The sequence below is a fragment of the Antennarius striatus genome, chromosome 4 (assembly GCF_040054535.1).
Source record: "Antennarius striatus isolate MH-2024 chromosome 4, ASM4005453v1, whole genome shotgun sequence".
Taxonomy (NCBI): domain Eukaryota; kingdom Metazoa; phylum Chordata; class Actinopteri; order Lophiiformes; family Antennariidae; genus Antennarius; species Antennarius striatus.
Window position 1 is genome coordinate 23,337,013 of NC_090779.1, and position 139,089 is coordinate 23,476,101.

The 139,089-nt window shown below is 44.2% G+C and overlaps 9 protein-coding genes across 16 annotated transcripts in view; 5 read left to right on the forward strand and 4 right to left on the reverse strand.

Moving 5' to 3' along the window:
* The window catches only part of srpk2 (SRSF protein kinase 2), a 40,024-nt gene extending 15,705 nt beyond the window's left edge, over positions 1–24,319 (reverse strand). For 3 of the 4 annotated variants that reach the window (XR_011035235.1, XM_068313813.1, XM_068313815.1), the window contains exons 1-2: positions 24,265–24,319; positions 23,999–24,065 (exon numbers count right to left, since the gene is read on the reverse strand). Coding sequence is in view for 3 of the 4 variants with exons in the window: in XM_068313813.1 (XP_068169914.1) it covers positions 23,999–24,065; positions 24,265–24,280 (83 nt within the window). In the remaining variant the exon portion in view is untranslated. Of the gene's footprint in view, positions 1–10,852; positions 11,411–23,998; positions 24,066–24,264 lie in introns of those variants that run through there. The other variant, XM_068313814.1, reaches the window with a different exon arrangement.
* A 12,968-nt stretch (positions 24,320–37,287) lies between these two features.
* Positions 37,288–52,924, forward strand: LOC137593714 (ankyrin repeat domain-containing protein 26-like). Its single transcript, XM_068312652.1, has 32 exons — positions 37,288–37,487; positions 38,444–38,558; positions 38,647–38,820; positions 39,166–39,272; positions 39,541–39,678; positions 40,283–40,384; positions 40,462–40,525; positions 40,601–40,652; positions 40,751–40,899; positions 43,040–43,130; positions 43,260–43,493; positions 43,567–43,662; positions 43,739–43,809; positions 45,510–45,682; positions 46,438–46,468; positions 46,559–46,700; positions 46,788–47,001; positions 47,084–47,267; positions 47,401–47,547; positions 47,666–48,128; positions 48,393–48,898; positions 48,976–49,128; positions 49,210–49,385; positions 49,493–49,586; positions 49,739–49,828; positions 49,928–50,040; positions 50,207–50,354; positions 50,441–50,731; positions 50,888–51,123; positions 51,463–51,652; positions 52,015–52,060; positions 52,169–52,924. Exons 1-32 carry the CDS (start codon positions 37,288–37,290, stop codon positions 52,297–52,299), a joined length of 5,121 nt encoding a protein of 1,706 aa, XP_068168753.1. The 3' UTR covers positions 52,300–52,924.
* A 2,041-nt stretch (positions 52,925–54,965) lies between these two features.
* Positions 54,966–57,508, reverse strand: LOC137594422 (myoD family inhibitor-like). Of its 2 annotated transcripts, none has more exons than XM_068313879.1 (5): positions 57,364–57,508; positions 57,011–57,079; positions 56,665–56,835; positions 55,493–55,814; positions 54,966–55,286 (listed from the first exon to the last, which is right to left on the reverse strand). In XM_068313879.1, exons 1-4 carry the CDS (start codon positions 57,425–57,427, stop codon positions 55,540–55,542), a joined length of 579 nt encoding a protein of 192 aa, XP_068169980.1. In that variant the 5' UTR covers positions 57,428–57,508; the 3' UTR covers positions 54,966–55,286; positions 55,493–55,539. The 2 variants fall into 2 exon arrangements, with proteins under 2 accessions (XP_068169980.1, XP_068169979.1); XM_068313878.1 differs by having other exon boundaries at positions 55,493–55,817.
* Positions 57,509–59,622: 2,114 nt separating this feature from the next.
* On the reverse strand, positions 59,623–72,687 carry LOC137594325 (forkhead box protein P2-like). Its single transcript, XM_068313740.1, has 16 exons — positions 72,581–72,687; positions 71,732–71,902; positions 69,284–69,388; positions 68,175–68,261; positions 67,577–67,673; positions 67,057–67,222; positions 66,526–66,630; positions 65,206–65,293; positions 64,231–64,335; positions 63,499–63,673; positions 63,353–63,423; positions 62,313–62,414; positions 62,098–62,219; positions 60,927–60,996; positions 60,774–60,853; positions 59,623–60,684 (listed from the first exon to the last, which is right to left on the reverse strand). The coding sequence occupies exons 2-16, from the start codon at positions 71,885–71,887 to the stop codon at positions 60,585–60,587; spliced, it is 1,629 nt and encodes a 542-aa protein (XP_068169841.1). The 5' UTR covers positions 71,888–71,902; positions 72,581–72,687; the 3' UTR covers positions 59,623–60,584.
* Positions 72,688–75,310: 2,623 nt separating this feature from the next.
* Positions 75,311–82,105, forward strand: LOC137593849 (protein phosphatase 1 regulatory subunit 3A-like). The gene is made up of 4 exons (XM_068312904.1): positions 75,311–76,196; positions 76,525–76,592; positions 76,687–76,781; positions 78,024–82,105. Exons 1-4 carry the CDS (start codon positions 75,403–75,405, stop codon positions 80,481–80,483), a joined length of 3,417 nt encoding a protein of 1,138 aa, XP_068169005.1. The 5' UTR covers positions 75,311–75,402; the 3' UTR covers positions 80,484–82,105.
* A 2,508-nt stretch (positions 82,106–84,613) lies between these two features.
* bmt2 (base methyltransferase of 25S rRNA 2 homolog) lies at positions 84,614–91,699 on the forward strand. Of its 2 annotated transcripts, none has more exons than XM_068312842.1 (5): positions 84,614–84,839; positions 87,856–87,997; positions 88,126–88,254; positions 88,913–89,027; positions 89,286–91,699. In XM_068312842.1, exons 1-5 carry the CDS (start codon positions 84,680–84,682, stop codon positions 89,916–89,918), a joined length of 1,179 nt encoding a protein of 392 aa, XP_068168943.1. In that variant the 5' UTR covers positions 84,614–84,679; the 3' UTR covers positions 89,919–91,699. The 2 variants fall into 2 exon arrangements, with proteins under 2 accessions (XP_068168943.1, XP_068168944.1); XM_068312843.1 differs by lacking the exon at positions 84,614–84,839 and adding an exon at positions 87,481–87,713.
* A 333-nt stretch (positions 91,700–92,032) lies between these two features.
* Positions 92,033–96,244, forward strand: tmem168b (transmembrane protein 168b). Its single transcript, XM_068313036.1, has 4 exons — positions 92,033–93,624; positions 94,213–94,355; positions 94,436–94,710; positions 94,806–96,244. Exons 1-4 carry the CDS (start codon positions 92,473–92,475, stop codon positions 95,351–95,353), a joined length of 2,118 nt encoding a protein of 705 aa, XP_068169137.1. The 5' UTR covers positions 92,033–92,472; the 3' UTR covers positions 95,354–96,244.
* A 2,523-nt stretch (positions 96,245–98,767) lies between these two features.
* ptdss2 (phosphatidylserine synthase 2) lies at positions 98,768–106,464 on the reverse strand. The gene is made up of 13 exons (XM_068313948.1): positions 106,274–106,464; positions 105,513–105,840; positions 102,585–102,686; positions 101,855–101,937; positions 101,045–101,112; positions 100,769–100,903; positions 100,587–100,637; positions 100,391–100,504; positions 99,884–100,002; positions 99,658–99,772; positions 99,421–99,566; positions 99,153–99,338; positions 98,768–99,071 (listed from the first exon to the last, which is right to left on the reverse strand). The coding sequence occupies exons 2-13, from the start codon at positions 105,722–105,724 to the stop codon at positions 98,915–98,917; spliced, it is 1,488 nt and encodes a 495-aa protein (XP_068170049.1). The 5' UTR covers positions 105,725–105,840; positions 106,274–106,464; the 3' UTR covers positions 98,768–98,914.
* Positions 106,465–111,670: 5,206 nt separating this feature from the next.
* On the forward strand, positions 111,671–114,231 carry cdkn1cb (cyclin dependent kinase inhibitor 1Cb). Of its 3 annotated transcripts, none has more exons than XM_068314083.1 (3): positions 111,671–112,679; positions 112,848–112,968; positions 113,440–114,231. In XM_068314083.1, exons 1-2 carry the CDS (start codon positions 111,929–111,931, stop codon positions 112,961–112,963), a joined length of 867 nt encoding a protein of 288 aa, XP_068170184.1. In that variant the 5' UTR covers positions 111,671–111,928; the 3' UTR covers positions 112,964–112,968; positions 113,440–114,231. The 3 variants fall into 3 exon arrangements, with proteins under 3 accessions (XP_068170184.1, XP_068170183.1, XP_068170182.1); XM_068314082.1 differs by having other exon boundaries at positions 111,672–112,679; positions 113,443–114,231; XM_068314081.1 differs by having other exon boundaries at positions 111,672–112,679; positions 112,848–112,965; positions 113,436–114,231.
* The last annotated feature ends 24,858 nt before the right edge of the window (positions 114,232–139,089 follow it).

The window sequence follows — 139,089 nt, forward strand, 5'->3', positions numbered from 1 at the left end:
ATATTATTATTATTATTATTGTATTCCCATTATCATTATTATTCTCACCATTATTATTATGTAATCAATATTCAGAAAATATACATTTCATCAGTTTATCACTTTTAAATCTCTGGTTTTCCAGATCCACACAAATTATTTGGATCCAGGTGAGACTTTGATGTTATTTTATGGTGATGTCATCATTTCAGACAAAACACTGAAACCGCCTCGATCTCACGATGACAAAGAATCCTTCAGAGCCATTCTGGATCCAGATCCGGATCTACGGACGGAGACTTCTGACCCGACGACGGTGCCAACGAAAAAGCTAAATTACAACACGCAGAACATCAACACACACACACACACAAAGACACACACACACACACACACACACACACACATACATAGACTTCAAATTTGTGGTCACAGGCGCAGACACGTGGCGGAGTCTCTTCGTGAGTTGCCATGGCAACTGCAGAATGAAAAGCAGAGGTGGGGGGGGGGTATTCAGGATGCGTAACAGTGTGGCAAGGCCAAAACACACACACACACACACACACACACACACGCACACACACACACAGCTGTGTCCTTGCAGCAGGATGCTGCTGCTTCGTTACCATCGCGGTCACGTAGCAGCTCGTAGATCACGTCTACCAGCTCGGTGTTTTTATGCAGCTCATCTGGCTGCACTAAAACTTCCCCCTCAGACGCAGAGACGAACGTGGAGATGGCACAGATGTCGTCGGATCGAAAAAGGGATGAGCGAAGGGAGGAGGGCGATGAAACAAAGAGGTGTCAGATAGAGAAAACACAAAAACGTTAGACCTTGCGGTGCTGCTCCAGTCTGGCTGATTTTACAGCTCAGGTCGGAGCGTCTCAGCCAATCACGTTGCACCTGGCAGGTAAATAACCGCAGGATGTGGGCATGCCCGGATCGCTTTTCCAACCCCAACCCGCGTGACGGATCTGAATAACAAACCATCCACTTTCAAACATCTACAAGGTGCAAGTAAAGATGTTTTATCCCTACATGAGTTGTAGAATTCCATCTCCTCAAACTTTTTAACGCTCATTCAGGATCATCTTGCACCTAGAAAAACCGCCGGCGTCTGCAGAAACGTGGAAACTCTCGCGCTGGAGGAAGTTTAACAGGTGCGAAACCCGCAGAGAGGAAACGGCACTGATGAACTTTCCAAATTCCTGAAGGCTGACAGTGAATTCCTCAGCAGATCGACTCGTGACTGAACAGCTTTGCTGATGTGACAGCAGGCAGTGGAAACATCAACAGTACGCACGAAAAAAATAAAAAAACAGCCTGTAAATTTCCCTCAAAACAAGCATTCATGCTGGTCTAAATACATCTGCAGAACTGGTGATCTAGAGACACGGTCTCTGGAAAATGAAGGAGCCTCAGCGGTGTTTACTGTAAATCTGACACTGACCAGCGGCCAATCAAAGAGCAGGAAGTCCAGGAGCTCGAGGATGGAGAAAGACACCTTCCTGACATCCTCGGTAGAAAAAAACAAAAGAAACTACATTTGCGTTCGTTCATGTGGTGATTCCTGCTTGAATAAAAGAAAAATCAAGTGTTTCTGTGCGTCTTGATCACATTCTCACACTCAAACCTCCGTTTCCAGCACCTCCGATTGACTCACGGTTCATCTTTCATCACATCTCCAGGTGACTCACGCTCTCCCTCCGGGGAGCTGAGATCTCGCTGCTATTTTCGGGACGCCGTCACACGGTCGCTCTGCCCCCGTGCGACCTGGCTGACGATCGTCTTTTCAGGTGTTTCCCTGACAAAACGATGGGAACCAGATGCAGGAGGTTTTGGTAGGAGATGCTGGTGTGTCGGGTGAGAACGGTGGACGTCTTTGACAAACAAGGCCACCAACCAATGTTCCCACTCATACGTGAGTGCTAAACTTCCATAGAAGTCGACTCAAACCCCTTTTCGAACACATGTTGTCGTCTGGATTAGCATCTGGATCTCAGAACATGAGAGGAAACATTGTATTTTGGGCTAGATCTGGATAACAGGATAGCATTAGCAGCAGCTGTGTTAGCATCATCAGATTGGGTCATAAAAACCTATTATCATTAAATACCGCTTTGGTGGCTGCGTTCACACAGACATTTGTCTTCCTAAATTCATGCAAGTATTCTTATACCTGCATGAAATTAGGATTAGGATTTATTCAGAAATACCATATCAAGAATCAGTGAACACAATCTAAGCCGTGATTTTTTTCAAGTCAAAACCAAGCAGCCAGTTAGCTGGAGGCTAGCTTAGCATTAAGGCGACATGCATGGAAATCTGCATTGAAAATACTGCTGCATGCATTTGCAGAACACTGGAGGCCGTGAAGTCAACACACACACACACACACGCCCAATAAGATCCACATGTCCAGACACACAAAACCATGGATGCACACCAAGAAAGATTCATTTGTGCACAAAAAAGACATCATTGTGAGGTTTGTGGGTCACTCTTGCGAGGCGCTGATTCTTGTGTCTTCTGGATCTTTCATTGTGCAGAGCACTTTGCTCTCCTCTCTGTAGGGCACTGCATCCTGTATTTATACATTCCGTTGACGTCAGCCGGCCACAAAGCCTGTTATTGTGGAGGTTACGTCCGCCCACGCGCTGTCACAGCGCGCTGCAGCGTCACGACGCGCCGTGTGCGCGTATGTAACGTTCGACATACAGGGAGAGGAAACGTACGGAGCAACAGGCTCTTCACGCGACCGTAAGGGCAGGAACGGAGAATTATTGGGATTCTAATAATTGCCATTGATTACTTATGGTTGTCAGTGTGCGTGAATGTGATGACGACTTGTCTGTGTGTGTGTATGTGTTTGTGTGTCTAGTCTGTGCAGGGCGGGCGGTGGGCACTCAAACCAAAGTTGAGGAATCCCATGACGTTTGACCTCCATAAAGTTTAGTTGAAATCAGTTCTGTCGTTTTTGCATCACCGAAGAAAATGTTTCCAAAATCCATGCCCAACAAAGTCAAAAATATTTGTAGTAAATCTGCAATTTTGTTTCATTTTTTTAACCAATGCCAAGAAAAGGTTGTGGACCTGTCTTTCTACATCCTTGACCTGTGCAAGCGCTCCACCACGACGTTTCAGCTTAGACCCTTTTAGCAAAAAAATACAATAGAATATACCTAAAACTCAACGAGGCCAAAATTGATGAAAAAATATTCTGAATCCCGATATCCGAATCCACAGTAACTATAACACACTTGAGGTATTATTTTTTCTTATCCATTGCAGTCTTTACAAGCAGCAGAGATAATTACTCTGAGTTGATTACCAGCAGGGCTGCTGCTCAGCACCCCCCAGGGGGCTTCACTGTTAGCATGCTAGCTACCAATAAGCCTCCTGAAAAGTAACACGGCGTTATTAGTTTTCTGAGCAAGGCTCTAAATCGTCTCTATTAATCACTGCCACTTAAAGTAATTAAAGTAATTCTTGAGCTCTATATATAGCCTCATATCCTGCATGTATGTGTAGAATTGTGCCTTGGAGCTACAGATATAATAAAAATCTGTCGATCAAAGAGCAAAGATCAGGAGGCTAATTTTCTGCTTCACTGAGGAAAGATGGTTTTATTACAAAAACTGAATATGAGGAGAAGGTTCGGTGTTCAGAAATTCACCTGGCTGCATCAAAACAAAGAATGTCAGCACACACACACAAACACAAACACACACACACCACCACCACCTCTCTGGTACTATGCATGAAGGCTAGCACGACTTCATCAGCTGCAGGAATGAAAACAGAAACGGAAATGAACCGAAAGCCACGATCGAGGTCACGACTCAACACAGAGCAAACGACAGCAGGAGACCTCACGTAGATACGAACTGTTAATATAAAATCAATAACATAAAATATTTGGAATAGTTAGGTGCCTTTTTTTTAATTTTACAACCCCCAAAAAAAAATACACATCAGAGAAAACACAATTGGACAGCGTTTGTTTAGCCCTGAGTCCTGTCTGCAGGTTGATCTATCAGTCTCCAATAAGGAGAGATGTTCATGGACCAGTGCAGATTCAATATACTCTTTATATACAGGTAGTCCTCAAGATACAAACATTCAACTTACAAACATTCATAGATACGAACGACCGTGCGCCACCATATCTGACTACTGTAGTTCCCCTTTCTGCCACAACCCCCACCGAGCAGCGTAACATAAACACCTCATAGATTCAGGTTTCACATCATGTCAAATTAACTCAACAAGTTTATCTCAAACTAAGTGAACAGTTTATTCACATCTCTGTGAACTTCTGAGCAGGAAACGAACCCTCGGTGTATTTATGTTCATGGAGACGTTCACCAACATGGAGACTGAAGACGATTCAGGTCAGGCTGAAAGTTAGAGCAGCGATGTAGACGATAAGCTTCCTGGAAGAAAACTCTCACAACCTGCCTGTTATTATATGTTTTATTAATTATTGACGCTGAACTCTGAATGTTTTGCTATTTGATGTTAACTATTCGTGGAGTTTACTGAGAAACTTAATGGAATCAAGATTAATCAAACATAAAGGGGCGTGTCTGACTTTTGATGACCAGGAAGTGACATCGGAAAAACCTCAGTGGATTAAAGCTGCGCTTATCCTATACACCTCCAAAGCTAAAATTAATTCATCAGAGGTAAAGACGTTACAGTTGAATCATAGTACTACAGGATTTTATTTATTCTGTGTTGTTTTTTATGTCCTGTTATTGTTTCTGGTCAGTCTGAGGGAATAGAACTTTAGTATTTAGAGTAGCAATGACATTTAAATGACATTAAATGACAATTATAGGTTGAAATTTAATGAAATAGCGAATTACGAACAACCTCTTGGAACCAATTCTGTTCTTAGGTTGAGGACTACCTGTATATACATAAAGACAGATATAACAGAACTCTTTAGCCTCTTCAGCTCTGATATTCACCTTCTCTTATTTCTTGTTCAACGTCTTGCGTGGAAGAAATACAACAAACCTCACCAACAAAAAAACAAGAACCCTCATTCCCAGTTTTACCTCGTCGATGAACATCCACCCATCCGACACGAGAACACCCTACTTCTCTTATTCGTTCCCGTGTATACCTTCTCCGGAGGGCCCTGTGGCGAAGGCGGAGAACACACAAAGCCAGACCCCATTTCTTTTTCGCGATCTGACTCGAGTTCTCCTCCATGAGAAGCGAGTCGAACGGACGGACGGACGGACAGACACGGCGGCTACCGCTCTCCGCTTCAGAAACAGCGGTGGAGAATCCAGACCAGCCCAGATTCGGATTCCAGCAGGGGTCACATGATACGGTGACACCCAGCTGTGAAGGAACCCTTGGAGTTTGGCATGTGTGGAACACACACACACACACAGACTATAGCATCCATCCCGCTGATACAACGCAAACACACACACTAGACGTCACGATGGATCAGAAAGGCAGCACCCGCTGCTTGCTCCATCTGCGACGGGCGGTATTTTAAATCATCCTACTGGGCGTGTGGTGCCGATCAGAAGGGTCGTGTCTCTGTGTGGGACCGGAGGCGGAGACACAAAGCGTTCGCAGACACACACGTCTTTCCACACGCGTGCATATCCGATGCAAAAACAGCCCATTAATATTCCACTGCTTCCACACTGCAGCATCAGTAGAGATTAGATGCCCTGTGACCTAACATCACCCGATAAGCTGCGCTAGTCCGCGCACAATCCCTCCTCTTCCTCTCTCCAGGATTCTTCCTCCACCACCTCTTCCTGCATCTTCCTCCTGCTTCCATCTTCTCCGAAAACTTTTTACGGCGACCCATAGCATCGCCGTAAAAAAATTGAATTAATTTTTTTCTTCTTCTTGGATTCAGTTTCAAAAGCTACTCAAATTGATGATTTAGTAAAATCAGTTTGGTAGGGTTTTTTTTTTTTTTTTGCATGAATAGATAAAACGAATGAAAAGCGACAACGTCACTTCATCTGAATCCATGATAGGAAAAGAAAAACCTGGAAAATGGAAGCAACAGCAGACGCGAGAGGAAGACAAGGTACGACGCAACGAGGGGCAGATGGAGCGACTGAAACACAGGAAAGACTGGAATGCTGTGTGTGTAAACACAAAAGAGTCCGTAGAGACCGGAAAAACAAACATCCAGTCGTCAGGAGTTGTTTGCGTCATCCCTTTTAATTGCAATCATAATTTATTGCATGTTCTTTGAATGAGAATAAAAACAAGTATACGTATCTGTCTGGTACCTGAGATGTGTGAGACAGATCCAACTCCAAGAATTAGCGTTACGTTAACTTGTAACCATGGAAACAGAAGGAAATGCATAAGACAGAAATCTCTGAATAGTAAAAGGCACCAATTTAGTCGCTGGTCATTTTGTGTGGAAATTTTGTGAAGAAGGATTAGTTCATTTTTGTGCTCTGAAACGATTAAAATAAGAACGACAGCAGACTTTTCTTCAGTTCGCCACTTAAAAACTTCCACAGCCCCTCCCTTGATTTCGGAGAGCACACCTGACATCTTTCGATACCACAGCGTGACCTTTAACCCCGCGATCCTGACACCACGACCTTACTGATGCACTCACTGTCGATTGGGTGGCTGTGTCGGTGTCACATGACCCAGTCGGTACCTGCGGGCGTCTCGTTCGTCACTCGTGAAGGTGTCTGGTTCCTTTGTTGTTTGACTCAGCGATTCCTATTACTGATTAACCACGTAGGGCTTCATGGAGCGGCGTGGAAATTCCCAGTGTTCCTGTGAACCCACATCACTAGAAGGCCTCACGCATCGCTCCTCTGCCTCAGAATGAAGAGGAAAAGAACAAATCGGAGGTGGCGGGAGAGAACGCCACAGCGTTTGTCTGTTTGCAGACGTGAGACGAGGCTGATGGGGGATAATGGAGGCCAGGGAGCTCAGACAGGCAGAGCAGGCGGGCTTGTTAGCCAGCTAGCTCCCCGCCACGCTCCATTAGCTCTCGCCATGTCGCTGCAGCTGGTCTCGTCTGTGTGTGTGTGTGTTTGTGTGCATCAATGTGGGTCGGACCAGAGAAGCTCCCAACATCAGGCCGTCGTATTTCGACAGTGACACCAAAAACATTTTCATTCTTAGCTTCACAAACGAGATTTTTTTTGCAGGTGCCTACATTCAAACTGCCTCATCTTTAAATTGTGAGTTCTGTCCTCCAAAAATTTTTTTAATTTGCACACAGCTTTCAGAGATACAGTGATCCCTCGTTACTGGAATGGAGCGCACTTCCGGATGCCGTCAGCCAATAGAATGCGTGTACGGTATCACGTGACTGCCAACCAAAAATTTGCGATGAGGTGAAGTCGCGAGCGTTGATGGGTGAATGTGCGAGGGTGAACTGTATTTAGCATCAGTCAGCTAATGCCACGCTAACTTTAGCTTAGCCTGCACCATCCTGTAAAACAGACTCCGGTCCGGCTCCAGACGATGGTGAGAGAGAATTCAGCGTGAAGCCTTCATCCTTGGTGAATCCGCTGGCGTGCATTCACTACACGCACTCACAACTGGCAGGGAAGATGTGGGCAGAACCGTCTGCGGAATTCAGAAGAGGTCAGCCCGACACTTTTTACTGTACAGATTGCACATTGTTGCCTGGATACCCAGCTACACTTTCATTATTGTGCCTAGTACAAAAAAACCCACAAAACCCACCAGCGCTCACAACATCGTGCATAGGGATGGATTAGCGGCTCATTTGAGGCCCTTAACACTTCTGTCGCGTTTGAAGTGGGAGCAACGTTTGACAGCTCCCTTAAGCGCCGCACTTATTCAAACATAAGCACAGAGATGAAGGTGAGACGTTCAAAGACGCGATGTTTACCGAACATAGCATTGCTCCTTTCTCCCAGCTTTGCTGCTAAACCTTTTGACATTTAAGTGATGATTTGCTCCATTTTATGTTTTAATCCTTTGAGAAAGTCTCTTTAAAAAAATAAAATACAATACCACACGGCCACCATTACGGCCCAAACCTACAGAAAAAATATTTTAACACGCTGCACAGATGCCAGAATATTTCTTAAACAATCGCACACAGTCGTCATCCTCCATCCGTCTCCGTCGCAGCTGCATCTCAAGCACCAGGTTACACAACAGGGATCGTCTTCCTCAGCTCCAAGAATTTGTCACAGCGCTGCTTCTTCCTGTCTTCAGGCCCAAATCCATCCATCCTTTGAGTCCAACACACACACACAAACACATTACCTAATTTACTGACCTAGATTGTGTAGACCGAAAAGAATTATGCCAATGTGTTCCTAAACACAGAGACAGCTTATAGATGCAAATAAAATCAGAAGAATCACGCAAACACTGTCAGTCTCCATGAAACTGTAGTGAAAAGTTGGGATATGAAGGGGCCGGGGGGGGGGGGGGGCAAGACTTCTGGTGAAGATTCAGATCAGACCCAGGCATTTAGGGGGTGTCGTAAGCGTTGTATTTTTGATCTAAGGTTTTCATCACATCCAGTTGAGGAGGCGACTGCTGGACGCTGCAACGGTGTGAGTTTGTAAAAGTTTGTAAAATATTTGATCATGAAAATTCCTGCAAGTCCCTAAAATTTACTTTGGTATCCAAAAGTCTGTCACAGTCCTGTTTTTTTTCTTTTTTTTCTTTACATCATAAATGTCAATTCATGCTTGATGATTCGTCATTTCATTCGTCAGTATACGGCGCGCCCTGGTTCCTCGTGGTTAACGCGTTCCAGGAACCACACGCGATTAACGAATTCCGAGATAAAGCAACAAACTATCTTATTATTTACGGTAATTTAAACGTTTACGAACCCTCCCCCGTACTGATATTAAAACACCTTCTATCTGTATTACCTTTTCCCACACTCTACTGTTTAAAGCACTTTTGTGTCTCACGGAAGTCCAAGACTTACGGAACGTAGCGCACATTCCGGATGCCGTCAGCCAATAGAATGCGCTTACGGTATCACGTGACTGTCGACCAAAAATCCGCGATGAGTTGAAGTTGCGAGCGTTGATGCACGAGAACGCACTGTGTATCGATTGTGTTACACACTAGGATTTCCTGATGATGAAACCAGGTCCACAATGAAGTCAATCACAACCATCAACCTCATTTCTTCTTCTGTCGTCTTAAAACCGCAACAAAAAGGGACCCCACACACACACACACACACACACATATTCACCCCCAGCAACACACACTCCAGGCCTCTGGTTGAGCCGCAGTGGAAAACCATGTCTGTCATTCTGCAAACTCACACCAGTGAGTTTTATAATGATACACTTCTTTATATAAAAGACGGCGCTGCCTTCACGTCCTTGGAGCTCTGCTTCCAGCTCCATCCTGAGGCTCACACTGGTTATTATTTAAACATTAAAAACCTCTGGACTAGTCGCTCCAACCACTGCTAAGCTTCTCCCAGACAGGCCAAAGCTGAGAGGGGGTGGGTGGGGGGGGGGGGACAGGCGGCTGCATTGTTGCTGTTGTCACACGAGCCGCTGCAGCCGTTGAAGAGGCTGTGTGAGTGTTGTCATCTGGCACACAGCGACGTTCTGCAGCATTATTCTTAATTACAGGCGGACGACTGTGACCCAAACAACAGAGGAAAGGAAAAACCAAGCTGGGGTGACGAAACGCTCCTGCCTCCCGCCGCTGGAGCTGCCAGATAACACGGATATATTTACGTCTGCGATCGGGTAAATGTAGGATGGCATTCAAGGACCACGTTTCTCCAAATGAAACCATCCAAACCCGCCAATATAACGACGCTGTCTGCTGTGCCCGACTGCCCACAACATGATGCACGATATTTTTAGCGACCATTTACTTCTTCCGATCCGTGCGCCCACTGCGTTGTGTCTGAGCGCGCCAATGTGGGGCCAGGACCTGGAAGTCAGCGGCTCTGCCTGATCCTACTTGGCAAGGCATCGGCGTCTACCTGAGTCATCCCGTCTGTCTGCTCCTCGCCCTCCAGCTCCTTCCACGTTTGGAACGTGGGCCCGGGCATGCAGGCGTCGTCCACGCTGAAGGCCCGACCGGAGAGGATTTTAACCCACAGGCCTCCTAATGTTCAGGAACTTCTGAACTGCAGATACAAACCGACCCGTTTCCTAGGTGATAACCACAAATAGTGAGCCGGTGTAATCAGATTATGGTGATGATGTCACATTAGAGAGAAGTGACAGATGTTCATTTCACTTAGATGGAGGCAAACTCCTCTGGTTAAGCCAGTGTGTGTTCACACACACACACACACAACATCCGTGGAAAAAACCCCCCACATCTTTTATGTGGATCCACATAAAATCTGAACGGGTTCTTCTCTTCCACCTGGTTAACTTCACCTTTTAACAATCCGTCCAGCAGTTTTTGTGTCATCGTGCTGAAAGATGGATAAAAATAAACCTGAACAAAAAACACACGTTTTGTTTTTTTAAATAAAAGTATTCAGGCCATAATAAAAAAATTTAAAAAAAAGATCCTGAAAGCAATAAAAGGAGATCCTGTGTGTGTGTGTGTGTGTGTGTGTGTGTGTGTGTGTGTGTGTGTGTGTGTGTGTGTGTGTGTGTGTGTGTGTGTGTGTGTGTGTGTGTGTGTGTGTGTGTGTGTGTGTGTGTGTGTGTGTGTGTGTGTGTGTCAGCAGCAGCTCGGCCTCGTTCCATTTTTTTTTGTCTGGAGCGTGTTTTTAATGTCAACGTTAGCAAGATTAGCTTAGCGACGTTTTGAAGGCAACGAGAGGAGAGACAAATGGAGGCGCTGAGGACAACAGACGAGGACACGGACACACCAGTACGGACACGGGAGGACGGGACGACGGACGGGGAGAGGTCTTACCTTTCGGGGGACGAGGATTTCTCGGAGTTCACGGACATGAGCAGTGCCTGTTAGCCGCTCGCTGGCCGAGGGACCAGAGAGAGGAGACGGCGAAACGGAACGGAATGCTCCCCCTTCTTGTTCCCTTTACCCTTCCTCCCCCTCTCCTGTGTGTCTGGAGAGGAGAGGGTTACTTCCTCTCTCTCCCCCCCCCCCCCCACCACCCCCTCCCTCGTCCTCCTCCTCTCTCTTGTCCTCCCGCTCAGAGGAGAAGGAAGGATGGAGGACAAGGCTCCGGCGGAGGAGATAAGAAAGATCCGCGGCTGGATGGGTGTGTGAGGCGGATGCCGCCAATGTCAGTCAGGCGCCCCTCCTCATGTCTCCTTCCCTCGCCTCTTCACCTTTCCTGGCTTACGCTTCCCCCCCCCCCACCTGCGTTGACCGACACTCCTGCCCGTCCTCCTCTGCCCTTCGCCCGGTCAGTGGTGTAGCTGTTCGGGCTGGGTGATGAGTCTATCAGCCGTCTGCCTGCTCGGGCCCCCCTGCAGCCTGTCCGTCTCTCAGGCCTTCTGCGGCTCTGCACAACAACAGAGCCCAGAGCGAGTTGGGACGTACCACTTTCCGCGCAGGCGGAGGGGTGTCCGCTCGTCCCGGCAGCGGGAAAACGAATGCCTTTCCCCTTGAGGTGCAGTCTCCTCCCCCTTCCCCTTTCTGATTTGGTCTCCCTCTCTCTGTCACTCTCTCTCTCTTCCACTTGCCTTATTACGACATCCTGTAACCCAGGGCAACGGTGCCTCGCCCCCCCCTCCACCCCCCCCTCCCCTCTACCCAGCATCCTCTCAGCCCCGCTTCCACCTCAAGTCTTTGTTGGAGGCCGTTTCCACGCGCGTCTCATCCACGTCCGTCTCCGTTTCTCGCCATCTCCGGGCAGATGGGTCATCTTCTCCGTGAGTGAGCAGCCAGAGGGCGTCGCCACGATGGGGAGAGTCGGTCTGACCTCGATATTAGTGTGTGGTGGTATGTTCAAATGCACAGTGGGGGTTGTAGGGGCAACCTGAGGTTAATGTGGCTGACTCCAGGGGGGGGGGGACTAACAGAACCTGAATGTTTTGTCTGAAGAGCACAGAGCCTTTAAGTTAAAACAGATAAAGCAAAAGTCTCCAATTAATGAATTTAAGTTTTTACCAGCATCTTTTAGCAGAATTATTGAAAATGTCCTGACAGATGTTGATGAACGGGAAGGAGGAAGGAGTGGGTAAGAATAAAAGGGCAGATTTTTGGAAATTTTCAACTGATAGTTACCAATAAACTACTAACTGATTACCATGTACAGGGTGGGGAATGTGCAAAGGGAAAATTCATCATCATCATCAAATTCTTAACTGAATTTAGATCAAAGGGGATTTTTCTTTTACCCCCTTCCTCTCTTTAAAATCATAAATTATACCATCAAAGCAGAATCCCACTAACAACGATTTGCAGTAATATTGACAATTGCTCTGTTAAGTCGGATTTCAGCTGATCAACATCACCTGCTGCAGGTTCAACCTTAATAAAATGAACAAAGTGTATGTGAAGGCCGGCAGGCACATGTGAAACAGAACACAGTGATCTCCTTTCTCTGCAATCTCGGTTCCACTTTCCCCACATAAAAGCTCTACATTAGGATGCATGTCTCTGAGCCAAACTATTGTCCTCATTCTCTGTGGATGTGGGCCAACGGGGGGTAAAGTACATCCATCCAGCAGGAGGAACACGGCGCTCACATGAGAGGGAGCACTCCACACTTTATTTATTCGTTTTTCATGTCCAGATTTTTTTGGGTCAGAAGAGGTGGGGGAGGGGACCAGAGTCTATCTCTGCACACCCTGGATGCAAAGCAGGAAGAAAAAAAAAATCACGTGCTAATCTACCGTATTGTCATGCACGTGCACAAATTCATCCAATTTGAGATGTTTGAAGAAAGAATTATCTGAGTAAAATCACTCTTCATAATGGCTTCCGTTTCTCTGCATGAAAATAGAAACGTCGCGTATTTTCAGTATTCCAACATCCTCTTACGTTTGAGCTCATTAACGGCTCATTTGTACTCCATCCACAAGAGGGCAATGAAGAGTCAAAACCAAAATTGCAAACAGTAGCCGAGGTTCATACCTCGGTTTTTATCGTACCCATAAACTTTCACGATGGAAGGGGGTAAATTAGCCGTCAGTAACATCATAGCAACACTGTGGATGCATTTTGGTTTGAAACTAAACAAAGACAATTTGTTGAATTTGCAGCTAAAAGGTCAAAAGTCAAAGATTTTGTATTATCTTAGCATTTTTCTAGCAGTAGCAACAGTAATTCTTCATTTGAAAAAAAAAAAGCACGATACTGATATTTTTGGGATTGTTTTTGTTATTGAAGCATTTGTTCCAACTTCTTCTACTGAGGCAGATTAGATGCTACATTGGCATCTTACTGCCCTCTACTGGTTTCTATTAATGACCCTTTCGGTGGTCATGGTCTTTATTTAGTCAGAATACATCCTGAGTTTGATGGATGCTCTGATGATGTCGCAAAATAAAACATGCGCACACGTCCATATCTGAGGAAATTAAACGAAGCTATAAATTTGCAAATTCAAAGGTGTTCTAATTTCTTGAGGAGAAGAAGAATATGGCAGAGGGGGAGGGGGAGAGATGATGACTCTCATGAGCAGATATATTTTGGGAGCTGGAATTGAGGCTGCCGGGAGCTATCTTTAAGCGGCCTACTTCTCCTCACTGCCTGGTTGATGCCGGGTAGAGAAAAGGGGTTTATGCATGCAAACACACACACACACACTGCAACACGCTCGAGGACAAACACACACACTAGACACCACAGAGGATGAGGCACCATCATGCAGACATGTAGACGAATGCTCACACAATGGATTATATGGAAGATGCTGCAGCTTCAACGGTGACGCTGCCCTTTGTGTCAGCAGCCTTGTGGTTCACGTCTGCTGAGAAAACACTGCCCCCAAGAGGACATATAGAAAATGACACGCAAACGCATTCAGAACCTTCAGGCCCAGATGAACATGCTGACAGCCTCGGGTCTGCCTCAACAGACTCCCATATGTAGCACCATCTACTCACATAGAAGAATTAATATGGGCACTAAATATAAATTATAGATCAATGATGTAGGATGTTGGTGTTTTATCCGGGGTGTACCCTGCCTTTTGCCTTTAGGCAGCTGGGATAGGATCCAGCAGACATGTGACCTGCAAGATGGATAAGCAGATGCAGACCAGACGATTGTGATAATGTCTTCTACAGGAAAATTAGAGGATGAATTTGTTTTATGTTGCAAGCGCACTAACAGATTCTAAAAACTTTAATAATAATCCCATCTTTTTTACACAGAGATGACATCACAGCCCAACAACGTATTGTTAACCAAACACACAAGAAACCAGGACAACTGGTAAAATTTGCAGATGCGTCATAATGCTTTGTGCAAAATCGGACACAGGGTTCAGTCAAATTTGTGTTAACTGCTGCAATCAAAGGAAAAGTACTCGAGTCATGTTTATGTCTTAACGCTATAAAACATCATTTTCCATTTCCCCCAATGTCGGACCTGGTTCTGACTTCAGTTTCCTGACCTGACAGACTAAAGCGACATCCTGAAATTGTGATTTTGATCATGTCCGTCTTTAAAAAATGATGTCTTTAAAAAAATGGAATACATGACAAAAAAACAAACCCAGCAAAGCCTCATGTCTGAAATCAGGAAATATTTACCTTCCCTTTACCTTCCCTGAAAGGACACATACAAGGTCAGACTGTTACAAATTAAATTACTTTTGGTGCTTTTGGTACCTAAAGGATGTCAGAACTGATGTCAGAGGTCAACTATATGGACAGTTTTTTAGGTTACAGTCATTACAGCGACGCTAGTGCTACATGCAGTGACCTTTGACCTTCTGTCAAGTCACAGAGTACTGAATCAGTTGCTCCACATTAATTAAATAATTTCTCATCATGAATGGAAGGCAGACTCCGAATGACTGGTTGATCAATGATCATATGTAGCTGATCAGTGGAGATAGAGAAGCCTCTATCAGTATAAATGTAGAACACGGCTGCCCTCTACTGGACATAATGAGACTCACACTCCTAAATGTCAACCTGTTCAGAACACACTCCACTTCTTTCAAGGCTTTCATGATGGGATAGGAAGCCGCAGGGAGGTGTGAACATCAGCAGTTTTCTTCAAACAGATAAACAGAGAGATCATTTTCCTCATATGCTGTATAATTTTGGCTCAGTAACACATTTCATCTGATCTTATCTGGCCTTATTAGGCCTGGTAAGGACCCTTACACAACATCCATGGACACTGGACCAACACTCCAAGAGCTGGGAGCAGCCAATGAATGACAAGATCTGTACCATAGTCTGAGGATTATGTTGACCCTGTTGTCTTTAGTTTTTAGATGAACATGGAATAAAGTCTTTATTGATACTCTGAAAAAGTTCTTTCTTTAGTAGCAGTTCAAGGTTAATTGATGCTAAATTCTAAAACGGAAGTATCCTTGGGCTTATTACATCCCGCTTCAAAGCGCCGATGCGTGTTCGTCCGTCCGTCTGTTTGTCCATTCATTTGTACACCAAATATCTACGCAAACGTTGCTGATAGAAAGATGAAACAAAAAGCACATTACACGGGCGGCAAATGGGGTGAAAATGAGATGATGACCTTGAGAAAACAGGGTCATGGTAAAATTTCAACTTTTGTACACTCAGGAACCAGATAAGATAGAAAGACAAGGGAGAAGGCCAGTGTAAAACCATCAAAAGCACCAGGTTTGATCTACCTATGCACTAGCATTGATCTATGGTCAAGGCCAGTGCAACTTTGGCCAACCCTGAAAGGTCAAAGCTATGCACTAGTCAGGTACTACTTTCAGGGTACCCTGACCTACCCTGAAAGTAGGTCAGGCTAAGTCGCGGGATGTTGCAGTCTCTGACTGCCTTGTGAACAAACCCTGCAGTACCACCAGGATCCACTGGGGGTAGTGTAGGCACAAGCAAGACATTCATCAAATGTAAAATGAAGAAGATACTTCTGACAGACTGTTCAGATGCTACTTTTTATTATCATCATTATAATAATTATAATAATAATAATAATAATAATAATAATAATAATAATAATAAGAAGAAGAAGAAGAAGAAGAAGAAGAAGAAGAAAAATAATAAAAAAAGAAGAGCACTTTCATAATACCCTCGGTGAAATTATATTTGTCATTATATTATTTATTATTGTATTATTAACTTTACTTATCATCAATACGCTCGACTCTCACTGCCCTCTAGTGGACATACCGATGCCAACATATATACAGTATATAGGGAGAATAAATGAGCCTACATCTTTCTCATACACAGGAAATCAACTGGAGTGACAGAATTTTTTATTTTTAACTCTTTTTTTGGAAGCCTCCTTTTGCTTTGCTGAGATATTTCCTCTATTTTGTTCTTACTAAAAAAAACCCTACATGTTCACAAAGTTTTCAGATGCTTGTGTCCAAAACACATTTTTTCAAGATGCAGCGAAAGGAGGACACCAGACCGTTCATCAAAGCCAGATCCTCTGTGTTTACAGTGGCGGCAGCGCTGACGATTGGAGTTTGAGGACACACACACACACACACACACAAAGAACACACACCATCTCCAGAGATCTGGGTTAGTGTGCTGAGACACACAAATACCTTATGGCTAGACTTCAAGTGTGAGCTGCAGCAATTAGAGCCGACACAAGCAATCCAATAGCACTGAGATGAGTATCGATCCTGTCCTGTTGTACCCGCATCTGCATTCATCTTAATATCTGTGATAATTGATGAGCCAATGGAGGCAAATTCTTAAATGTGTGATGAAGAACGTGCTAATGACATGAGCAGCATGTTGGTATCTCATCTCAGGCTTAATGCCCATTTATATTACATTAAACTTCTGCATCATTTTCCTCTTGTGTTTGTGTTTGTGTGTGTATGTGTGTAATTTTTTCTAAAGGCGGCAATTACATTAAATCAATGGTGTTAATGTACTCAATGCAAACGCCATTAAATAAACACTAAAGAGTTTCAAGAAGATCCAGATTATTTTTAAAGAGTCACTGGTGAACTGGGTCTAAATTCAGGTTTGGGTATTTGTTTCAGCTCAAGAGAAAATCTCAAATCACCAGCAGGATATGGGTTTAAAGTCATTTTTATTTCTGCTGTATTTCTTTAGCTGGCTCAAAGATATCAACTTCAACAAGACTAAAAACTGAGACAGTTCAGTAAAAGATAGAAATTAATTCAAGAACTGATTGGCCAGAAGGCGTCGCTGGAGGGTGGATGATGTGGTGTTCACCCTCCCTGCCCTCACAGATATCATGTCCATTTAAAAAGTCCTCCTTTCCTCCATCCACGATGCCACCCCAGAATGCAACTGAAGTGCTTCAGAACCAGAGGGTGGGATTAACAAATCCTGGATGGTCTCTCAATAAACCAATGCGGACCACTTTGGACCGTCCTTTTAATTCACTCCTGTTCTTCCTTCACATTTGGTAGAATCAACCCAACCATCAAGGCCAACATCCAGGGAAAAGGAAAGGTAAACCCTTCAAGTGTTCTTATGGGACAAACTTCGAGCTAAGCCTTTATCAGACCAACGCCCCCCCGCCCCCCAGTCAGACCCTAAAGCAGCAGACAAGAAGATTTCAGGAGCTTTAGACGTGTCAACCAGTCGACTTCAGCCCTGCATGCTTCACTAATGACTGCTGAAAGGTGAGCTTCCCACTTTAACACCTTCTAGAGTAGCCTACTTCTGTGGAATGTTAAATTAGCCACTCAGCATTAATATTTGCACTTTGACATCCAGAGAGGAAATAACTCCCACTCAAACACCACACAGGAAGCAGCTGAAGTGTGTCAGGTAGTGTGTTATAATGATTATTTAGAAAGATCTAAACTAAATGATGGGTTGAGTACAAAGATTTCTCCAATGTGTAAGACTCCGTTCTTTATCCTTGGATATCTTATCTTGTACTTGAGATACAATCTCAACTCTAGACCTTTCAAAGACCCCGATGCGACCCCAAGGTTGGTTGAATACTCCAAAGGGTCCATTCATCCAAACATTACATTTCTGGCTCCGATTAGATTATTTCACCAAGGGAACAAGAATTTAAAGGTTTACAAGAAAAGTTGACAAAAACTATGCATACACCGCTTTATTTCTACTCCAGAAAATTCAATAGTTTCTTGTTTGGGACAATAAGTTCTCTTGTAATCCATCAATTACTTTGAGTGGACACTGTGTAAAGTGTCCATCACTGAACACCTTACAGTGTTCCTAGCAGCCTCACAATGGAGTGGAAGACGCCATCATCTCCCCTCATCAGCAGGAAGTGGACTGGATGACCTCAGGGTCCGCCACCAGGCTGCAGAGAGTCTCAGACGCTGTGCTGAGGGTGGGGGTCCCTCAGGGGACAATCTATGTCCATTTGCGGTCACACTCTACACCTCAGACTTCAGATACTGCTGAAAGACCTGCCACCTGCAGGGGACAGGAAGTCGAAAAGATGTGTGGAAGGGTTCCGACCACGCCACCTCCAACTGAACCCCGCAAAGACTAAGGAGTCGGTGATGAACTTCAGGAGGCAATGTACCAGGTTGACACCCGTTAGCATTGAGGAAACAGAGGAAAAGTATGGCGGTAAAAGTAGCCTGGTCTTCACGAAGTCAATGGGTTGGACTGGACTAAAAAATGATGCTCTGCACAAGACAGAAATGCATGTATGTATGTATGCAGCTGATGTTAACAGACAAAGCATGAATGCTAACATCAGTACATAAAACAAAAATGTCTTTGACTTAAACTTGACGGTGTTGTTTCTTCACATTCTGCTGATAAAGAGATGAGCAGACATTTGGGAAAGTATTAAAATAACGAGGAGCAGTCACAGAGGGAGGATTCTGGAAAAAAAATAACCACATTCTGCTCAATGGTGCTGCAGGTTGATAAGAAATGGCTTCACCTCAAACTGGTGACGTGACAGACGATAGGGCGTGGACGGCTCCTTCACAGTCTTTAACTGAAACAACAAAGATACTGATTGGGTAAATACCGGGGCGTTAAAGGAGATCTGGAGCGCTCCGACCTGATTCTACACCCTCCTCATTGACATTCACGTCTTCCTTCTCGTGTCCTACACAGCGGTTTTCACCATTTTCTCTCCATCGCAGCATTTTCTGTTGCTACTGGTTGGCCAGACACCAGACGCAAACTCTCTTTTCACCACCCTCTCACCCTCTACATGCACCTCACATGCTCGCCTGCCGTCGGCTGCCTCCAGCCGGGCTGCAGTATCGACGGTAGAAGCGCGGTGGAGCGGATCTCTCGGCTCTTCCTCACGTTCTCACATCACGTGACGAAGCAGCGATTGGTCCACCGTGACTTCCTCCTCCTCGGCACTCAAGAGAAACCCCTCAATTCATGATGAGGGATCCTTTCTCTCACTGATGGATGGTTTCAACGTTCATGAGACGTGGAGGTGATGGTAGGTCATTTCATCAGAATCAAAGAATCACAACTAACAGGACCAGAAATGTAAAACAGCCACCAGTGTGTCGCTGAGATTCAAATTTAAATTCAAACCGGCTGAAGCAGGGAAGTATCTCATGTGATTCAAAAGAAAATCAGAAATCAAATAGATTTGTTTCTTTATGATTAGGAAACAAGACATTTACTTCTATAAACTGAGTATGAGTTGGACTACACAAAACAGGAGCCAACAGACTTCCCCCTAAAAAATTCCACATGAAACAGTCCTAACAGCAAACCGCCATCATTTAACAATCCAACGGTAGAATAGCATTTTAATCCCAGTGCTGAACTGAAATAAAAGCTCCAAATCATTTCACAGATGTAGAAATCTTATTTTTGAATTACCAAAATATCAAAATACTTTTTTGGCGTTTCACACTTTCTCTGAGGAAAACTAAGTTTGATTGAGGACACCCTCTTTCGACATTACTATTTAGGAAAAAAAATTTTTTTAAATTAAATTATAGAGGTCACAGGGCACATTTTTAGTGAATGCATGATTTGTGCAAAATACTCTAACTGTGATTTTTAAGGCAACCTCTAGAACCAAGCTCATCTCAGAGTCTGAATTTGTCTTTCTATCTCAACTCTAGCCTTAGCTTGATGCCCGATGATAGGAATCCCTCAAATTCTTCCACGGCAACCAGACCTTCTCACATCGGTTGAATTAAACCGCCACACAGGGATCTGCTAAGTTTATAATTCAATACATGCCAGCTTTAGATCACCAGAATCAAGTCGTTTCAGGCAAGAAGGTCAGGTTGCTAGATCCTGCACATCCAAAAGTCAGCCAATGACAAGTCTTGGACGTTTAACAGGGCAGGTCAAATGGTCATAGTCGTTCCTGAATGATGCTTAACAGTTAGCAGAGTTGCACTGAATGAAAACTCCTGAGTCATTGTTGTTCTTGTGATCATGGTGACAAGGAATCACTCTGTTGTTATTGCCTCTGGTCGACTGGAGTCATGCTGCCAGAGTTTCTATGACAACGTGCAGCCCAAGGCATGATGGTCCATTTATTTTAAGTGGCGGCGCAATCCCAATAAAACAGAGCAAAGAAGAAGCAAGAAAAACAAATTAAAGAGTGAAAGCTGTGATCACAGTTATACTTTCCAGGAAGAGAGGATCTTTGCTCTGCTCTAATTTCTAGGATGATATCATAAAACATCAGAACCTGTTCCATAAAACTTTTTTGTTACAAGTATTAAAGAACTATAATCAGGTTTTCTACAAAGACAAGAAAATGATGACCTCAGTCAAGTTGGTTATCAACAGCTGTTTGAATGGTTTTAATGAAACTGATTTGGTTTTTTTACAACTCTGGTGTGATTATTAGGAGGTCTAGATCGAGGAACAAAAAAGTGAGATCTTTGGATTCTTGAGTACAAACAAACTATTTGAAAATATTTCCAGCCTCTCCTGGCATCGTAAAAAACATTTCAATCAAAGGATTGGTTGATAATGAAATAATCAATCATAGAGATGCCTTAACATTCAGGAGAGGCAATTTAATTTGAACAAGACTGCATCTGAGACTGAAGTTGAGGTTCTGTTCACATCTCACCACCAACATCCCAACTCCATAACACATTCAGGTTCTGCTCACATCAATCAATCAATCAAGTTTTATTTATATAGCGCTTAATCATGGCAACAGACATTTCAAAGCGCTTTAACAGACAGAGAAGCCCAACTGAACCCTCCAGAGCAAGCATAAGCGACAGTGGCGGGGAAAAACTCCCTCGATGAGGAAGAAACTCCGGGCAGGACCCAGACTCTTTTGGGCGGCCATCCGCCTCGACCGGTCGGGTGGAAAAGAAATCAAAGGAAGATGAGAACAGGGTCAGAGAGAGAGTGGCAGATAGGCCAGATAGAGACAGTGTCAATATGGTTGAGGTTATGTTTCATCACGTAATGTTCTATCCATAGTGCTCAATCCACAGTGTTATAATCCATAGTCTTCTATCTGTAGTGTCCAATCTATAGAGGTCTATATATATTGTTTTATCAATAGTGTTCTATCCAATTAAGGCTATCCTGTGTTCTATCCATAGTGTTCTATCTATAGAGCTCTATCTATAGTGTCCTGTCTGTACAACTCTATCCATAGTGTTCTATCTATGTAGAGTTCTATCCACTGAGGTCAATAGATAGTGTTCTTGTAGAGTTCTATCCGCTGAGGTCTATAGATAGTGTTCTTGTAGAGTTCTATCCACTGAGGTCTATAGATAGTGTTCTTGTAGAGTTCTATCCACTGAGGTCTATAGATAGTGTTCTTGTAGAGTTCTATCCACTGAGGTCTATAGATAGTGTTCTTATAGAGTTCTACCCATAGCATTCCATACATAGTGTTCCATCTACAGTGTTCTGTCAGCAAATCAGAACCACTACACAAAAACAAACAACTAGAACCAAGGCAGTCACAGACTGCAACATCCCGCAACACCCCTGAATTCAAAATTTTACCCTCACCTACTTGCATAGGTCAACTAGTGCTTTGACTATATAACCATAGATGGAAGCACTAGCTTTGATCTATGGTCTTACTCACACTGGCCATCTCCCTCGTCTTTCTTATGCGGTTCCTGAGTGTATAAAAGTTCATATTTGACCTTGACCTAGTTTTCTCAAGGTCAAGGTCACAATCTCATTTTCATCCCCTTTGCCGCCCGAGTCATGTGCTTTTTGTTTCATCTTTCTATCAGCAGCTGTTACAAAGATATTTGGTGGACATACAAATGGACGGACGGACGGAGGAACGGACAAATAAACGAACAACCGAACGAACGGACGGACGAACACACAAACACTGATAATTACAATACATCACCGCTTTGAAGCGGGATGTAACAAGAGGGGTAGACGAGTGTTGGACCTGCAGGAACGCAATGGTGCTGCCCCCTGTGCGTTGTGGCAGGAACCGGAACTGCAGGAGAATAGTCGAATATTGTCGCGCACATCTGTATAGTTTCCTGTCCACGGGCATTCTATCCATGAAATTCCCGTGCAAAAACGATGGACCAAATGACGACAAATTTTTTTAGTAAAACTGTTGCTATGGCAACGGTTCCTACTACAACTGATGAGCAAACACACTTACTATGTACCTGACAATGCCAGTCTGTAGATCAGCGAGACAGGCTAAGAGAAATGCACCAGTACAGATAAAGAGAGAGCAGGAAAGGAAGAGTTGGATGACAGAAAGAGAATTTCTCCACTCCTCCACCCACAAACACCACACATCTCCACCTACACCCTCCACAGTGGTTATTTAAGGAGACAACGACTCTGCTCACAAGTCATCATTCAGGTCTGTTTACTTCGGTGACATGGCCTTACAGCGGTTCACGATTGATCAGGACGCGCAGCGACGTGACAAAAGACAGAAAAGACTTTGAAGTGTTGTTTCTGGATGACCGTAACTTCACGCCCGCAAACACATTCAGCTCGGTATTAAAGTTATTTAAACTCCAACGCCATGGAGACAACGATCCGTCACCTGCACCAATGATCCGATTCCTCAAGTGGATCAGAAGCAAACATGTTAACCTCTGGTCTGAGACTGTCCTGATCAACGACATCAGTGTGGATCAATAATATGATCGAAGCATCATCCCTGGAAGGGATTTGATGAAGCAGCTGATAGGATGTGTGTATGTGTGTGTGTGTGTGTGTGTGTGTGTGTGTGTGTGTGTGTGTGTGTGTGTGTGTGTGTTGATTCCACTATGACCCTGACCTAGATAAGCATTTCAAAAAAGGAATGAATTAATAGATGGAAAATCTGAACTGCAAGGAATTAAACGTCCGCTTCTCCCGCTTTCGAGGGTCACGGGGGTTGCAGGAGCCAACTTGAAGTGAAGGTGTCTGATCAGGATGTCTAATCCTGATCGGAGTTAAGTCCTGCTGTGTATATCCCAGCATGCACTGGGGAAAAAGGTCAGGTTCACTACATGAAACCAATCTCTGGATTTATTTCCTTTTGGATATCGCTGATACCAGGTGGAATGATGAGAGCCTAACTTTATGACTGGTGATCTGATGTGCGGGTATTTCCCAGCAGCCCCCTGGGCTGTTGGCACCACCTAATTGATGACTTGTCCGGCTGTGGGGGGTGACGTGGACCCAATCGGATCACGCCATGGAGGGACTCCACTCCAATCCACACGCAGCAGCAGCAGCAGCAGCAGCAGCGCATCTTCCCTGCAGGACTGATGCTCCGACAAATGACGGCAAAGTGACGTCATCAAAGCGCCATGTGAGGGGCAAATTGTCAAAGCGGGGCAATAGCGCGAAATTATTTAAAGCCCTCCAGTCCAACACCAATGAGGAGGGGGGGGGGCAAGTGTGGATGCAAAATGTTGTCAAGTGGCGCAAAATAACAACTTCCCACTCTGCGCATCTGACAGCGTGTGATGACGCGTCTGCGCGCACCGCCGAGGCGCACGGGCATCCACCGACCCGACCCACGTCAAACAACCCCCCCACCACCACCACCAAGCCTTCCTCCGCCCCCCGACACACCGCTTACCTCCGATTGTGACCCGCTCTGTCCTTCTTCCCCTTCGGCCTCCTCTTCCTCGCCTGGATGGCCATCACTGCCGAGGCGGGGTTCCGTTCATCCATGGGCATTAACGACGTCCGGGGTGAGGGTGTTGGGGTGGGAGGGGTGGGAGAGAACACACATCATCAGGCTGGGCTGGCATGCCCCCCGGTAGGCTTCCTACACATCCGCCACCTCCCGCGTTAAATAGAGCCGCGGGAGGTGAGGCGCACTCCGGCTGCCGGGATACGAACCTTTCCTGGAGCTCATGGTTCCGCCTCGTCCCCACAGCAGGAGCAGCTCGACAACTGCCCGGATCTCTTTCTCTCGTTCACGGACCCTCACCTCCAACGACAGGCGGAACGGCGCCCTCTGCCGTCTGAGGCGGGAATCGCGTGGATTTTAAACTTCAACGAAAACAGAAATCGAGTAAGAGCAGAAAGAAGCACGTTTTGCCATTATACCAGAGAAAATATCTAAACAATTCTCAAATAATTAAAATAATATTATGCATAAACTTTTAATTTAGATGAAAACATGTGTTGTATATAAATTTTGGATAATTAGTTGAACATTTTCTTAGATCTAATTGAGGAGTAGTGAGAGGACGGAATTCTTTTTTTACTTTTAATGCATTGATGTGTTTTTATTCCCTTTTCTTTCTTTTCTTAATTTTATTTTTCTCTTTCTGACCCAGATCCACATTCACAGTGGACGGAACCTACTCAAATATGATTTGGAGACAAATGTCAGGCTCTTATCCAATGGAGAATTCATGCAATTTCACAAAAATGGTGACATGAACAAATTCTTTGGTGTGGATTACGTCCCTTCTATGAGACAATCAAGTGGTCTCTTGATTCAACACTCCATCCGTGCGAAAAAGCAGTTGCGTAATTAAAATCCATCAAACTACCGGGTCCGTTTCACAAAGCAGGTTTAACAAACCCTGTGTCAGACCCAGATTAAGTCCACCTAAAGTTTAGCAGGAAATTACACACACATAAATGTGCTCTCAGCTATATCAATACCTTATGGAGACAAGTGAGTTCTTTCAAACCTTCACTCTGCCTACCAGGTTACAGTCTGCTGCTCAGGTAAGACTCATCACACGTTCGTGGGTCATGAACCAACCCCGAACACTTTGCCTCCACATCAGAAATGTAGTCTGCAGCATCACATATGATCTGGACTGATGTCAGTTTATCTAGGATGCAGTCTTTAAGATGTTGAAGCAGTAGTCAATATACATGTACCTACACATGTATGCTGTGAATAGAGTCTGTACATAGAATAGAATACTGTACATTTAGTCATATGTACTGTATTACTAAATCACAGCCAGCTCAACGTAACTCCATACTGTGGTGCTCTGCTGCCACCCTCTGGCGGTTACGGAACATAGCAGGCACCCTCAAACAAATAACAAATCCAACCACAGTGACTGACGTTCTAGGACAGATTCAACATTCAAGATGAGTTGAAATATCATACCTGAGAACTTCTTCTTGGTCTCCTTCTTTTCCTTTGGGCTTTTCCCTTCAGGGGTCTCCACAGCGAATCAGTTGCCTCCATCTAACCCTGTCTTCTGCATCCTCCTCTCTCACACCAACTATCTTCATGTCTTCCCTCATTACATCCATAAACCTCCTCTTTGGTCTTCCTCTAGGCCTCCTGCCTGGCAGTTCAAAACTCAGCATCCTTCTACCAATATATTCACTATCTCTCCTCTGGACATGTCCAAACCATCTCAGTCTGGCCTCTCTGACTTTATCTCCAAAACCTCTAACATGTGCTGTCCCTCTGATGTACTCATTCCTGATCCTATCCATCCTGGTCACTCCCAGAGAGAACCTCAGCATCTTCATCTCTGCTACCTCTAGCTCTGTCTCCTGTCTTTTCCTCAGTGACACTGTCTCTAGACCAAACAACATCGCTGGTCTCACCACAGTTTTGTACACCTTTCCTTTTATTTTAGCTGAAACTCTTCTATCACACATCACACCTGACACTTCAATCCCAGTCTGCCTTTTTCTTTGTCTACGTGAATATTGAAATCACCTATAATTTTTATTTTCGGTTCGTTTTTGGGTTCGATGTCCCCTGCTTTGGCCCCAGGGACACCTTTGGCTCTGGTAAAACTGGTGAAGAAAGTCCCCTGAGATGTTCATGAGATTTGTCTTACTTCCCGTGCAGCAAGACAAGGTGCAAATCAATCAGTCAAATAATAAATCAATCAACTTTATTTACAGAGCGCTTTATCACATGAACAGACATTTTATAGGGCTTTTACAAAAACAGAAACCCAATAGAACCTTACAGAGCAAGCATAAGCGACCCAGGCTCTGGAGGGTGACCATCCGCCATGACCGGTTGGGTGGAAAATAAATAATGGAGATAATGACAGGGCAAGAGAGAGAGAGAAAAGAGAGAGGGTGGCGGATAGGAGTCGCTGTCTGGATGCTGAGGTGGGGACGTGGTGCCAGGACTTTCAGGCTGTGTTCACTGACTCCCAGGTTATTGTCTTCTAGACTTGCTCACAACAACCACTTTTTGTCCTCAATATCAATCGAATCAGCAGTCGGAAGGCTCTTCTAGCTCAATGGGGAGTCCAAAAGAGTCTCTCTACCTAAACCATGCTGAGAGTCTGCCAAAAAAGCCCCTTCTACCTGAACAAGAAGAAAGTCACTGCTAGATTTGAGTTCAGTCAGACTGAAAAACATGGCATTAAAAGTGAATGTTTACACATTTCAAGTGATGCAAGGATGATATTTCACCTTTTACCTTCAGGTCTATTATGTGACATAAAGCAGGACATGTCAAGCAGAACATGAAACATGAGGACTTTCTATTTTCCAATTAACGGAGTCTTTAGAAGCAGCAACAGGCTGGTGGAACCAAACTTATTCAGTTTCCTTATGAGTGTTTTTGATTTTACTTCTACATAATTCTTGACATGAAGAACATTCATGTATCAGAATAGCCATTTCTTTAAGGACACAATGGTTTATCTACATGAAATTTGTAAGTTTTATACTTAAGAGAATATTAATGAGAATAAAAATGTGAATTTTACTCACATTTATGGAGGGATGGATGAGGAGAAGTATCTTCCATCTTAATATCATCCATATCATCTGCAGGAAAGACAATTGAGTTAGTTAATAACTCAAGTCCTCAATGTTGAATGTGTTGGAAACAGAGACTGTTATGTGGGTCTTGGTCAGTGACCCCCTATTCAATCATCCACTCACCATCCTGCATGTATTTGAGACACTTGTTCGCCACCATCTCATTAAACACAGCTATTGTTGCCTCTTCGCGAATTTCATGCAGGAAAGCCTTGATGGATATTTGCTGTTCTTCATGAAATTGACGCTCAATGTCCAGCTGGTGCACTAAATCCTTGTACTCTGAACAACTCTCGTCCAGCTTCTTCTGTAAGGCCTCCTCCCTCCGTTTCCCCTCAGAGATCTAAAATGAGACCAATGAAGGAGATCAGTTTGTTTTGATAGCTAATGTTACCACAACAATTCTTAATGCAGAATATGTTTTTTATCACACCATCAAATTGCTGTGTGAATCCCCTCCATAATTAATCAATACATTATGAATATAAGCTTCTATATTAATGTAATGAGTTTTGAAACCAGAACTACTTTCAGCATCCCTACCTCAGCTCTGAGGGCTTCCAGGGTTTCTGTTACGATGTTTATGTCCAACAGTGTGTTTTTCACTGCATAGTCCTCAGCCGATCGTTCTGCAGCATCTAGAAGCGTGATGTCAGCGTTGTACTTCAGCAGCAGGCCCATGATGCCAACCTTTCCAGCTTCAGCAGCCATCATCAATGGAGTTCTGCAGGTAGAACCAATCACAGCAACAGGTTCATCAAACATTTATTTCTAGACTGTGACAACCAATAGCATTAGCATCCAGCTAAAAAACTGATGAAGATGATGACTGAATTTTTATTTATTGAACTCTATAGTGATGAGACATGTATCAAGAATGTGATATTTTTTTAGGACTGACCTTTTCCTTTTGTCTACAAAATCCACACAAGCTCCTCGTTCCAGAAGAAACTTCACCATCTCTTCATGACCATGCTGGACTGCCACAGCCAACGGAGTTAATCCAAACTAAATATGACATGATAATCACAAACAGACATTAATTTGTATTACATCATTAGTGTGAGAGCAAAAGCTTTACTAAACCTCACTGCTGTTACCCTAATCTTTACTCTTTTACTTATTCTTGAAGTTTTGTGCCGCTAACTTCTTCTGTATATTTCTGGCTACCATGACCCTTCAGATTTCAAAATGTTCCCCTCTTCAAGGACATGATGATTTATTTATAGATTTTCAGTCTGTTGTAAATTAATCATTATCAAATATGTGAAAATCTGTGTCAGATCTTTTTTTTTCAATGCAAAATTTCTCCAAGAAATGCAAATTTCCAGTCGCTCATATTATTTTAACCAAACGATAATCATCAAGACTACATAACAAATAAGATCTCATTGAGAATTTTCACCTGATGGCCAGAATACCTCTTCTTTAGCGTCCACATTCATCATTTCTTCAGACATTGTTCAAATATTAGAGGTTCAGAGTATTAGAAAGTAGTAACAGAGGTATTTTCACCAGATGACTCCATGCACTAGTGAAGAATCTCTTAAATTGCCAGTTTCTGAGCTTGTTCTACTGTTCTGTATTAAGAACTGAGGTATCAAAAAAAATTTCCTGATGCGAACGAACTGTGGTTTTGAGGAATAAAACATATGATCACCTTATTTATTGAATTGATGTAAGCCCTACGACACAGCAGAGAGGCTGCATCAGACACACATCCTTCTTTTGCTGCAATATGAAGGAGTGTGTTACCAACACTGTCCACCCATAACGGTTCAGGGTCAGCCTTCAGCAACGTTGTGATGGAGGTTTCATTCTTAATAGACAGAGAAGTGATGTGAATAAACAATCATCCACACAATGAATGAACAAAACGACCAGTGACAAATTTCATTCATTAAAGGATCAAATGTGTTCATCCAGGATTACCTACAGTAAGGTCTGTTTTTATTGTCATGTGGGTAACAGAGATGTGTTGGTTTAAAATTCACACTGCTAAAAATGAGGAAAATGAACAACTAAAAGAACAAATTGAAACTTCAAAATGAGAGTCAAAAAGAACAGAGATAAAATAAAAATGTAGGAGCAATCCAGGATATCAAGGAAGGAAAATAAATCTTCAAAATCTTTGTAGAGTTTGAACTTTAAAACCAGAAGACAACTTTCAGCATCCCTACCTCATCTCTGGGGGCAACCTGGCTTTCCAACTCCTCTTTGGAAACACCACGGCCTTCTAGAATATCTTGGGATGAATGGACAAATGTAATTTTCAGATGATCAGGCATGTCTTTGAAAGACATGGTTTGTCTGACCTTCTTGGGATTATAGGCACTGATCATAAAGGCACATCTGCAAGAGAGTCAAAACAGTGGAAAAGTCATATTTTACAGTTTATCTGTGGTGTTTTAAATGTACACAGAAAAAAAAGATGAATTCCTAATAATAAATAACAGATTACACTTTAAAACCCAGTAAAAAGACTTATTGTGGGCTTAGAAATGACAGGATTTAGCAAATCGTGTTTATAATGGACAGAGAGCTTCCTTCTGTTTCCACTCATGTTGAGATATTTGGATAAATTCATTAAATGATAATTTTGCACGAGGATCATGCTACAACAGGAGCAGACGCCTCTCAGAGACTGATTTAAACGACCTGTATTTTCTATGCTATAAAGTGCATCGGATTATAAGGTGCACCTTCAATGGCCTATAACTGCTTTATAAGAGAAACTACTGTAGTGGCTGTGGTTGCACTCTGCATCCACTAGATAGAGCTGCGCTAATCAACCAATATTGATCTCTATATAAGGCACATAGGATTATAAGGCGCATTTTTGAGGAAATTAAAGACTTTTAGGTGTACCTTATAATGCGGAAAATACGGTACATGTTGCCTGATTACTGCTGGTCAGTGGGATTGAAATAACAAGGAAACATTGATTAGTTCTTTCTTCTATATGACATATACATTCATCACACAGGGGAACGCCCAATCTAAGAACACGACTACAAAGGCAAGAAGCACAACTCACTCATAATGTCCATTCCTGCCTGCATAGTCCACAGCTGTTCGTCCTGAATAGTCTTTAAGTGTGACATCAGCACGAAAGCTCAGCAGAGGGTACAGCATGTTTATCGCTCCGTCTTCAGCAGCCATCATCAGCGGAGTTCTGAAGGTAAAACCAATCACAGCAACAGCCTCATCAAGCACATGAGAACATTCATTTCCAGACTTTGACACCTAATAGTATTAGCATCCAGCTAAATGACTGAAGACGAGGAAGCAGGTCAACACAGTTCTACACTGATTGACAGCTCTCTTTAGGTTGAGCTCCAGAAATGTTTTTTGGGCTAAACTATCATTTCCAGACTCTTTATCGACTCAAGGCTGAGTAGATGATGACTGAATTTTCATTTGTTGAACTCTTTTTTAAGAGGATGAGATGTGATCTTTTAGGACTCACCTTTTTTCAATGTCCCCGATGTCGACACCAGCTCCTTGTTCCAGAAGAAACGTCACCATGTCTTTGTAACCCTTACGGACTGCCACAGCCAAAGGAGTTAATCCAAACTAAAAATGACATCATAATTAGATAATCTGCTATGCCCCACAGATGTTATCCTCATCTTTACTCTTTTAATTATTCTAGTAAAAGTTTTGTTAAGCTAACTTCTTCTACATACTTCTGGCTATGATGATCCTTCATATTTAAGACTATCCATCTTTTTCAGGACGTAGTGGCTCATGTACAGAGATTAAGTGTTTGAGTATAAAATGTATTAAAATGTGTGTCCAATCTTTTTATCAACTCATATTTTATCCAGGAAATACACATTTCTAGTCCATGACGTCATGGAAACTCTCAAATTGCCAGTTTCTGAGCTTGTTTTACTCTTAATTTAAATAAATCTGGTCTGTATATATCAAAATATTTTCCTGAGGCTGAGAAGCTGGGATGTGGAGGAATAAAACACATAATCACCTTATTTATTGCATTGATGTAAGCCCTGCGACACAGTAGAGATGCAGCATCAGACATACTCGGTTTCTCTACCGCTCTATGAAGGGCTGTGTTACCATCACCGTCCACCAGGTACACGTCACAGTCATTCCTCAGCAGGGCCGAGGTCCAGGTTTCACTCTGATAAAACAGACAAGTCAAATGAACAAACTATCCAAACCAAAGATTCCTTCCAGTATCAAAGGAGTGACTGTCCTCTTGTGGGTCCACCACCCACAGGAGTCCAGTGCAGTGTGGCTTGGGCAGCAGATGAAGGCAGAGGATTCATGGTCTGTTCCCCAGTTGTAGAAGCTCACTTCAGGGACATGAACAGTCACACTTCTGGTGGGGAATGACCTCAAGTTTATGCGAGAGGTTATGACTAAATATAGTCGGCTTCACCTCTACGCTGAGCTCTGGTTCCAGAACTAACGTCTTGATGCGTGTTTTGTTGGAGTTGTATTGGGTGAGAGGCGGACGGCTGACGTGGACTTAATCATGCTCCTGGCTGTCTGCTTACGTCTTGGTGTTTTCTCCATGGATGAAGGATTGTTTCCCAGTGCTTCCAGGTCGGGGAATGAGTCCCGGAAAGGGGACCAGCTCCACAGTCTTGCTAGAGCCCTAAAATGAACTTGGGAGTTTACCCAACCAATCCACATGTGCTTTTAGAACCTGGACCAGGCTCACTAACGTGTTCCCTGAGGCATCTTCCGGGGAATCTGTTTAGCATTGGCGGCAGTAAGACAGAGTCCTTTCCATCAGTGTTTGGACTCCACCAGGGCTGTCCCTTCTGTTCACTTCAATGGACAGACTTCGATGGACAACCAAGTGAAGCTGTCAGGCTCATTGGCCTTTGGATTCTGTCTCTGCTTTTTACAGATGGCGTAGTCCAACTGGCTTTGTCAAACAGTGACCTCCAACTCGCACTGGAGCGGTTTACAGCCAGAAGTGATGGGGCTGGGATGTGGACCAGCACCACTAAAGTAGAGGCCATAATTCTCAGCCAAAATAGGGTGGAGTGCTGACTCTGGGTAGGAGAGGAGTCCCTCACCCAGGCAGAGGAGTTAAAGTATCTAAGGGTATTATTTATGACTGAGGTTTCAAGTTTCAAGTTTCAAGTTTCAAGGAAAAATGGAATGTGAAATCGGCAGGTGGACTGATAAGGACACTGAAAATGAACAAACACCTACCAAACACATACAAACACCTACAACTTTCATTATCTCTACCTCACGTCTGCGGGTTCCCAGTCTTTCTTCTTGTTCGTTGGAAACACCAGGACCTTCTGGAGATTCTTGGGAGGAGTGGCCCAATGATACGCTTCCCTTAGGCAGCATTTTAAAAAACATGGTTGGTCTGAGCTTCTTGGGCTGACACTGGTTGATCATAAAGGCACATCTACAACAGTCAAAACAGTGAAATTGTCATATTTCAAAGTTTATATGTGCTGTTTTAATCCTATTTCTGATGTGAGAATGTACACAGGAAATAAGATTAATCCCTAAAAATAAATAAGGGATTATTGGGGTTGATATAGCAAGGAAACATTGATCAGTTCTTTTTTCTACTCATGACACACACACATTCATCACACAGGAGAAATTCCAGTCTAATAGCAGGTAAAACTCACCTATTGTGTCTATTCCTCCTGGCATAGTCCTCAGCGGATTGTCCTGTCCGGTCTTTAAGCCTGATGTCAGCGTTGTACTTCAGCAGCAGGCGCACGATGGAAACCTTTCCATCTTTAGCGGCCATTATCAATGGAGTTCTGCAGGTAAAACAATCACAGCAACAAGTTCATCAAACACATGGAAACATTTCAGCGACCAATGGTATCAGCATTCAGCTGAACAACTGAAGACAAGCTAGCAGGTCAACAAAGTTCTGCAGAGATTGACAGTTCTCTTCTGGTTGAGTTCCAAATGTTTTTGAGCTCCAAATGTTTGTTGTGCTAAAATATAGTTTCCAGACTCTATCAACACAAGGCTGAGTAGATGAGTGAGATTTCCTTTACTGAACTCTTTCTTTCAGATGATGAGACATGTACCCAGAATGTGATGTTTAAGGACTGACCTTTCCCTTTTGTCCGTGAAGTCGACGTCCGCTTCGTGCTTGAGAAGCAACTCCACGATCTTTTCCTCACCCTCCTGAACTGCCACAGCCAGCGGAGTTTGTCCAAGCTACAAATAACATCATAATCACAAACAGACAATAATTTGTGTTTGTGAGAGCAAGAACTTCTGAAATTTCCAGTTTCGGAATCTGTTCTACTCTCAATTTAAAATAAGTCTATTCTGTATGAAGGGCTGATGGAGAAAATATTTTTCCTGGGGCTGAGGAACTGTGATGTAGAGAAATAAAACACACCTTATTTGCTGCATTGACGTAAGCCCTACTTGCCAACAGAGCAGCAACAGCAGGCAGACATCCTTGTTCTACTGCTCTATGAAGGGCCGTGTCACCCAGAATGTCCACATGGTGTTTTTTAAAATCAGGGACAGTGAACATCTTCTGTTGTGTCCTTCTGAAATTGTAATTGAGGTCATTTCATTACATTGATGATGTGCAAACAGTTATTCACAGTAAAAAATATCTGTTATTAACACCAGCCTTTGTTTTACCCAAACTATATTTCAGTAGAGACAGTTTTCTGTTTCTAATGTATTATGATATCTCACTTTGGATTACAGGTAAAAGTGCTTTGTGTGCTTAGACACAAAAAATATCAGACAATAAATATTAATGTAAATCTGGTAATTATTTAGTACCACATCAGTTATCAACTTTAGTATTTTTGCTAAACTAAATCAACTGCACTTGTAGAAAGTTCCTTGCAGGCATTTCACCTCTCATCCAAGAGACTTCTTCAGTTCTGGTGGTTGGTGGTAAGAGTGTCAGGGAGTGTCAGTGGTGGTCGTTGGATTGCAAACCTCACAGATCGTCATTAAGCCCTCATATGGTGGTCATTAATAGGAGCCCCTTCAAGTGAGTCAACCATAGTAGCTCAATACTGAAAGGACCTCTCCAAGGAACTTTCTGTGAGTCCAGTTGATTTGATTTAATGGATAGGTGGATAAATAGATGGATAGCTTGTTAATCCCAGAGGGGGATTATTTAATTAAATGTGTTTATCCAAACAGACAGACATGTAGAATTAAGGAAGTTAATGTCACTGATCTCAATATACTGTAGATCCAACAATACTTTGACAAAATGATGATGGATCTCTTACCGGATATAATCCTGAAGAAATCCAAGCATGATGAATTTAGTTTGCTGTTGTTGAAAACAGGAGAAAATGTAAGAGTTTAGATAAAACAAATGTTCCTCACGGTTATAATATGAAGGAATTTTAAAACATCATGCCATAAAAATAATCTGTTCAAAATGATCATGATAATTTAATGTTATTTAATTGTGTGTGTGTGTGTGTGTGTGTGTGTGTGTGTGTGTGTGTGTGTGTGTGTGTGTGTGTGTGTGTGTGTGTGTGTGTGTGTGTGTGTGTGTGTGTGTGTGTGTGTGTGTGTGTGTGTTTGTGTCTGTCCAGCATGTGGCAGGAGTGGCCTACCTGTATTGAGACTCCAGCAACCCCGTGACCCACGACAGCTGAAGAAGCTGGTACTGAAGATAAATGAGGACAAAAAAATCAGAATCTCAATCACCTGATTTGCTGCTGCACTGCAGATTATTTTGTAATTTGTTTTTTGTGAATGAACCTGCTTTTAATAATGAAATGACATGCAGGTAGTGCAAACCCAAACCTTAATGCATAGACTGTAGCGCTGAAGTTTTTTTATATCAATTTGTGCTTTGATGTTTAAAGTAGAGAAACTTTCCTTCATCACTGGACTCTTTACACTCAACATTGTCAGGGTGGGTAAATGTAAAATAAATGCACAGCATTTTAAAACCTGCTACTTTGGCATACAGTATTAATGTCTAAGTTTGCACCAATCACTGTGTTATTTACAAGGCGGCAGTTGGTTCTCGTGGCCTCCTGCATGATAGGCACCACGTCCAAAGTTTGCAAAAGGGAATAATAACTAACCAAATCTAACAGTGAATTTCTTCTCATTCAGGCTGAAGAGGCATTCTTTGGGGACTTCCTAGATTTTAATTTTCTTTCTCACTCACCCTATCCTTCTCTCCATTGTATTTCTTTTCCACCCAAACAGTCAAGGCTAATGTCCGCCCTCCAGAATCTGGGTCCTGTCGGAGTTTCATTCTCCATGAGGGAGTATATCCCTGCTGCTGTTGCTTATGCTTGCTCTGGAGGATTCTGTTGGGTTTCTGTTTCTGTAAAAGTGCCTCAAAATGTTTGTTAATGTGATGAACCGCTGTACAAATATGTTGCTCTGCAAGGACTAAAAAGTAGCTCAGGAGTCGAGGTAGATGGATCAGTTGTGTATTTATTCCTCTATCAACAATACACAGGAATAACTCGAGTGTTGGTCGACACTACAGCATGCCAGCGTATCTCTGCTGTAGGTAACCCACAGTGATCGTATAGTGGTTTTGTGTTTACTTACAATAACATAATATGCACAAAATAATCACATTGAACATTCAAATTCAATCACATGTACAGTATTGTATAACTAAATCACAGCCAGCTCAACCTGACTCCTGACTGTGTTGCTCTGCTGCCACCCTCTGGCGGTTATAGAGCATAGCAGGCACCCTTTAACACAAGTGATGAATTTACAACAAATCCAATCACGGTGACTAACGTTCTAGGACCGATTCAACATTCAAGATGAGCTGAAATATCATACTTGAGAACAATCAACCATATGCAGTACAGGAATAAATTGAGTGTTGGACACAGGCTCCAACAACACCACGGCATACCAGCTTCTCTCTGCTGTAGATTAACCACAGTGCACCTGCGATGCTTCAAAATAAAACACCAAATGCACTGTAACAAAATAAAAGTTGGTTGAATGTTCCAAATTAAAACATGAATTTAATGATATTACAAAAACGCTTATTTACACTGTTACATATGTAGTGACCCATCATTAAGTTTCAGTTATAACAGGGTAGTATTTAGTTGTTTAAACGCCCAGCTAATTAGGCCCTTGTTACTAATGCAGTACTCGTATTAATGATAATTAATATTTGGAAAAACAGACTGGTTTAAATAAGTCCTAGGTCTGACCTCTGCCACATAGGAGTCGTTGAGATTTTACTACACTTATTTTAAATGAAGAACTTTACCTGAGTCTCTGTTACATCACATGACAGTTATTACTGTATTACTATAATGTAAGGCTAGTGAATTATAACAATTTGATGTTTAATACTTTTAAATCTGACTATATACTAAACTGACATCGACAATATGAAGGAAGCGTAGTTATTACGATTTCCACACAAATGCTACTGACATAACAAATCTATGAATGAATGAATGAATCGGTGTCTTGTCAACCAACCTTGAACATCAAAGCCGCAAAGAAATTACTCGTTTCTGATTGGCTGATCAACAGGAAGCTGCTAGCAGGTACCAGGCGCTCTTTATCTTCAGGGACTGTATTTACAAATGGACTGACACCGACAATCAACAGGTTAGTCTTCTAGTTAGTGTGAAGAGCGCAGTGTGTGTGTAAATATTAGTGTTACATATTCACCTTCCTCCTTCACAAATTACCTCCTACACATGAGTACACTAAGAGAAGTGTGTGTTTTGTTGGCAGCGATAGTTTTAATATGTAGATTTCGCTAATTAGCATAAACTTAGCATAAACTTAGCAAAAACAGCTTTCAAGTCCTAAAACAGAATCTTGTGATATCCTAACAGAAGATATACATTTCACAATAAACTGGAAACATGACAAATCAGAGTTTGGAGGATAGCATCCGTTAGCTGTACTGTACTTGCTCAGCACTGGTTGGGTCAGTTACCATGGTAACAAGCTCAAGCTAAGATGCTAACTATGTCCATTCAGCCATCAGTCAGTGACAGGAGCTAAAAAACCTGCGTGGTTCGGTGGTTCATAATGTAATTAGTGATAAAATAGTGTTCTAACTTCGTAATTACGTGCTATTTCAAAATATCATTTCAGAAGACGTCTTGGTTTAAATTAAATTGTGGTTGAGGAGTTAATGGTGGGAACCATTTTTAACTAACCTGTAAAATGAAGAAGATCTTCCGCTTTGCCAAGAAAAAGCGACCCTCGTCCGCCACCCCTGACAGGGGCAGTTTGCTTTCTTTCGGCTATGACCTCAAAGACAAGGACCTGGGGAAGGTCCACAAAGCTGCTGCAGCCGGTGATCTGGAAAAGTTAAAGCGGCTTGCGAAAAAGAATGATTTAAATCAACTCGACAGGGAGAACAGGTAGGAGGAATGTCACAAACTGGAGTCATTTATTCCTCTACAACCATTACTGTAATAATAATAAAAAGATTAAACATCAAATTAGGCAGAAGTCTTGATTTATAATCATAATGTCTGGTATATTCTTTTCACACATTACATAGTTATTTGTCATCATCAGGGAAATACATCCAACTTTCATCCCACAGATGATTTTTGCATTTTTGTAATTGAATATATTAGTATTGTAACTGAAATTTTATGCATATATTCTGATAGACAATTTTAAAAAGGATTCCCCTGTTTTTGTGTTTTACAATTATGTATAGATGTATATGTATATAGAATTCCCTGACTTTGAAGCGTAGTAGATAATAAGATGTCTCAAATGAATATAATGTAACAATGGCTGAAGTCCTTCTATAAAATAATTAAACTTCAAAAAACTACAGGCTATCAATGTTGATGTAATTCACTTATGAAGAATGAACCCGATGTATCGTAACAAGAGTCAGTAAAATAAGCTGGTAAAAAGTGGCTAAGTGGCTCAACTTATTTTTAATGTTTAGCAAAGACAAGATACTGTGTATACCTTGTTCTACAGTGGCAACATTTATGTTTTGTATGAGAACACACAGAATTACTGGTACCTGAAGATCTAGAGTCAGATATAAGAATCTTGTTGAAATGAGATTCATTCATGAATAGGAGTCGTTTAGATGCAGCAGACACAGGAAGACCTGTGTTTAAAGACCTGCGTGTAATAAAACATGAAACAGTCGACTACTGACTGAACTTTAACATGATGACAATTCAGCTTGAGTTTACATATACAGTGCTATTGTAAAACTCAAACTCAACGTATTGGAATCTGATTAAAACAATGGATTTTAAAAACAGTAAAGCAGTAAGTATTAAACGTTTTTGTGCAAACAACACTATTTATGTGTCATAAATTGATCTCCTTTATTCTGCAGAACTGTACTTCACATCGCCTGTGCCAGTGGACATGCTGAGGTGGTGCAGCTCCTTGTGGAGAGCAAGGCAAAGCTCAACCTATGTGACAATCAGAATAGATCCGCCTTGATGAAGGTAAGGTGTGTTTGTTCCTGCTGGAATGGATCGTCTTCGGTGTCATTTCTTTAAACTTTGTGGCTTGATGATTCATTTACCGCATCAGGCAGTGCAATGCCAGCATGAACGTTGTGTGAAGATCCTGTTGGAGAATCATGCTGATCCTAACCTGGTGGATATTAATGGAAATACAGCCCTTCATTTCGCAGCACACGTCTCATCAGCTTCTACTGCTGCCTTGCTGCTGGAGCACGGGGCTGAAATCAATGCACAAAATACGGTAAAATGTTTCCTTCCTCATATTCAATCCAACAGCAGGACACGTCGATGTTGAATAAAGCAGATTTATTTAAATGATGGGAAAAAGCTAAGATGTTAAAGCCTGGATGAATATTTGACATAAACCCCGTGTCCCAATGAGTTAAAGCATCATGTCATCACATCACAGCTCATATCACCATGAAAAAAACTATCAGCCTGAAAAGTTCTTTATCCAACTCATCTGGTGATAAATCCTCTCTTGCACTGATCATTTCCTCTCATTTTGTAGCCCTAGCATTTGATACTTGGTAATAAAGAGTTACTGCTTCTCAGTGGATGACTCTGTTTGTGATGTCACCTTTAGGAGGCGTTCACACCGCTGACTGTGGCAGTCCGTGAGGATCACACAGAGATGGCAGAGTTTCTCCTGAAGGAGGGCGCCGATGTGAACTTCATGGATCAAGATCAGAGGTCGGTTCTAAATCAATCACAGCAGTAATCCAACTCGTACGATCCTACCAACCCCAGATAGAGCCGTCACACTTTACAGAGATGTTGGACACTGTAGATATTGTTCACTTTTTAAGTCAAGCTCACATTTTCTTTACTTGTTTTGGGTGAATGCTGACACACACATTCCAACTCAAAAACTACAAGCAGCGTCTGTTGATATTTGTTCTTTAATGTCTCTTAATCCATTGCTGACATTTGACCCTGCTGCTGGTTGTTTGACCTGCAGGACCCCGTTAATGATGGCTGCTGGCAACGGACAAATCAGCATGTTGCGCCTGCTGTTACGGTTTGACGCAGACATCAGCCTGAAGGATAACAAGGGATGGTCAGCTGACGACTACGCAGTGATGAACGGGCATCATCCGTAAGCTGCCCTTCCTGTCTTTACTATTGTGTTCTGAGATCAGTACTTCAGTTTTATAATGTGTGTGTTTGTGGTGTGAGTAGAACTTTGACCTGAAACAATATCTCCATTTTATGTAAATCATATAAGAGGACATGAAGGTAGTTTGTGTGAGAGAAGAGGATGCAGAAGACAGGATTAGATGGATTCGCTGTGGCGACCCCTGAAGGAAAAACCCGAAAGGAGAAGAAGATCTAAATCATATTGATACGTAGAGTTTAGTGATAAATCAGTTTAAAGGACCTTTTTCAGAAGCTGCAGCACCTTTTAAGAGTATATTTTAAACTGTAATTAAATTTAAGGGAAAAATACATTTTAAAAAATCTACGTTAGTATAATTCAAAGAGTGAAAATACTATCATGGCTGTGTCCAGAATTAAGTGTATTTAACTTAATCTTCATCAAAACCCAGAAATTGTTAATTTAATTACTTTTTACTGTTGGCCTTTTTGCTTGTACTTTCCCTGCACAGCACAGATATACAGGTACAGCTAAAACAGAAGAACCATCAGATCTTGACATTTTCCTGTTGTTGTTGTTGTCGTCGTTGTTGCCTCCCTTGCAGCTGTTCCCTTCTGATCATTGAGCACAGTACCCAGAGAAACAATGGTCAGTCCATGTTGCCTCATGGTTTCAATGACAATTCCCATTCAGAGTCTTCAAGTCGGTGGGTACAAAATCCTACCATTATCCGTAACAGAAATGAAACCTCCAGGCTCAACTCCTTCTTCATCCCTCCCCCAGGTTTTCAAAAAGTACTACAGAGTGGTCTTCATCAGAGGAGGATGAGTTGAATTTAAGCAATAAGGTTGGCACTACATTTCTGTCCTTGTAAGGTTATTTTTCTTAAATTCCATGCAGGACTTAATTTGCTGTCTTTCAGAAACCACAGAAGGTGAACCTGCGGAAAATGATTGAATTAAAAACGAGAGAAGGTACCAAAAGCTTTGAGTTCTATTAACTTAGTGTTCCTCCATAGCTTTTGGTTTGATAGTAAAATAAATAGTAATCGTGGATCCTTATCTGCCTTTAGCTTCGGCACTGCGAGTGCAGAGAATTCCATCCCTCCCAAAGGCTTCACCTTCCAGCAATGCTCTGCAGAACCCAGTAGATCCTTCCCCCACTTCCTTCCCATCCAGAGTTTCCCAGATCACCTCGACCCCCCATCCAGGCTGCAGACAGGTAAATATAAATATTTGTGATGAAGCTCTTCAACTTTTTTGTCTCCTGTTCTTGTTTCAAATACTTAAACAAGCAGATGGAACAGAGGAGCAGCCTTCATGTAGTAAAACCAGAACCGACAGTCAAACAGGAAGCTGAGGAGGAGGAAGAGGAGGAGAACGATAATGATGAAGAAAAAGAAGACGTAGGGGAGGATGAGGATGATGATGTTGAGGAAGAGGATGATGAAGAACATGAATGTGAGGGGGACAACAGCTGTGTGGCTTCATTTGAAGCCGACCTGGCTGAATCAGTAGAATCGACCTCGGCTCCCGGTGCCTTTAAAGTTAGTGATGATGCTCAGGACTTACCCGACACACACACCGCTCACACTGAAACCAATCCAGCTCATGCAGATGAGAATTCCCAAGAGAACGATCACAAAACAGACGAAGGAGACGAACGCCCACTTGGAACTATAAGTTATGCAATGTCAGCGACTTTAGCCATACAGGAGGATTGTGTTGTTTCAGCGGTCAGAGTAGAATCCAAGTTTTCTGATGAAGACGACAGCCTTGGGAGGGATTACCTACTGTCATCACCCCAAAACACGTTTCACATCAAAACTTTACCTGCTGAGGTTAAAGAGGAAGAGTTTGAAAGAGAAACGGGAAAGAACGATGACGAAAGTGATGCTGCAGAAAACAATCAACTAGGAGGATTTGATGGAGACACGGAGCTCGATTTTGTGAGAGAAGAAGATTCCTCTGATGCTGAAGACGATGCTGAATCAAACAAAGAAGCTTTGAGAGAGAAGCGCAGATCCTCATGGGGCTCCTCAATGGACGACAGTGACGATGAACGATGTGAAGAAGACGGGGTCAACAGAGGGGCAGCTGGCAAGAAAGGTGATCAGACGTCGGATTTTGAAAACCATTTGAAAAGTGAGTTCCATCAACCAAATGAAGAGCGCCTGGATAGCATGAGAGATGTTTCATCAGTAAAATGTGTCTCGACTCAGGCAGTTGGAGATGAACCCGTGTCCTCTCTGGGTCTATTCAACAGGCACTCAGTCAGAACACAGAGCAGCTATAGCAGACGAATCAGACTGGGATTCTTCCTCTGAAACTAAAGACCAATATGATGTCGACTGCTTCACTGAAATGGCGCCACTAGTTTCAAGAACCAGTTTTGTTCCAGCAAACCATCCAGAAGAGGAAGAGACTAAAGAGAATGATGAACTGGTGAAAACAATGACAACGAGCTGCTAGCTGTTGTGAAAGTTGATAGAAAGACGGTGATAGAAATGAGGACTCCAGGAGCACAGAAAAGAAGTTGCTGTATGATTTGTCCAGAACCACGGTCAGAGATTCTGATGTAGATCTGTGTCGACGCAACAAGATTGAGGATGAATGTGAGGCTAAATTAACTCCACATGTTTCATCAGAGAACAGAAATGCTTCCCGAACAAGAGAGAATGAAAAAACAACCACACTGACTGTGTAGACCACATCTACTGTCCTGTCCCCATGGAGATATGTGTGAAGCATCTGTGTTTTAGAAGTTCTTGCTCCTGTGCAGCGACATTAGAATTTGAAGTGTTGTAGTCGACTCCATGCTCACTGGTTCGGCTCATGTAGAACATCGTCTGGTTGACATCACAGGAAGGAGACATCTCAGAGGGAAATGATCGTGAGGAGAGGGAACCTGCCAACACTACCTCACTTGTTCCTGAGACGGACGTCTCCAAAGAGAAGAGAAGAGGTAAAAGAGTGTAATGTACATTAATATGACTATAACCTACAATATTATGACTTCACCTACAATACTTTGACTATAACATACAATACTATGATTATAACCTACAATTGTACGACTATAACCTAAAATACTAGGTTGTGTCTCTTAATTTATAATTTATCTTTCATTTTCTGTCAGTCACATGAAATGCTGTGTCCTATAGTTATTTAGGTAGTTTTGCACAGAATCTAAAACTGATCTTCTCATGTGTTCAAACAGATTTCCTGTCTGAGCTTGGTCTGGATCAGGGAGACGAGGACGCAGATTCTTGGGACTCTGAGGTAAAGACACATTTCAGAACACTTCATAAGAGAAGGTTTTTGTCGTACAACTGGTCAGGGATGGATTTTTTCTCCTTCAGTCCTGCTCTGAAAATCCCAAGATGTCACATGAAGAAAAGCAAAGCATATCGACCCCAGAGGTCCCCCCTGTCAGAGAAGATAGGAAAGACAGTAGGTGTTTTTTTTTATTCATTCTTTAGTCGGATCATTCCAGGAACCATCTCATGCAGCAAAAATTGAAAAACATGAATTAATCTCAGTAATTGAATTGAATGCATGTGATATTTTTGTGACATGAAGTAAGAGACACCAGTAAGAGAACCCTGCCCGGCTGCAGGATGGCCTCTCCTGGACTCGAGGAGTTTCCAGAGCGCTCCGATCCTTCTGAAGAAGCTCAGGACAAAGACGACGCGGTGTCGCCTCCCACGAAACCTCCGAGGAGCATCAGCTCCATCCAGAGACTCCTCAGCCCCCCCCGTCAGCCTGCACCCCGAGTGAGGAAGACGGCTCCTCAGAAACCAGAGAGTGAAGAGGGTAAGGCCGGTCAGGCGTCTGAAACGAAACGTTTGATCCCAGCGGTGAAACGCTTTCTGTCTTTGACTTTCAGAATCAGATTGGGAACCAGATCGTTTGACATCCTCGTCCACCACAGACAACTTTGAGCTTCAACACACAGCTGAACTTCAGGCAGTGGTTAAACCAGGTGAGGATCACAGGTCTGATAATATTTGTGTGCATACAGTATGTCCAGAGCTCTGGGTAAAACTCTGTCTCCTCAGGTTCCTCTGAGCCGTCACCAACGACCAAAGACAGTCAGGATGAAGTAGAACCTGGACAGCAGCAACAAAAGGTGAGAGATGACCAGGATATAACATCTTTAACACAATAACAAACCATCACCCGTGAATTTTTGCAAACAGAGAAATAAAATACACCATTGATATGCAGAAAATGAATGGACCCAAAGACAAAGCTCTATAATGTTTGCTGAATTTAAGAGTCCTTAAATATTAACAAAATGACAGCTTTTAACAACATTTAAAAGAGGTGAGGGTAATATTTTTGGTCTATAAGCACCTACAGATGTTTCTTGGTGCACGAAGCAAACACAGGGTCGGTCACTATCACTCGTGACCACTTGGTGTTAAATGACATCAGAACAGAGAGTGAAGTCGAAGTTTGAGAGATGAACTGTTTGTTTCCCCTATTTTAAGGGAATCACATGAAAATTCAGACAAAACTTCCTCACACATTTGTATTTTGTTCCATGAGTAAAAATGTTTTTCCACTTCAGATTCATTAAAATGTGACTCAGCTAATATTTTAAGAGGATCTATGAAAATTCAATACTGACAGGTTCCTTTGATTATCATGTTAGTTTAAGTCCAAACTTGGTTCTTATATTCTTGGTTTTTTTTGTTCTTTCTGTGCCCACCTATGACACCAAAAGGAGAAATATCAGGCAGGAGATTCATGTGAGTTAAATCCAAACAGCCCAGAACCGTCTGGCCACGTTGTTTTTCTCTCTTCATTTCATCTGTGTGCTTAGTTTCACCTCTTGATGATCTATTTCTTTACTTTGATTTTCATTTGCAGTGTGTTAATATTTATATTCTGTAGATCTGTGTACAAGTAGAAGAGTTCTTCTTGCATGTACATATCTGTGTGTTCCTAACCAACCACACAGAATCTGATCTGTTGAAGTTTATTTGCGCTGCGGTCAAATAAACCTTGGCTTGTTTCAGCTTTGGATTCCTTCAGGACGGCTGAACAAAGCTTAGAGACGCGACCCGTCTGTCATCACGCATCGGCTTTTTGCATGTGTCTTTACTTTGAATGGATTCTGTTGTATAAACTCTCTCCTTCTAGGTGATGCAGTGTGAACATTGTTCAGATAATAGCCTTCTTTGCCATGAAAAGAAGTGCTGCTGTGTTAATATGGCAACATGTGCTGCAGTGTTTCTTTACAGATACACGTATTTTATATCTCTGTGGGTGAATAGATGTCATATTTTGCGGCCTCCTAGGATTTAGAGCGACATATTAAACTTGTTCAGTTTGCTGCTTATTGAATTGAATTCTGCTTTTGCCTTCATGTCAGCCCATCATGAATGAGCTTTGTCTATTTTGAAACAGCAGTGGTTGCAATGCATGAAAACCAGGTTGATGCTGTAAAATCAAACAATAGTCATTGATTAAAGATCACAGGATGTTTATAAAATGTGATTAGAAGTTTAATAGGATCTACATTTACAGTTTTTCACAATTCTAGATGAAACAAAGGGAAAAATATCTACAACCCATTCCTGTGTTTTTTAAATCAATACAGTGTTACAAAATACAGTATTGTGCAGAGGTGTGGCGATGCTGTTACACACTAATGTCCCTGTAGTAACCACAGTCAGGTGTTAGTTCTCCAAAGGGAGGCGCCGCAATAAATCATGCATCACAAAGACGACACATCCTGCTGTAACACACGTCCTGCTTAAGTTTGTCTCTCATGTGCAGTTGTCAAATATTAATCCCTGGGTGTGTTTGTTTTTTCTTTAGGTTTGTAAAGAGACGACAGGATCTGGAGCGGAGGTGCAGAAATCCAGCGCTTCCCTGGACGCTGATGGAGAAGCACTGAAAGACATGAGAGCTGAAAAACCTGACAGCAGTTCAGGTTTCCTGTCCAGTCAGGATGGAGTCCAGCAGGGGCCGCTGCCTGTAGCCCCCAAGAGGTAAAAGTTCAAGACCTAAGAAAGAGATCTCCCAGCCGGAGCTGGTCAGGGGGTCCAGAACCCGTGGAAATACCACGATAAAACAATAGTATCAGACTTCTTTTGTTTTCTTCTTTTCTTTCTTCGCCGTCACAAGAAAACAAACCGCTGTATCCGATGAAGCCGTAACGGCTCGGTGTGTGTGGGATGGACGAACGCGAAGTCGAAGGCCGCTTCGGCGTTACGGTCCAGCCATCCGGGTAGACTCCGGCTTCGGGAGTTCGGTCCTGGTGAATAAAGCATCGGGGTTCCCCACACGACAACGTGAGGTCCGCCACAATCAAAGAATGTAAACCGCTGTGTTTGACGAAGCCAAAACGGCTCCGTAAGCGACAGACACGGACAAATGTGAAGACCGGAGCTAACTCAGCCAGCGGCCAGAACTTCTGGGTAGACGATGGCCAAAACTGTACACAAACAAACGTTTGTTTTCTTGTGTACAGCCTGCTGGTGTTATATGTTAGAGGACATTAAACAGAGCTCTTGTTCACGTGATCCCTTCTGGGAGATGCACCGTGACTGGTTGGGCACTTGACAGGTAGTGGGTGGAGTTAAAAGCGTGACAGTGTGAGGTTTTCAAGTGAGCTTATTCAAATATACTGTATGGGGGGGGGGGGTTACACCATCACACTTAAACCACACTTTAATTCAGCTCCCAGAGCTGCAGAAGTTTTCTAAATAATCCCGTTTTTCTTTCTGGTGTTTGTTGGATCCAGGTTAACGGCTGGCGGACGGCAGCAAAACAAGGTGAAAGAACGACTCTGTTGATGCTTTTATTACGTGATGCAGAATAAAACGTGGAACCACATTAACGCTGAGGTTTGTTTTCGTATTCAGAGCCCTGAACAAACGGAGATGGCGGAAGACTTTGATGACATCACTCAGTCATCGGACTCGGCCACGGATGACATGGACTCCCCCACGTCAGGGTATCGACACGCTTCCCTCCTGGTTCAGAAGCTGGACTCAGCCACTCTGGGTATGCCCCCCCCCCTCCCACTGCAGCCCCTCCCCTATTAAGACTTAATTTCACATAATCCATTTTATAAACATCTTCGTGTCTCAGACTCGAGGAGCATGGTGAAGCTGCAGAACATTTTCCACGAATACGAGCGCTCCATCCAGAAGGCAAAGGGTCGCCATGGTTACCTGTCCGACAAGGTGGTCGTTCTTGAAATGGAGAAGGCGGAGCTTAAGCGATCCCTGGAGGAAGTCAAAGACCTGAAGTCTGGCTTAGAGCGCGACCAGCTGGAGCTGCAGACCGAAGTCACCAACCTGAAGTGAGAAGTACCTCCTGGTAATAGATTACTCTGTAATCCTGTCGTCACCATCACATCTTGTGTAATTGGTTATTTGATGTAGATTCCAGCTGAAACAGGAGCAGGAAAATGGCAGCAATGCCTCCATGATGTACAGCAGCACCAGAGACAAGCTGAGGAGGATGGAGGAGCAGCAGCAGCTGGAGGTGCAGGAGAAGCAGAAGGTGGAGCTCAGCCTCAGGAATCTGGAGCTGGAGATGGGAGCCCTGGTGAACAACATGAAGCAGGTAGACCTGCTGGAACGTGAACGCTTCACGCTGCAGGAATTACTTTCACCGTGGCGTTTCCTGGTCGGTGGCCGCTCTCCCGTTTGGTGTTGATGGGATTGTAACGTTGGCGGGTTTTGTGTCGACCCCCCAGATGGAAGAGGCCCACAGGGAGACCCAGAGGCTGCTGGACCAGGAGCGCAGCGCTCGGACCCTGCAGGAGAATCTGCTGAGCAGCCACCTCCGTAAGCAGCAGGAGATGGAGGAGGAAAACAGGAGGAACATGAGCAAAAGCAACGAGGTAACGCTCAGAGACGTAAAGTCGTCTCAGGTCAAGTTAGTTCATGGTTAGCACGAAGGTTTCTACGTGATGACCTGCCTCTCGAAGCCACCTTGACGTGTCGTGTTGATGTTGGTAGGCCTTGTCTCAGCTCACTGAGGCCAGTGATAGGGAGAGGGAGTTACTCCAGCAGAACGCCAGCCTGCAGGAGCAGCTGAACCTCCTGAAGGCGGACCTGGAGCGCTCCCAGGCCACCAGCAGCCTCCGAGAGCGCCACCTGTGGGAGGAGAAGGAGGCTCTGAAGGAGCAGCTGGAAGACGCTCGGCGAGATCTCCAACTCAACAGCGAAGCCTTGACCCAGACCGGCTTCAGCTGCAACAACCAGGTGACCAGCTTGAAGTCGGAGTTGTCTCTGGCGACGAGCCGCCTGGAGAACGAGCGCCAGACGCGTGAGACCCTGCAGGCGGAGGCGGAGTCCACTCGGACCCGCCTGGCCGGAGCCGTGAAGGAGGCGGAGCTCTGCCTGGAGGCTCGAAGAGACGCAGAGAGAACGCTGCTCCGGGAGAAGGAGGAGCACCAGCGCCTCAAAGACAGACTCACAGGTGGGGGGAGGTCCAGGTGGGGGGGGGTTAACATGCAGCAGGTGTTCCCTCACCTCGCTTTAGTGGATGTCAGTGAACGCACCACAGCTGGGCTCATCTGATGGTTCATGTCTGTCATCCATCTTCTGTCTTTGTGCTTCTCATTAACTCGTTGGTTTGTTCATTGTTTTTGGATTCAGGTTGAACTGCACTGATATTTAATGTCATGATGACGTTCGAAGTTTCTCCTGGAACCTTTATCTTCAATTGAACGCTTGTTTGCAGGTGAAGCAGCCAGTCAGCGCGAGGCCGTCAGCAGCCTGTCTCAGAAGCTGTCTGATGCCGAGGCGCATTCAAACAGCATGGAGAACGAGGTGCATCGGGTCACGCTGCAGCTGGCAGAGAAAGGGTTACTGCTGGACGTCCTGCAGCGCGAGAAGGACCAGACGACCGCTCGGGTCAAGGAGCTGGAGGGGGCTCAGCAGGCCGAAAGGGAGCTTTTCAGCCGTGCCGGAGTGCGACAAGAGGCCACGCAGGAGAGGCTAGCCCAAGCCCAGAGCGAGGCCATGTTACTACGGCAACAACTAGAGGAGGCCCAGAATAAAGGCTCGGCAAAGGAGCGTGCTGTGACCGACGCCCAAGAGCGCTTCAGCGACATCTTGACCAAGCTGCGCTCCGACTGCGAGGAGAGAGTCCAGCTGATGGAGGAGAGGAACAAAGAGCTCGTCGGTAAAGCCGCCGAACTCAGAGATCAGATCTACAAACTGGAGGAAGAGAAGAACGAACGAGAGGTGAGACGGTTCAACACCTGCAGCCCTTTGGCTGCAGACCCTCTTCAGACCCTTCCTTCTCTGGATCCTGTCTGCAGGCCGGTCTGAGGCTGCTGCAGCAGGAGCTGGCCGACGCCCTCAAGAAGCTGTCCATGAGCGAAGCTTCTCTGGAAGTCAACACGCGTTACCGTAGCGACCTGGAGGAGGAGAAGGCTCGGCTCCTCAGAGACCTGGACCGGCTGAAGGGAAAGGTAACGGCAGCCCGCTGCGACACCAGCGGTAACACCAGAACACATCAGTCATGGCTCTGGAAATGTTTGTCTGTGGTGCAGCTGGAGGAAAGTGAGGACCAGTATGTCCAAGCTGAGAAGCGCATCAACGGTCTGAAGAACGCGCTGGACCATAAAGAAAAGGAGCTCACCGGCGCCGCTCAGGAAATCCAGACGGCATTGAACGCCTCAGCGGCTTCTGACACCACGGTCAGACAGCTGGAAGAAGCCGTGCAGAGGTGAGACCTGCTGTCCACACGCAGCAACACCTGGATTTAAACACGTCAGGTTAATGAACCTTCAGAAGGGAGGAAGGATTCGTGTTCAACAACATTCATGTCTTCAGGCTGGAGATAGAGAACGCCAGGCTGGAAGCCGCTGCAAAGCAACAGTCCCACAAAATCGATGCGCTTCAGAAAGGAGCTCAGGAAGCTGCCGTGGTGAGTCTGCAGACGGTCCTGCTCCACGTCGCTCACGAGTGGAACCATGTCTGTTTTTATGGCTAATAAAGGAAGATATATCTTTCCTGTATTTGAATGACTTCACATGTTGAGGTCGTCATCGTATTTTAAGGCATCCAATCTTTTTCCAGACATCTGACCTCTCACCTGGAACAGGGGTTGGTAAGCTCGGACTCCGCCTGGCAGAGCTGGAGAAGGAAAAAGGAGACTTGAGCACACAGGTGTTACAGCGATGCATTCACGTGCTGGAAGGTGCTGCGTATGTCGACGTTAGCGTTCCTCCTGACGGTGGTTTGAGTCCGTCTGTCGTCTCGTTCCAGGTGGAGATAGAAAAGAAAAAAGCAAAGAAGGTGGTCGAGCAGAAGAAGGCCGTCGACACCCGGCTGGATGAAGAGATGAAGAGAAACGCAGAGCTTCAAAAAGAAACGTACAGGTGACTCCTGAACACCTCGCTGCCCCCCTCCTCGCCTCTGGCAGCACTTCCTGTTGTCTAGACGCCGCCAGCATCCAGCAGAGCGCAGTCTATGGTGTCTTCTGGCTTCAACACTGATTTGTTTGTGGATTTTTATTACTTTGCATTTCCTGTCCATGGATTTCAGGATGCGAACTTTATTAAAGACTGCAAAGAAGAAGTTGCGGGATCAGGACGTGACGGGACATGAGTTTGGTTCTCCAGTGAGCAGCCTGCGGACGGACCTCGGCAGAACCGGACAGTCTGAAGGAGCTTTAGGACGAATGAAAGATAAGGTTTGTACGCTACCCTCAGTGAGGTTCAACACTTCCTGTTGAACAACGTCTGGAGTCCGTCAGGTGTTTTATCGTTTCTCGACCAGGTGGAGGACCTACAGAGGCAGCTGGACAGGGAGGCGTCGCGGCGCAGCCAGCTGGAGAAGTCCAACGACGACCTGAAGGATCAGCTGGCGTCACTCAAGGGCTTCGGCCAAAACAACGAGGAGCTGGAGAGAAGCAAGAGGCAGCTGGAGGAGGAGGTCCTGAACCTGAGGCGCCGGCTGGAGGCCTGTCAGGTGGAGCAGAACCAGCTGGACGCGTACCGGCGGGACGTGGAGGAGAGAGCCCGACAGGACGTCCAGCAGAAGCTGGATCAAGTCAACGTCTTCCTGCAGGTGAACATTTTATGACCTTCAGGTATTAAATCCACAAATTCTGCTTTGCCTACCCCCGATTTAGCCCCCCAGCCCGTACCTTTTAAAACCCAAAGCAGGAAGCTCCACCTGTGGGTGTGGCCTCTCCAGTGACTTCAGACTGTGTTTGTCTCTCAGTCCCAGGCTGCATCCCAGGAAGCTCTGGATCACATGAGAGAGAACAATGAGGCCTTCCTGCGCGCCCAGCTAAAGCAGAGGATCCAGGAGATGGAGGGGGAACTGGACCGAGCTCGCACCATCCAGCGGGACAACCTGAACCAACGAGAATCCTCACGCCTGGAGCTGGAGCAGTACCAGCAGCTGTACAGAGAGGAGCTCCGCCTCCGCAAGTCCCTGGAAGCCAAACTTGAGAGGTGACCAAAGCGTTTGGTCGGGCCGAACGGACCCTTCTGACCAAGTTTAGCAAAATGAAGCTTCTGTCCAGGGACGCAATAGAGTGCTTTTAATTTGAAATGCATACAGGAAGTCTTATGTTTTATATTTCTATAGAATTGCTGTAACGTTTATAACATACAGAACATTAGCGTTAGCAACACTGGAACCTGCCCAACCCCAGTGGGGCTTCTGATTGGTTTTCAGTTGAGAGTTTTGGAGGAGATACTGAACTGTTTTTAATACTTGGTTCCCCCTCCTGTTCCCCCTCCTGTTCCCCACCCTGTCCCCCACTCTGTCCCCCACCCTGTCCACCACAGGGTTAACTGTCGACTCAACGAAGCCAATTCCAAGCTGCTTAGTGAGCGCAGCAGGTCTCTGCTCACTAGTAGTCTTGGGGGCCCCTCGCTGCACTTGGATTCTGGTGGTTCATCCTCAAACTACGGGGTCTCCATGTCCGGCCCTGTTCCTGAACAACAGAGCATCAGGGCTGAGGACTTCCTCGCTAAGGTCCATCCTCAGGGTTTTCCAACAAACATGACAGAGCCATCCCTCCATCCAGATCCGCTCCAGATAAAACTTTAACATCTTTTCTGCCTTGTGCTGAGCTTTCCTCTCTTCGTGGTTCTAACCTGATCTGCATTCATATGTTCCACTGATTTTAAAGGCCTGCAGAAACTCTTCTCTAAAGCAGAGCGTGCTTCCTGGCTTATCCTGCTTCATTCCACTTCATTTTATTCCCATTCAATCATCTGAGACTAACTTGTTGCTCTTCACCATAGTCCTGTTTGGTGGTGAACTGTTATTTTTAAATGCATCAATGTTTTACAGTTTTACTTTACAACTCAAATCTAACGACACCTTTTTTCCAGATGCGGAGCGAGTTGGCTAAAAACGTGACCCAAGAATTAAACGATGGTGAGTTCACTGACTTGAAATGTGTGATTCAACCTTCTCAGAGTTTCTGTCTGGTCTCTGACAGCCGCTGCAGGTGTAGCTGCTGTTAACTGTGTTTCTGGTCCTCAGCCAAAGTGGAGCTGGACTCAGCCTCCGCCCGTTTGTCCCCGGTGGGATCTGCCTCGTGGGCGGACCTGGACCCCGTCAGCAGGGCCTGGCAGGAGTACGTAGAGGTTTTAATGAGGAACCATCAGATGTGATGGAGGTACTTCAACTCACCATGAGATCCGACCAAAGCCAGCGGCCAGCAATGAAACACCAAACACTAACTTATCTTCCTTTTTCATGAAAGGAAGACGACTTAATGCACATTGCACCAAAGGGAACAAGTCATAAATGTGTTTTATGTATATCCCCGTGTCTGCGTGGGTTCTCTCCGGGTTCTCCGGCCTCCTCCCACCTCCAAAAAACATGCACTTAGGGTGAATTGGCCCGTCCAAAACCGCCTGTTGGTGTTGGTGTGTGTGTGTGTTTGTTTGTCTACATGTGGCTCCACGGTGCCCCCCAGCCAGCTGGGATAGGCTCCAGCATCCTGCTATCTGTGACAACAGAACGAGCGGGTCATGAAGATAAATGAATGAATTTGAGACAGATGTACAGAAGACTAAAGTTATAAATGAAAGAGCAAAACTGTCGACTTGAGTGAATCAGTTCCGTGTGTTCTCTACAGTAATTTGTTGAATTCCATTCAATCACTTCTTTGGACTCGGTCGTACAAAGACTTTTTTAAAAAAAAGACTTGTAAAACAAACTTGTGGAAGAAAAAGTGAAAGTTAACACAACTCATTTCCATTTTCTTCCCCTCTGAAGCAAACAGACCTTTGTCAGAGCTTAAAGGTGTCACGCAGACTTTTTAATGTTATTTATAACATAAATCCTTTTGGTACTTTTACTGTAATAACAGGTTTTTACACCTACCTTTAAAACCTCTAATAGACTCGGAGGATATGTCTGAACAGATTTCTCATAAATTCATCCCTTAACCTCTCTTCATTCTGCTGCTATTTTGTTCACAGCTTATTTTTCTGTATCTTATATTCAAGAGGAAAAAAAAGGTGCATCCTTCCCTGGGTTGTTAACCCAACCCTCATTATCCACGTCTGGATGTTCTTCACACTCCCAAACACACCAAACCTGATGGTATGTGTTGCTTTAGAAACCGTTTCCTGCACTTATTAAAATGAGACAACGCGTTTACGATCGCCCCCCCGGCGTGTCTCTCCTCCCTTTGATCCCTCCCTCCCTGCATCAGCCTCAAATGTTAGATATTCAAATCTGGTTGCATTTATTTTTGTTTCCTTTACGCATCTGACAGACTGACTATTAAATGTTCTCTTCTCCTCTTTCTTCCGTCGACGGAGCTTCATGCGCCGTGCGTAAAGCGTGTTTTTGATTGAGGAGGTTACAACTGTTGTCATGAAGCGTTTGGAGGCAGCAGGAATACAAACAGACAGATTCTGAATGAAGGCTTGTTTTTGTGAAAAGCGACTCTGGTTTAAAACAAAGCGCTCCTCGCTGGGTCATCCTCCGTCTGTGATGCCCAGTCTTTTTATCTCCGACTGCCGGTCCGACAGCTGTAAAGGAAAAACAAGACGTCTGTTTCCCCACCTCTGATGAGGTTGTCGACTGAACAGGACGTTTATTAATAAATCTCTCTGCTGCGACGGGAAAGAGCAGAAGAAGAAATAGTTTTGAAGACTTAATAAGCAAAGGTCCCTCTATGTGTCGATGGAACTAAAGAAACACCTTCTATTGGATCTTTAGAAATAAAAATAATCAAATTATTTAGTGAAATTACTTCTTAATTCCTGATCTTCAGCTCAACCTTCTACCAAATTGAGTAGAACCGTTTGTATGTTTCGATTTTATTTTTTAATCCCGCTGACAAACAAACCAGGAAGTAGCACCAATGAAAACACAAATCTTGAAACTCAAATTAAAAAGAAAAAAAACAACAACAAAGTAATAATGAGCGTCCCACAGTGCACTGGCGTCGCAGCCGGAGTGTACCCTGTCTCACGCCCCCAGTCGGCTGCGATAGGCTCCAGCAAACCCTGCGACGGCGGGAGAAGCAGGTATAGACAAGGAATAAATGAACGAGCGTCCAAATAAAGTATAAATAAAGTTAAATCATGAGTCGTGATTAAAAAAAAAAAAGTGTTATTAAATGATTCAAATTTTATTCTTTTTAAAAGCATCGTCACCAAACTTTGGTTGGTGAATCCCTCCGACTGGCAGCTGCTTCCTGTCGCCGATGGGACCCCAACGCAACGCGGGCGAAGCAGAAAGCTAAATCCGATTTCAATCCGGCGCTAACGTGATCTAAACGGGCCTCTTGGCTCTCTAGGACGGATTGACAGATTATCTTTATCGCCGCTTTGTTTTATTTTTGGCTGTTTACTCCGCGTCTCCGCTGTCATCTCTCACGACATTAAAGGAGCTTCGATCTTCTGGGGGGGGGGGGGGGGTTGAGCTTCCTTTAATGTTTAAGTGCTTGAAATGACAAACATGTGAAAGGATTCCAGAGAGAGCTGACAAGCCTTTCTGTCGCCCCGTTCTGCAGCAGAGAAGAAATCGACCCCCCCCCCCGCCCCTGTAATGTTAGAACGCCAGAAGCTGCATCAACTCGAGGGGGGAGGCAGACCCCTTGGGTTCGAGGTCTTCTGAGGTCAAAGTCATTACATGCAACTACATGTGCAAATAAAAGGGAATAAACTTTTACGTTGTGGAATAAATCCTTTCACTTTTATTTACAGAGGGGATCTAAATAGACCCCCCACCCCCCATAATGACCTCCACACACTCCTTTATATATTTCAGGAGGTCATCGACCAGATTCAGCAGCAAGTAAATAAAACACCCCCACCCCCACTCCTGGCAGCATGACTGAAATTTGACAAGAATGCAAAGAAATAATTTGACATTTTATGGCAGGTGTCAAATTCAAGGCCCGGGGGCCAAATGTGGCCCACTACGTCTTTTTATGTGGGCCCACGAGAGCATAAACGGTCAGTGTCTAAACATAAATACCAAAAACTACGTTTCCCACAATGCAGTAATTAAACCCAGTTTAACTTTGACAAAAACGTGAACAAACTGAATGTCCTAACTTGTGTTTGATGTGATTTTTCTTTATTCTCTTGGATAGTTTGATCCTTGATTGATGGAGTTCTGTGAGTTTGATAACCTGATAAATTAAAAGGATTTACGTTAGAACAGAGAAACACATTTTTTCCGTGTAACTGTAATGTTGATGTAATGACTAAGGAGTAGTTACGTTTATTTTACGTTACATTTAGTGACATTTATAAGTTACATCAGGCCCTTTGAGGACGGCCATTATGCCCTTAGCTTAGCTTATTTTAGTTTAAGCTTAGTTTATCTTAGCTTTACCTTAGCTTATCTTAGCTTTAGCTCAGCGCTCCTTAACTCGGCGCCCCCTAGCTGCGATGGCAGATATCGCAGCACTCCAGACAAAACTCGAGACACTCGGTGGGCTCGCAGCAGGACTGGAACAGCACCTGGTGGCAGTGGGCGTGGCAGGTGAGCTCCTCCACGGGGGCGTCCTGGACGGCGGCGCAGCAGCGGGCGGCGGCGCGGCAGCAGGAGGCGCAGAGGGCGTGGAGGCAGGAGCAGAAGGCCTCCAGCAGGGCCAGGAGCAGCACGGAGGCCTGGCAGGACAGGCAGGCCAGCAGCATCCGGGGGCAGGCGGCGTCTGCTGCCAGAGGGTGGGAGGGGGGGCAGGGATGAAATAAAAATCATCCGCAAATCAGGATCAACAGCTCCATTAACCCCCCAATTAATCACCGGCGTGTTTGTTTGTGACGCCGAGTCGAAGTTAAAAGAGAAACAACTGTGTGATTGTTTTTACTTAATCACACATCATCCAGCCCCCCCCCCCCCCGGGGGGGTCAGAAAGGTCACGGAGGCCAGCCGCTGATGAGGAATGCGTAGAGAGAGAAGCTGTCAGCGGATAATTGTTCTCCTGCTCAAATTAGGCGCGGGTGACATTGCATGCGTTAACCCGGCGGCGCGCCGACGAGCCACTTCCTGCGATCCGACGTGTTTGTGTTGTTGTTTCATCCGCCGAGAGAAGTCGTGCAAACGGAGCCGTTTTATCTGTTTACTCAAAGAAGGACATGAAAAGGAGAAGGCACAATTCCCTGGGGAGTGGGGTCCAGCGTTTTTCCTGCTCAGCCACTCCAATTATACACCCCCCGCACATAACGTATGCTAATGAGTATATATATGTGTGTGTGTGTGTGTGTGTGTGGCTGCTGTATTGATTTAATGTGTAACTTTATAGAGATAACAACAGGAACACAATGATAAACAAGAAGCGGCCCCTGTGTGTGAGGGGGGGAGGGGGTTGAGTTGGTGGGGGGGGGGCAGTTTGGAAAGTCTTCAAGGGAAACTTTTTAGAGCCGCTTCGGTGGAAACAGAAAAAAATCTTGTGGATTTGTTCCATCCTTCATCAGGATGGAAGGTGATATGAGTCCGATTCAGACCCCCGCCCCCCCACACCTCACCTCATCCCACCCCCCCCATGATGCATTTGTTCCCACCTGCTGTTGGATGTGGAGCCTCCTCGTTCCTCCTCTTCCTCTTGCTCCTCCTGCTGCTTTCCTTCGACGAACTGAAGCCCTGCTGGGGTGTCATCGGGTGCGGGGAGGGAGGTGGGCAGAGGCCACATGGCGGACAGGCGGGGGCCCCCGGTGGGGCCGCTGAAGGCTGACCTGGAGGGGAACCCGGTCGAGGGAGTTTTAACTGCTTTACCTTCTCTGTTTCTTCTGTTTCTGTCTTTGCGACACTTGAAATCATCTCCTGTGATCCTGTGCTGTTGTCATGACAACACAACACACTCAGAGCACCACCCCCCTCCCCCTCCCCGGGTCAGACGGTTCTACTCACTCCTGATGAGGTCAGTCTGGACGGGACTTCCTCCGCTAATGGGGTCGCGAGCCAAAAGGATTTCCTGCGCTGCGAATCAGAAGAAAGTCAGACGGAATCCTGGACAACCACAGCCACCAAACGTTCTCCTGTCGTCTCTGAATGTTTTTTAAAAATATAACCTGTTCATCAGAATCCTTACAGAGCTTCCAACTTTCTTCAGGGTTTTTACCGAATGACCTTTTGACCTTAACTCCTTCTAGAAGCTCAACAAAAACCAACGACGCCTTCCAGCGGGAGCTGAACAACGAGCATCTGAGCGCTCTAGTAGTAATTTCCTACAGCTGATCTGGGGTCAGGTCAGGAGTACTCGCCTTCAGTCATGCCGTTCTGCTCCTGCGGCCCCCCACCCCCAGGTGAATGGACTCCAGGTAACATGTCAGGGGTCCCACATCGTCCTGCTTCTGTCCAGCACAAAGATCCGGAAACCTGCAGCAACACCCAGCAGGCGGGCCTGAGTCACGCATGTGGAGAGTGTGAGCTGTACTGTGTGTGTGTGTGTGTGTGTGTATGTGTGTGTGTGAGTGTGTGTGTGTGTGTGTGTGTGTGTGTGTGTGTGTGTGTGTGTGTGTGTGTGTGTGTGTGTGTGTGTCACTGCTGTTCAGTGACTTAACAACACTCCCCTTCCCAGCAGATCCCTGAGTGGACGCTTCAAACACACTGATGGGAGAACAGCAGCAGATTTCAGATTCCGCTTCTGTTCTGCTTTTAGTCACCTAACACGATGGAGACACATACCCCACGAGTGTGTCAGAGAATACTGCATGTAAGCAGCACACACACACACACACACACACACACACACACACACACACACACACACACACACACACACACACACACACACACACACACACACACACACACACACACACACTAGTATTCAGTATGCTAAAATATTCCTCTTCTTCTTCCGTCGGTTTATTTTCGAGCAAACCGTAAACCTGCTGCTCCAAGAAAGAAGTCATTAAATCTGGATTTTAAAAAAAATTGCATCTCAGAATATTTTTCACAAAAAAAAATATTTAAAAATAATAATAAAAATTTTCCATAATTATGCAAATACAACTAAACACATCCGGCGAACGTGACAGACGTGTGTGACGCTGGGATGTGTTTTCTCCCATTGATTCATAAAAGAGGAAAAAAATGATGTTTAAATCTCAGTTCAGCCAAATATTTAAGACAGTTCTTAATGGCCTTCAGGAAAGGAGTATGTTCTTCCTCTGTGGATGACTTTGATTGATTGATTGATTGATTGATTGATTGATTGATTGATTGATTGATTGATTGATTGATTCTCCCCTCAGCCTGGAAAGGAGGTTGTGAATGTTTTAAGGTTCTTATCTGGTCATTTTTATTTGCTTCTCTGTCTGTTAAACGGACAAATAAACTAGATTTAACGCTTATTTGCAGAAATGCCTTTCCCCCACAGAGGAGGACATGACGGAGGCGAACGGGCGACGGCGTCGAGGTTTTGCCGTGGAGGAGGAGACGAGGAGCTGTTGACTTGAGTGTTGTCAGAGGAGCGGCGTTGAAAACACGTTGACTCGCCTGGCGGTGAGTTTATGGCACTTCAAAGCAACTCGTAAGTGAAACCGTTGAAGTCGTCGAGCGCCGTGCCAACTTTCAGTCAGCGAACGCGCGGCGTGGAGAGGCAATCAGAGGAGAGTGTCGTCTAATGGGCTGACAGCGAATCAAAGGAGCAGAAACTTAAAGCTAAGTCCTTATCAGCCGAGACAATTACTGACATTAGTGGAAACAGAGGCCTTTGTTCTGTTTGCTGGTGAAGTGTGCAGGAGCGGCGGCGTTTCTATTTCACTGTTTCCTGTTATGATGTCATAAAAAGAGGTAAAAAAATTTTAAAAAACCACATAAAAACAATTTAAAAAGTTATCAGTGATCACCGTTGTTTATTTTTTTGGTTTGTTGACACATGTCTCGACAATTTGTGTTGGGGTGTATTTAGGTTCTGGTGCTGATTCTGGATTATTTAAGACACTTTGGGTCAGAATCACATGAGGGAGTTTTGTTTCTTTCAAAATAAAAGCACTGAGAACTCATGATGAACCATCAGTAGGAGATACACCTGGATCAGAGCCCGACTCTGGGACTTGAACTCCTCTGCAGTAAATATTTAGGATGTAGATTCATGTAATCTGATTTCATCTGTTTAAATCCCATTTCAGAATTTTATGGGTTCTAGTTTAGCCACGCCCCCTAAAGCTTTGCGGAAAAACACCAAACAACAAACACACAAAATAATTAACAATCCGGTTTTAAAAGTCAGTAATAGTGAAAAAGTTATTCTTGCGTTTATATTTTCACATCTAGGTTTATTTACTGGTTGATATCAGGATGCTGTTACTGTTTGTTTTTTTATTTATTGTTGTTGTTTATGGACTCTTTCCTGTTTAATGCGCCATTATAAGTCATTATAAGTCATTATAAGTCATTATAAGTCATTATAAGCAACAAACAAACAGTTACACACAGATGAAAGAAAAATGGATTTCATTCATTCACAACACATAAACAAATAACTTTTTGAGTCGTTTATTTGCGACGTATTATTGTACACATGTAAAAACATTAGTTGTATTGACCCGAAACAATTGTTTGTTTGTCAACAATCGCTCTCACAGCGTTTCTGCTTGTTGTGTTACGGTTACATCACTTATCAGGTGATCACTCACGACGGGCTTAACATCAGAACAACAACAACTAAACAGCTTTAAGTCACCAGGTCACATATTTATCACACTGTAATCAGAGACGCTGGACAAACACTTGTTTACCAACACGGGGTTGTTTGTACACAACATCGAATGTGAAGAAATGTTATAAAAGTGGGATTTATTTTGTGGAAATGTGACCAAATTGTAAATAAACAGTGATTTAAACACATTTCAGCAGCGTTAAAAACTCATTTCATGAACCGAAGCTGTTTGTGGGAACAAAAACCTGACAGTTTGTACAAACACGTCTGTGAATAAAATACATCCCATGTTACATATATATTGTCTGTACGCCTTGCTTTTGGGTAGGTACTCCTAAAGTCTTTGCTGGTGCTACTAACTTCTAAATTTGGGAGCACCAGTGCTACCAAGAAAAAAAGTTAATTTCAAGGCCTGTTAAAGATAATTCAACTCAAACGTGTTTCTTTAGGTCTGACATCATGACAAGTATTTCTGTAAATTACTAAATGATCAATTTGGTTTCTGGAAATAATCTTTTACCTGAAACTTTTTTATTTATGTGTTTTTTCATGTCGATTTTTGACTGGTTATGTTTTGTTTTTTTCATCTGTACAACTTTAAATTTTCTCACTTTCGCTTTTGGTCCCTTTATCAGAGAAGTTTAAAACTTTTTATTGCTAGTAAATACCCATGAAGGAGTCGTAATGTCTCCCGTGTCTTCTTATCTGACATGTAGATGTGTAGTCGAGCATCTCCGATGCGTTTCATGCTCATATCTGATCAACTTTCATCCCTGAATCTGCAACAACTGATTATTTGAATTCTGACATCTTTCGTCATTCCAGGTCGAACAGATGCTCTTCCTCGTTTTTGGTCACAATGGCTTGTTTCAGGGACTCGTTCAGATTCACCGTTTCATCTTTCAGGAGGAGAGACCTGCGAGAGTCGGGAGGCCAAAGGGTTGATGGATTATTCCGGGGCATCGGTCGCCTCATTGACTTTTAATGACTGAAGTAAAAACTCACTGCTGCACCGACAGGGAGGCGTTTTGCCGACTGCCAGTCAGACGCTCCTTCTTCAAACCTTGCAACTCAGCCATCGCAGTCTGTACAGATCAATAATCAAAGATCAAATTGTGATGTTGACCAATCAGAAAGGCGGTGCTGCGTGTGTCACACCTGCAAGCTGACGTTCAAAGCGTTCTCAAAATCCAGACTGGGCGACACATTTTTCGCCAGCGGTTGAGTCCTGTGGAGGTCACAGAGTTTCAGGAAAGAACGATCGATCAATGCCTAATTCATAGCAAGCAAATCAATAAGCTCTCTATAATCCATGAGCAACAACACAATCCACAACAGTAGCTCGAAGCGAGGTCAGCGATGAGGAGAAATTATTCAACGCTTTGAGTGATGAGGAATGAGACGAGTCTCCTGGTCATTATTTATTCACTCTGACTGAGCAGGTTCACCAAACCACAGGTTCCTGTTCTTTAAATATCAATATCAACATTTATAAATAATAATTCATCCTTTCTTTTTTTTTTTTCCAATGCAGAGGTGGGAAAAATGTCACCGCTCACCGTCTTTTCAGCAAAATCACACAAAAACCCACCAGACAGAAAGATTGAACATGTAGTTCAATGAAGGTCCATCTCATCTCATTTCATCTCATCTCAGCCTTATCATGTCGTCTTATCTGCTTGTACCTCATCTGACCTTATCTGGTTTGTGCCTGATCTGATCTGATCTCATCTCACCTTAGCTTCATCTCATCTGATTTTATCTCATCTTTACCTAATCTCATCTGATCTTGTCTAATCTTAGCCTCATCTCATCTGATCTTATCTCATTTTAGCCTCATATCATCCGTTTTTATCTTATCTTAGCCTCATCTGATTTTATCTAATCTTTGTTTAATCTCATCTCATTTTATCTCACCTGAGCCTCATCTGAACCTATCTCATCTTGGCCTCATCTCATCTAATCTTATCTCATCTTAGCCTCATCTGATCTTGTCTAATCTTAGCCTCATCTGATCTGATCATATCTCATCTTAGCCTCATCTGATTTTATCTAATCTTTGTCTAATCTCATTTTATCTTATCTCAACTTAACCTCATCTGATCTTGTCTCATCTTAGCCTCATCTCATCTGATTTTATCTCGTTTGATCCCATCTTATCTGCTCCTGTCCCATCTTAGCCTTATCTCCTAATCTCGTATCATCATCTCAATTCATCTCAACCTTATTTTAGCCTCATCTCATCTCATCACCTCATCCTGTCGTACATCAGTCATTTAAAACCCGCCCATGTTTTAACAATCCCCACCGCGGTAAACATCAGCTGTACCCTGTGATGCGTTGGGATCTCCTCCTCTGGTATTCCACCTCGTCCACCGTCCACACCGCCCCCTTCACGTTCTCCACGCGAACAAAACACTTGTGCAGACTCAGGTTGTGGCGCACGGCGTTCTGATCCAGAGACAATCAGAGTGAGGAGATGCTGCATACATCAGGCGTGACACACGCCGGGCTCGGAGAGTTAATTATCTGGAGGTGTGATACCTTCCAAGTGGCGGCGTTGCGTCTGAAATAAGCGAACGTCCGCGTGAACCAGTTGTAGATCTCGTTGAGCGTCAGCTGCATGTCTGATGTCTCCATAATCGCCTGCAGACCGCAGGGAGACGAGAAGGAGCAGCAAGTTACAGGATGGAATGAAAAATACCCCGTTTGATTCTCTGACTCTGTGTCTTTTATTTCCAGGATGAGTATTTTGTTTTAATTCTACTTCCTTGCATTTTGTGTGCTGATGCAGAGAGAGGAGAGGAAGAGGAGGGAGGGGATGATGAGATGAGGATGCGTGGGAAACGCTTCACCGGGTGAGCTGCTGTCAGGAAGAATCCCGAAGTTCACAGATTAAATCCCTTTGTGACGAGAGAGGAAGGAACTTGCATCAGTCTGCAAAAGTCTAAACTATACCTGCAAGTATTTTCTCCCAAATTGTCCCTGTTTGCACTTGTGGAAGTAATCTATTACTTTCTTTGCCATCGCCACATGTTTAACTCTAAAACCAACGCCATTGATTGGATTCACGAAATGAACTTCATTCTTTTCAGCAAGCCGCTTTGTCTAGTTGTGACTGATTCATATTTATAAAAATAAAAGCACACTGTTAAACAACATATGTTGTCGTAACTAAATAAATTTATAAAAACTTAAAATTTTAAATTTTAAGTCAATTAAAAATAAGTGAGCAACCATAACTTCAACATTTTAAGTGGGCAATACTTAAAACCTTTAAGTTCAAGCAACTTAACAAAAAACCTCAGGTAACTAAATTTTTTTAAATTGACTTAGCTTAATTGTTTTAAGGCAATTAGTTTGCGTGAATTTTTTTCAGTTAATTCAGCCTTTGTTCAACCAATAATCTATGGGTCTACCGCGCTGAAGGCGATGTAATTATTGTCATTAATCAATTATCAAAATTGGTGCTGATGAGATTTGGTCACGAGAGTTCACGTTTGAGGGAAACACTGAATACAAAACAGGAAATCACAGCGAAAAAATTAGAAGTTTGAATTCACTACGGGCAGAAGGGAGGATACCTGTCTGATCAGGGTGGCGTAGGTGAACGGGGGTCTGATGTCCGTGTTCTTGTAGAGCTCATATTCATTTTCTGAAAAAAACACGTCAAAACTTAAACAAAACAAACACAAAAACAAACACGGTTAAGAAGAGGATTCTGGTTTACCTGAAGACAACGAGTAAACCAGCGGGTGGTGGTGGTGACGCCTCACGGCCCCGACGCATGACGTGTGAGCGGGCGACACCTCCTCGCTGCCCCCGGAGGGAGATCCGTGGCGGGTCAGACGTTTGGGAGACGCCTGGGCCGAATCGGAGGAGGTCATGGAGGTCAAACCGGCGAGCTGAGAGCGACAGAAGCTAACGATGAGGAGCCAGGGTGTAACAGAGCGATTGGACTCGCCTCTTTGGAGGTGATTCCAGTTATATCACCAGAAGAAGGAAGGCAATTATGGGTAATTACAGGGTGAAATTGTTTGGTGACTGTTTTGATTATGGTGCAATATTTGCAAGATTAACAAATGATTATCTCCTGTGTTATTGGAGCATGTCTGCTGTCCAAACACACAATGGTCGCAATCTGGTCCCAAATGGACAAAAGGAAAGTCACATTCAGACAAAATGGAGGGAAAGTTTGGGGGAAATTTTTACTTTGACCCCATCTCACATAATTTCTCAGAGCAAATTCAAATATTTCTGACTCTTCTTCCCACGCAGACGTATTTCTGATGCAGAAGAAAACATTTTTCAACTCGTTCAGCTGTGAAAGTTCCGTTTAGGAGGTGGAGACGATTCGGCCGAAGCCGGTATTTATTCCAGTCTCTGTGAGATGTTTTCTGTTCACAGCTCACTTGTTTTGCGTCTGTTGTCCACACAGCTATCGCTCACACCGTCTATCTACCTGTGGGCCGCGGGGGTCAGCAGCCGCATCAGCCGTCGGCGCCTCCAGAGACGGCAGGTGCAAGTGCGCCATCATGGCTCGCAGACACGCCCTCTCCTTGCAGAGCTGTGGGAGGACGGAGGGAGGAGATGTCAGAGCATCACAATCGCCGGACGACCATCATGAAAAATGAACAACACGTTTTTTGCAAAGGTGACTTCCTGCTGCGCCACACATCAGAAGCTTCAACGGAATATTTATCTTTGGTGATGAATTCAGGGGGAAGAAACACAGTGGATTATTGAGCAAAGCAAACTCACACCCTCATCTGTAATAATTATTATTACAATCAAACTTATTTGTTTGATTCCTTTCTGAATGACGGCTGAAAGTCATTCATAGAAGTAAGTAATAAAAAAGTAACCGTGGCAGAAATAATCAAATAAAGACTAATTACAACACAGTAATTACAAAACTTTTTTAAAAAAACGTTACATTTTTGGTGTTTTCTCTCAATTAACTTCTCACAAACTTCCTGGGCGTGTCCAGGAGGGCGGAGCTTGGGTCGGCATCAGTTCTGTTCAAACCTTCTTTAATCAACGTCTGTTTCTGTCCTGATGTGTTGTGATTTATACACCTTTTTTTTAAAAATTATTTTATTTTTTTACATTTTAAGTGCATTTTATTGTAAGTTGCTTTGCATGGAAATGTTAAGGTGAAATAAGAGATTGTTATTCCTTTAACTTCTGGATAAAATGAGGAATACATTTATTTGTCCCGTCGGTACGGAGCTCCAGCAGGAAGTTCATGTGGGAGCTGAAAACCTCGAACTAAATCATGAATAAAACCTGTGTTATTATTATCACAGCCACTCGCTGACCTTAGAATCACCATGAAATCAGTCTCTTGCTGCAGATTTCCATTTTCATTAACAGTTGTTTGAGGTGGGGAGGGGTGTTGTTCTTCACCTATGGGGGTAGGAGGGGGGGGGCCTACCTGGAGCTCCAGCTGCTGGACCACCTGCATCTGGACTCTGCACTGAGCCGTGCTCCTGTCGTCCAGAGTGTGTTCACGGCCTAAATGTCTGAAAACACACACAGGATAAAAAATTAGTTTAACAAGCGTCACACACACTGTCTTCACACTGAGTGTCGTCGTGGTTACGGGTGTTTTCTAGTCGCTGGTTGTGGTTTCTGGTGTCTTTCCTGAGATTTGTGGACTTTTCTCATTCCTGCCATCAGTCGACACTTTTGTCTATAATTCTAATGATAAATAGAGATTCAAGGGAATCTCTCTGGAAAACAGTTCCAATATGTCAAAGGAAAGGAAACAGTTGAAAAGTAAAAGTAAAAGCTTCTCCTCATTCAGACGACTTACTGGAAATAAAGGGATTATAGAAATAAAGTTTACCCCCCCCCCCTGCATTTAAACACTTCATTCAAGCCACATTAATGATCTCTGAGTTGGTTTTATTCATTGAACAACAATAACCTCCTCATTTATAAATTTTCATCGAGGGTTCTAGAGGGATGGACGAACAATGTTTGACTAATGCTTCTGAATTCGGCTTCTATTTTCGGTGTAATAGGAAATACGCTTTAATAAATTGTAGAGATTTTTGTTTCATTTCTAAATAATTTAATTTCATGTGAAAACCCTTTTCAAGTGTTTAAATATATGATAAGTTTCATTCAAGAGAAGATTTTTTTCTAGTTAGGTCTGGAAACTATTTCTTGACTGTGAAATGTTTGAAGTTATACGTAGTCACTGTGAATGGTTTCCAGTTGCATTGGTTTTTTTTTTTAACTCATTAAAATAAATCCATAGCAAGTGACATCTTAGGTTAAACGTCATGTTTCTCAGAGGCAAGAATCTTTTTTTTCCGAAAGATAAACGCTCTTCTGTAAAAAAAAAAAAGCAACAAAAAAAAAGAAAAATCCTGAGACAATAATTTAAAGAAAAATTATTTTCATTTGCAATTTTAGATTTTCATAGATGCAATAATTCAAAATGATTTATTGCTGCAAAGGTTCAGGATGTTTAAAATAGCATTTTGACGACTTGGTTAAAAACTCTGAGGGTTCTTGATGAACCTAAAATAACATCACGAACAGTCGGCGTTTTTTAATCTGTCCTACTTTTTCTGGATCACCAGAGATTTACGTGTCTGATAGATGGATGCAGAGAGAATGTAATGATAAAACTACAAACATTTTACAGCCACGTTTGAAGCTTGCAGGACGTAAGAATTGGATTATTTCTTTAAATCACACATGGATTGCAAAAAGAATGGAATGGATGAGGATTTAAACCTACTGGATGAACTGGCTGAAGTTTTCACACACTGCCTCACATCCAGGCCAATTACACATCCCCCGGCTGTAGAGAGTGTGTGTGGTGGGGTGTTCGGCTTTGACGGCGCTAAACGAGGAGGAAGAGAAGAAGAGAGTCATGATTTAAAAGAAAGAAAAAAGACAAAACAGTCGCCGCAGAACAAGAGCAGAACAGCAGCGAGCGTTTTTTCTCCTCTTTTCAGGCAGCCGAAAAATGACAGGAGGTGAAAGGGAGCACCGAAAAATAAATGGAGAGCTATTTACTTTTGATTTGGAACATGTAGTCGTGCAAACTTTTTCACCACATCAGGTGTTGGAACACAAAGGAAACAAACACAACAAAATATATCATCCCAAGGGGAATTAAATGCGAAGCCTCGCAGCAAAAGCAAACAGCTCCCCGCCGGCATCTTGAGAGGAAGGAAAAAAGTCCACAGACGACACACGTTTGATGTTGACAGAAAAGCGGTGTCATCTCTCCGTTCACACAACACGGCACGAACATGTGTTGTACCGTTCCGCCCTGCGAGAGGAGGTCTGCTGCTCGCCGGTGACCTTTGCTGCCGTCGTGTCACCGGCAGAGGATTCCTGAAGGCCTTTCTTCAGTGTGGCTTTAGATTCACTTATTCCATTTGTGAGCTCTTTCCATATTTGCTGCACCTCCGCAGGGCCGAGACCTCCTGGATTAGTACACCAAAAACGAAGAAAACAAGAAAAAAAAACAAGCAGCATGTTATAAATCTGAATCTGAATGATTAGTTTTGCTAATGAAATTGCAAAATTTATATTTTTGGCTTTTCATTTTGCACTTTTCCATCCATTTTTAAAGCATCAGGGCAAAACAGAGGGAGTAAAAATCTGTGACCTCCTTGTTCAAATCCAGGAATAATTATCACAACCAGATTATAAATCTGCATCCCATCCTGACAGATTAGTGCAGATGTTTCACAAAAAAAAAAAAAAAGGGAAAGCCCCCACCGCTGTGGCTTTGACACAACAGCTGAACATCGGTGTTAAATGTGAAGAGGTGTGACCTGGAGGGAGGGCAGGAGGCGACAGGATGGGCCTCTGCATCCGGAGGAGCTGCTGCTGCTGGAGGAGCTGCTGGAAAACCAGCTGCTGTGCAGGAAGCTGAGGGACGGAGAGAGGAATGAGACGTTTCCCAGAGCAGCGAGACGGCACCTCACACCGTATTGTTGTTCATCTACTGAGGGGATCATTCTGCATCCGTCAAGATTCAACACCCGCGCATTCGATACGATGCCTTAAAAACATCTTCAAATCCAAAAAGTTTTTTTTTATTTTTTTGTTCTCTTTCCTTTCTTGTTGCAATGTATATGTCACTCACAGGCACCCGTAGAAACAACCATGGGTCCTAATTTACTTCAGCAGACTCTGCTTATACTCAAAATGAGTTCATCAAGCTTTTCATCAGAAATTAGTGGAAATGTTCTGATGTTAACATTGTGGTTTTGTCTTGTTTTCCACTCCACATTTTGTTTGTCTTACTAATGAGAGGCTTCTCCCCAAGGTGGATGCAAAAGCTTCTTTAACGTCGGACCAGTCGGACGAGCTGCAAGATAAATAAACTAAAAAATAAAACGCTCTTTCTGTTTGTCTTGACTTGCTTACCTCCTCCATTTTCTTGCTCGGCTGCTGCTGAAGAAGCTGCAGGTGAATTTGTTGTTGTTGCTTCTTGAAAAACTCTTTCAGGTGTTGCTGGAAAAGTGGGGATGGACTGTTAGTCTATCATAATGATGTATAGTAAGTAGGGCCACCAATTAGCATTAGGAGCGCAGGAGGGCCCTGCAGCTGATGGTGAGCAGGTCTCACGTCACGCCACGACCAGTCGTAAAAAAAAAAAAAAAAAAAGAACTGTCATCAATAAACTTGGGTTGGCAGGTAAGAGGCGCTTCAGACTTCATGTTGGTTTGTTTGCTTTAGGAGATCAGTTTGTTCAGGTAAACTGTCTAAACTGTCTCATCTGCATAGCCGTAGCTGTGAGCTAACCATGCTAATTGACTAACGCCATTGCTAAAAGTAAAATGGACCTAAAATTTTTAAATTGGATCGAACTCAATTTCTGTTCATTATTTTTTTAGGTCATTTAATTTTTTTAAATTATTTTTTTATTATTCCATTCTACTTTTAAGGGTAAAAGGAAAAATAATAAAAATCCAATCCACAGCATTAAAATGTTGTCGTAGATCATGTGGCTTCAAAAACATTTTGTTAGAAATAATAAAAAATTTTTTGACTGAATTTAAATTCTCATATAACCGTTGTTTTACTTTTTTAGCGGACTAGCTATTTTCGGGTTAGCGGACAATAATGGTGAATCCATGTTTTCTCCATGTTTCAATTTTGAACTATTTCACAGAAAATCAACTTTATAGCACCTACACCAAATGTATTCTTTTATTTTTCAGTTTCTTTTTAATTAAATAACTCATAGACTCCAGGAGGTCATCTGCTATTTATCAGATCTTAATTAAACCACACTGATCTCTTTGTCTCAATCACACCATCCATATTTGTCCTTTCTGTAGAAATACTGTTTTCTTTTGGATTATTTAATAGAATTTACACACTCCATTTTCCTCATTCATTTCCTCACTCCATTCCTTTATTTTTTACAGACTTTATAAACACGATGGACAAAAATGAGATGATAAATGCATTAAAGGAGAGTATTTTCAGTCCACTGATTATTATTATTATTATTGCTGTGGTACAGATACCTGCTGCAGGATGAGGGCTTGGTGCTTCTGGTGGATCAGAGCCTGCAGCTGGTTCGGGGACAGAAGGTGTTGCATCTGCTGAGGAGCCATCATAGCAAGAAACACCTTTAAGAAAAAGACAAGAGGTAAAACAATAACGGGAATAAAATCCACGGCGTGGAGGAAAAAAAATCATAAGTGAGGAGCGCAGGAAGCAGAAAAGTCAAAAACGGACGCCATCGACCTTGTGTGAACATCATCCGACCAGATTGTGTCACCGACCCTAAATGACACCGGAGATGGTCTGAGCGGCTAATTAGCAGCACAATTACATGCTTGTTGTGGCTCTCCTAATAGGAGTGTATGGGTATTAATGAAGGCAAACACTCACTGAATAATAACTGCACCGTTACGGATGAGCGGCAAATTACAGCTATTGTCTTCCTCTGTTTTCAGACAAGAATTACGACACAGAAACACTCATTACAAACAGTATTTAAAAAATACTACTGTTAACAGTTCATTTACTGTTGGGGGGAAGAAAAAAAAAAAAGAATTCATTATTTGTTTGCGACACTTAAACAGATAAAGTTTCTTTTCAGAGATGTTAGCAGTGTGTTTATCTGTCTAAAGGTGTTTGTGTCACGGCATGAAAGTTGGAATGTTTCACTGTTATTTTATTCAAAAGCGGGTTTATTCATCAACATTGCCGTTGAGCTAGAGTACACAGCAGCATGGCCCTAGAGCTAAATGGAAATGTCATTATGTTGTTAATTAAAACTGTAGCTTTCATGATAGCAGAAGTCAAAAATGATAAAACATTCTTGTCAGTTAGGCTAATTAAAGTTTTAACCAAAGCAAATACGAAGTTTATTCTGCCCTTGCAGACCAATATGCGTAGTTTAATTTTCTAACAAATATTCTTCTCTTAGTAGCCATAACAGCTGTAGCTGGAACAACCAAACTAGATTAACGTTTCTTTGGAGTTAAACGTGTTTGCTGCAGCTTTCCTAGATTGTGTGTTATCTCGGTAGCAATGGTACGAGTTGTCAGCGAGTACAGTGCGTCCTCGTGCATTCGCGAAATCAACGATTGCGACTCCACCTCATCGTGGATTTTGTGGTAGGCAGTCATGTGACACCGTACGCGCATTCTATTGGCTGACGGCACCCGGAAGTGCGTTCTGTTCCGTGAGTCTGACTTTCGTGAGACACAAAAGTGCTTTAAATAGTCGATAAAAGTGTGGGGAAAGGTAACACAGATAGAAAGTGGTTTAATATCAGTAAATAATGCCGTAAATAATAAGATAAATAGATCGCGATCTCAATCGCGTATTCCTGAATCGCTTGTGGTTCCTGGAACGCATTGACCGCAAAGACCGAGGGCACACTGTGTTGCGTTCACCTGTTTAGCGTTCGAGTGCTTCTAGAAATGAGTTTTGTGGAGAGTGGAGAATATTTTGCAAATTTTGTGACATTTTATTTAAACAGTTATTTAATTGTACAAAAAAGGTAAATAAATTTATAATAAAAATAATCTTGTCTGGTCTTATTCCGTATATTTTCCGAATCTTGTGTTTGTGATTCCAAAGGAGGCTCAGACGACCAGTTGTGTTGTGTGGCTTGGACGCACAAAGAAAATACATTACAGATGGAGGTCCTTCTCTTTCATTATGAGAGAAAAACCAGCCTTCATTGTAAATAGTCTTCATTTGTTATGTTTTCAGAATTCACAGGTTGAAAATATCACAAGCCATTATTATGTCTCGCAGGCAGGTATCGCGGTCTAGCAGATAGACGTCGTTACAACGGTGTCGCTATGACATTGTCACTTTCTATGGTCATTATGTTCGCCACACATTACAAAAAAAAATGACATGTTTAACAATTCAGCTCACACAGTTGCAGAGATTGCTTTGCAGACCCTTTACTGTGGACAGCCGGCGCCGGTGGTTAAAATTCTGCGGGGTCACAAATTGAGTACCTTGTACAGGTTTATAAAAGGGAATTGAAGGAGCAAAACCGACAAGATGAAAGAACAGAGTGGAGGAAAGGGGGGGGGGGCGTTCATTATCTCAGTTGTTTCAATGAGCCCCTTGTTTGGATGGATCCACAAACCGACAACCATAAAATTATGTAGTGCCATGCTTATTTGCCTTTCACTTGCATCTGTTTGACAGAGATCTTTAGACAATTACTCCTTCCTAGCGCTGGCTCGCGAACTAATAATGAAGGATAAACACAGCTCTGTGTGTCAACTCACAACCTCTATCAGATCTCATATGAAATCCCTGCCATTGTCAACAGAGCTACAGGCTCTGGGATTGGTGTCCTGTCAGGGAACGTCCAATATGGAGCCCTATTTCCCTTGGCATCTGTTTGCCTCAGACTGTTCTATTTCCTGCTTATGAAGAGAAGGAGGATAGGAGGGGGGTGTTTGGGAGTAGGAGGAGGATGAAGATGAAGATACCTGTTTATGGTGGAGACTCTGCCAGCTTTCAGCGCTCACGCCACTGCAGGAGTCCCCATTAGCTACTCCCTCTCCTGCTCCGTTGTCGGTGTGGCTGAGGAGGCTGCTGGCTGGGGTTTGACGGGCTGCAGTGGGACTGAGAGGAGACTCAGGCATCGCCTCTAAAAAGTCCTGAAAGAGAGAGCATCGATGCTAAATGAGCTGCGAGACTCATGCACTGCAGATGCAGATCAATATCGCTGCTAAGTTACACCTTTTGGGTGGATTTGCATCACGAACGAGGACGAAACGTGACAAAATGAAGGAATAGATGTAATAATACATTCCTTTGCACGACTGATAGAAACATTGCAAAGTCTCAAATATGTAATTGTTGTTCAACACATTTGAATGCAGAAGTGATTTCATAAGCTTTAAATTGAAAGTGGAAACAGCAAAAATGTTGGTAACTAAAATACACCACAATTCAGGCTAAATAAGAACAAAATATGTAAATACGACATCATTAACAGTCAGCACTAAAGCATGAAAGACATGAACACCATATAACATAATCTGAAAAATGCATTTACAGCCGCTTACAGGCAGGGCATGAACTTTTTATTACATAACTTGTTTTAGTAAGTAGAAGCTGATATATATATATATATATATATATATATATATATATATATATATATATATATATATATATATATATATATATATATATATATATATATATATATATATATATATATATATATATATTTGACCAGCTATAAATACAGCCTTAAAGTGAGAAAACATGCAAGTTAAACTTTTTTGCTTTCTGACACGTCTGTTGCTGTTCGGATTGAGGAAACGTACCGTTTAGATGAACAGTGGAATTCAGAGCAGCCGGGGAGAGTTGATGCTTCCAAGTCAATGCAGTTTGGAGTGAGGATGGGAGAAAACTGATGGAGCGTCTACCTGAGGGGGGAGGAGTCGCCGTGTCAGTCAGGAAATTAGACAGCAGAGCAGCAGCCTGAGAAAAACGCACTGGCAAATAGGTTTATTTTAGCCTTTAAAACTCTTTCCTGAGTTGTTCTTTTTTTTTTTTTTTAGATGAATTAACCAAAAAATGTCACTCAGATGGCAATCATACAAAAATATCACCTACGCTGTGACACAACATGATGTTGTGCTCCTTCACTTTTTTAAGCATTCATTTTCTTTGTTGATATTCACAAAGATGCAGCAACAAAAGGAACATTAAATGCCCCCAAAATAAGAATAATTTATCCTCTTTTATGATTAAACAAAGTCTTCTCTTTCAGAAAGGACGAGTACAGTCGTCGCTGACTTTATTTAGATGTGTATCACTTTTTGTAGTAACAATACAAAGAGCTCTGCAGCTAAATAACTGTCAAACTCTTATCAAAGAGCTATTTACAGTCCCGTTTGTGCTTTTATTTCGATAGCATTTCAGTGCATCTGCCAAAAAACAAAAGTGTTAATTTTGGCTGCTGTTGTACCCCAGAGTCTAAAACTCAACAACTGAAATGACTCTGACTGAACAGGGTGTTTGTGTATCTGTAACCTTCTTTAGGTTTTGTAATGATTTTGCTCCACTCTTTTTTTTAAAAATTTCTTATATTCATTCATTTTATTAATTGCCTGTAAAATAATGATCACCCCTTCAATGATTTCTCCTTATGCCAGTTCTCTGTTGTTTTAACAGACGGCGAGCAGATGATGATGGAGGATGAAGAGGACTTGAGGTGCAGATGTCGTTTAAATAATTCAGGCTACATGTGAGACTTGTTATTAGTGTTTGATATTCATACGATGTGATCATATTAGCGACGTCTGAGGCTACGCATAATTTCTCTCCACAAAACAAAACAAAAGCAGGACCTGAGAGCAATGATCAAACTGTGGATATTGTTACCTCAGCAACTTTCTGCCACCTACTGGATTAATATTTACCTGCCCTTCAGTTTTTATTGTTAGAAATAACATGCAATCAGAGAACCAGAGAAGTTTTCCATTCTTCATTTTAATGTTTTAAGACAGTTCAAGGTTGATTTAAAAGTAGTAAAGGCTTTTTTTGAGATCTTTGCTGGCTGCAGAAAGGCACCAGCAGACGGGGAACATGCAGGCTTGTGCTGTTAGTGTCATCAGCCTGATGTCATGTGACTCCTTCATGCCTGTAACTTCAGGGTCAGTCGTTTCCCATGAGGTCATCAGGTCACCGACGTGACCTCTCTCAGCTGTAACCCTGCAGTATGTGTCTGGGGAACAGTAGGGCTTCCCCCAGCTGGGGGGGTGTACACCGGCCACAGTGACTCCCCACGGCTGATAGACTTGTTTGGCCCAGTCCAAAGACGTCAGCTGATACCTCCTTGGATCCTGCAGAGGGCATCGTGGCTCCACGTCAGCCAGAGCTCTGCTCTCGTAGAACCTACACAGGAAGCAGTCGATGTCCGTCCGCGCCAGACGACCTGTGGCGCTGTCCGACCTTCGCCTCCTCCCCCTGGGCCTCCTGCAGCGACTGAAGTCCCCCTGCTGGAAGTCCGTCAGGTTGTCGTGGTGAACGCCCCAGTAATGGCCCCGACCGTCCTCGCAGCGACTCACCTTCACAAAGCATTCGTTCACAGACAAGTTGTGCCGGACGCTGTTCCTCCAGCCTGGGCCACGGCTCCTGAGGTGGGGGAACTGCTCCTCCATCGCCCTGTAGATGGACACCAGGTTGAGTTTCTGGGATGGGGCCGATAGGATCACCTTGGCGATCAGGGCGATGTAGGAGAGCGAGGGATTGTCCGAGGGACTGTTAACGATGCCCTCACTGGTACCGGAAGGATCTGCGACCGTTGCAGCCATTTCTTCTGCCCTTTTCTTTCCTAGAAACATTAATGAAGGCAAATTTTTTTGTTGTCTTTCATGCATCGCTCTTTCTTCTGGCAGTTCTGCTCTTTCCCGTTGGACAAACCCAATCAGAATTCGAGGCTTTTATAATCCTCACATCCAACTGGAGTTGAGGGGGTGGGGGGGCATCGTTCTCCAGTTCAGAAACAACACTATTACTCACTGGTGAAATATGTTTTATGTTTGCTCAGTGAGATTAAGGCTCAGTCGGTTCGGTCACTGATATGTCGTTTTGTCACAGCTGTGAGATAAACGCAGGAAATATCCCAAATACAATGCATAACTCTAAACTACATACCTCTACAGATAAAACTTTATATAAGACGAGCAGATAAAAGTATAACCTCACTTTGTCACATACTTTCAGGCTTTCACAGTTACTTCATCATCGGGGAGTCAGTGATTGGTCAGCGGACCTCGTGACCCCAACACAAAAACCTCTCTTGTCGTACAAACAGCTTACTACAAGTCTCCCAAGAATAATTAGTTGACAGTTACAAATGAGGTCCACAAAACTTTTTCAATGAAAAAAAAAAATTTGTTCTAATCATTATAAATTTCCTGTTTGTAAAAATTTATATCACAAAAAGCACTGCCTCCCAGAGAAAGAGGAGGATTTCTCCTCCTGAGATTAGACTACTGTACATAGTTGAAGTCTCTCCTGGGCTATTTATAGTGTTGGCCTTAGCAACAATGTTCTCTGTAACTGGACTCCGTCTGTTAAGTCACAGCATGTTGAATGTCAGAAGCAGAAGCACTGCTGTTCACTTGCGTAAAGCCCAATGGAGCCTGCAGGACAGCCGGGACCGTCTGGGACCTGTAGCCTCTTAGGAGTGCCAGGCTTCACCAGCACCATGGACCTGGACCCGGAAGATGATGAGGGTGAGGCAATTATTGGTATCAGGCCCAAATCTTCCCCACTCCCAAGGAGGAAGAGCTCTACGTCCGATGAGGAATTGGAGCTAGAGATACCCCCCTCCGGCTCCAGGAGAGTGTCCTTTGCAGATGCCAAAGGTCTCAGTTTGGTGCAAGTGAAGGAATTTGGTTGTTGGGATGTACCCAAGCCTCCGGGATATGACTCTTCAAGTAGTGTGAGCAAGGATGGAGAGGAATACTTCCTATCTCCTATAACTTTCTCCCTTCCTTTGTCCAGTGAGGAGCAGTTCAGAAAAGTCCAGGAGCAGAAAGTCGAGTTGGAGGCAATCGAGTTAGTTCCAGGGACCACAATACTTAAAGGAGTGATCCGCGTCCTCAACATCTCCTTCCATAAGGCGGTTTACGTCCGAACCACTTTGGACGCCTGGTCCAGTCACTTCGACCTCCTGGCAGAGTACATACCCGGTTCTAGCGACAGTCTGACGGACTGTTTTCTGTTTAAACTCACCTTAGTGCCTCCGTTTGGGACTCACGGCATCAGGGTTGAGTTTTGCTTGCGATACGAGACTCCGGTTGGGACGTTCTGGGCCAACAATACCAACAGGAACTACGTGCTGTCCTGTCACCAGAACCAGGAAAAGAGGAAAGAGAACCCAACAAGAGAAAACATGAACAAGAAAAGTTGCCTGAAGACTGTCGGGTGAGGATATGAAGGGTTTCTCTGATGGTTTTAGACTCAGCCGAGAAGAAAAGTCACCTTTGGAAGAGCCGACTGGCCCATTTCTGCATTATTTAAAAATATTTAACCTGTTATAAGCACTTGACCAAAGTTGTAGCTGTTGATGAATTAATTCTTTATGTGGGGCAAAGGGTACATGAGCATATTTATTTTGTATGATTGTGTGAGGTCTTGGCGTTAAAATCATTTCACATTGCTGTGAGGAAAAAAATATGTAATTGCTGAAGAAAATACATGACAACTGGTTTGAAAAAAACATTTCAGGGATCACAATTTCTTTTATTCACAGTCAGAACGTCTCCACCTTGGAGAACAACTCAATAACGGACGTTCCATCTCAGGAACATCAATCCATAGGTGAATATTTATTTTGCTTTAATTGTGATATTAAAAAAAAAATATCTGCAGGACCGAAGGTTCATTGTAAATTTTTGATATTTCCTTTGTTTAGGTGTGTCAAAACACGAGGAGGAAGTTGACGAGAAAATAAATCTAATCTCCGACGGTCGGTCAGGAGCATCGTTGGAGGATACACAGAAATTACTGGTGAGTAAAAACAAGCTTTCGGTATTAAAACAGCTTAGTTTATGAACACATTTATGACTTTTTTTAGACTTACTTACCAAATAGTTACAGCTTATAACAAGAGCTGAAACAAACAGCCCAAATATTTATTCCTCTATTCATTGATGGAATGTCAGGTGAAGTTTCTTCATGTACCAATCATTTCTAAAGATTTACAGCAAAACTAGACAACATAATTCTCCTAAACAGATGAAGAAGATGAAGACTATCTGAAAAAAGATATTTAGAAATAACACAGGATGACTACAATAAAATTTAGAAGTTTTTGCAGCTTAAGGTTTCACTGTGTTCTCAATGCTAATAGCGTAGCCACTTCCTTAGTTCCTCTGAGTTATGCAGAGATTGTTTGTTCTGGCTGATTTCTGTTCCAGCTGGTGTGACTTCTTGCGAGGATGTACGTGAATACTTTTAGCATAAGGGCTACAGCGAGGATTTCACCATAAATATCACATCAGTTTGGAATCTGGGGGCCTCTGGAGAACTGGTTTACACAGCTGGAGCTGCATGAGACCATTTTAAGTTAATTTTTGGCTGTTTTTCAACATTTTAAAACCATTATCCGCCTTCGCTGAGATCCTTTTCTTACTGCGAAGCTCCAGAAATATTTTATGGTTTTAGAAGCTTCCTCCATATTTCCAATGGCATTGGAGTGAACAGATCTTGACTGAACTTTACTTTTCTGGGTGGACCCTTTCTTTAAGTTTGTCCAATAGTGTAACCTGTGTCAGCTTTTGTAACTGGTAAACTATTTTGGATGAGGCGGTTTGAGAGGCTGGAGGTGCAGAAAATTTGGCCTGATTCCTGCTGCTCTTTCTGGGAGAACGTCACATGACCAGCAGTGGCGTAACATAATGTACTCTGCCCTCAAAGGACAACAGGCTCATGCATCACACGTCCGCACTGTCTCATGTTTTGTGACTATTTAAATCATGCGTCCTCTAATGTGTGAGAAATTCAGCCAACGACGAGCATTTTACGGTGTGGGCCAGGCTGCAGCTCCTTTTACTTGACACTGATTGGTTTGTCTGATTTTGTAACTTCCTGGATTTTGTCCAAAAGTCCGAACCCTTTTCTTCTTTGCCAAGTTTAGGATTTTTATAACTCTAGTTTGGATCCGAATGAAAGCATGGATGTGAAAGCACGCCTGCAGAACTCTTGAAAGATTGAACTCAATCGATTCTGTCCCTTTTTGTTGATCGACAGGCCGAAAGCCGACGGAACTGCGGCCGAAGAAATCGCAGAAAAGCAGCGCATGTGGCTCGGAAGGACTTCTTTGCTCAGAGAGACAGAAGAACGAATGATGCAGAAAGAGATGGATCACCTCCAGAGGAAAGGCAGGCAGCTGAAGAACAAACCATGGAGGAAAGGCTCTCAAAAAATCAAACATCTTTTGACCAGAACTGCAACACAGAAGGTACTCTGTTTGGATCTCTTGAACCCACTGTGGACAATCTACATGACACCTCTCTAACACAGGACAGCACATCTACCAGTGAGAAAGAAGCCTCTGAGAGCATCCTATCCATCCATCCAAGAGGTGAAATTATCACAGATAAGCAAGACTATACTTTTCACCAAAGTGATGACATCAGTCCAGCAGGAAGCCAAAATATCACCGACTCCAAAGCTGAGGAAAACGTCCCGATGCAAAGCCAGGGCCAATCTGCACCAGCTGACATTTCAGCAATGTGTAACCCAAGCCTTGTTAGCAGCAGTTTCACATTTAGAACAGTAGTAGCTCCGCTGTATCATCAGGCGTTTGACATAGTGGGAACTGAAAGTCAGAGTGTGGATGATTGGGGACATCCAGTACAAGCTGCAGACCACGATTACCCCAACACCAACGGGTGTGAGACCAGCTGCACTTTGTCAACGTATGCTAGAGGTAATCTTCAGGAAAATCCAACTGAGACAAATCAAGAATGCTTGCAGTCCACTCCGAGGCATCAAGAAGAAACAGAAACCATCCTGGACCATGAAGAAACCCTTCAGGATCCAGTGATGCATTCAGACCAGAGAGGCTGGAGTCTATCTGAGGCTCCGAAGACTATTTTAGAAGGCACAGAGGCCACTAACAGGTTACATCTCCAAGAAGAAGCACAGGAGGACAGTCAAACCCTTGACCTGCGAAGCGAAACCACAGCAGGGGCATCAGAGACTCAGACCACCAGTCAAACACAAGTTAGTCCGATCATTCCTCAGGAAGCTCTCAAAGATGAACATGAAGCAGCCATAAAGGGTAACTATCACGTCCACGGTGATACGGTTGAAGATGCATCAAATGATGAAGAAATGATTGATTCTAGAAAAATACAGAATCAGGAAAGAGATGCTGCTCAGAAACAAAATGAGTTTTGGTTAGTGGACACTGCTGGGGAAGGAGACTGGGAAATGATGGTTGAAGAAGAGGAGAAAAACATGTTAAAAGATGAAGAGAAAAGCCAGATGATGAGTTCACAGGCAGATGACTTGGAAGTAACGGACAAAGACCAAAGAGAAGAGGAGGAAGAGGACAAAATAGCAACACCTTTAGAAGATATAGATACAGAAGAACCAGAAAAAGTGAAAAAAGAAGAGGAAATGTTGGGAAAAGAGAGCATAGATGAAGATGAGAATGCTTCAGAGGATAACTTGGGATCAATTGAGGAAATCAGATTTGAAAATTTTGGGGAAGAAGTTGATAAAGAATCAAAATATATAAAAACTACAGAACCACAAAAGACACGTAGAGAGGAAGAGGAAGAGGATGAATCAGATGATGAAACCCAAATGGATAAAAAAAGGGAACAAGAGCCAGAATTAGAAAAAGAAGAACTCTTTGCAGAGACGCACAAGGTCAGCACCACAAGGATAGATGTTCAAGAAGAAGAGGAAGAAGTGTTGATACGCTTCAACAATGACCAAGAAGGTGTGGCGGGTGTGTATCAGGTGAACCCGAGAGAGGAAGACATGGAGAAGCAGAGTCCTGATCACCAGGAGGACATTCTGGTAGATGAGAGATCAATAACTGTAGAAGAAGATTCAGGACGTGTTGAGGAGACTTTAGACATTCTGCAAGATGGACCCCTCCCATGTGAGATCCATCTTTACAATGAGGACAACCACGAGGATGCCGCAGCCAGGGATGAGGATGAATCCTCGCTTCTTTTTGTGGATGAACCTGAAAGCGACCAATGGAACCACGACGGCGCATCGTCCGAGTCCGACTCTGACGATGAAGTGGAGCTGTACATGCACTGCCTGAGGGTTGTTCACACCAGGACGCAGCCGAGCAGCGATAAAAGCATCGGCTTCTCCGTAGGAAGGAACAAACTGCTGACCGCGCCCATGCCGTCCATCAGCGAGTGTCTGGATGAGGAGCAACCTCTCAGCGGCCTTCAGGACAGTCGTGAGGATCCGGCCGACAGTCAAACCTCAGGTGCAGCTCTGTCAGCCTCGCCTGGACAGCCAAGCACCAAATCAAGCCTTTCATGGTGGATAGAAACTTTTTCCTGGAGTAATATCTCAAAAACATTGTTATTTATCACCATGTTTGTATTATTTGTGGGTGTGGCCTACCATTATGATTTTTTTGCCTGTTTCGGGCTCTACTTGATATCAGTAATTTGGCTCTGCTGCCAAGGTGAGAAGAATTCAGCTAAAAATGAAAACAAACTAGATTGAATTAAATTGTAAATTTAGATGTTTGAATTAAGATGCACACAAACTGTTTTTGTGACATACGTACAAGGTGATATTTCTCTTCACAAGACAGTTTCCAAACAAGACCTACGAAAGTAAAAACGGTCCAAATGGAAGAAAGAGTATTTATTGAACTCATACAGTGGTATGAAAAAATTTGGTCACCCCTGATAATTTTCCTAATTTCCCTTCATAAATCACTGGTTGTTCAGATCAGCAATGTCAGTTAAATATATTATATTGCAGACGAACACAGTGAAATGTGGTCATTTGTGAAGTAAAATTAAGTTAATCGGATTTAGAGAAAGTGTGCAATAATTATTTAAACCAAAGTAGGCAGGTGCATAAATTTGGACATCCTTGTTGTTTTATTGATGTTAAAACCTTTAACACTGATTATTGGAACATATAATTTGTCAGGTGAGCTCATTGATTGTTGACCTGCATACACAGGTGAAGCCAATCCTGAGGGAGGGTATTTAAGGTGAACAATTACAAGCTGCTGTCCTTTTGCCTCTCCTCTGAAGAGTGGCAGCATGGGAGCCTCAAAACAAATGTCAAAAGACCTGAAAGCAAAGATTGTTCAACATCATGGTTTAGGGGGAAGGATACAAAAAGCTATCAGAGATTTCAGCTGTCAGCTTCCCCTGTGAGGAACACAGAGAGGAAATGAAGACCACATGTGCAATTCTAGTTAAGGCCCAAAGTGGCAGGCCAAGAAAAATCTCAAATAAGCAGAGGTGAAGTCAAACTAGTTCAACAAGTCAGCAAAAAGAGAAGCTGTACAGGAGAGTGATGCAGGAGAAGCCTTTTTCTGCACACATGCCACAGAGTCTGCTAAAGCACATTTGGACCAGCCAACATCCTTTAGGAATGAGGTGCTGTGGACTAATGAAACTAAAATGGAGTTATTTGGTCATAACAACAGGCTGCAAGTGTGGCTGAAATAAACACCGCATTCCAAGACAAATACTTTGCTACCCAGAGCAGGCTGTCCATGCCGGTAACCAAACCAACAAAACTGACCGTTTGTAAAGACAAACGGTCAAAAATGTCTTCAACCAGAATCCAGACACTCAATGGAAGCTACAGGAAGCCTTTAGAGGCTGGTATTTCTACAAAAGGAGGATCTACTAGATATTGATGTAATTTTTGTGTTGGGTGCCCGACTTTATGCACCTGCCTACTTTTGTTTAAATAATTATCGCTCACTTTCTGTAAATCCTATAAACTTCATTTCGATTCTCAAATACCACTGTGCTCATCTGCTATGTGATATATTTAACCAACATTTCTGAAAAACCAGTGATTTATTTATATAGGAAACTCTTGAAAACTATCAGGGGTGCCCAGACTTCATACCACTGTATATGACACATATCATAACAAAGGCTGTATATTCCTAATGGGAGGATGTTGTCAAGAGGAACCAGTGTGTAAATACCAGCCTAGACTCAAACAGACTGTGGACCACTGCTCTCATGGTATTATCTGCAGAACGATGATGCAATCTGCAGATTGAATCAGAACTCATCGGTGTGTTGTGTCTGTGTACGGATGTTTGCGTAGGGGACATATCAGTAATCTGAAATCAATAAATTGTCCTGCAGACAAACACTGAAGTGTTTTAAATGTGTTTTTTTTATTTCTATAAGCACCTCAAATGTAGATTTCTCATGCACCCACTAAGTAGAAAGCAGATTTAATATAGAGAATAGATTATACCCTGTAAACCTTTTCAGGTCATTAATTGATATTTTGTGTTTTGTGGAAGGAAACATGGTTGAATCTCTTTTATGTCTGGAGCCAAACCCTGAAACTCCACAAGAATGCAGAAACTGGATTCTGACCCCACTTTTTAGATCTTTATTTGTTCTTCTGGGGTGTTGAAATGTTTTTTTTATCTCGGCTTGCATTCTGATCAGATCAGTTATCTCGTTATCGTCACTTATCAGGATTAAAATATGTTCGGCATTGAGGTGGAGGAACCTGAGCTTTGGTAGTGTTTAGATGCAGCGTTAGGAGAATGTAGAGGTGCAGCGTGAACGTCCGAACTCAAGCATGAGCAAACAGCCGCTTGAACAAACTGGAAGTCGGTCTTCTTAAAGGATTATTCCACGTATTCTTGCATCCTTTTCTTATCTTTCATTGGGGTTTTATTTCCTGATGAAGTTGATTCACACAAAGAATAAACTCGGGGATAAGTCGAGCCACCAGGCTGTAAATCTACTCTTGAACTCTTGGCTGCAGTGATTTGATATCTGAACATTTTCAGCCACTTAAAGAAACCTGTCAGATGTAGAATAATCTACCTGTACAAAATGATTTTTATTTCATGCTTTAAATATTTTCAGCTAGCCTTCAGTGACAGGATTTGGTGTCCATCGTTGTCTTTTTTAATGAACAGTAAATCTCTGATTGATCTATTCCAGAGCTTTCTGTCTTTTAGAGGTTCTAAATAAGTTTGTTTACTTATGCTGATGAGTAGATTGTGGTCTTTTTACTCATCTTCTTGCTAGAAGAGCTACTCAAAAAGATTTGAACAGACTTTGACTAAAAGTTTCAGCGAGATCCATCAGAGTTTCAGGGTAATCCAGATCATTGTTTTATGAATGTGGAATATTTTTATCCTGGATCCAAGTCCTTTTCTGGATGTTTAAATGCATCGAGCTGAGAGACAGGTCTCTGAGCCTGATGCATTAAAATGACAATAACACTTTAAACTGACCTGAGATCAGAATGGAGCTGAAATGGATTCAGTTCGGTGTCAAACTTATCTCCTGATCTAGATCCTGAAGAAATTAATGAAATCTGTTTTTTCTTGAATAGCAATCAGACTAATCATGACACCAATGATCCAGATTGTGAGAGCTGGTTTTCCTTGTCCAGCATTCATACGATGAGGGTCACCCCATCAGGGAACTGATAGGAACACAGGGCTGCCTTAGCAGATGTTTGCACTCTCTTGCTGTCGAGTTAGACATAAAGTTACCCTCTTCTTTGACCTGTTTTCAGTAATAATTAATACATGAGAACAATAATTAATTTTTATTAGCTGTGCAGGCGGAGCTTATTTTTTGCCACGTATCACCAGAGAATGTTGACTGACCTTTCCTCCTGTTTGACAACACGATCTGATAATGACTAGTGTTTAATGGCTATACACTGCAGATGCCCCTCCACTTTAGTAACACTAACCCTAATCTTAATCCTAACCCTAACCCGAGCCGCTAATTACACTACACATCTGTGACCAGTATTTTGGAAGCGTTTAATTATGTCAGTAGTAAAAAGAACCCAAAGAGTTAAAACCTTTTCCCAATGCTCAGGTTTAACAATAATAATAATAATAATAATAATAATAATAATGGATTAGTGACAGTGACACCAGTGGATGTATGCAATGTCTGACTCATCATTTATTGAACGAAGCCAAAAAAAGGCCCAAGATCTGGATCAGCTCTGCCTTGATCCTGGAACAGCTTCTATTCCGAATATTATCATAATACATAATAATAATGACCAGCATCCCACTTCCTGCGTGTGGTGCGTTTTATGCCAGTTGTTCATTTGCGGGTTCGGGTTGTTTGTGTGACCCAAATAAAGCAGCGTCCGTGTTATAGCGCAGAAAACCCGCAGCAGTCATGTCGTTATGGCATATTTAGCGATAAAACTCTTCTTCTTAGAGATATCATTCATTTTAGCCTTAATTAGCATTTCTTTATAAGATATACTCAGCTATTTTTTATTGACAAGCTACAACAACATGCAGCTAAGAAAAGGAAACAAAATATTTATACAAACGATAAAACTAAGATTAATAACTAATGTCAATTTATAATTGTTTTGTTTTTTTGTCAAAAGGCGGTTAAATGATGAATATATACATTTTAACATACTGTAACACGTTCAATCGTATTGAACAGGAGCATTTATTCCGTCAGTCAGGAGTTTGAAATTTTACAAGGCGCACTGAAACGCATCATAGCAAGCACGCGGCCGTCGAGTTTGATTCCAGGTTTATGATTGGACGACAGCCCGTGTCAGTTCTGGAACATGTGTGTCTGAGTCAACCAATCAGATTGCGTTTTCTTGGCCAGTGCGCCGGTTCGCCGGTCCTCTCGCTGCTGAGAAAAGGGGAAGCGAGAGGCGACAAGCGGCATCGGCGGAGCGGTGCTATGGAGCTCAGGGACAATGTCGAGACGGGGGAGACGGAGAGCCTGTCGGAGTGGTTCTACATGCCGATACCTGCGGAGGCACCGACCACCAAGGAGCAGGAGAAGCTGTCGGGGGTTGTCAAAAACGTCCACCGAAAATTGCGCAGGAAATACAGAGAGGGTAAGCGGAGGCAGCGGGCCCCTCCGGGTCTTCACAGCCCAGCAGCTAACGCTAGCCGGGAAACTAAATTTAGTTTTAATTTAATTTAAAAAGTAACCCGGTTAAAGACGAGTTCTGCTCGGTAACACAAGCGTCACTCTTCACAGCTACCGATGTTTGTTCGCTAGCTGCCATGGAGGCTGACTGACCTCATTCAGAAAACAAGGCCTTTAAAGGTCCTCAACAACAACAGGACATAGGACAGAAATTATATTCCCGGCTCTAATCTTAATTTGTAATCTCCCCAAAACAAGTATTCTGACTGCTCAAACCTTATTACGTCACAAATGAGAAGCACTAACAAGTGGATATCTGACTGTTCCCCTCTTTATTGTCAGTAAATGATAACTCTGTGGACTTATCGAGCAATAAGAGCAACTTTTACTGCTTTAATCCCTATTCACGTTCATAAATGAGATATTGTCGAAAGGAAACGACAAATATTCACATATTCACTTTGTTTGAGGACACAATGTAAGAATAATTTGTGTTGAATTAGACTGATAAGCCATAGAAGAGGTAGTACCAAAAAGAAATGTCTAACATGCCATATTACAATTAGTATTAGTCAGAATGTGAAATAAAACCTAAGAAATGGTCTGAGAGATCATTCAATGAGTGGTAATGTCAGTTTTTGCTTCACAATGAGGTGAAAAACCTTTTTAAATACAGCATTGCAGTCTCAGATATTGCCAAAAAAAAAAGTAATTTATAAATCCCCTGAGTCTTTACAGATGACAAATGTAAATTTGGTAAGAGAATATTAATATAGTGTCTTTGAGTGGATGGAAATTAAAAAAGTCTGGTATGTTGTCAGCTTTTACAGCGAGCACCACAGATCAATACTAAAATGCTATCCCAGGATACAGCTAATAGGTACCATAAAATTAGAAGGAAAGTATTTGAAGTAGTGTCTTGTTCTGTGATTTTCCTAAAAGAAGCAGATATTAATGAGTATTAACGTTGATATTGTTCAGCTTGCACAACATGGCATCGCCTTAGTGACACATTTGCAGGTAATAGTGGGTCAATCAGTCCCTCACATCCCTGAAAGTCACCTTTGACACCTCTGTTGAGGTAACCTGAGATCGTCAGACTTCTGCGTTTAATCACGTATAAATTAAATCAACCTCTAAACTGATTATTACTGTTTTACCAGAGGGTGAATTTTTTTCCCCCCTACTTTTGATGTTAAGGAAAAGTGGAAATAACCCTCTTATTTAGCAGTTGATACTTTATCTCTGTGGTTTCTGAGAGAAAATATGTTCACCTGAGCTCTTGCTCTGAATCACCTGAACTCATGTACTTGCATGTACTTGTTTGCAAATATAATTAGCAAGGCCTTAATGAAGCTGCCCTGATGCAAATCAAATCCCTCTTCATCATCTCGTGTTTGTTGTCTAGTGACAAACAACTAGAGTGGCGCTAGTTGTTGTGCAATTAGGGAAGTTGTTACGAAACAAGTCTGCTATTAAAAAGACAAGAAAAAACGGTCCTGTATCCATCCCTCTGTCTGGATCTGGACCAACTTTACCAAACTCTTTCCTGGCTTGCGCCCCAGGCTTGTACCAGGTTTTATGGAAATCTGTCTGCTGAAAAACAAACTAATCAGGGCAGTCAGGAGAAGAACTGAATATGAAATGGGAAGTTCAGACAAACCAAATAAAATGTCATGTCATCTCTGACGTGACATTCGAGTTTCCGTGGGCTACATCGTCCAAGATGAAATTGAAATTTGATTTAGCAGCACTGATGGAGGGATTTATTCCAGCTAGGAGGGAGAAAGTTTCCGTCTGGTTGTAGATTAAGGCAGCTAGCAGCAAACAGTGAAGTGGCCTGGATTTAGAAGTTGCTACGGTGCCTACCCACAGAGAGGCTTTGTGCTGCTGCTGATGATGCACTTTCTCTCTTGTTTTGCCAATTTGAGGAAATACACAGTCTTACCCTGACAAAAGACACTTAGCTTTAGCTCATAAGCAATAAAGCAACAGTCAACAGTTTGTATGAAGCTTCAAATCTTAAAATTTTGGCTCTTCTATTCCTTATGGAGCTTGAATATCTGGCTGGTTGTCACATTTCACTGCCTCTGAAGCAAAAATATGTGTTTAACCATGTCATTGCACTAGAGTGTCACAGTAAACAGCAGATCAAGAAGACGGAAGAATGCGTCGGGCCACTTTAACCGCTTCAAGATAATCAAGAACAGCATAGAGGATTATCTGGATTGTTGGGATTCACTCATGTGGTCTCTACTGTCTGTCGTAGGAGCCGATAAAAAGGGTCTTGTGTTGTTTGTCAGCTGTCTTCCCACTTTTACAAACCATTATAAAAACAGTTTATGGAATATTATTGTGTTTTAAAACTAACTCTTCTTTCATGTCGGCGTTAAATCCGAAATTATCCAGAGTAAACAAGACTATCTGGTTGTTTAGTAACTAGAACGGCACCTCATGATTGGTTAATAAGTAAAGCATGATCTGGTAGGCTTGGCATGAATCACAGTGGTCATGCTTCCAGAGCGCTGCTGTTTACCACCATTCCTCTTGTTGTCCTTTCATTTCTGCAAATCTGGCTTTTTCTTTGTCATCATGGGATTTTTTTACTTTTTTTTCTTTGCTCATTAGCGTGTTTGTCCACTAGACAGGATGTGAACTTCTGAGCATCTGGGAAGATGTTGTGAGGGGATCTTTCTGTGACACGGCTCCTTGAGGATGAGTTGGAGTCAAACTGTTCCACTTCTTTTGTAACTGAGCGTTGCCGCAGATTTTAAAGCGTGTTTTTCCACAGAGGCGCTGTCATGTTTTTATTGCCAAAGGGGATGACCAAAGTTGACAAGTAGGTTGTGAGTCAGTGGCTGTAGCCAGCTGTGAAAGTCTCCATTGAGTCCTTTTACGTCGTGATGTGCAGTTATTTTATTTAATCTTTTTTTTTTTTTTGTAGCTCTGTCCTCACTTCTTCGACATTTTGTTTTCCACAGTGGGCGACTTTGACAAGATCTGGCGTGAGCACTGTGAGGATGAGCAGACGCTGAGTGAATACGCCCTGGCCATGAAGAATCTCGCTGACAACCACTGGACAAAGAAATGTGAAGGGGAGGGCCGCATCGAATGGTGTCGCAGGTACCATCCACCTCTTCCACCGTCTGTCAGCAGCGGGTTCTGACTTTGTCTGAAAAACTTTTCAAATGTGCTTTTGTTGCACATTTCCCCGTCCGTTTCACAGTAACGTGTTGATTCCACCTCCACAGTGTCTGTCAAGAGTACTTCCTGGATGGCGGCATGAAAAGAATGTTGGAAAAGGATGAGAAAAGTGCCACACATGCCATGGGCCTGAACTCAGCATCTGCTAGCGCCCAGCCTGGCGGCCCCATCCCCAGGTGGGTCTGTGGGAACGTCACGTCACAAACATCTAGAATCATCTGATGAATCAGTAAATCAACAGTTGGGTCACCTTACTAAATAACTCCAGTCTCATGGGGGTGGTAAATGTTAGCAAAACATTTTAAAATTCATGTTATGTCCTTGAATTTTGTCATTTCTGATAATTATTGGCTATTTCACATTCTCCAGAATGTGTAGATAAAATTCTTTCTAGTTTGCTCTTGGTAATCGCTGCCTGATGAGATCAGGGGTTCTGTTGCAGCAGCTGTGGGTTCAATATTTCCAGTTTGTCTATAGAAGAGAAACAAATATGAGCTTCATTCAGTCAGACTCAACCTGAAAGCGTTCATGATAATTTAAACGAAGCCCACGGCAAGAGAAGAGAAACTGCACTCAAGAATTTGTTTTAAATTTAGGAGTTACAATTTTTTTACACTCTGCTGTTGTTCTTGCATAAGAGACGCCGCATCAGTCAAAGAATGCTGGAAAATATTTAACCGGCGACTGGTTGGAAGTTTATAATGGAAGAAATATCAGTTGTCTTATCGTTTGAATTTAATGATGTGGTTGCTATGACGCAGAGAAGCACAGCCGGATGCTGGAGTCACATGGAGGGTTGACATTTAGATGTTTCCTCGTCTTGTTTTGCTCTAGTTTGGTCTCTCAGCCGGGGAAGATGCGCCTTCTTGACGTGGGAAGCTGCTTCAACCCCTTCTTGAAGTTTGATGAATTCCTGACAGTCGGTATCGACATAGTGCCTGCGGTTGAGGTACGAGCAATCGCTGGTTTTTCTTGCCTTTTTTTACTCTTGACTTGTTTTGAAAATGTCCTTAACATTAAATGAAATGCATAACTCTTTCCTATCTGGTGGTTCAACTCTGGCTTTGAAGTGTGACGGCCAGAAATTCTTGTCGGAGTGTTTGTTGTGGTGAAAATTCAGCCTCAAGCATTTTGCTTTCTGTAGTTGCAAACAGAGCAACTTCTTCAGGGTGAAAGCGGTGAATGATGCTCATTTCCTCCCCTCCAGAGCGTGTATAAGTGTGACTTCCTGAACCTCCAGCTCCAGCAGCCCCTCCAGCTGGCGGGCGACGCGGTGGACGCCTTCCTCCGCCAGCTGCACAACCCCATCGACAGCCTGCCCGCCCAGCTGTTCCATGTGGTGGTTTTCTCCCTGCTGCTGTCCTACTTCCCCTCGCCGTACCAGCGCTGGATCTGCTGCAAGAAGGCCCACGAGCTGCTGGAGCTGCACGGCCTGCTGCTCATCATCACGCCCGACTCCTCCCATCAAAACCGCCACGCCCTCATGATGCGCAGCTGGCGCGTGGCGGTGGAGTCGTTGGGCTTCAAGCGCTACAAATACATCAAGTATTCCCACATGCATCTCATCGCCTTCCGTAAGGTGTCTCTGGCCACCACCAGCGATCTGGTGTCACGCAACTACCCCGAGATGCTCTACATCCCGCAGGACTTCCACTCCAACGAGGATGAAGAGTGTGGCGACGAGCGCGTCCAGGTGCGCTCCGAGTTCGAGGACGACCAGCTGGCGTGGGGCTTCACGGAGCTGCCCGACACGCCGTACGATTCCGACTCCGGGGAGAGCCAGGGGAGCTCTGTGCCCAGCTTCCACGAGCTGGAAGACCCCATTCTGCTCCAGAGCTAAGAGAAACCAGCTGCCCCTCCCTTCTTCCTCTTCTCCACGTAACTACCCCCCCCTCCTCCTCCCCTTCAACTGCTGCGCTGCCAAATTTAACCTGCTGCATTCTTCTCCCACTTCTCCTTCCTCTCCTCCAATCAATGCAGTTTGCACAGTGTGAAAGAGAGAAGTTTACAGATTATTTTCTCAAACCCACACTCCTTTGAGTGCACACACAGACACACACACACACACACAGACACACACACACACACACCTATGCACATACCACACACTAAGATGGATATATTTTGATAAATATCTAGGTTTTTTAAGAGTTGGAAAGCAGATGCCCAGAAGATATCTCCTTGATTTCCTTCCCATCTTCCAATCAGCTCTAGATAACAAAAAAAAATTACAAAAAACAAACAAAAAGCAAAAAAACCTGTCTTCATTCTGTACTCAGTCTCCATTCTAATAAGTTGGTGTGGCAGCAGACTGCTTGGTGAGAGACAGACGGCGATACGAGCAGTGAGACAGGAGTTGGTTTGCACTGGAGAGACTGAGATGGAATGACTGGACCGGTACGCTCGCTTCTGTTACAGTCACGCCTGCGGGGGTTTCTGAAAGTTCTTGATGTGCATTTAGTTTTCCAAGACAAAAAAAAAAAAAGTACCATTATTTGAAATATATACTCTCAGCAGTCAAAACATTGGTGTTGTCCAGTGTTAAGTGTGGCAGTGCCATTTTAATTTGGCATCTCCTGAATGATTTGTGTATCTTTTACAAGGAAACTGGTATTTGTAGCATTTTAAAACATTTTCAGAACCGTTTGGTAGTACGACTAGGTTTACTAATGTGAAACTGTAACTGTGTTGTGTAACAAGGTACGAGTGTTCCAAAGTAGGTGTTACACTTTCTTTCCTCCGCTCAGATATTAGTAGTGAATTTATCTCATGTTAGATTTCCATGCGTCTTTGTTCTGAAGCAGCGAACAGAGTCGGCGATCGATAACCTTTGACCTAACCGTGATGTGAACATAGTTAGCCCTCTGCCTCCTTGAAGATCTGAGCTCCTCATATCGGAACAGAAGAGATTTGCACTAACTCCGTTTTTCATATCCGACATCTGAAGAGGTGGTAAACTGTAGATTTTAATAATTGCATGCACGACCAGATCTGAAGCTGTATTTTACAAGGGGGGAGGTTTATCTAGTCACTACCAGGTGAAATGTCCCTACCTGTCCCTGAATGGACTGAATGTGTGGTTGGTTGTTCGTGAATGAATGAATGAAGGAATGAGTTGATGTAGTTTTTTTTTTTTTTTTGTCTGTGGCACTTTATCATTGATCCCAAAGGGTGTCACGAAATGTACGTTTGTCCTGTAATAATGTTTGAGACTAGTACGATGGGCCCGGAGATGGCACCGGTGAGTTGAAGGTGCCTTCTTCACATTTACTGCACATGACAAGCAGCCCCTGGAGAAACGGAAGTCTTTTTGTTATTAAAAAAAGATTCTCTAATAAAATGCTACCTAGAAATGTCCAATAGTCAGATTAACGGATAACAAACATTTCCGTTTTCAGTCTGTCGTCATTTCCCAGTTAATGCACATCTCTGCAGACACCAGGCAGACCTTGACTCTGAAGAAGCGTGTTTTGTGATTTAATTGGTGCATTTGTCTTCCAGTGGTTCTTTTTGGTCAATTTGCACGAGATGGTTCATCTTCATTATCCACATTTTCAACAAAGCAGAACAATGTGTGCTTCTACTACAGTTGTATTTCTCTTTTTATAAATGAATGTAAAATTACAATGTCTCTTGGTTTTACTTTATTTCACCTTTATTACTTTTAGGTAAATGTGTTGTGTGAATTTCAAACTAATTCAAACTTTACCAAACATTATTTACACAACCTAATTATTAATCAGTTGTGGAGAAAGTAGTTTTTCAGTATCTTCTAATGTGACATGAATTCTGTGAAGGATTAAGATTTCACCAGCATCTTTATTTTTTAAAAGGTTACACAAAATGAGTCTGAAATGAATTGTTTCCATAACAAACGCAAAAAAAGCACAATGAATTTTGATTTGACAATTTTTTTCTTTTAAAAACTAATTTTCAAAACAAAGCAGATGGACGAATCGCGAAAATTATCCTACGGGGTGATTAAATTTGTCCCTGCGTGCGAGCCGTAGTCGAGTCCTCCATCATGGCGGAAGTCAACTCACCAAAGTTTTGACGTAACAAACTTTTCGAAATGATTTGTGCGTCTCTGTCCGGACAAGTGATTCCAGGCTGGTCAGAATTAGACTTTTTCACACTAACAGACATTAAATTAAAAACAATTCGAACACCGGAAGCTAAAATGTAAACGTTTATCGTGCTAACCGGTGCTAGCTTGCAGGAACTACGCTTGTCTGTTTCAACAAGTTAGCTAGCTGGCAAAAGTTAGCCGAAGTTTTGTTTTCAATTCGATTCAAAAAAACTTTATTAGTTTTTGACGACACGTGTCTCATGTCAACGAACGGGTTCTAACTAACACAAGGGGCCGCGTTCCGGCGGTGGATATTAAACGCCAAATGGAGAAACTGTGTCGCTTTTTGCGGTACTCCGCCTGCCACTGCCTGCATGCGGCCATGACCAGGCTGGATGAGGTCAACGGGGATGTCAGCATGTGGTCGTCCGTCCGGCTGCTGGGCTACCTGTCCGGACTCAACCTGCTGGTCGCCCTGTGCCTGGGGCTCTACGCCCGCTGGGAGAGGACCGCAGAGACCATCCTCCTGGTCATCTTCATCCTGGCTCTGCTCGTCTTCGGCATCGCCAGCATCGTCCACTACTATTTCAGCATGGAGAGGATCAGCCTGATCCTCCTCCACCCGTGGTTTGGCTTCCTGCAGGGGCTGCTGTGCTTCCTCAACAGCCCCCTGCTGGAGGGCGACCTGAAGGACCGTGTGGCCAACTACCTGCTGGTGACCAGCCTGGTTCTCAGGTCGCTCTGGGCGCTGCTGGACCGCCTGTTGGGATGCACCAGGTACCGGCCAGCCTTCCTCACGTCGGCGGAGCGGCTGGAGCTGGTGGGGTTCGCCGTGGCCAGCACGATGCTGCTCCCCCACGGCTCCACCATCAGCGTGATGGTGCTGCTGCTGGCCCTGGGCGCGGTGATGATCGCCCTCCGGATGAAGGTTCTTCTGGCTCTGCCCAACTTGCTCTGCTTCACCGTCATCGCCGCCAACCTGATCTTCTCCGTTCCCCAGAACTTCAGGGTCAACCCGTTCGCCCTGGCCTGTTTCTTCGGCCAGCTGATCTGCGACCCCCTGCTGGACGTCTTCTTCAGCGGTCTGTCCGTGACCGAGCGCTGGGAGCCTTTCCTGATGTGCGGTGGGCTGTTGCGCCGCCTGTCCCTCCTGCCCCTGCTCCTGGTGGAGGTGGGCTTCATTCCTCTGGCTGTTGTGGAAATGACGCACCTGAAGCCGTTGTACCTGACCATCCCCGGCTTCGTGTTGTGTGCGCTCTTCTGGGCCATCTGCCACATGGTGTTCTTCATCACGGTGTGGGGCTTCCACACCAAGCTGAGCGACTGCCAGAGGGTGTGTGTGTCCCAGGGCTCCGGTGGTAACGGCCTGGACAAGATCATGGCCTCCAAGGGCGTGAGACACTTCTGTCTGATCTCTGAACGGCTGCTCTTCTTCACGCTGGTGTCCACTGTGGCTGTGGCTGCGTTCTGTTGGCAGGTGGGAGCAACACCTGTGAAGGGGGGGGCGATGTGTGGATCTGGTAGAGCACCAAAATCATAGTGGGTAGTTCAAAACACACTTTAGAGTTAAGAGTAAGTTTAAAACAGGCATAAAAAAGGACGATCAGGCAGTCTTGAGAAATGGGAATGCTGTTTTTCCTGTTTCATGGAGCAGCAGAAAGTGTCACGACGAGGTGGGAGGAATATTTTTGACCCAGTATCTCTGTGCTGCTGGTGGAGAGGCTGAAACCATCAATGATTCGCAAAACAAAAGCACTTTTTCGATTCTCAGTTCATCAAAATAATAAAGGGGTGGAAGAGGTGAAAAACGGCCCGTTTAAATATTAGATATTATAAATCCGATATGGTTTCAGTGAATCTGAAGTGGAGGCACTTCTGTCAGGTGACAACCTGTTCAGGCCAGTTGTGTGTAGATCCATTCACACACAGACTTAATTTAGTTAAAGTTACTTCCTACTGGAACCAGCCCTTATTTCCTTCAGGTGGTTTTTATTTAATTGCTGTTAAAAGTACATCAAAAAGCCAATAATCGATTGATTGATTGATCTGTGGTGGGCGTCCTCAGGTCTCCAGCAGCATCTTCGTCAGCGTCTTCCTGCTTGTCCTCCCTCTGGAGTCTCTGTTCCACGGCCTCTTCCACGAACTGGGGAGCAGCCTTGGGGGGACGTGTGTGGGCTACGCCGTGGTCATCCCCACCAACTACTGCAGGTAGAGCACAAACACACGTCTGCACCTTGTGATCCCCCCCCCCCCACATGCACCTGATCCCCCCCCCCTGTCTGCTGCAGCCCTGACGGCCAGCCGCTGCTGCTGCCTCCGGATCAGGTGCAGGAGCTGAACCGGCGCTCCACCGGCATGCTGACCAGCATGCAGCGCTTCTTCGCGCACCACCTGATCGAGACCTTCGGCTGCGACTACTCCACCAGTGGCGTGACACTGGAGGCCCTGGGGGCAAAGGTCAGGGCCTTCCTGGAGCTCCGCACGGCGGACGGGCCTCGCCACGACACCTACGTGATCTTCTACAGCGGACACAGCCACCGCTCTGGGGAGTGGGCGCTGGCAGGTGATTCCCGATCAGGAGTAGTAGTTTGTGCTTCTGCCTGTCGAATTCAGTCAATTAATTTGATCCGCTGGGTTGTGTGACCCCCCCCCCCCCAGGTGGAGACACCCTCCATCTGGACCAGATCCTGGACTGGTGGAGGGAGAAGAACGGCGCCTCGTGCTCGCGGCTCATCTTCGTGCTCGACTGCGACAACTCGTCGCCGTGGGTGAAGCGCATCAGGAAGGTGGAGGGGTTGTACGTGGCGGTGCAGGGGGCGACGCTCGCTCGAGCGAAGGACGTGGTGTTGGAGGACCCCCCCCAGCTGGGGGACTTCACCTCTCAGTGGGTGGAGTTCAACTGCAACCCGAACAGCAGCGTCCGCTGGTGCGAGAGGGGCCGGGCGGTTTCCGCCGTCTATGGCGTCTCCAAACACTGGAGCGACTACACGCTGCACCTCCCCACAGGAAGTGATGTCACCAACCACTGGAGGACATACTTCCCCCGGATGACCTACCCGGTGGTGCAGCTGGCGTTGTGGTGCGGGGGCCTGAACCTGCTGTGGCTTTGCAGCGCCTGCTTGCAATGTGTGAAGAGGGTGAAGCTCAACTGGTTTCCACCGGCGGTTCTGGACACCGGCCAGGGCTTCAAACTGGTGCGATCGTAGGAACAGGAAGTAGGGCGATCGTAGGAACAGGAAGTAGGGCTGTTTTTAATTTGGAGAACGACACCAGCAGAAGATTTAAAAACAAAAACCTGAAAATCGGCAGCTGTTGGATCAAAACCGACCAGTACGCTGTGAGTTACTGTAAACTAACCTACCGTTTAGTTCCCTGTGCATTTTGAAATTCTTTTTTTTTTTTTGTTAACACCAAATTTTCTATTCTTACCGAATTCTTCTGTTAACGTGTTTAAAGTTTGGGTTTGAGGATCCGAACGTCCCGCCGCACAGATGCGTCGGTGTGTGGGATGAACGGTTTTTGCACTTTCTTGCTCGATATTTACCGTTAAATCTAATCCAACAGTCGTTTGGTGCCTCTTTTTAAAACCTGTAATAAACACCAAAAAGCTCGGCGCTCCTATGATGACCCGTCGAACCTTAAAGGAGCAGCTCGCTCAAAATAAAGACGCTGGAGGTTTCAGTCGACAAAATGTTTCTGGAGCTTCACAGAAACACCAAAGTGGCTGTGGTACATTTTTAGGCTCCAGCTCAGACCTAAATATATATATATAAAATTATATAATGTTGAGCTGGCTGTGGTCTGGCATCTTTCCCTCCCTTTTGTAGTCGTGTGTATTTTATACTCCATTTGTTGAACCTTTGTGTCGTCACAGATTTGTGTGAAGCTTTATGTTTTTTTAAATACTCTCCAGCTGCTCTGAGGACTTTGGTATTTTTTGTATTGATGAATGCACTATAAGCACAGAGTATTTATGCAATAACACCTCAGGATGGGATCAGGGTTCTTCCTGGTTTATTGCTGAACTATGCAGGTTGGATCGGTTTCAGATTTACGGTATGAAAGATGCTTGAAACTATGCAATAAAGCAGAAGTGACGCTTCACTGCTGACTCTTTTATTTCATTGTCCAGATATTGGAAATTATAAAACTGTTCCAAGCTTTAGTCAAAGATGTCATAATTTGAGCGGGATTGAGATTAAAATGCTTTATTATGTTATTTTATCTTGAAAAGTTTAGAAGTCACCCCTGAACAAAGAATTCAAATCCTCCCAAAAGTCTATTCTTTATTCTACATTAGATCACACATTAATATCACTATTTGTTTCCATGTCATGTCTCAGATTATTTGTAGTAATAATAATGTTCAGTGATAATCTGGTCAGACCCGTCGGTCTCAGCAGCAGAAGTTTCATCTTCATCATCCATCAGATCCAGTTTGGAGTCAATCGCGTTGCATTCGCTTCATTCTGCTGCTACCACGTGACCAGAAGAGAAGACACGCTATTGGTCGTAGCTTTAAAACTTTGACCCGTTTAAGGAACGTGATTCACTAAAAATCAAACAGACGTTTCAAGTTTTCATCTGATTTTATTGAAAATATTATAAAATTATGTGGTGCAGCAGCATATATTCAGTTTGTTTCGTCTTTATTCACATTTACAGAGCAAGTTGTCAAGGAGACGAGAGCAGGGACAGGAGTCTCCAGCGCTCCCTTGTGGCTCCGGGTGGTACTACACTGACATGCGTTCCCAATTCTGAATTCCTGGTTTTATGACGTCAGAGCTGAAGCTCATGACTTGGGTCGGTTAACACCCGATTTATCCACTGATTTCAAGCAAAACAATCTCAACCAATCCAAGGCAGGGACTCAGGTCTGCAGTGAATCTGCAGCCAAAGTCTGACAAGCACGTGGTGAACTTCCATCATGTTTACAAGCGTCTGCATTGACGACACAGGACACAGAAACAAGCTTTAATGTAGACATTTTCTAAACTTGCAAAAAAACACAAAAAAAATCCTTTTTCAAAGACAAAACAAAGAGCAATCTAAACAGCACGAACATGACAGAAAACCGTTTAGAATAAACTCATAAGATAACTACACCTCAACGACGGCAGCCCGATCAACAGGTGGAAAATTCTGTCTCTGCTTGGTATCAGGAATCCACTGAGATGTAACAGGAAACAAAAAAATCGCCAAACTAATTCTGTTAACGGTTGAAAATCCAAATCTAACTCAACTGGAGTGTCTCCCTACACACAACTTGTTTCTTGGTATCGCCGCAGAGTCACAACATTCAAACTATTATTCCTACAGTCAAGAAATTTGTAGGCGTCTGTTTTGGTCTAGAATAAAACAAAAACAAAACTGGCATTTTGAGCTTATTTTATGTTGAAAATACAAAAGATTTGGTTAAATATGTCTGAATGTTGGAGAAAATTTCAGAGAATCTTCATGATTAGAGAAAATCTTCATCGTAGCTGCTGAGTAACGTCCTGTTATTTAATCCAGCTCTACTTCAGTGACAAACAGCCAACCCGACGGCAGCTTTTGAGAAACCGACTGTCCAACAGGAATTCCACATAAACAGATATTCATTAAAGCTGTAGAGCAGATTCTCCAGGAGATACCCAGCACGAAACTCAACATGGTAACCTTCAGTTGTGATTTTGTACGATAGAAATAAAACTGACTTTGGAGGAATGCTGGGAAGAAAATGTTGGTCACGTTGAAAAAGCAGCGAACAAAAAGGGAAACAAAACAAACGTCTGTCAGCTTTTTTGTTTCTTCTTGTGATGCAAAAGCAAAGAAAAGAAGCAGCTGAAGGTGTTTAGCTTCTGTAGGAACCCCCCCCCCCCACAGGTCGGATGTTCCTTTGACCCCCCCCTCGATAACCGTTTGGTCCAAAAATACAAATGAACAAACGACTTAGCGAGTTAGCATGAAGAATCTGTAACACTTGGATAACTCTGAACATAACCCGCCGTGGACCGGGTTCAGCGTGCAGCATCTGTTACCGTGGTGATGTAGCCACCACCTCCGCGCTTTCCTCTCGTAGCGTAGAAAGAGGACGCTGCCGACCGAGCCCGCCCGCCCGCCCCAATGAGAACCTACCGACGCTGAAATGAAGAGGAGCTGACGTGAGTCGGGAGCAGGAACGCCGTCTGAGCTTTGGTTCGTCGCTTGAACGCGTTTGGTCGACCGTATAAATAATCTGGATTAAAAAAAAAAAAAAGCATTGGGTGACGAGCCTCCGGTCAGCCTACAGTGTTTCCTACGATCCGACTCGTCTCCAGACGTGTGATTGTCGTGGATGGATGGAGGGAGTGCTGCGGAATTCTCCGTCTCTCATTTTACACACGAAGGAGAATCTAAAAGAAACTATAAAGCTTCTCAACAGAACCCCCTTCTAGCTCCTCCCCCCTCCCCCGTGTGAACCAACGGGCGAGTCCTCCTTAAATCTTGCAGGAGAGAGCCTCCCGCTCAACACCAAACCTGCCCCCCCCCTCCAGAATGTGACCAGGAAACAGAATGAGGTGAAGCCCTGCAGTAAGACGACAACTACACATCCGATGAAGATCGCCCCGCCCCTTCCACCCCCCCACCCCCCCGCCTCGGTTAAATGACTACTTGGTTGGTGTAGGCACTAGAAAAGCGTCGACACAGCACATACGTGTCCGTGTGTCGGCCTCACGCCTCTACTGAGCTTCCGTCTAAAGCTCGTCTTCTTCCTCTCCGCCGCCGACCGACTCGGCGTCGTCCCGTCAGGACTTCCTCTGTCGCACCGTCTCCGAGCTTCCGTTCAGCTTGCTCCGTCCGGACGGCGTGGCGGCGGTGCTGCCGTTGCCAAGGGGACGGTCCCGGTCCGGCGGGACTTCCTGTTTGCGTCGATGCGTCTCTTTGTAACGGAGGGTGATGTCGCTGCGGGGGGAAACAGAAGACTCAGAGAGAGGCGGATCCTGCCACGCCTGCAGCTAACGCTAACGCTAACGCGGCTCTTACCGGAAGAAGAAGCGCCACACCGTCCAGATGACGATGAGGATGAGTCCCAGGAGCCAACACTCCACGATGAAGAAGGGGATGGGCAGCATGATGGTGTTGGGGTCGTATTTGACCACGATGAGGAACTCGGTGACGGTGATCGCCGCCACCAGCCACGCCTGCTGGCCGAGCTTCTTGTGGAACTTCCTGTTTGGAGAGGACGACAAAATCCACGTCAAATATAAAACAGATCATGTCACTTTAATCCGACCCCCCCCCCCAAACTCACGGGTCGTCCATGAAGTCGTAGATCTCCCTCATGGCCACCCCGCCCACGTTGACGAAGAAGACGAGGCGCAGCAGCACCAGGTAGTGTTCAGGAGGCATCCACAGCACGAACTTCAGGTAGAAGGTGTTCAGCTCCGCCAGGAGGAACTGGGGGTTCAAACGGGGACGCCTCACATTTATTACCACACACTCCGGGGGGGGGGGTGTCCGACGACAACACGAAGTTGTCCCTTCTTACCATGAAGATGATGCCCAACACGGCCAGCCAGCGGCGAACCGTCGACGCCGGCTTCCACTCGAACTTCACCCAGCTGTACGGCGTGAACTGGAAGGCGATACGCTTGATCTTCCCCCTGGGGGAGGAGGGCGTCAGCGACAAGGACGGGAATAAATTTAAAAAAAAATAAAATGGAGGGGGGGGGGGGGTTCTCCCGCAGCAGGGATGAAGAGGATTTTTGCCGTACTTGTAGGTGGGGATGTTCCACAGGCCCTGCCACTGGTAGGGCTTCATGGACAGCCAGGCCAGGGTCTTCATGCCGCAGTAGATCCCCAGACCGTTACACACCAACACGTCCATGATCCACTGGGGACAAACACAACGTCAGCAGGGCTCCTCCCACTGCCACGCCCCCAGCCACGCCTCCTGTCCCGTACACAACTGTAATCCATATTTACTGTAAATAAGTAACCCGACCCATTCCGACAAGCTAACGGTCACGTGATCGCCCCCAGACGTCACCAGTAACGCTGCTGGTGAGATAAGGAGAACTCATCGCCGCGGTGATGAAACCACTGACATATCAGAATCTGACTGAGAACGAAACACAGCCAACATTTAAAAGCTAGAATTTTTTTTTAATGTCTCTGATGTGTCACAGATTGCAGCGTCTCGCCGTTGGTCCCTCATTAAGCCATCTAATCTTAATCTCAATCCGGGAGCCTTCAGAACGATTGAACTCTTCCGTGCGTACATGGTCCCACCAGCACTCGGAGAAGTTGGGCAGCTGGTGCTCCAGGCTGTACTCCAGGAACTCGAACATGACGCTGATGATCATGCACATCCACCAATCACGAATCATCAGCGTCTGAGGAGGAAGAGGAAGGAGAGGATGAGGAGCAGGAGGACTGGGGGGTGGGGGGGTGGCTACACTGGAGGTCCGTACCCACCTTGATATACCATCCCAGGAAGTGAGCTGGGACAAAACCGTCCATCTTGTCCTGCAGAGACAAACATAAATCCTCTTTAATGCCCCCCCCCCCGTAGGGGTAGGGGGTAATTAATCCATCGGGACGCGTCGTCTCCACCTTCACTCTTCTTCTTCTTCAGGTGTCAAAGTTCAAAGACTCACCCAGATGTTGTGGAACGGGTCGCTGACGTTTCCCGGGTCGTACATCAGGCAGTTCCCTCCGTAGTCGCGCTCGGGGAGGGGGACCCCCAGTTTGGGGTCGATGTACTTCATGAACTGTCGTCCGTCGTGAACCGTCTGGATCCGGGAGGGGGGGGGGGTGTTTCAGAAGCAGTGAAACGGTTACCGATCGGTCATTAATACAGATCGATACACGAAACGATTTAGAATAAACACGTCAGTCATCATCATCATCATCATCATCATCAGGTCACCAACCTGGAAGAGGATGAAGATGAGGAAGAGCTCGTAGACGACGGTGACGCAGAGCCAGAACCTCCAGTACGCTACAGGAAGAGGAAGTGACATCAGCTTCAGAGAGAAAGACATACTGCTGGGAGACGAGTGAGGAAGACGAAGACGAAGGCATGATGGATTAACTGAAGCCACGCCCCCACGTCAAGTTTCACAGAAATCCGTTTGGGGGGGCGGGGCGGGGGGGGTTATTGTATTACAAACGTTCCAAGAATGGATTCAAACAGCTCCTGTTGTTCTTGTCCTTTCTTACGAATGGTGGTTGTAGAGCTGCTGCTGCCACGCCCTACCGGGGGAGGGGGGGGGGTTCGGGGGGGTTGGACATCTTTACGTCCCTCTGGGGCTTTTTTCCCCCCCAGGATGTCAAACTGACGCCGCTCAGAGAATCACGCCGTCGCTCGTTTTAAACAAACATCTCCGACGGAGAGGTGTCACCCCATGAGACCCATTAAAACGCTCCCCATCTAAGATTCCCTTTCATTCTTAAATGTCGGGGTTTTAACTTTAACTGGCATCAACATAAATATTTGTCCTCCGACGTGGTTCCACCTCCGCTACAAACCAGCGGAGGTGGACCACCTGTGATGAAGACGCTCCTGTGGGATCAGCTTGTTTGTTGGTGTCTGATTTGCCCTCCCGTGGGGGGTAGGGGGTGGGGATCTGATTGGATGTTGCCCCGGCGCTCTGCAGCATAATAATAAATCCTAAACAGGATATGTCACTTAAACACTAAAAAAAAAAAAAAGATGTAGGGTGTGACGGTGTGGGACTCACCTGGATGAGGTCTAGTGAACGGTCCGTCTTTGGCTTGAGTCACTCCGAAACAGAGGAACACCAGGATGCTCGCCACGATCCCCCTGCAGGAAGTCACGTTTAAGGAACCAGGAAGTTTAAAAAAACAACTCAGTTTTCTTTGACGTGCAACAATGATGATCTCGCGTGAGGATTTTCATCCAGGAAATACATTTTTTTAAAAAACAACACAGCTGGTTTCATTTTTCCTGTGGCCTGAAGGGAATTCTGAGCTGTGAAGCCGACGATCCATAAAAACGCAGAGAACGGAACGGGGAAGCTAACGCGACGCTTACACGTCAATCTGGAGGCCTGTCGGCAACCCCTCTCTGTTTATTATGGGATGGAACGGATCTGGACCCGCCGTCTGTCGGGACGTGTTGAGGATGAGGAGGGGGAAGAGAGGATATAAGACTCAGGGTTTAACTGGGATGATCAATTAGCCAAAACACTTTCAAACTGAGTGTGTGTGTGTGTGTGTGTGTGTGTGTGTCAGGAAGTGTCATGGTTTCAAATGATGCACTAACTCGAATGAGGCGAGTGGGCGTAGCTCAGCTAGCACACGTAGCATACACATGCTGGTAAATCTACCAGCTAAGGAAGTGAAACCACCTGACACGGTGATGACATCACCAACTGTTGACCAATCAGAGGTGAGCCTGATATCCCCGGACTGACTCCCCGTCGGCGTTCCGTTCCAGCAGCCACTGACCTTTTGGTGTTGTAGGTGGTGTCCTGCGGGGTTTCCTCCAATAAGGTGACGTAGACGAGGGCGCAGGTCAGGATGAAGAGCACGGTGACCGTGTGAGCACGCCTGGGGGGGACAGGAAGGGGTTAGCGACGCCCGGAAACTGGAACGTCTAATAATATACACAGAAACAATAAAATCCTCTACAGCTTCCTTCTGGATTATCAAAATAAAAGTGTTTCTATTGTTTTTTTAAGCGCACACACGTCCCGTATCGCCGCGGCGTGAGGATCAGACGTTCACCTTTGACCTACAACGCAACCCTGACAGGTCACAGCAACCCAACAATGACATCATCATGTCACGCAAATGAACCTTGGTCTCTGATTGGAGCGCTGTTTAAATCAGCGTGTAAACAAACAAACAAACAAACAAACAAACAAAAAGGCTCCGCCTGCTGTCACATGTCCTCAGCATGAAAAGAGGCTCACCTGTGGTGGGAATGGAAATAGAATTACGGGTGACAAAGAGAATGTGAGGGAGGCGGGGGCGTACCACAACGACCTACACACACACACACACACACACACACGCACACACACACACACACGCACACACAAGGTCAGGACGGTTTTAAGAACCTTGTGTTTGTGCGCTCGCAGCTGTCAAACACCGACTGCTGCGCCGCCGACACGCTAACGCCGGCTAGCGTGGACGTTGACCGGTCAGGTGACGCTGAAGCATCATGGGACATGCCCCTTCAGGGACATTGAGCTTCACACTGGCTCATTGGTCGTCAGGGCTCTCTGTCAAACGGGTCGGGCCTACTTTGTGCCTATCTGTAAATCCAATTACCAGAGCGGCGTGTGAACGCGAGGCCCCCGCCCCGGAGCGTGTTCAATGACACACGTGTTGCAGAACAAATAACTAATAATTGCTTTGTGTGTGTGTGTGTGTGTGTGTGTGTGTGTGTGTGTGTCCACCGTCTCTCCCTCCTCCTCAAACCTGTTAGGTGAGGCGCCTCACGTGGGGTCTGACTTCTCCCTTTTTCTCAACAAGCACACGCAGGAAATACCTGCCCCCCCTAGGGGCGGGCCACAGGAGGGCGAGCTGGGACCCACACAGGTCTCGCCCTACATACATCTTCACGCCTGTTAAAGCAACTTTTGGCTTCCTGAGCTAAAACATAATGTAACGCCCCCCCTTCAATGCCAGTCGCCTCTGCACCAACAGAAATCTACTTCCTGCATCTTCCACTTCCTCTGCCTTGATTTAAACGCCATCCTGGGTAAAAGAAAACGCTCAAATGTTTCCCTCCAGGTTTGATTTGAGGCGTCTTATTGCGTTTTTGAACTGGGATGCCCCCCCCCCCCGGCGGAGCACTGAAAGGAGTGTTGAAACTCCTTATCTCAGGCCCACTCCCACCGGTAATCAGCTCCGCACAAAGAAAAGCAAAGTGGAGGAAATTCCTGGATGTGTGTCTTTAAACACACCAGTTTAATCGGCTGATTCCTGATTCGCCCCCCCCCCCTCAGGGGTTAAACAGAAACCACGATCCGAGCCACGCCCTGCCCCCTTTCAAACCAACCGCCAACCTCAAACACGCTTCGTTCACACGTGTTTCGGTTCATCCGACGGCGAGCGGCCCGTCATCAGTTTGTCATCAAAACATTTGGGCGCGCCGCCCGGCTGCTGTGATATCACACGTCTCCAAATCGGATAATTGGCAAACTAGTTTTTGTTTCAGCTGATGTCATTTCCAGTTAAGAAAGTAAACCAACCTGAAAATCCGATATAACAAAGGTTTAATTTAACCCTGACTACAACCGGGTTTGCATATCCAGAAACCGACTTGTGATCCCTGCAGGGCGCTGCCCTGCTTGAATAAAGAAAATATATCCACTGCCTCCAGTTCATTTAATTTTTTTTAATTTAACCTTTATTTAACCGGGGAGACTTGGCCAAAACAGACAGACGGTGAACATAAAAAAAACCTGGGTGTCAGCAAGGAAAACTCTGAAGTATATTAGTTTTAGCAGCTACGAACAAAACACAGCTTTACACGCAAAACCAAGACGAAACTGTGTTTTAAGCTTCCTGTGTGGACAGGTTGATGAGTCATGGTAAATGTATGTTCAACAGCAGAAGGTAAAGTCACTTTTCCAGATAAGCGTTTACATCCTGCACATGTTGCGCCATAAATGGAACCAGTTTGGACTTCTAGAAGCTCTAGTGCCCGTCAGACATGAGCAGAACATCGTCCAACTGCCCCTGAGGGTAAAACTCATTCTGCATGAACTTGCAGATTCACAACTGAAATACTGAAATATTTGTGGGAAACCAGAGCAGATTCCCTTCAGAAAATGTGTTTGCTTCTCCGAATTAACAAGATCGAGTTCTGAATTCTACTTGGGGAGGAAGAATTCTGCTCTTTTTTCCCTGATTATTCAATATCTGCAAAACAACAAGTGAAGCTCTCTTTTACTCCACCGCTGGATTTCACGGGAGCGAACACATCCCCCCGCTGTTCAGCTCGGGAATATAACTGGAATTGTGAGTCATCAAATTTGTGCGGCATCTCGGGACTTTAGTCAGATGGAAATCTAATTCTGAGCTGCTGGATAACGCATTTCTATTGACCCACATGAGGTGAGAGATCACCTACACCTGAAATCCTAAAGCAACGACCCTGAACAGGTCGGCTTGTCGCAGGATTCTGACCCCCAGAATAAAAACCATGAGAAAACCAGATTAGATCCTGAAATCCTCAACAGTAATCTTCTTGTTAATCCACAAAACCCTCATCAGTGCCACTCCTCCACTGATTTGCAACAAGTTCCCAGTGACCACCAGAGGTCACTTGGCCCTCTGTTTCAGGTCACCTTGAGACCTGTAGAGACCCATTCCCCCCCTCCATCCTGCAGGAAACGGTCAGTAAAGACTCGACATTACCAGAAGAAGGTGTTGGTCCCGTCATCGTAGACTTCACTCTCCGTGTTCCTCCGGTGGAGGCTCTCCCTGGAGCTCTGCTTCATCACGCCGGCTTTGACGTGCGCGCTCGGGCTCTGCCAGCCCGGCTCCACCGGGCCGTTGTGGACGTGCTCGCCGCTCGTGGCGCACTTGATCGCGGCCACGGTGCTTCGCTTGGACTCGGACCTCGTCATGGTTCCCCACCGATCATCCAAGCCGCGGTGCTTTTAGCTGCAGTCGGTCGATCCCTGAGCTGCTGCTCCGGTGCGCTGTCAGCCGCGTCAGCCCCACCCAAGTGACCGTCAGCATCCTGGAGGCGGCCGGGGGGTGGAGGGAGATGGGGGGGGGGGAACGACAAAACCTGAAAATCACCTTCTGTAGGTGAAGAAAACCAACCCACACTAACATGCCTACAATGTGTAGGACCACGGCTTCCAACACTTCCAACACGCTTCATTAAAACGGTCTCTTCTGTCAGTCTTTAACAGATGCTCGTCATCACTTAGAAACATCTAAATAACCCCGGACAGCCCCGGCTAACGGGGTTAGCTATCACGTTTGACCTAGCTTAAAGAGACTAAGTTAACACAAAAATCGCGTTAACAATTAACTCCCGATCAGCCACCATAAAACCGGACAGTGTTGGGACTGTTTGTGACAGACAGCCGCTGATAACTCAGAATAAAACCCCTTTCTGTGTAAGCTAGCACTAATTGTTAGTTGTATTTAACGGATTAACTTACTGACAGGAGTCCGGGATGCGTTCAGCTCATGCTAGCGCTACATCCGTAGGAATGTTTTAATCCGTTTTGGTAGGAGGGACTCGAACTATTTTGTGGGAGTGGAATGAGTTGTCGTCCGTCTGGAGACCGGAGCTGAAGGAATAAGGAGGAAACCCGCTCCAGAACCACCGTTGTAGTCTCCCCTCCAGACACGCGTCACATGGGCGCGGAGTCCGCTCCACGTGAAGCTCGCAGCAGCAACACTTCCGCATCCGTTTGGTTCCCTTCAGAATAAAACACCACATGCCAACCAAACAATACGGTGCCTTTATTTTGTACCAGAACTGTAATTAAGGAAATATAATTTAATATTTTATTATTTTTGATTTTATAACTGATCTGGCTGGTCAGTTTATTAGTTTATGTTGGCGTTTTGTAGAAATAAACACTTAATTCACCAAAATGCAGCGTTTAACAGGAATACACTTGTAAAACATGCCGGTAATAACCCTCTCCTTACAATATGTTATGTGTATTTCGTCACTTCCGTCCAGCCTAAGTGTCGAACGTCATGAACCATGATAAATAAACAAAAACATTTACATAAATTTTATTTTAAAAAGCTAAAAAAAATAAAAAAATCAGGCACAATAATAGTTAACTGAATTTAATTCAGGGGTTTGATCAAAATGTCTAATTTTCCTGCAGGAAGAGCAAGAGGTCACCAATAATTTCATGAATAAATATGAAATCAAAAATTGATTTAAAAAAAAAAAGCAAGCATTCATTTGTAATTTTATTGTTAGCCACAGAGGATCTTATCATCGGTGTTCAACAACCACATGGACGGATGAACCCTGATGTGTGGGGCCACCGTGGCCCTCAATAAATCTGGATATGGTTGCAATCACTATGGGCAATTACAACATTTACTGCATCATCAAGTTTGGATTGTCAGCGACTCATTCATGGACTAAGCTGATGTCAAAACCACCTTTATCACTCTTTCTGTTGTGTAACTCAAGTTAATGAACACCGGTTGGAAGTTGAAGAGAAAAAAAAAGATTCAAATCTCATGACCTAGAAGCAGTAGGACAAGACATTTAAAAAAAGGAGCTGCCTCAAATATCAGAATCCTGTCATGGGGTTCATATTTAAAGAATTAGATAACAAACAAAGGCCTTAATGACTCAATGACGTTTGAACAACATAATCCCAATCTCCCAAAGCTCCTATCCCAAATAGATTCAACAATATTTTCAATGTAATTTACAATTTTTTCAACATAAATTCTTAACTCTAATTTTAAAGACTAGTGAATGTCTAGATGAGATCACCACAAAGTCATGACCTCTGTTTAACTATACACTCAGGACATGAACACACAAGGAGGTGATTTAATCAAGACTACATTTTTATTCTGGCCTAACTGTTCAATGTAACTGTAGTTTTGATACCTGTAAATCATGATGTTTGGATTTTAAAAACTTTTTTTTTTTTTGCAAAACAATAGTCTCTAATTAAATGTAGGGAATAAAAGATCAGAGTTTCTCTCGGTGATGCAATTAAACTATAAAATCATCCAAAATCAATAACACCAAAGTACAAAATGAGATCTTTTTCTCTTTACACAAGACCTGAACTCGTGAAATCTGTTTACACAAGAGAGTTAACTTCGTTTTTGACATCGTTTCAAGGACTTTTCCTGATGCTACCCAATTTCTGACCTTTTGAGGTCCGTTGTGAAAAAGAAAAATGCTGCACAAAGACGAGTGTGTTCACCTGTGGGAGTGGGTGTGAAAGGACTGCGGTACTGACAGCCAAAGGCAACATTCCCTGTAGGATGGAGGAGGCACAATAACAGCCACTGAAGATCATAAACTGCCAGTACTGAGCTATTGTTTTTCTGAGAGTAAATCAATGGAGGGAGTCGCCCTGGGCTTTAAGATTCTGTAAAAACCAGGGTTACAATTTTTCAGTGCAGGTATATAAAACAATTACCCACGAAACACAAAGACGCTTGAGCAGCGGCTCCTTTGAAGAAGTTTAGGGCATCAAAATAAAGAGCTAAAGATATTGACGGTTGTTCGTATGCTTTAAATAACAGGTATTCCTAGTAATTACAGAGAAAAAAGGCAACAAAACTTCCAACTCTGTATAAAATACATTCAAATACTGTAAAGAACAGTGAGACAAATGCTCAGAGCAATAGAAACTCATCTTCAATGGAGCTACACATGTAATCTGCAAGCAGTATTTATTTAAGCAAACAGTATTTTTAACTGCTGGGAGAGAAATTTGCAAGGGAGTTTGATAAGTACATGTCAGCCTTTCCATCCTCCTAACAGCAGATCTCAAGCTTTAGAAAACAAATCATTAACCATGAGGTGATGTCATCCAGACAAAATGAAAGCTGATTTATTCAAGCTAAAGAGGGTACACAGAGGAGAATAAAAACAGCAGAAACACAGAGCATTAAGTGACTCAAATATTTAGATTGTAGTATATAATGTGTGAATATTGATGACGAGGTAGACTGGCGGTGATCGTGATCGTGTTTATTATAAACACGGGATGGTTTTGTCCAGCAGAACAAATATTACACATATATGATGCATATGCAGTGTGTAGTGTTTTTTTTTTTATTGTTCATGCTGCAGTGTTTCAAGCTCACAATTCCATTGTGGGTCCATCACACATGTCAATAACAAATAAACAACAGCAATCAAAACCCTGGGCAATCAATTATTCTGTTCCTGTTGGGTCAATGCTGTTCAAAGCCGTGTTTCTCAAAGGCCTGATGAGCTGACGGAAGGTGGAGTGTGTCATTAAAGTGGGAACAGTGGGTATGTCGTCAAGGAAGTCACTCAGGATGGGTGTGTCCAAACCCCACCAGCTTCAGTCTGAAAAGCAGCCTGCGAAGGAAACAGGTTTATAGGTGTCACATACACTTATTCAGTCAAGTAACTTTAATCTAAAGGCCCCTGCAGTGACGCCAGCAGCACTGCTGCGCCTTCAAAAGGATGAGGACTTATGGTGCATAGTCCAGATGGAGGTGGTGACACAGCAACACCCTTCAAAGTCCATTCCTTCACACACAAAAATAATAGCAGCATAAAAACAGAATTCAAGATAAGGAATTTATCAGTCGTTATGCAACCAAATATGAGCAATATGTGCAAAATGAGACGATTCACTTCAAAAAGACTCAGCATTGACAGTTCCTCTTTATTTAACTTTACGGTATCATTGTGATTCTTTTATTGGATCTTTGGCAACACATTTACAGATTCTTGGACATCAAAACTGATTCTGGTCTTTAACTGGTATCAGGGCCATCTATCGTCTCAAGCGTTTCAACATACATTCAGCTCTTAGGGTATTTTTGTTCTTGTCAAAGAGCCAGTTGAGCCACTGGAGGTATGTGTGTTTGTTCAAAGACATTAAATAGATACTGCTTCATTTGTCAGAGAGAAACAGGTTGGTCGGCATCCCACCGGTTGACAGATGGCACCTGCTGCTCCAATGAGGCAAAAAATCCCCCGAGGCAAAGAAAAAACAAAAACCCTACAGACTTTGTGTTTGCAGTTTCACAACCTTCAGCTCATGATCTGTTGGAACGACAGAGATCCGTCTCCAACTTACTTCTCAGAGTAAGAGGGTCTGAAAACAGTCGGAAACAGTGATAAGAGTAAATAAATATGATAATTTCATTTTTAAATATAATAATAATAATAATAATAATAATAATTAAAAATAATAATAATAATAATTATTATTTTAATTATAATATTATTATTATTATTAACTAACTTAGTATTCAGCCTTTTTCATGTGTGAGCAGTTTAAAAAAATTTTTTTTTATAATATAGTACTGTAGTAGTAGTAGTATTATCTCCTGGTCATGTAGTGTTCAGCTTTTACCAGTAGGTGTCAGTGTAACACGTCAGGTCAACACCACAGAATAAGATCACGGTTCTATAGCAACCAACTTGCTGACGTGATGACGTCATGTAGTAATGCTTATGTACCGGTAGGGGGAGCCACACAACCGTACACTGAGATTTTTAATGCCGCTCCGCTGTTAAAATGATCATCAAGCAGGTTTGGTTTAACCATGAGTCAACTGATATCATTACGAAAATTAATTTAATTTAAAAAAAATTCATGCGTGTATTATATCCCGCATTTCACAGATGACTTTAAATCCATTTAATGACTGACTATGCGGGCACGTTGGTGCAGTGGCTACAGCTGTAGTCTACTGGGTTCTGGGTTCGATCCCTTTCGGTGCAGTTCGTATGTTTTCCCCGTGTCTGCGTGGGTTCTCTGTGGGATTCTTTCCTCCAACCTCCAAAAACATGCAATTTAGGTGAAGTGGTCACTCCAGATTGAGTTTGAAGTGGTTGTCTGTCCATGCGGATGCGATCAGTACGGGTCACATCCCGCCTGTTGCTCGTAGCCCGTAGCCAACCGGGATGGGCTCCAGTAAGACCCATGACCCGCAAACGATACGTTTACGAAACGAATGGATGGACTGAGTCCGACTCTGCAGCTGCATGATGGTGCTTACTCAAATTTAAATAAGGCAACCAAAACCTCTACGTTGGCAATGTAGTTTGAAGACAAACAGAAAAACATTACAGAAATAATGAATAAAACATTAGAGAAATAATCTTTACGACTCGAAGCAGTAAACCGATGCTTGCAGTACCACACATCCGCCGCTAGAGGTCGCCGCGCGTCGCTTCTTCCCCGCAGAGGCGTTGTCTCACCTGACCGGATAACAGTCTGGAGGCTGCAGGAGCTCCGGTCGTCAGGCTGCTGGCGTTTGTCTGATAAGAGGCAAAATGAATGTACATTTTGAAGAAGGCTGCACAACAAACAGTGGATAAGATTCATTTTCCAGTCTATAATTAGTTTAGTTTGCACAGTGGTGCCCGCTTTATTGTGCCACGGTGATTTACAACCATACTGCACGGGAACACCTTTGTTTACCGACACTATTTCAACAGTCTTTAGATTTGTGCGTGAAAAGAGGTGTGGTAAATCAATCCTGGGCTGGATTACAGTAATCTCACAATATCAAAGGGACGCAGTCTGTGAAATGGATGATTTATCGGGCTTTCTATAATTTATTTTAAAGTTTTTTTTATGATTGAAATCCATTTTTATATGTTTCTTTATTTTATTTTGGGCTACTTTGTTCTCGTGCGTAAAAGTCACAGCAGCTCTTTGATTGGAGAACACCTGAGTGAGAGTACGATCCACAAAAATTAGTGTTTTTTTGTTGTTGTTGTGACGAGCGAGAAAAAGAATGGAGTGTGTTGAAGCAGGAGGGTGGATGTGTGTGGGTCAAACATCGGACAACGAATAAAACCACATAATTTGGCTTCTAAGTTTAATGTTTGCGCAACAGTACAGCAAGAATCGATGTGTTGTCGGTCCATTATTTGGGTGCGTAACGGCTGAGTGTGAAGAAAAAGAGATGAGACGCTCCGACAGGCTGACACCGGGAAAGTCCGCTCGGTGATTTCTGGGGGCAAATCCGAAAGAAAATCAAAACGCTGCGCTTTGCTCGGCGCACAGCCAAGTGGGCACCAGGGGCCGATGGGAAATCAGGGAGAGGAGGGGGGGTTGTGCTTGCTTTAGAGAGGTTTGAAGACAACCAATGAGATGGTCGGCAGAGGACTGGTTGGAGGTTATATATGCACCACAGCTCCCCACCAAGGTACATTTAAACACAATTGTGTGGAGGAAGAGACTGACAAACACACACACACACACATACACTCCCGTCAGGAACAACAACAACATCTGAAGCTCATCAGGGATCGATTGAAGACTTGGACTCTTGCTTTGTGTGTGTGTGTGTGTTTTTTTTTTCTTTTGGAGATGTCGAACGTCCAGTTATCGAGCAGCGCGCTGGAGCGCCTGGCGGCCCGCCGGACCTTCCCTCTCCACCGACGCACCGGCGTCTGTCGCAACCTCTTCGGACCGGTGGACCACGACGAACTGAGCCGGGAGATGAAAGCCAAGCTGCGGGAGATTTCCGAGCGGGACCAGCAGAGATGGAACTTTAATTTCGAAGCCAACACCCCGCTTGTTGGGGATTACGAGTGGGAAGAGGTGTCCGTGGATACGACTCCGGTGTTTTACCAGGACTCTGTACAGAACGAGCGGAGCAGGACGCCCGTGGCTCCCGTCAGGCAGACGCCGTCCCCGGACTCCGTCCTCCTGGAGACCCCGCGTATGGATGTACTGGAGCGCCTGGCCTCACCCGAGAGCAGCGGAGCTCCGTCCCCGGTGGAAGTCAACCAGGAGAACCGTTCAGACAAGCTCAACTCAGGGAAGCGGAAACACAGACAGGTCCCGTGTGTTAGACGCAAGAGGACGGACACTACTGACAACAACACACACATCACAGGTAAATAAAAGACGCTTTAACGCTCAGGTTGGAGTCTGGTGCGCACTCTGGCTCCGGGGCTGCGCCCTGGATCCAGTCGGCTCTCCTGTCATTTGACGTTTTTTCGTGCGTAATTTTAAATCCAAGCGACTTTCAAGTCATTTAATTCCACTTATGTCATCCCCACAGACTTCTTCGTGAAACGAAAAAGAGCTGCTGATAGGAAGCCTAACGAGATGAACGCTTGCCATCCCTCCAAGTCTCCAGTCCCCCTGGAACAAACCCCGCGGAAGAGGATCCGCTGAAGGTGCGCGCATTTTTTTTTTTTTTTACTTTTTCTTATTTTAAACCCATAAATCGATGTTAATGTGACACATTCGTTTTGAGACACTTTATATGAAACGTGTGTTTATTATTAAGGTTACTTTTCAGCTGGTTTGGCTGCTTTATAACTGTTTATATCTGCCCTGTTTTTACTTCTTTTTTTACCGTAAATGATTACGTGAGCTAAAAAAAAAAAAAAACCTCACAGGCAGCCTTATCGGGGAGGAGGGGGTGGGGATAGTGGGGTGGTGGTGGTGGTGGTGAAATCGCAGTAGTAGTGATAGTAGGAGCTGTAGTAACACCAGTGGTTGGGGGAGGGGAGTGTGCGTCATGATGTGGCGGGAAAAGACGTGGGTAAAGGGTGACGCCTGCTGCTGGCTTAGAAAGCTGAATCCTGTCTTGGGGGATGAGCGCTCCTCTGAAAACTCACCGACTGTGTTTTCCTTCCCTCAGGTGTTTTTTTTTTTTTTTTTTTTTTGCACTATTTGCGTAATTCAAGGATCACCAGGAGGATTTTTTTCTTCTTCTTCTTCTTCTTCTCCCCGCAACTTGAACACCGGAGCGGAGAAACAAACAAGGAGGACGTGTTGTAGGGTGGGGTGGGGTGGGGTCGGACAAGACGCCCGACCGGGCCGGCTGCCCTCGGATAGGTGCGTCACGGAGGAGCGCAACCCCAGAAACGCCGGAGCAGACTCTCAGGACTGAACGGTTTTGGAGGAAGAGGGGGGGGGGAAGTGGAAAGAGACAAAAATGACTTCTATCCAGTACAAATGTAGCATCCATTGTTGCTTTTGCATACAGCCACTCGACAGTGTTAAATGTTTTAACATCTGTGCAATCCTTAATTACTTAAAAGAATTGTCTACACTGGCCAAAAGTGTACAGCTTTATAGAGACAATAGCTTATAAATGTTTATTCCTGTTCTGTTTGTTTCCGTAAATGTATATTTTAAGACTATTCTAACTTATAATTTATTTATGTTTCTTTATATTTTTAAAATGCCTTGTTGATTTAGCCAGAGGGCATATTTTTATTTTATTTTATTTTATTACTTCCATTTAAAAAAAAATTTTTTTTGTATTTGTGATGTTTTGCAATCATGTAGCTTCCTTCCCCATAGTAGCCCACACTTGAAAAGTAGTTTTTACGTGTTTCTGAGCCGTTTTTTGTATTTTCATACAAGTGCCCTAATTGTTCCTTTGCATAAAAAAAAAAGATTAAATTAAAATATTCTTCACTTCAATTTTACGCAGCTTGTTTTGGTGTGTCTGTTATTTGTTGTCTCTCAGGGGTGTTTTTAGGCTTGACGTGGGACAAATGAGTGTGGAAACTGAGCCATCTTTGTGTTTGTGCGCCTCGGGTTTTCATCTTTTAGTTTAACAACTGCTTCGTTGTGTGTTTTTCATGAAAGCTGCTCGTTTTCTACGTTCATTTTTGGAGATGATTGATTCCACTGCGCACAAAGCACAATAAACTCCTAGACATTTATGGCTCTCCCCCCGTGGGACGCAGGTTCGTCAGGGCCCTTCTCTCTCCACTGGGCTCCGCCCGTTATCTAGCCAGGCTCAGTATATACTTTGCGGGGGGAAAAACGCATTCAGACACGCAGCCTCGGGCAGCTGCGGGATATAGGCTGGGATTTAAAGGCCCTTTCGCTCCACTAAAGAAGCAGCAGCTGCCTTTGGATCCCCCGCTTTGTCCGCCACGACGACACCCCCACATCCACCCGCACTCAACAAGCCCCTCTAAAGACCCACTCACACACACTGTTTGCCCCGCCGTGGATACACCGGGCGAGGAGGCCACCTGCCAGAGCTGGAAAAAGAAAACTACTAGTCTTTGTAATTGTCCTGGTCTATTGAAACAAACCATTCAGCAGGTCATACTTGCAAGTTTACCCTTAATTGAAAGGAGCCAAATGCAGCAGCGGCGTCTGAATGCGCACCGGGCGCGTCTGCGCGCCGGAGACAAAAGGCGCATTTCATAATTTCTCCATCAGTTTCTTCTCCGGTTCCTCCGGTGTGACGCGAACGTTTTGATGGAAATGGAGACTTTTGATGGCCAGAGTGACTTTGTCAGCTCCACGCAGCCATAAGCTCTGACGGCCTTGTTCTGATTTCCAACACAAAGCCCTCTCCGGCTCCATTCTTTCCTTTTTGTTGCCATATGGCAAATCCATGTAGACATAGCCAAGACCCATTCAGTCAGCCACAGAATGTCCTGCATCAGAGAACAAAAGACACTTTGTCTGGCTTCTCTATTGATACGCATGGACGAAAAAAATATTATAATTAATCTATGGCTATATCCAGCTAATTAACGCCCATATGCCCACGGGGAGCTGCGTGGCCATTCAGGGGAGTTTTAAAATCTCAATAGTTTACATGTTAAAGACAACAGCTGTTCATGTGTTACTTTAATGAAGTCCCCTCTATGTTAGAGACTGGACACATTCAAGGGCCCAAGGCCCCCTCAGAGTTAAAGGGGTCATCTTCCTTTATTTGTCTCTACAGCTGTGCAACTTTGTTCCATAAATAGAACTTTAAAAAAATCATTATTTTTCCTCAAAAGGGGGTTTCATTTGAGACAAATCACAGGTTAAAACCTGGAATTTAACTTCTCTTTTAACAGAGAGTGTAAACTTTAAACAGCAAATGATTTTAATCAGCGTGTTTGTCTAAATATAACAGGAGGCCACTGGTTTCTGCAGCTAACTGTGTCTCCGCACTGCGGAAGATGGCGATTATAAGTTAATTCCTGCCTGTTGTGTGTGTGATGGACACAAAGGAAGGAGATGACAGCTAACAGAGAGACCTCATTAACAAGAATATGATTAAACAACCAGCTGCTGATGGAGGAGCAGCCTCACGCCCCATCTGACCTTCATCTGACGTCCACGTTTGTTCTTTATCTCAGTCATCACTGTAATCTAATCAAACCTCCTTTAATCATGACTAACTGTGTTCATCTGAGGTACCGTAACTTAACATCAGAGGTCAAATGGATTTGACCTAATACAAAAAAAAGCATGATTAGAGTTGATTTAAAAGAAATTATGTTCACCAAAAATGGTTGTTTCATTAAAGTAACATCAGGAAGCGACGCTCTGCTTATTGAGATAAACGTTTTATATTAAAATTTATAATTAGTTAGAATAAAATATTCCATTCACAAAACATGTGCGTAAAAATTAGTCTTTCTTGTGATTTGATGACCAAAAATTTGCAATTCAAAAACTGTGGTGAATCAATGTGTTTGATCTTTTCAAATGAAAGGAAGATATGATCGGAGTGATAAAACCAAAGGACGTGAACACAACGCGTCCTCTGTCCGTTGATTCTCTCAGTGTTAATTAATCACGTTGACCTATAATAAAATCCGGTCATCTCTCTAAAACTGCGTCAGGAGTTCATTTAATTTTTTTTTCTCCTCCTTTGTGGTTCTGGAATGAAAAATGTTTCAAGTGGAGCCACTTTGACGCGCAATGCGGGTTTGAGGCTTCACGCAAATGTAACACCAAAAAATATAATTTCAGGGGGAAACAAAACTTTATCAGAATTTCCTCTCACAATAAAAAAAAATAAAATCGTACACACACATACAATTAACAGGACATTCTGCAAAGTCTGCAATTAAATATAGAAAAGAGGAAAATCAGCCAAAGGGAATTAGCATTTTCCATGACCATCTGGCACCGGCGCAGGCGACGGGGAACAAAGGCCTGCTGGATGGAGAGGAGAGGCGAGTGTGCCATCGCATTGACCTGCAAATGAGGCTTTGTCACCGAGTTAAAGCTCCCTGACCCCCTTTATCCCCCCCTTTCCCCCAAAAAAGACTTCTTTTTTAACCTATATAGCGTGACGAACAGAGGCCCGAATTCAGGTCTGAGCGTGTTTGGATGGAAATGATTGACAAAACGCAAACTATTTAATTCTGCGTGTCTGATTAATAGTCTTAAAATGTGAGTTTTCTTGAAATCCACATCAGGACCTCGCAGCATTCACGTCAAGGTTGTGTGTGAACGTGAAACGAGGCGGAATGCAGCTCAGCTGTGATCTGAACTTGATCGAACGACTCAAAAACGAACTGATTGGAACATTTGGATAGATTCCAGTCTGACGCACGGGCTTGTTGAGCCGCTTTACGCACCAAAATTCACATAAATACTTTCCTTTCTCTCATGTTTAAGGTTTTCCTCGCGCAGACTTCACTTTTATTTCACTATTATTAATATAAATTAATAATAATAATAAATTAATATAAGTTAGAATTCATACATTTACACAAAATTATATCTTTTTGGCTCATTTATTGATCAGATGCTTGAGCGCATGCGGAGTTTGTGTGCGCGCTGTGTTTGGTGTCTGTGGTGGGTGGGTTGAGGGGGGATTGTTGGACACCTGTGCCACCTCCAACCCCCACCCCCCCACCCCCACTCCACTCAATGAAGATTGAAGTGCGCAGACAGAGACCCACGTGTTTGCATAAAGGTGATCGCATCCGGAGGAGGGATCAGTCGTTTACGCGTTTCTTTCTCTGTGTGGTGATGAGCGTCTAACGAGTCAAATGAAAATGTAAAGCAGTAAATCAACAAACACGCTCAAGGAAAAGAGGAAACAGACAATTAAAGAACAAATTAAGAATCATTAAGTGAATTTAATATGTCCTTAAAAGCATCTGTAGCGCACCAAGATGAGGATTCTCTATCATATTTTAATGATAGAGAAACACTTTTTATATATTATAAGAAATAATTTTCATATATCATCCAATAAAAACACTCAATAAAAAATATTTTTTATAGGTGAAATTATTTTTAGTTTGAGTTCTTCTTGTCGTCTTTTCCCTTCTTCCTCCTCTCCTGCGTCTCTCTCTCTCTTTACATCCACTCAGTATTCATGCCTGCGGTCAACAAAGACCGCGGCTCAATCCACGCAGGAGGCGGTGTGGCAGGGAACTCGTGGCAGCTTTTCAAATATCTCCTTTCTGTCTCCTCCTTTTCTTTGCATCTCGACTTTGGTGAGAGGAGGGAGGCAGGAGGAGGAGGTTGGGGAGAGAGAGAGGGGGGGGGGGTAATCAGCCTCCCACCCTCGATCTCTAATTCACTTTGCTCTCCCCACGCATCAAGGGGATCGGATTTAACGCTGCCCAGAAGAAAAGCGGATCCTTTACAATGTTTCATAACGTGAAGCAGCGAGTGCCTCCTGTCCGAGCCGCACCCAAACACAACACGCAGCCCGTGGAGGTTTGGGCTCGTTTGCCTCCAACTAGTTGAGGTTATCTTTTACTCATCATTAATTCAAATTGTTTTTATTGACTTTCCCCTTAGTTTAAGATTTATTATTATTTTTGGAAACGTTTGCGAATTTTTTTTTTTTAAATGAAAGTAATTCGGTTCTGAAACGGGTTTTATGTGTCTTATTAATAGATGATTGATAAGATCAGATAGAATACATGTTTTTGATGCGTTCATGATGTGACTTTAGTGGAGGAATATGCACGGACTCCACCTCTGTGGTTAAACGCATTAATTCAGCTAAAGATTGACAATTAAATGCAGCCTGTTGTCTTTATGGTTGACCAGTTTTCCCGCCTGCAGGGGTGAAGAGGTCACGGTATTGATTTGACACTAAATGCCATCGTCCGCCCTTCACTGCAGAAACATCCAGAATGTTAAAAGTGTAAAAATAAATAAATAATAAAGCTAAGTTTTTAGGTTTTTTAATAAAAATAATTGACACCAATAACAACTTAAGTCAAAGTCAAAATGTGAGAAGTGTTTTCTTCTGGAATGATTAAAGGAATGGAGCTCCAGTGTTCTCCTAAACCGATGGAGAAGATGGGGGCTTGTTTAAAAAAAAAAAAAAAATCAGTTTAAGCTTTTAGGTGTCAGCATTGAATTGCTAACACAATAGCTTGGGTGCTAAAATAAAGAATAAAATAAACAATATAATAAAATGTTTTCATTTCAATTTAGGATCTCTAGGATTCTGGATATTTGGATTAATATATTTATACAATTTGAATTTACTCAATGTTTTTTCTGATGTTTTTTAAAAAAAATTAAGACAAACTTATAACTGAATTTTAGTCCCTCGACCTTTTAGAGTTCACATAAAGTGATAAATCAGACTAATCCACGTTTCTTATTGACCGACACGTTTGCAGCTGACAGTAGATGATTTAATCACACGCGGCTGTCCGTGATTGGCCGGTGCGGTGCGGGCGTTCGCAGGACGTCGTGTCGGAGCAGTGGTCAAACAACTACCCACTGTGGCCCTTTGAGCTCCACACATACTGTACCCATCAAAGCGCTGCATAGCTTCAGTGGCCGGCCGTGCTTTACAACCGAAGGGCCATATGCATCTCTGCAGGAAGGGGCCGTCTGCATTGTGGCAGTAATTGGACGGAGAGAAGAGAGGAGGAGACTCAGATAGTACGATGACACTTGAGAAATGAGATCTAACTCCATCCCAGCGCCAGTCCTGACAGCCAGAGTCCTCCACCTCCATTCTTCTCCTGCCTCCTTTTGTCCGGACGCCTTTCAGCCCGTCTGAACCAAACCTGTTCCCCTTCACATCACTCCTTCCACGGGATGCGAGTCCTCTGTTGCGCTGTTTTATCCGTCCATCCATCCATCTCTGACGCCTCTCCTCCTCCTCCTCCTCGCTCCTCTCCTCCTCGTCTCTTCTCGTTGGCACTTTTTCCTCCTTCAATCATCTTGGCTCATAAAACTCTTGGAGGAGGGCGAGCAGGCTGTGTTTTCAGGGCTGGCTACACCGCTTTGGGTGCACTGACTCGCACTAATGCTATTCATGCCTCACATTTGCTCGCCAGGTCCTGTGAAAAGGGACGGCTACGGCGGCCTTTATGGAACGCGCAACAAAGGGCCATCATTCATCGCACGGTGGAGCGCCGAGCGGCGGCCTGGTCCTGCTAGCCGTCAGCTGCTAGCATCGAGTCCAGCGTCATTGCTTTTGTTTTGAAAAATGCAGCATCGTGCAAGTTGAGAAAGGTGATGAAGAGAAGCGGGGAAGTTTCTTCTTCAAAGGCAAAGTCATCTTTACTGTCAAGTGTATATGCACGACATACAGCACAGATGAAATTGCAGTCCTCTCTGACCCACAGTAAACAGGCAGAACAACAGGAAGTACAACAGGCAGTACAACAGGAGGTACAACACAGGCAGTACAACACAGGTAGTACAACACAGGCAGTACAACAGGCAGTACAACAGTACATCAGAGAGTACAGCACGAAGTATGAGACAGACAAAACACGAAGGGACGGTAAACATCTCTACACACCCCATTGGTGTGTTTTGCAGAGCGCTGACTGTGATCACATTATAACCAATCATCGGGCGGCGATATCAATATTCAGCCGCGCTCCCGGGTCACTGAGCCGACATTAATCTTCACCTCTACTCGACTGTTCCTTCACATCGGGCCGACAGCCTTTGAGTCCTGTTGGCAGCTCACAACAATACCCAGAATGCCGCGGGGGCCTTGTCAGCCTGTCCTAATTTGTGGCTGTGGTCCTGTGGTTGAATTCAGCGGCTGCTGGCTGTTTGACCTGCTGCATTCTGTCGCTGGATTAGCAACATCTTTTAGTCTCCAGGCAGGGCAGCAGCAATGAGCTGATGAGCAGCCTGCAATTACACAGCAGGAACGGCCTGCACACACACACACACACACACACACACACACACACACACACACACACACACACACACACACACACACACACACACACAGACACACACACACACACTTAAATGTTTATGGATGGATAGATGGAAAAGTCTTCAGGAAAGGGAAAGAGAAGCAGGTGATGCTTTGAAGAGGAGCGAGGGCGCGGCTGAAGGGAAACTGTCTCAGTGTGTGCTGGGGGGGGGGGGGGGGTTTGTACTTACGCAGTGGGCATTCAGCCCACATTGTGAACATGGAAATCAATGTATGGAGGGTCTGAGCAGCAGCTTATCTTCACAGAGATGGCACCGCACCGCCGCCAGAGCGACCGACTGCCAACGGACGCTCTGCCAAAAAAACCCCAACATTTCTGCAATTCGAATCCATCACAGGGTTTCATTCAGAAGATGCCATCGTGTAATTGTCCCGGAGCGTGTTGTAAAGAGGCTGCTGGCACAGCTCAGACGCTGATAATCAGAGCTGGGGAGGCTGCGAGGAGAGCTGGGAGATAACAGTAACTTTCATGCTGGAAGAAGTTGAATAACGGCAAAGCTAGCAGAGAAAGAAATAAAAGTTTCTTTAGTTAAAGCTGCTTAAAGCTTTGTAAAGAAAGTTAAACTGACCCAAAAAAAACCAGACCAGACATGAGAAATATATGATGTTTGACGCAGGGATAATGTTAAACTAACATCTATACGTGTAACATCAATGAATAAGTACTTTTTTTTTTTACTGTATTACTGAATTTCATTATTTATTCTGTTATTCTTAATAATAGTTTTTCATGCTTTTGTCCTGTTTTTTTTTTCTTTCACTTACAATTATTTGGGGTTTTTTTTTCTTATATTTGTTTTATGTGAAACTATTTTTTTCTTTGTTTTGTTGGTCCCACATCTGTGTTGTCCTCCGAGTGCCTGGAACACAAACCAGGGCTGGACTGGACCCATAATTAACAGTATATCTGGGACGAGGTTCATTGATTTATTATTTGTCTATACTGACACTGGGCGGGGCCAGCCACGCCTCCTATTAGGCACTTCCTGCCACAAAAAGATCTGCAATAAGTTAGAAGTAAAAGGCAGTGACAAAAATAAAATGTAAAATGAAGAAAGACCAAAATAGAACATTGCACATTTGCAAGATGTTAACGGACACGCCCAACAAAGGAGCTGAACCTACAGCAACAGGCAGGTCAGCGCCGCGTGGGGATTGGCTGCGCCGCCCGGGACCCTACAAAGAAGACAAAGCCTTCCAACGATGGGAATGGGGAAGTTGGCAAACGTAACGCGGTCCCCTGCCATCGTCCCTCGCTCCCTCCCTACTGTTTCACAACAGATGCTATGTTCCATGAAGACACTGTCAGCTGCACAAGAATGGGACCAAATTTGTCGACAATGACGGCGGAGAGTGGAGGGCAAAAAAAAAAAAGACGAAGAAGAAGAAGAAAGAAACAAACCAGAAGGAAAAAAAAAAAAGTGTCGTCCAAGTCAGCATCTGAGTTCACAATGACGACACCACCGGGGAGAGGCCTGGTCTCCAGGAATAGGACCTATCGCTATGGAAACACACCCCTACCCCCTCCAGTAGATACACACACACACACACACGCACACACACACACACGCACACACTTGTCAGCTGCAGGCCAGGCGCTGTCTGGGCCCAGATGGTGGTGAAACTGCATAACTCACTTATCTGTCTCTGGGCTCTGAAGGAATGCTCACGGGCCGCTGCGATTCCCCGCAGACGTCACCCCAAAAAGAGAGAGACACGCCATCTGCTCCCAAGACACCCCCCTTTTCCTGACCGACCTCCAGATCCAACCCCCTTCTCAACCCCCCCCCCCAAATCCATCCCCTAGGGAGACACCGGAGGCGTCGCGTGATTGGTTGAAATGAATTGGGACATCCTGTCAACCAATTAAACTCTTACCAAGACGCTGAACGTGTGTGGATTCATCCCATTTTTAGCATCACCACATCAATGTCATTGATCCCCCCCCCCCCAAAAAAAAATCGATGCTTCCCTGTTTCAAACATGCCGGGACAGGAGCGACCGGGAAAGTTGTGGAATGCTCCGAAAAAACACCTGTTGGGACATTCCACAGGTAAATAGATTTATGGATGAATTTTCCTATGAGTATCAGCAGGAGTTTAGTTGTTTCTTCATGTTATTGGTTTGAAAAAAAGAGTAAAGTTTGCCTCAAAAATCATGGAAAATAGAATCTTGAAATAAAAAAAGGTCATGTATGTGGAATAAGCGGTAATAATCTGAAACTATATGGTTAGTATAAGAGTAGAGTATAATTTTATTGATTCCATTAGGGAAATAAGAATAAGAAAAAAAAAAGAGAATAAGAAAAAAAGAATAATAAGAAAAAAAAGAATAAGAAATAAGAATAAGAAAAAATATGAATAAGACAAAAAAAAGAATAAGAATAAAAAATAAGAATAAGAAAAATTTCACCCAAAAGCAGCATAAAACGACATTTTATTTACACTAAAGGTTTTAGTGATGATTCCATCCTTCAAAAAAGGGTTTAAAATAATACGGATTTTTTTTTAATAAAAAAAAAAAGAAGAAGTATGAATTCTCCTCATGTGAAAAAAAAAAAACATCCCTGTTTTCCTGCCGTATGGAAAACTACACCCCTGAAACACTCGACCTGGCTGTTAACTGAGGGTCACTGGGTTCAGACTATACAACTTCTTCGCTGTGGAGAGTTTGCACATGAGGTTTTTCTATAAACCCCAGTTTTTTTTTTTCCATATAAACACACTGGAAATAAATCTGGAGATGATGCGGAGCGTTAAAAAAAAAAAACCCCAAAAAAACGCTGCTGCACATGAAGGTCACCCGGATCAAAAGTTTCAGAGCGAGGGAGTGAACTTTAAAAGCGAGAGCTGCCGATTGAAGCGGTGGCGTCTTCAGTCGTTCGGCTGCTGGAACGACATGAGAGGAAAAAGGGATGACCTGCGTGTTTCGCCTTCATCGCCGTGCCAAGTCGTCCCATTTCACTTTTTTCTCTTGAAGCATCCCCGCCCACCTCCACCTCGTCTTGACGTTCAAAAAGAGGTGAAATCTGGCAACTTGTGTGCCACCCACCGCGTGGCGTGTTGCTTAGGTGTGTGTGCTGGTGTGTGGTCCCTCAGATGGTTTTCTCGGTCGTCAAACGCCCTGAAAATAATTTATATGTCGTTTTTTTTTTTTTTTTTTGCAAGCTGTGAAGCAGAGATAAGGAGAAAGGAAACGTTCGAGAGGCAGAAACGGAGATAAGGCCTCAGAACCACAAACCACAAAACCAGAAGACGTACGAGCAGCAGGTTCCGGGTCCACCCATGTGACTGATGACATCATCTGCACGAGGGCTACGATTTAAAAAAAACGACAGACAAGTCCGTCTGGGTTGGTGTCCTCAGAGTTCAGCATCCGCTCCCCTCCTGTCGTCACGGCGACCGTCACTTCCGCAGGACGCAGACGGCTTCCCGTCTGACGGAAATGAAAACCGAGCGTTGGATTCAGGAAGTGACAAAAAAAAAAAAAAAGTTTGGTGACGCAGATGATGTTTGTCGAAACCCAGACTGGATGGAGTAAGGAGAGGAAGAGGGGTGGGGGGGTGGGGGGTTTGCACAATACTGGTTTTAAGGGTTTAGTCATGACTCATCGATGTCATGTGACCATCGATGCAGCGGCGGCGGCGGCGGCGACTGACGTTTGAAACAGCGTGGATTCTACATTTATAGGTTGAGGTGAGTTCTTTTTAACGTTCGGGCCTGATGGAGCGGCGGATTCCGTGGCGTTTGCACAGCACCACGTGTACGATAAGTTAAAGCCTGGTTAAGCCTCGGGTCGTGACATCAGCCTGTAACGAGTCGGGACAGACCCCTCCATCACGCACCGCCCCCCCCCCCAGCACCACCAGCTCGCAGCCGCCTCCACGTCAGACGCCGACAAAACGCGTGGAACAAATGGCACCAGCCAAATGGAGGGGCAATAAGGCGAGGGGCCCTCTGTGAAGTGTGTGTGTGTGTGTGTGTGTGTGTGTGCATGTGTGTGTGGGAGCGTGTGTGTGTTGATGAAGTGTACCCAAGCAGACAGGACGTGGTGTGTGTGGATTTTGTAGAGTGAATGGTGATTGTGTACTTTCAAAAGAGAAGGGGGGGGGGGGTGTCTCCCTGTGTGAGAGTGGATGTCAGAGCCGTGTGTGTGTGTGTGTGTGTGTGTGTGTGTGTGTGTGTGTGTGTGTGTGTGTGCATCACAACAGTCCAGCGTGGGTGAGGTGGAGCGATCTTTCGGTTCAAGTATGCCCCCATGTGACGGATGAGAGAAGTAGGAGACGGAGGAGGACAGCCGGTGGGTGAGGTGTGATGAAGGTGAAGCTGATGGGTCGTCCTCCTCTTCCTCTCCTTTGAAGTTGGTCTGACATTGGTGGAAGTATTTTCCGGGCCCCTAAAATTCTGTTGCCGTTACTTACAGAGCAGCTTCTGTTAAACCCGGGGTCCCCAACCCCCCGGCTCGGGGACCGGTACCGATCCAATCACAAACCAGAATGTTCTTACATCCTGGTTCTTTACCGGCTCATCCTCATCCTCACGGGGTTGCCATGGCGCTGGAGAGGCGGGGGCAACCCGGGGCAGGACGCCGGGTCATCACGGGGCTACGCACATCTTCAGAATGGGGGGAAGAAGCCCAGTTGAGCCTGGTGATGCCTCCCATCATGCACCTCGGCCCCTGGTTGGCCTGATGGGTAACGTTCTCTCCTGTGGAGGGTTTGGCTCTCTGGCCTCTGATTGGCTCATTGAGCGTCTCAGGAACAGATCGTATCCCTGCCTCCGACGCATCCGAGGGGATTTTCAGCCCTTTTGATTCAATCTGGGGGGGGGGAGGGGGTTTGTGTTTCGCCGTCTTTTATCAGATGGAGAAATGTTTCGCAGAGACAGCAGAGCAAACGCAAAGCCTGCTGGGTAACGGGACGCGGGTGTAAAAATCTCTACTAATTGAGCCCGGCTGGTCTTTATGGCGCTGGAAGTTGTGTCACATGGTACCACACCCAACCCCTCCCCCCCTCCCCGCTCTAAAATGGCCCAGAGGCGACAACTACACCCTATAAACACCGTCCCGGTTGGATTTGTGGGCGCTGTGATCCCAGTCACCATCATGGCCGCCGGCGGACGTGACGCATCAGCTGACCCGAGCGTGAACCCCCGTGGTCGCCTGGAGCGAAACTTCATTTTCATCCATTACTGATGGCGTGGAGCTCCTCCACGACGGTGGAGTCCATCTTTTAGCGCAAACAGTTCCTCTAAAATGAACGTGAAACGATCCGTTTACGGTGAGGAGAGCAGCCGCGATCGTCGTCTGTCGGCGCCCGTCGTCGGATCAGCTGACATTTGTTTTGTGCGAGGCCTCGGACTGAAACTTCCCTCCCCTTTCCTGCTTCTTCCTCTCCGTTCCCTCCCTCCCCCGCACCCTTCTGTCTGTCTCTGTCGTCCTTTCTTCTCCACTTCCTGTTTCATTTTCCAGCAGTTCCTCCTCCACCTCTTCTCGCTCCTTTTTCCTCCTTCCTCATCCTCTGGGAAATCCATTTCTGCTGAGCTTCTTCTTCTTCTTCCTCCATCTTCCTCCTCTCTCTCTCTCTCTCTCTCTCCCTCGTCCATTTTCAATCTCCAGCTGAGGAAAACAGAGGAGTCTTTGGCGCCCGTCCAGAACAAACACTGATATCCACCCGGCCCCGCCCCCCTCGCCGCTCTCTTCCACTGGCAGCTGTCCATAACTAAACACAGTGTAACAGAGCAGACGACACACACACACACACACACACACACACACACTCCTCGGTGTGTTTGCTCGGCTGACATGCTCGACTATGATTGCAGCCTGCAGCTGTGCACCTCTGCAAACGCAGGCCTTTCTTCACGGACGCTCACCTGTTTTTACTGACCCACAAAACTCTTATTTACCATTAAAAAATTAAATATTAGGCTGATTTACAGGTTGTGTTGTATCAGCAAACTCTTTAAATAGTTCAAAACACCGGTGTTTTCTCAAATATAAGAGTAAATTCTACTATAAGAGCCTTGTGAGACCAGAGGAATTCTGGGAGAACAGGAAGGACTCGTCATGCTAAAGTAGGCTTTGGGGGGAAGTGAGGCTGACCCCCGGAGCCGGAGCATCACTGACTTCCTCCTTTGAACTCTCACTTCTGTTCTCAGATTCATTCTTATCATCGCTTCAGACTTGCGCCGTCCCCAATTTTGCTCGGAGCCTTTGTGGACCAATCAAACCCGTCGTTTGCGTTTGAATAATACGAGAGAACAGACCAGAAGTTTGGTTGTTCAGTGGAACATTAACAGTAAAGCAGAACCATAGAATATAATATGCACAACCAAAAAACAGGCTGAATTCTGTTTTACTGTGTTTTCCAGTCTGTTTCTGTCCTGTAGCCGTGACCTCTGACCTCCTGTCCAAACCGATCGTCCACAGGAAATAGAATGACTGTCTCAGTCTGTGACAAGACAAAAAGAACAAAGGTATAGAGGAATTCAAATATGATAATTTGTTGATCCTTTCTACGATATCCCATAAAACCACATTTCCTGCAGGATTTTATTCCTATTTGACAAAAAAATAAAAAAATCTACCCACCTTTGAAAACAATTAAATCCATTAAATTGGATTTTTCCATCGCTGGATTCATCCCACAGTGAGATTACGTACAGATACGACCCTGTGAAAACGCGGTTTAATCGTAATTTGTGCTTATTTGAAATGAATAGAAATATAGAAAAAAAATGCCCAAATTTTTCATTCATTCATTCATTCATTCATTCATGAGGCGCCACGGATTCCCAAATTTGACGAGACTAAAAAAAAACAACAAATCTGATTTCTTCCCTTCGACAAACAAATGTTTTTTTTTTAATGTGCTATCCCTCCACATATGTCTTTGAGGTAAACCCTCAATTGTTCCTGCACACACATGCTGACAGCCCGTTAATGACAGGTAATAAAGGTTGAGTAAACACATCTGTTGGCGCTGAGTTACCAGACAGTAAAAGGCTGTAAAGCTGCAGGCCTTCAGGTTCAGAACAGAGGATTCATTATCAGCTCGGTGTCCTCGCTCCGAGCGCCGGCCATCAGCGGCGGCTCCGTTTGTTTAAGTTCGATTGTTTCGTCTCTACAGTGGAACATTGTTTGACGGGAGGCGGGGTGGTACCCTTGACAGTAGATGCCCCCCCACCCCCCACCCATGCCCACATTTGTGTTTTTGTCATTGAGTTTTATCACTTTACGCTGACGGGCTGCTTGAAGCTCCAATGACTTTGACCCCCTCCCCCACCTCCACTTCATCCCAATCCAAACTTCACCCTCTACGTTCATCTAGGGGTCGGAATTTCTTCTTCTTCTTCTAATAATTTCATCAGCGATGGATTTCAGGTCAGATCTTCTGTACCTGGATCCCCTCAAAGATCCTTTGGGGGTCAATTTAAAAAAAAAAAAAACATTAATGGATGAGTGGGCGGGGCCAGTTCCATGTCGGACAAGCGGGCGGTTTGAGCATTGTGAGGACACATCTGTAGGGAATAGACGCCACATGGCTGATAACTAGACGCTGTGGACAGATGGCGCTGGGCGTATCGTCATTACTGCAACTGTGCTGCCGCAATGAGATGAAACCCAAAGCAGTGATTAAGAACGATCAATTGCAGTGATTAAATGAGATTGGACACAAAGGACAGGACGCCAGGATGCGGCGACACATCCCAGAGCAACCATTAGGATCTCAGGCGACCCCCCACCCCCACCCCCAGGGGTGAAGACCAGGCCCTCAGTGTGCAAATGAGGTGAAGATGAATGTGAATAAATTATACAATGAATTTTTTTCTCTCCAGTTGCGCCCGACTTTAATTTATTCATCATTTCTTAGAAGAACGTTTCAGACACAATCTCCATTTATTCTGTTCCCTCTGAGGGTTTAAAGCTCCTTCTTTCTCCTCCTGAGGAATTAGTTTCAGGTTATCTCACTTCCAGTTTGGTTTTTGTCTTATTTGGGCTTTTATGGACAAAAAGAGGCAACAAACAGAACAGAATTTATGCAAAATCAAGTGTCAGTGGGTCATTTTAGACCAGTGGTACCCAACACCCGGGTCGTGGACCGGTACCGGTCCGTGGGTTTTCACTCTGATCTGATTCTGAATGATGTTTTGGTTTAAAAAAGTGGATTCTCTCCTCCACGTCTGTCTAGGAGTCACTCCTGACGCTTGTGGAGATGCTTGCCTCGGTCACATGACTACCTTCTTAAAGGGGCCGCTCCGGCTGCTAACACAGAATACATTACCGCTAAACTGAAACTCCCAAGCTAGCAGGACCAACAAGAAACAAATGTTGGTGTGACGTTACGAGGACGCTGCTAATAAAGTTGATACAAACTGGATTCACGTTTAGTATTATATTTAGAAAAAAATATTTTTATGCAGGTGATATCATTTTATTCTGTTGTATTTATCCACCAGACCTTAAATTTCTGAACATCGGTGTACCTTCAAAATAAATATAAATATAAAATAAAAATAAAATAAAATAAAAAATCACTGATTTTGGCGCCGCTCTACTGGCAGGTAGAAGGGAATCAACCCTCTCCACCTTCTTAATGTCAGTACAGAACGTGCTTCTATTGGATCTACTGAGTGAACTAGAATTCACCTCTAAGATATAAAATTAAAAATCTTCCAACACACACACACGCACACGCACACGCACACGCACACGCACACGCACACGCACACGCACACGCACACGCACACGCACACGCACACACACACACACACACACCTCTCAGAGTGATTCCAGGTGTTTTTGTCTGCGGGGACCATGAATTAAAAAATTATATAAAATAAAATGTTGGCTCCGTCTCCCAACATGTGGCTCCAATCATGCGAGGGAAGGTTAGATGGAAGGTGAAGCAGAGACGGTGGGGGCAGGGGAGGGGGTCAGAGGCACCTGCATGAAAACTGTTTTCTCTTTTCTGTGTGGATTTTCTTTCGTGTTTCATGTGAAGATCAAACTGATATCTGATATTTTCTCCTGCTTGTGCTGCGAACGGTGGAGGGATCTGAGGCGTGAGGCGACACGTTCCGGCGCGTCTTCATTCAGCCTCTCAGATGTTTATGTCAAGTCAGCAGAAGTAGAGGTGGGGGGGGGGGTGGGGGCGAGGTCACGTGTGTTTGCGTGTGTGTGTGCGTGTCTGTGTGTGTGTGTTTTCAATGCATGATGTCTTTAGAAATATGCAGAAATGTTTAAGGAGAAACTAGTGAGTAAATCCAGTCATTGAATTCTGTCTCCTAAAATATGAGGATATATATCACAACAATTTTGCCCCCTGAGGGTACTTTAAACTTCTTTTTAATTGCACCATTTCGGGGTACTTCCACATCCACGTGTTTCTTCTCAGAATGAGGTTTCCTCTTGTCCTCCGGAGAAAAGTGAAATCATTCGACTACAAAAAATCCAAAAAGCTGAAATCCAATGTTTGCAAATCTTTAAATGTTTTGTCCAAAAAGACCTTGACTCACGTCAGAAAAACTGCTTGGAATGGATTTTGTTACAGGAGCGGCGGAATATCTGACATTCCCAGGGCGGATTATTCCTGGGATTCTGCTCTTTAAACATCATGTAGGGCTCCATATGGCTCGTACCATTCAGTGCAGTGTGAGGATGAGGAAACACAGATTATATTTATATTTGGGGAAACATCTGCAGTGGGTTCTTTTCTCATTGTCTTTCTGTCTTAGACGACTCTTTACATCAACAGGGTATCTGGTAATGATACTGAATTATTCCCAAGCGTGAATGTTGAAGTGTTGTTGGACAACACCGCAAGACATGACAAGAAAATTGTTGGGGGAAGAAATGTTTTGGTAATTTATGTCTTACATTGGTATTCTAATAATCCCATTATCGTAATGGGAAGATGGCACAGACCACCGGTGTTTATATCCAAATCATTTGCAGCCTTACTAACAGCTGGCTCGGTTCTTGGCTTCCATTCCTCTGTGGAATTACCCAAAACAATGGAAAAACCATGTCGGAGGAGAAGAGTCAGATTTCTTTTCCAGCCTCACACAAACACAAATATTTGAGGGTCTGATGCGTCCCACTGCAGATGTGCGTCGGGAGAAATCAAATCGGGGACGGGGGACAGGATGTTTGACACAGCAGAAACAAACATACCCAACAAAGAGATGCGTCTCATTAGCTGCTGTTCACTAACTTCAAGAGCCTCATGTAGATCGAGTTCAGTCACGGAGAAACGCAATCCCTTTGTTTTACCATCCGATTTCAGCAGGATTACGTGAAACTACCACAAAATACATGGAGGACGAGTGAGGAAGACTGAAGCACGAGATCAAGTTATTCAGGCCAGGCCTTTTAATAACAGAAGTTAATGGTGTTTGTCTTCCCTTAATGGTTTCCAACTAAAACATGAAGGACTGTTATCATTCCTGCATGTCTGTTGATGCTCGGTGGTTTTAATCTTGACTAAACGTGACAAAACACAACATAAAAATGTAAGATTACATACAGTGTGTATACTGTGTGTATATACTGTATATATATATGTATATTATTATATATTATTATATAGCGAGGCAAGCCATGATGGACGGATTAGAGACAGTGGTGCTGAACAGAAGACAGGAAGTGGATCTGGAGGTGGAGGAAATGAAGATGTTGAGGTTCTCTAGAGGTGACCAGGCTGGATCGGATCACAAATGGGTTCATCAGGTTACTCCTCATACGCGCAAGTCAAGAGCCACTCCATTTATTTTATTCAAATACCTGTTTTTATATATTTGTAGGCCTACTGTGTTTGTTCACCTTTTAAACAGACGACATTGTAATCAGTCCATCCACTCCAAAAAAAAACCCCTAAAAAAAGCCCCAATGGACAGCAGCTGTATTTAGCTCTTTCTAAACACTTGGCTGCCGCCTAGTTTAGATTTTCACTCTTGTAAATTGCAGCCGTGGCTAATTACGCGACGGGGGAATCTGTGACTCGTGCAGTTTCGGGCTAAAACGCACCCTTGCAAAGCCACACGGGCAGAAATGTATTCACAAAACATGCGAGCGGCGAGATCGACACATACGCGCCGAGATGCACTCATATTTACACATTCTTCCAGGCCGACACATGGCGAGGACCACCCAAGAAGGAGCAGCCGCTTTGAAAATAATGAAAATTCCGCTGCAGCCTGTTTGCTGCACAGCGGGCCGAGGCCGCACCACGTCTGCACAGGAGAGGGTCTGTGGAGGCTGCGTCCCACCTGGATGCAGCGGTCCGGTCCCGGCAGGCCGCCGTAAAGATCAACAGCTTTTCCATCTGCGAGGAAAACCCTGAGTGAGACGCCATGGATGTCTGGAATAGTTTGCTCCATGCCAGGCTTCCTCTTGATGAGACGGAGGAATGTCTTTTTAGAAATCTGCATTCACCGTTTTTGTTTTTGTTGTTGGTTTGTTTCACACGGATGATAAAAATCAACATCTCTCATTTTAGATCAGTTCAAACCACCGCAGTCTTTAAAGGACTTCTAGTCATAGCTGTTTAGGTCTTAATATAATCCACACACACAGTACAGTAATCCAGATGTGTAATGCAATCCTGATGATGAGAGATACCATAGAGCGAGGATGGCTGTCCTCAAAGCGCCAGATGTAACTAATAAAGGTAACTCAGTGTAACTCAATGTAACGCAAAATAAATGTAAAATAAAGGTAATTACTCCTTAATGTGAAATAATTCAGAATTTATTTCTTAGTCAATTTACAACCATTACAGTTGCACAGGAAAAATATGTTCGTTCGATGCATTTCTGTCTTTGTGGTCCAGCATTAAAATTAGTTAAACTGCTGACGTTAGCTGAGCCCAGGTGACTTCAGAAAGCTCCTTTCTGTCCGTCAGTTTTAAATAATGCTGCCAACAAACCAACAAAAAAAAAAAAAGTACAACGAGATTCTACTAAAAACAAATTATCTTTATTTCAGAAAAGAAGTCCACTCCCTTTAGAAGACATCGTGTTCATGCCTAGTAATTTAAAGACAAATTCAGCCCAAATAAAATACGTTTCTATTTAAAATTGTAGTTGATAATCTCTGTTTCATAAATTGTGTTGCAACTGTAATGCGTAGTTGGGACGCCCTGCAGCAACGAAGGCAATAAAGACGTCATGCAAATCAAATAATGCTTACAGATTAGCACTTTACAGATTAGAACTTTATTGACTCTGTTTTATATTTGTAAAAGAACAAAGTACATGATCAGTGTTTGGACGGACTGGAATTCACCGCAAGAACACTTGAACGTGTCAACAAGGCAACAATCAGTCACGACTGAGTCACACGCACACACACACACACACACACACACACACACACACACACACTGGAGGAAAGCTGAGATGAAGTGAAAACATGGTGGTGGGGAAAATCGGTGATTTCCTGCTGTTTGAGACAATAAGTAAAATCCACATCGAGTCAAGAGTCTCCCTCTTCAGCCCCCAGAATGTACCCAACCCATTTTTACTACTGCAGTTAAAGGGAGGAAGGGGCAGGGGCATTACCGAGACCACAGGACCCTCCAGTCTCCCGACCTCAACATCCATCACCGCAGTCCAACCCCACCCTCTCGCTCTTCTCCAGGAATCAAGAGGAACATTCACAACTGCGGCTGCCAGTCACGAAGGTATAAAAAATTATCACCAAACCCACCGGCGATCGTTAACCGACCCTCAACCGCTCCACAAACCTGCCCTTCTTCCTCTCGACCCCCCATGGCGGTGGCGACATCATTTGACTCACAAATCTTCCACAAAATCTAAATTTAGTTTGTAGCCCACCCAAGTCTGGTGAAGCAACCACTGGCAAATTTGTGAACCATTGGGGTCCCAGAAGAGTTTCACAACCCTGACTCGCTCCTGAACCTCCTCCTGCTACGGTCAAAGGCAATATGAACAGAAAAATCACAGAATGTGTTTGAATGTTTTTACTGGGAGCTCACCATTATCGACCAGCTCTTGGTGACTCATCAGCTGTCAGCTTGCGTTCCCTTTCTGAATGTGATATGATGCTCGGAATGATTGTAATGAGTTAAGACTTGACAAATTAATTTATCTAGTACAAGTCATGCATTAGTGAAAGTCTGAGCCTAATGACAGGTCTTTGGTTACAAGGTCAGGTCAAGTCTGAAGTCTGTGATTTCAAATTCAAGCCAAACATCAAACCGACGAACTGTCATGGATTCCAAGATTAGTGGTAAGTGTTTGAGTTACGGTCAAGTGTCAGATCTTTGGCTACTAGTCCAAAACAAGTCCTGAGTCTTTGACCTAGAGTCTAAATCAAGTCCCGAGTCTTTGAACTAGAGTCTAAATCAAGTCTCATGTCTTTGACCTGGAGTCTAAACCAAGTCTCATGTCTTTGACCTGGAGTCTAAAACAAGTCTAATGTCTTAGACCTTGAGTCTACTCAAATCTTGAGTCTCTGACCTGGAGTCTAAATGAAGACCTGAGTCTTTGACCTAGAGTCTAAATGAAGACCCGAGTCTTTGACCTAGAGTCTAAATAAAGTCCTAAGTGTTTGAGCCGAGTTCAAATCAGCATTGAGTGTCTGATTGTACAACCAAGTCAAATCTGGTCTCTCTTTGAACAACTGTCCAAATGAAGTATCAAGTCTTGAGGTTCTGGTGTGATCATTCGTGACATGAAGAAACCCAGTAGTACACACAACATACAAAGGTCACGCAGCCTCACGATCCAACCAGGACTAAAATAGAGAATAAAGATCCTGCCAACCCACCAATCCACAGATGCAGGTCTGGTGTTCTTCCCATTGTGGACGACAGATGGTTCAGGAGCTGCAGGTGTGATCACCTCCATGTTGTTTCTGCTGCATCCTCTGACAAACAACGGTGATGCAGGGTGGAAAGTCGTTCGGATCGAGCCATCAGACACTTTCTTAATGTTCATGTAACATAAAGATTATTCAGGGGTTTCACATCTAGAGTCTAACTCCAGTCTGAAGTGTGACTTCAGTCAACTCACATTAAAGTCTCTGTTTGTGGAAACAGCCACAGTTTCCTTTAGAGTTTGGGCTTCTCATGGAATTAACACCCATTATCTGCAGCAGAGTGTATATTTCCTGCAAAGTATTCGACAAAACAAACTTCTTGGGTCTGTTTTGGCCATTTCTAAGACTATTTTGCAGATGCTACACTACTCTACGAACAGAAATGCCAGAATTTGATTCATGACTACAGATGCCCTTTTAATTACAGGTTCAAAACCCACAAAATCACCAGCTGCCAGTGTCCTAATGAGGCTTAAAAAAAAAAAAAAAGCAAGACCAGTATTCAGACTGCTTTTACAGCCTGACTGGAAGGAGATTGGATCAGGACTCCTTTGTTTAGGCTTTAAAAAACAAATAGAAAAGACAATGCAATAAGCTTCACTTCCTCCATCAGCAGCATTCAAAGCCCTAATAAAGAGGTGAAGGGTCAGAACTGTGATTTCCAGATGAAACCAAACAGGAAAGAAATGAAAACAACAGCCAGGCAGGAGGAGAATAGATGACATTATATATTAGATGCTTATCTAAATGCGCTGTTACAGCTCCGAACGTAAAACCATAAATGCGGACAATCTGATGTTGCTTAACTGTGCAGCAGTTACCGGGTATCTGATATCAGAAAGGACATGGAGTGAAAAAAAAACAACAACACACACACACACACACACACAATGTCAAGGTTGAGTGTGTGTTTGCAGCTCGGTGGGGGCCCAACCCGGTTAATGCAAGTCAGAGTGAGAGAGCTGCAGAGCTGAGGTTGCCGCGGCCCAGAGACTTGGTGCAACGCCAACTTCCCTGACCCAGAACATTTTGTGCCGTAGTGAAGGCATGCAGTAAACAGCCATTGTCCTCATATGCTCTTACTCACACACACTCTTTGTATAAGGCAGTGTGTTCTTTTAGAGTAGAATCCTATTTCCTAACACCTTAAATGAACCTAAAACGTGAGCTCCATCCCGGATTCCAGAGCCAAGCGCCTTCAATCTGGACCCGAGCACAACTTCAGCTGTTAATGTGAAGCGTTTACTGAATAAATGATCCGAATGTGCCGAATTAACCCCCCCCCCCACACACACACACACGCACACACACTCCTGAGTCACAGCCTTGTCCCACTTTTCTCTCCTCCTCCATCCTGCATCCCACCGCCGTCAGACGATTCACACTTTGCGATCCGTCACGGTGAATTGTCGAGCATCGGAGAGAGTCGGGTCGCTTGTGTTTCCAGTCAGGCTCAGTTAAACGTGATATTTTTTACGCAAATCAACTTTTGGCTTCACAAGTATATTTTGAAATTATTTGTCGTGCAGCGAATGCGCTGAAACATAAAAGACCCCTGAAAGCTCGCTGTGTGTTTAAAGGGAAACAGCTGGATGCTGAGTCAGAGGCCTTTGATTCTAATTCTGGGATTTACAGTCACTGCAGCTACTTTTGGAAGATAAAACATCTTTGTCACGCAGTTTACTCAGTCTGTGTGCACGCATGTGGGTAATCCACAACGAGTAGCCTCATCAACAACAAGTACAGGCTTATTAACATTCACCGCATGGAGATCAATAATGGAAAAGTATATATCTGCTCTGTTCTGCAAAGATCAGAAAATTTAATTTGAGGCAACCACCAAAATGTTAATAGTTTTTGTGCAGATAAACCCACAAATATCCTGCTCACCATATAAAACATGACAATTTACCAACATCAGCTGCTTTAAATACAAAAAAAAAAAGAAACATCTTTGTTGCAGGGCGGGTAGTTTTCCAAGCGGTAGACATGTTTTAATCCCTCCATCCTCTTGTGCTGCTGTTTGTTTCCTTTAAAATCTCTCTCAGCGTCTACTTGTCCCGTATTCGCTCGGCGCCCCCCTTTACCCCCCACCACCCCTACCCCCACCCCCCCCAGCGGGTTGTAAATATGGTCCCAAATACAAACACACAGCGCATTCCAGCTCCACTCTCTCTCACACACAAACACACATTCAACACAGGTTGGAACTACGGTGACAGTTTTTATACACACGTCGTCCGCTAATACGCTCTAGGTCTGCTCCCCCCCCCCCACACCCCACCCCTAGAGAATTAAAAGGTAGGGGTGGACACAGCCATCCCCTTGTCTCCTGTCTGGCAGACCCCCGCACCACACACACATAGTTGCACACAGGGAACGCTATGCTAAGTATAGCCGTGCAGGCTAACCACACTTTGAGCTGGAGGTTTGGCTCCGGGACAACTAACCCTGCCAGGCTAGCTCTCCCCCACTTTTAGAAATGTCCATCACACGTAAACACACCATCAAACCGGGGCCAGAGCTATTTTGAGAAAGAGAGTACACACACACACACACACACACACACACACACACACACACACACACACACACACACACACACACACACATGCACAGGCAGACAGAGTATGTCACAAATGCATATTTACACTTTATAAACACCTTACGGCTGAGAATAACCCCCCGTTTTCAACGGCGCTTTCATGACCTTGAAATACCAGAGGACATAAGAGGTGCTTTATTGTGATAGGCCGAGCCGTCTGGTGTGAGCGTGAGACACACCCATGAGGGTGACGGTCAGTGTCTGCTAACGTGTGATTAACATGAAACAGCGGTTTTGGTAAAAGTTCAGACAAAAAAAAAAACCAGGCCGTCCAGATGATCGCTGCAGACCTGAAGGGAAGATTTATTGATTCGATTGTTTATTTATTTACCTGCCGTTCTGCGCTTTATTTTGGCGGAGCTGCACTCTTGCAGGACTTCGTCTGAGGCGGTTTGAACGACTCGGCGCTCTCGCTGCAGATTTACTGCCCTCTTAACTCAAATTGCGCTCCTATTAGGCGAGTGAGGGATTTCTTTTCCATCGGCGCTGCTTCCATGCACAGAGGAACCTTTTTCTTTTCAACACAGCAAATCCATAATACGGCTCCTATCACTTAAAGTCCTGCAAGCATCATTAATAAGGCCCTGACCCCAGACGACGGAGAAACAAACTGGGGGCTGTGCGCCTCCACCGGGGGACTGTAACTCAGCTAAATGAGTGGACGATCAAATAATTACAATCACAGGCTCCTCGCCACCAGATTTAAAATAAAAACCCACTGAGGGTCTGCAATTTAAAACCCACTCAGTGAAGTGTGACCACCCCAACAAGGACCTCAATTATCCGGCAGCACGCCCCCAGCTCTGGCCCGACCCCACTTCCACAGTAATAACCTCCCAAAGCAGACAGGAGACCCCTAAATAGCAGCACTTAGGCGACCGCGGGTGGGCAGACATCTCGCCATTGGTATAGTCTGTAGATTCATACACACATGCACCCCCCCCCACACACACACCCCCCCTCAACTGATTAGGATTGGGCTAATGAGTAGCCTTCAGTAAACCAGAGGTTTTTTGGGGCTTCTGGGTACTGGAGACCTCCACTTCCTGTCCGCCCACCTGCCAAAAATATTACTGCTGAAAAGCTAAAGATTGAGGTCAATGTTTAATCTGGTGGGTGGTGGTGGTGGTGGTGGTGGGGGTGGGGGTGATGGAAAATCACCCCTTAAACTTTGTGAACTCGTTCCTGGAGCGACCCCTTTCAAAAAAGGTCAGAGGTCAGGAAAGAAAAATAGACAATCTGACACTCTCCAAAAATAAGTGCTTGTACGCAGACACAAAGGGATTAGTGTCACACACCATCAGCATTGCAATTAGTTGTGCTGAGGCGGGTTTTTTTTCCTCCTCGTCTGTATTTTGAAAAACAGCTGAAGTGAGTTTTATCTGCCCAGACAATCTGTTTGACCTTCAGGTAGATATGATTTTAGAGGACGGCCACCAAGGAGGGTTTGGGGAACAGTTGATGTCAGCTGCACAAAGTCTAAGTGAATAAATGAAGGTTTTCTTATCAATAAAGGGTTTTTTTGGGTGAAAATCTGTCCATCCCAGTTGTTTTTTTAAGCAGGACGGTGAGACGGATCTTGAGTGGACGCTTCTAGATTAGCTTTTTTAACGCCAGGTGTGAACTGAAGGGCTTAGCGTCCACTTGTGATTGGTTGACCCGGGACGGAGGCTAATACGGTGCGTACACAGCCTCCGTGCGCTCGACTCAGGTTCCTGTCAGTCTGTCCAAGCAGACATTTAAAAGACTTTAAACCTTTTTATTCCTTACTCCTCTCAGATATGACTAGTTTTCCCATCATTATTCCTGATCCCGGGGGGGGTTGGTCCTCGTTGTGACGTAGCCTCGCGGAGTGAATGCAGCCTTTGACACAACACGTGTTTAGATATGCAGATGGGAGTTTACACTTGG

Coding starts and splice junctions, on each gene's coding strand:
- LOC137593714 (XM_068312652.1), top strand. CDS start 37,288: ATGAAGAAGATCTTCCGCTTTGCCAAGAAAAAGCGACCCTCGTCCGCC. Junction 40,900..43,039: donor CCCATCCAGGCTGCAGACAG/GTAAATATAAAT, acceptor TTTCTCCTTCAG/TCCTGCTCTGAAAATCCCAA. Junction 43,494..43,566: donor GAAACCAGAGAGTGAAGAGG/GTAAGGCCGGTC, acceptor TTTGACTTTCAG/AATCAGATTGGGAACCAGAT.
- ptdss2 (XM_068313948.1), bottom strand. CDS start 105,724: ATGACGAGGTCCGAGTCCAAGCGAAGCACCGTGGCCGCGATCAAGTGC. Junction 102,687..105,512: donor GGGACCAACACCTTCTTCTG/GTAATGTCGAGT, acceptor TGTCCCCCCCAG/GCGTGCTCACACGGTCACCG. Junction 99,773..99,883: donor TGGAACATCCCCACCTACAA/GTACGGCAAAAA, acceptor CTCCTCCCCCAG/GGGGAAGATCAAGCGTATCG.
- LOC137594325 (XM_068313740.1), bottom strand. CDS start 71,887: ATGCCTGAGTCTCCTCTCAGTCCCACTGCAGCCCGTCAAACCCCAGCC. Junction 62,220..62,312: donor GCAACGCCGCCACTTGGAAG/GTATCACACCTC, acceptor TCTCTGGATCAG/AACGCCGTGCGCCACAACCT. Junction 60,854..60,926: donor CTTTGAACGTCAGCTTGCAG/GTGTGACACACG, acceptor TGATCTGTACAG/ACTGCGATGGCTGAGTTGCA.
- tmem168b (XM_068313036.1), top strand. CDS start 92,473: ATGGAGAAACTGTGTCGCTTTTTGCGGTACTCCGCCTGCCACTGCCTG. Junction 93,625..94,212: donor TGGCTGCGTTCTGTTGGCAG/GTGGGAGCAACA, acceptor GGGCGTCCTCAG/GTCTCCAGCAGCATCTTCGT. Junction 94,711..94,805: donor TGGGGAGTGGGCGCTGGCAG/GTGATTCCCGAT, acceptor CCCCCCCCCCAG/GTGGAGACACCCTCCATCTG.
- LOC137594422 (XM_068313878.1), bottom strand. CDS start 57,427: ATGTTACCTGGAGTCCATTCACCTGGGGGTGGGGGGCCGCAGGAGCAG. Junction 56,836..57,010: donor CCAGACTGACCTCATCAGGA/GTGAGTAGAACC, acceptor GTTCCCCTCCAG/GTCAGCCTTCAGCGGCCCCA. Junction 55,818..56,664: donor GGCTCCACATCCAACAGCAG/GTGGGAACAAAT, acceptor ACCCTCTGGCAG/CAGACGCCGCCTGCCCCCGG.
- LOC137593849 (XM_068312904.1), top strand. CDS start 75,403: ATGGAGCCTGCAGGACAGCCGGGACCGTCTGGGACCTGTAGCCTCTTA. Junction 76,197..76,524: donor AGTTGCCTGAAGACTGTCGG/GTGAGGATATGA, acceptor TTTTATTCACAG/TCAGAACGTCTCCACCTTGG. Junction 76,782..78,023: donor AGGATACACAGAAATTACTG/GTGAGTAAAAAC, acceptor GTTGATCGACAG/GCCGAAAGCCGACGGAACTG.
- bmt2 (XM_068312842.1), top strand. CDS start 84,680: ATGGAGCTCAGGGACAATGTCGAGACGGGGGAGACGGAGAGCCTGTCG. Junction 84,840..87,855: donor GCGCAGGAAATACAGAGAGG/GTAAGCGGAGGC, acceptor TGTTTTCCACAG/TGGGCGACTTTGACAAGATC. Junction 87,998..88,125: donor CGCATCGAATGGTGTCGCAG/GTACCATCCACC, acceptor CCACCTCCACAG/TGTCTGTCAAGAGTACTTCC.
- cdkn1cb (XM_068314083.1), top strand. CDS start 111,929: ATGGTCGGCAGAGGACTGGTTGGAGGTTATATATGCACCACAGCTCCC. Junction 112,680..112,847: donor CAACAACACACACATCACAG/GTAAATAAAAGA, acceptor TCATCCCCACAG/ACTTCTTCGTGAAACGAAAA.